Source organism: Saccopteryx leptura, chromosome 1, assembly GCF_036850995.1.
Source record: "Saccopteryx leptura isolate mSacLep1 chromosome 1, mSacLep1_pri_phased_curated, whole genome shotgun sequence".
Lineage (NCBI taxonomy): Eukaryota > Metazoa > Chordata > Mammalia > Chiroptera > Emballonuridae > Saccopteryx > Saccopteryx leptura.
In genome coordinates, this window is record NC_089503.1 from 267,712,148 (window position 1) to 267,855,276 (window position 143,129).

The following is a 143,129-nucleotide window of genomic DNA, read 5'->3' on the forward strand; positions in this document are numbered from 1 at the left end:
TATACTACGTTGGGGTTGCTGTACCCATGAGTTTGCACACCTCCTTTGCCTTCCATTGCCACTAAAATCTCTAAGCAGATGGGCCCACTCACTAAATCCAACTCTCCAACATACCCTCCTGTGCTATCTGGTGCCTCTCACGCTGTGACCCTCTTGAAAGCAGGGACTAGGCATAGTAATGTGTCTTTAGGGCCTAACACAGTGCCGGGACCCGGGCACCTGACAGCTGGCAGAGCAGTGGAGGAGTAGAGATAAATGCGGAAGTGGGGATGACTGTATTCATTTGGCAATGACACTTCCATTGGCATCATGAACTTATTTGCACGTAAGGTTGTTCAGCTCCCACCAGCGGAGGCCTGTCCTCAGGGAGACTGCAGCTCTCTGAGCATAGTCACAGGCTCTCCACGGCCACCTCCCCAAGCAGGCCTCGCTCGCCTCAGGTACGAGAACCTTGCTGATTTGACAAAGGAAAACATCTGACCAGTCCTAAAGCTTAGGTTTTTTTTGGTAGATTACAAAGGATACATTTTTTGTGTGTCAATTCTTTCTTCTACGGTATGGGTAAACCTTGGTCTATGGGGGTATTTAAAGGAAACTTGGTTTTCTTTGGGTTACTATATATCACATTTGGAATTTGATCTGTTTGTTAGTAACCTATGTTAGGTCCAAGAACCTGGCAGATCATCTTTTCTTAGAAAGAAGAATCAAGACCTGGCTCCAATGCCTTGATTTCAATTGTGTTCATTAAAGAAAAGAACATGGAAACGGTCTTAGTTTGGAAAATGAACATCCCCTGGCCCAAGGGAGGCAGGTCCTACTCTGAATGAGCTCTTAGTCATCTGCCTCGTTATCCCAGTGGCCATAGCCATCACCTTCATCTGGCTCTTCAATATTCTCATTTTCAAAAGAGGCCTCTTCCTCCTCCTCTTCCCGAATCACCTTCATTAACTCAAGGAAGCTGGGGGGCGGGCCCTGCTCCTTAAGCTCCCTCAGCCTATACCACAGGGTCTGGCTGAAGCTTGCCCCAGCCATGACCTGCTCCAAGCGAACCTGGTCCACGATGTTCCGGGGGATGGCCCGTTTCTCTACAGCCCTCCGAAGCAGAGTCTCTAACCGCAGCACATAGGCTGAGACTTTCTCTCCTTCCTCCTGATAGGTCTTCAGATATTTTACCTGGGAGGTCCTGCGGCTCTCCAGGCTTCCAAACACTTGCCTAAATGCCTCCAAGCACTCTTCCACGCTTACCGAAGGGTTGTCTGCCTGAACGATGTGCAGAAGGTCCAGGGCGGGGCCGCGCAGGCTTTCCGCCAGCCACCTCTTCTTTTCCACCTCGGCCACTGGCCATTCTTTGACTATCTCAGTCGCCTGTTCCAGCCAGATTTCAAAGGGCTCTTCTTCTGGGCCAGGCACAGCGCTCCCTGAGAATACTCGCAGCTTGCGGTATTTCATGGGGAGCAGGTGCTGAGGGGCATGTGCTATTGCCTGTCCCAACAAATGGGCCAATATCTCTGGTGATACATAGGGCACTGTGGCTGGAGACACCCCCTCATGCCCAAGGGCTCGGAACATGCCCGAGACTGTCTGCCCCTCCTTTTCTAGAAAGAGGTTCAGTCTTTCAAGAAATTCAGAGTCCTGGTTAGGGGTTTTAAAGACCACTTTCCAGATACCCCCCCTTCCCTGAACCTCACTGGGGATGGCTGAGATATCAGTATTCTCTATGAGCTCTAATAAGACAGCATTGGCATTCTCCTGCTTCCTGAATATTTTGCCCAGCAGTCTATACCTTCCCAGAGACTTGAAAGTCTCCTGGAGAACCTCCTGGATCTCAGCCTCATTACACTCCACTGGTATCCCCATAACCATCACTGATTTCTGATCATCCACACTCATTATCCGGCACCAGTCCTCCAACAGCGCCAGTGCCATCGTCACAAATATTTATTCACTCTCTCTGGGTACAATTTGTTTGTGGTGCAGGTAGGCACTTGCTTAAGATCTGAAGTATCCTGGATAAACTCCTGAACCTATAACCCACCAAAGAATGGGTTTCAGGACAGGTCACCCCAACAGCAGTCCCAGAGTCTTCTGGACCAGTAACCTTTACTTGACCAGTGGCAAGAACTCAGCACTTCTAGTTACGTGTCTCGATCAGACCCAAGGTGGGTGATTAGTGTCTCAGTTCCGATAGTGCACTGCCAATGACTCTGTAGTTCTGTGGCTGCTGCTTCTTCCCCCGTGCTAGTGCCACGTGGTGGTATTAATCCTTCTCTGAACAACAGACGCCCCTGTGAGAACAGCTTCCACTCTCTCCGGGTCTCTGCCACCTCACCTGTCTCTGGTCAGTGTGGAAACGCTTCCCCTCTGGCACCAGAACTCCTGGAAAGAAGTCTCACAGCAGAGTGGCTTGGGCACCTAGTGAAACAAGGGTCAGTTACCTCACAGCTCTCTCCTTGCCAGGAAGCATCCATTCTCCAGTAACAACAGAAGTGGGGGCAGACTGGGATTCCGCCCTACATTGTATTTGTGCCTACCCCACTCTGTCAGATTCTTTGCTTACCGTGACTCTTTTTCCCTCTTGGGGATCCCTCTGCAATCTGACCTCCCCTCCATTTGCTCATTGGACATGTTAATTAATGTCTGAGCCCAGTGGTAGCCAAGACTCAAGATCCTTCCCACCTGAAGAATGAAGTCAGGAGATGCAGCTAGATACCTGTTTATGTGTTCCAAAGTATTCCTAGAGAGCCAAGGAGTTTGTTTACTCAGCTTTTACCCCAGGAAGGTGTCACCCAACCCCACACAATGGCCATGTCTCCGTCTTTCTTAGCTCCAACTAAGCCAAGCTGCCCCATTACACATAAATAATAATGGTGTGTTTTTATGGCTCGATACTATTCAATAATGAAGACTGTTAATATGCTTATTCAAAAATATAACAATCCTTTACAATGTAATTAATTCTACTAAACAATATAGTTACTTCAGTTCTTTGATTAAAAAGTTCAATTAGAAATCACTCAAACATTTAAAACCAATTTAAAGTCAGAATAACAATATAACATATAATATACTTTAATAATATGGACATAACTTAATCCAGGTTTAACAATTTTTAAAGCCAAATAAATTAAACTTGGAATTATGAATTCATTCTCTTTTGTTATGTCTAGTAATGCTTTGCAAACGCACAACCAAGTGTTTCTTTTGCAGTGAATGTTACGTTACTAACATGACTCTTTCTTCATAGCATTTGAACTTGAAAAGGGGTCATTTGAAGGAAAAGGTAAATGAAGAGAGGAAGCATATGGAGAGCCAGTGGAGAATGGTTACTGTGAAAGGGAAGAGTGCCTAATGCCTACCTCCCAGTTACTGTGGTAGAGTGGGTATTAAGAGGTCCTGACCATTCCTCCTTAGGCCTGAAAGTCTCCATTAAGCCAAGCAGGATCCAGATGCCACAGATGCCAACCTGCAGTCATAGGGGCAGCTGATCTGCTGCAGGCACACTTCCCAGTCCTTTTGGAAAGTTCCGAAAGGCACAGAATGTGCTCAACAGCCAGGTGGGCAAAATGATGGATCACACCCTGGCCCAGCAGCCCTGGGGAGCTGAGCCCATGCCTCACTTTCCCCTTAAAACACACCAGGGTGACTTTCCTCTTTGTTGTAATATTTTGAGGAAACATGGGATATAAAAAGGTATTTAATGCCTAGGAAGAAATATCTCCAAGGTCTGCAAAATAACTGCTATGCTGAGGTTAGGCTACCTTTGGATGGCTTCTTCTTCAGAAGGCAATCCCTCCCCGCAAGGCAACCTTCAGATTCAAAGATGGCAGGTGAACGATGGTCCTTGATACACAAGATGTCCATGGATTAAAATATTTGAATATGAAAATCTTGTATTTTCTAACATAAAGATAGTATCAGTTGGAAAAGGAACCAGACTTTCAGGTGGAAGATCCCCACTGGACTACTGGATTATTTAAATAGATAGTGACCTTGGGCAAAATGCCTCAATCTCTCTGAATCTGTTTCCTATCTTGGAAAGTGGAGATTGTAAAGCACTCATCTCCCCAGCTGCTGTGAGTAGGAAACGAGGCAATTCGTGTGGAAACACTTTATTCAAATACAAAACTCATCTGGTTGGAAGTCCAAATGCCTGCCCCTGGGTTTCTTAGCCTCACACAGGTGTATTTATTTCCTTCCTCCTTCACCCCTCCTCATAATGGGCTCATTCTCAAATTGTGACTGGTTGTTCTCTAAATGTAACTCCATTCACCAAACTACTATTTCTCACAATAGAGAAATGGTATGGAGTGGGAGGGGAAGAGTAGCTGCATTTAATCCTTCCAGGGGCAAGGGCTGAGAGTGGGATAGAATCTTTGGTCACAGTGTCCAGCACGATGGCCCTGCAGTAAACAGCCGTTTTAGCCCAAACCCACCCTGGTTACTGAGCATGCCCAGACCTCTCTCTTGAGCAACCAAAAGATGGGCATCATCTCTGCAGAATTTTGTCACTGTGGAAAGAGGGGTGGGGGGCTGTAATCGACCTGATATTGACACAAGGAAAGTCTCGGATCCGATTAGAGTAAGCAATGAAGCCTCCTCAAGGATCATGATAGTGGCACAAATCAAAATACTTCCCAGATACCCAGCAACCCCAGTGGCTGGTCTAACTGCACATACACAACAAATGCTCACGCATCTTCTGCCTGCTTTTGCACACAAAATCCAAAGCACTCAATCAGAGCCAGTGCCCGCTGCCCTACCACACACTGGACACGCGCTCCTCCACTCAAGCCACCAGCACAAGCTCTGGCGCACTGCGCAACAGGGGCGGGGGCAGGGCTGGGGAACCAGACCCGGATGGGCTGGAGATTTGGTGATTGAGCTGCAATCTGCATCTTTTTCTCCCTTTTGGGGGGGACGGGTGCGGAAGGTATCAAATCAAGACGTTCTCCTGGGCCCTTCTTGGCCCAGTGGCACACTATGTCAGCACCCTCGCCCAGTATATATTAATTGTCGTGCTGGGCTGGAATTTGCAGACTGCACTCTCGGCTACACTCTCCGGGCTGTAGACTTCTGTCTTTCTTTATACCACTCCACCCACCACCTTTTGCTACGCCCCTCTGTATTTCTCCCTGCCATGCTGTGCTCTCCACCTCCCACCTCTGTGGATGAACTAAGTGAGAACCTTCTCTTTTCAATCTCTGCTCCCAACAGCCCACCACAGCCTGTGGGTAGACTGAAGCTTCGGTTTCCTCTGGCTCGTCAGGCCCCACCTCTCTGCGCGGTCTCTGCGCCATCCCATCCTCACACTCAACGCGGCCACTTCTCTCTCCCCCCGGGTGTCCCGGCGCCAGCCAGTTTGCTCCCCTTTCCCCATCCCTCAACTCCCCTATTAAAGGGGGAGGAGCCCTCCCCAACGTGGGCTCTCAACCTTGGCCCACCTCTGAAATGCGGTATAGAGGACAGGCTTCTGGGCCTGGCAGGTGGAGAGAAGGGTACCCGAGCCAGGGGCTGCGCTCTCGTGTCTTCGCCCCTGCAAGCCTGCCCAGTACTCACCCTGGAGCAGAGAGCAGTCAGCTGGCGCACGGATCCGCATCCATTAGCGGGTGGTCTGGCCGCTTCACTTCCGGAGCGCGGGGCTCCGAGCCGCTCGGCCCTGCCTCCCTCTCCCAGCGCGCAGCGCCCCTCCCAGGCGCACACCCGCGCCTCCCTCCGCCCACCGCTGCCGGAAACTGGCAGCCTCTCACTCCCGCTGCAGCAGCGGCCGCCCTCCCGGACCCAACTTTGCAGCTCGCGGGAGCTCGCGCGGCGGCGGGGGGCGTGGGCAGGGAGGGGAGGTAGCGGGGTCAGGGGGAGGGATTGGGAGGGAGGGTCGCTGGTTTACCAGCCGTCCTTCCTTTTTGTGCACCTTGCGGTAGGCAGAGAGCGGCAGCGGCGGCAGCAGCCAGGGGGGTTGTGCGCAGAGAGAGGCAGACTTAGGCATTGCAGACAGACTGACGGACGGATGGAGCCCTCCCCGAGCTCCCGCACCATGGCCGATAGGAAGCAATCCGGGAAGGCGGCAGAGGACGAAGAGGTCCCTGCCTTTTTTAAAAACCTAGGTTCAGGCAGCCCTAAGCCCCGGCAGAAATTCTGTGGCATGTTCTGCCCGGTGGAAGGGTCCTCGGAGAACAAGACCATCGACTTCGATTCGCTGTCGGTGTGTCGGGGCTCGGGGCAGGTGGTTGCTCAGCAGCGGGACGTCGCCCACTTGGGCCCCGACCCGCAGTCGCCGTACTCCCGGCAGGGCCGGCGCGCCGGCGGGGAGCCATCTGTTGAATCTGGCGGGAAGGTGGATATCCGGCGGGCCTCGGGCAAGGAAGCCCTTCAGAACATCTACGACCAGGTTGGTGAGGGGGAGGGGGAGGCTTGAGCAGGAGGACGAGGCACGGAGACCGCCCCTCCCTCGCACCCCGGCGAGCCCACTGTCCTGCTCCTCCCCGCCTCCGTACGAGCGCCCCATCCGCCCTGCCCTTCTCCGCCCAGGGCTGGGAGAGGCTCGGGCTCGGCGGTGGCGGCTGTGCGCCCACAAAGGCTGCCCGCGCCCATCGGGGTCTGGGAGGTAGAGGGTAATGGGGGGGAGGATGGCAGACCCCCGGCGGAGGTCGCATGGTTGGGGGCTGGGGATGGGCGGCGGAACCATTCTGAAATCCTCCGGGGCAGCTTCTGATTGCGGTTGTGGATGGGTGCCCCACCCTTTTTTGATGCAACTCGGAGTGTGCAGTGGAGGGCTCGCGAAAAGGGTCGCGGACTCCTTGGGGATTGGGAGTGGCAGAGGCTTCGACAGCTGCTCCCCTCCGCTCCCCTGCGTGCTCTGCAATCCCTGCGTGCACCTCCTCCCGCGGGCCCCACGTTCGCGTCCCCAAACGGAGGCCAGGACCATGGTCAGCGCCTCCCGGACCGCCTCGGAGAAGCGCATCACCCTGACTTCTTCTGCTCGCAAATTGAGAAGAACCAGACCGAGGCGGTGGAGTCACCCAAGGAAGCCCAGATGCTCCTAATAGCCCGTATGGAGGACAAAGTTGCGCTAAGTATCTCAGCAAGGGCTTCCCAGAACGCCTCCACCCACGCGCGTCCTGTTTGGGAGGCGCTTTGGAGACGGGGACTAAGTAGATTATGTTCAAGGGTTAAAAAGAAAATAAAAAAGGGGGAAACCTTCGCATTTTGACTAGATTGTCAAAGATGGATTGGACCTCCTATACTGTGCTATTGGGGGAAACAAAGAAGACCCATCTGGTAAACCTTTATTTTAGGAACGTTCATCACCTCTGGCGAATATGCACGGTGGGCACTTTAAGTACAGTCATCGTCTCACACCAGTGTTTTCTTTGTCAGCGTGACCCTCATACTTGTGCGACTCTTCCCCTCCACCCCTCATCCCCCACCCCCACCCCAGCCCAGCCTTGATTTCTCAACTGATGAATTGTGGTGTGAACTGTTTTTAACACTTGTTTGCTGTTTCTCTCCCAGGCCCATTGATTAAGATGAGAAATCAGTCAATGATTGATTATTCATAGAATACCTATTGTGTGCCTTGCTTCACAGGGCTGGCTGGGGGAAGGTTAGCTATAATAAAAGTTCAAAGCAATTTCTTTGTAAGGGGCTTCCAGAGTAGTTGGGAGTGGTCCATATGTATTTACTGAGTGTTTCCACAGCATGTATTTGGCTCAGTGTTCAGGCTGTGTGCTTACAATAAACACATCAGAAAACAATGAACAGTTGGTGAGAGTGGCCCAAACATGTTACTGTTTCCTGATGTGGCACAGAGTTTTGCAGCCTTTTACAGGGCCAATTCTAAGAAAAATAAACCATTTGCTTTCATTTTCAAAAAATGAAGCAACTCATTCCTTAATTGATTCCTCTTTCCCCAGCCCTGTCCTCTGAGCTTTTCATTTGGGGCGGGGGGGGGGGGGGGGGGGGCACCTGATATCCATATTTCACTATGAGTCAGCCGGAATAACTTAATCCAGAAAGGCCCTTTGATCCAAGTGGTTAGACAAATGTTTACAACTGAAGTAAAAATTTCAAATAATGTAACTAATACTCAGAGCTGAGTGAGTGTGAAATATTTCCCTATGTGAATACATTGGGTGAGGGCCAAACCATGATCTTTAGCATCATGGTTGTGAGTATTCTCTTCTTCAACATGTGCTTGCTGGGGATTCTGATGACTTAAACGGAGCAGGAGAAGGCCTTGAGATAAGGAAGAGGCCACTTAGAAAATGGCAGTGTAGGAGCAGGGTTCAAAATTGGCCACTTTGATAATGATGGCAGTGAAATAAAAGTCAAGTTTGAGAGGCAAAGTTTCCTGGGTTGGATAACACACCTCTTTTTCTGTTCATTTAGAATCTTAGATATTTAATCCTTAGAGCTACTTGTTTGAACACACTCCAAATTTAATAGACATTCTAAATTGTAAGCCAAGAGCACATGGAAGAGGGAAATTTGAAGAGGAAATAGCCAACAAAACCCCAGGCAGCTTTAGCCCCTGCAAACCCAACAGCTGCTTCAGTTGCCTGTTTATTGGTAACAGGGTGATTCTGGCTTGGCCTTCCCTGAATTTTCCCCCCCAAACTCGCCTTGTCATCTAAGGATTGCTCCTATTGGATTTGTTTCCTTCATGATTGAGAGCATTTACCAGGATAAGTACTTAACAGTGTTTGAATACTTCACATCTGTACAAGAGGCATTTGGGGTGTGTGTGTGTGTGTGTGTGTGTGTGTGTGTGTGTGTGTGTGTGTGTGTGTTGTGTGTGTAAAAATGGTGATATCTAAAAATGCAGTTGGGCCCACCATTTTGACTAAATAGAGTAGTCCTTACTTAGTTTTCAGCTAATGAGCGACTGGGGGCATCCTAGTGGACTCCTACTGGAAGCCCTGGTGCAGGAGAGATGGGGAATCAACTAAACAAGTGGATCTCGGGGCCCTGGCTCATGTCCTTCCTCCTTCCCTGAATCTTTTTTTTATAGCTGTTATTAATACATGGTCAGAAGTGGCCTTGTCCACTTGTTGTGCTAGGGGCCCTGCTGTTCCTCTAGCAAGCAAGGCCTTAGGAAGGTCAGGAACAGGCTTTCTTAGTCCAGATGCCACATGGCTTGTGAGAGACAAGGACAAGTGTCTGTTTTTGCATCTGCAGGGTCAGCAGGTACAACAGAAAGCACTGGATATGGCTTGGGCTGGGCTGCTAGGAGCGGGTGAAGAAAAAGAGCCAGTATTGTGGATGTAATAAGAAAAACATGTCTCATTACTGTCTTTTTCTTTTGTGTCCTTGGGGAAGTCCACCTTGGACTGCAGTGAGGTTAAATTGATGACCACCTGTGAAGGACTCTTAGCCTTTTGGCCAAATCTCCCTTACCAGGGCCCATGGTTCCCTCTGCTTCCTCCTAGGAATTCCCTCTATTCTATCTCAGACAGTTCAGCCAAAATCAACTGTTCCGCCAAGGTAACTGGATCATGACCATCCCATCCAAAGGGGCTCCCAGGCCCTTCTCCCAGCAGCAAACAACCTGCATAGACTAGAGTGGCAGGGGAGTGATTCTCCACTTGTTCAGGGCAAATGCCAGTCAGTGATCTACACAACAGCACTACTGATCTTGACAAGATCACCAAGTCTGTAAGATGCTTTCTGATATTCCCTTCCATTCTGTATTCTCATCTCCTCCCCCCATATTGATTATCTCCTGGCATTGGATGCCCATTGACTCTGCTACTATGTTCAGTCTACACCTACCCCATCCTGATGATGAGACTTCTTCGAGATCTTTCTTCCTCCAAAAGCAACAAATCCTAAAATCACTCTCTTCTCCTTTGCCCTCCCATCTCCCATTGAAAATCCCTACCTTGTGTTAATCTTAGCCAAAGATCGAAGGCATCCACCCTTTCTGTGAATGACTAATACATAAAGTGTCCCTAGCTATAGCTATACCCATTTGATAATAAGCTAGCGCTAGCCTGTTCAACAAAAAGAACGTCTGGTTAGCACAATGTATGGAGGAGATTTGGCTGGGAGCCTAGAACAGTGGTATTGATTTGACACTTTAGAGGCTACATTGTTTCAAAAGAGGAAACACAAATATGACCATTAATGTGCTCGGGATTCCAAAAAACTAACACCTATCTGTATTCAAAGGGAGAGAGGTGCTTGGGAGGAGAAGGAAGTGGTGATACTAATTATTGGTTGCTCTTGATTTCCTAAATGATTAAGTAATCAAATAATCAGTTAACTTTAAAAACTCTAATTGTGGTGAAATACACATAACATAAAATTGACCACCTTTACCATTTTTGTCAGTGTACAGTTCAGTAGTGTGAAATATATTCATGTTGATGTGCAACCATCTCCACAGCTCTTCCATCTTGCAAAACTGAAGCTCTTTGTCCATTAAACAAAAACTTCCCACTTTCCCTCTTCCCAGCCCCCATTCTACCTTCTGTCTTTATGAATTTGACTAATCTGGGTACCTCATATAAGTAGAATGATACAATGTTTGTCTTTTTGTAACTTTGTGACTGTCTTATTTCACTTAGCATAAAGTCTCTAAGGTCAACCCACAAGATTTCTTTCTTTTTTTAAGCCTGAATAATATACCTATAGTTACATTTTAATGAGTCATTGATGTTGAAAAGTTGTTGCTCAATTAATCAATCAACAATGCATTATGGAGAAGGTAAGAAGGGTTACATCTGGGATGGGGTAAACCTTCCACCACCACCAACCCAGGCCGAGGCTTGAGTAGAATAAAACTCCCACCAGCTAAACACTTTCTTCCTTGTAACTCAATGATGGAGAGAAGAATTTCTGTTATTGAATTTTTTTAAGTGAATGTAAGGGAGATACAGAGACAGACTCCCTCATGCTTCCCGACTGGGATCCACTCAGTAACCTGCATCTGGTGTCTCTGGCAACTGAGCTATTTTTAGCACCTGAGGCAGAGTCTCCAAGGAGCCATCCTCAGCGTCCTGGGCATGCACTTGAACCAATCGAGCCATGGCTGTGGGAGGAGAAGAGCAGGGGAGGGGAGGAGATGGTTGCTTTTCCTGTGTGCCCTGACCAGGAATTGAACCCAGGATTTCTGCACGCCCAGTAAACATTTTACCACTGAGCCAACCAGCCAGGACCCTGCCATTTAATTTTGAGTGAACATCTGACCTCATGAAAGTTGCACAGCTCATGAACTTGTGGCAGGTGGAAATCTGGACAGAGCAGTGTATTTCCTGCGCTGTGGTAAAGACAAGCCAGGTATTTCCATGGTCCTTTGGTGTCAGTGTCACTTTCCACTTCCTTGAGCAAGAAGGCAGAGTCAAAACTGACCAGGGATTTCAATGTGTACTACCATTGAATGTCAGGGCTTGAAGGAAACCTCGTGATTATTTAATCACCTCATTCTAGAGGTGTAAGTGATGCCCAGAGAAACAGTGCTTCATCCCATGGAACTCAGGTGACAGCCCCAGGACCAGACTGGAGGCCTCTTACTGCCTAGTCCTACTGCAGTCCTATACCAGTAAAACTTTGTTATTTATGTAGCATTATATAATTCTAGATGTAAACTTACATTCTAGATCCTGTATTTTATAATGTATAGAGTATATTACTTTGGCACTGGCCGGGTAGCTCAGCTGGTTGGAGTGTTGTACTGATGTGCTAGGGTTGCAAGTTCAATGCCTGGTCAGGACACATGCAGAGAATGACCAGTGAATACGTGAATGGTTGGAACAGCAAATTGATGTTTCTCCCTTCCTCTCTCTTTCTAAAATCAATAAGTAAAAATTTCAAAAAAAGAAATATTACTTTAAAACTTACCCCCACACCTTCTGATACAGGCATTATTCCCCTTGTATAACTAAGGACACTGAGTCTTAGTGATATTTACTGAGGATCCCAAGGTCTTGCTATTTAGTGAGTACATGGACTAGGATTTGAACCAAGGTTTCCTGACTCAGTTCCATATTTCTTACAACGCACCAGTCTGTAGCTCAGTCCCACTGCCACAGATAGTGAATTTAAAGGTAAATTTAGTTTTGTGGGTAAAATGATTTCATATTAAATTTCATGTTCTAAGGAGTAGGGCCTGTGCTGAATACTTTACATGTGCTATGTTGCTAATCGTTAAGGCAATTCTACTGAGTTGGTACTACTGTATCTTTATTTGCAAAAGAAATTCCTGAAGGTAAAAGAAACTTGTAAAAACAACTTGCTAATTAAAAGCCAGAGGCAGGGCCCTGGCTGTTGGGTCAGTGGATAAAATGTCGGCCCAGAGTGCAGATGTCCTGGGTTTGATCACCAGTCAGAGCACACAGGAGAAGTGACCATCTGCTTCTCCCCTCTCCCCCTCTCTCCCTCTTTCCATATGGCAGCCAGTGGCTCAGATGACTTGAGTGTCATCTGGGGAGCTGAGGATAACTCCGTTGGTCTGAGCATTGACCCCAGACGGGGGTTGCCAGGTGGATCCTGGTGGGGGGCGCATGTGGGAATCTGTCTCTCTATCTCCCCTTCCATCACTTTATTTTTTTAAAGATTTTATTTATTCATTTTTTAGACAGAGGGGAGAGAGAGAGAAGGGAGCGAGAAGGGGAGGAGCAGGAAGCTTCAAATCCCATATGTGCCTTGACCGGGCAAGCCCAGGGTATCAAACCAGCAACCTCAGCATTCCAGATTGAAGCTTTATCCACTGTGCCACCACAGGTCAGGCTCCCCTTCCATTACTTTAAAAAAAAAAGAAAGAATGAAAAGCCAGAGGCAGCATTTGAACTCAGATCTATGTGACTAAAGAGCATTTTAATCATTGTGAAGTATTGATTGCTTTCTATATCAACTATTCTTCTCTTGTTTAATCTCCAAAGAATTCCACTATTACAAAAAAAAAACCCCACAAAAAACAAACAAAAAAAAACTTCTGTGCCTACCTTTTTGTTTTCTGTTTGCAGTGTACTCTTTGAAGTCATTTGTAAAAGGGACTGTTGATTTGTCTTTGTGAATGTCCCCTAAACTGTGGATATTGTGTCCATCTTTTATTTTTTTTAAACACAAGAAATGTCTTCAATATCACTGGGACAAAAGTCAACTCTAAGGGTATGAATGACATGCTTTTCTAAGATTAGAGCAAGGTGATGACAGAGTGATTTTTTTCCCATTAGATGTAAACAAGGAATGACAAGCAGATAACGAGTGAGCTGTCAATAGGAGCATTGACGGTGGGCATGTGGACACTTGAGATTGGTTGGTTGGTTGCATAGGCCAAAGCTGCACACAAAGAGTGCCTTGAAGGGAAAGCACCTGGTCATGAAGGTGGCTTAGGTTTGCTTTTGAGACCTGGTGGACAGCTTGCCTGGGCTCAGAGTCATGAGCCCAGATTTTCTTCCTGGCCCTGCCATTCACCAGCTATGCTACCTGCTCCGTCACCTAATCTGGGGCTGTCATCAGACTGGGCATTACTAGGCCTCCTTCTCCCATTTCCACTAGAAGCCCTGAAAGAAAACCATGCTGTCCTTGGCTGTCTTTTCTTTTTTTATTTTTAATTCAGTGAGAGAAAGGGAGGCAGAGACAGACTCCTGCATGTGCCCCAACCGGGATCCACCTGGCAAGCCCACTAGGTGGCGATGCTCTGCTCATCTAGGGCATTGCTCTGTTGCTTAACTGCTCAGCAACTGAGCTCTTCTTACACCTGAGATGGAGGCCATGGAGCCACCCTCAATGTCTAAGGCCAAATCTCTCCAATTGAGCCATGGTTGTAGGAGGGGAGAGAAGGGGAACAGAGAGAAAGAAGTGAGAGAGGGAGGGGTGCAGAAGCAGATGGCGCTTTTGTGTGCCCTGACTGTGAATCGAACCTAGGACATCCACACACTGGGTGGGGGCTCTACCACTGAGCCAACCAGCCAGGGCCTTTTTTAAAGGTAAAATTAATATAATAAAATTCTCATTTTAACCACATTAGTCTACAATTTAGTGACTTTCGTACATTCATAATGCTGTGCAAACATCACTACTCTCTAATTCTAGAACATTTTCATCACTCTGGAAACTCCCTATCAACTAAGTAGTCATTTCCCATACCCCTCACTGTGGCACCCTCCCTGCACCATCTCCAGCAACCACGAATCGACTTTGTGTCTCATACATGTGCCTGCTCAGGGCATCAGCATCAACAGAATCATACACTGCAGAGCCTTTTGTGTCTGGCTTCTTTCATTTGGTGTAAGGTTTTCAGGGCTCATTCACATTGTAGCTATTTCAACCCTTCACTCCTTTTTCTCACGGATCAACCCGCCATTGTTTGTACAAAGCACATTTATTTACCATTCACCAGTTGATGGACATTTGGGTTGGCTTTGCTCTTTGGCTATTATGAATAATAACTGCTATTAACATTCTTTTAAAAGTTTCTGTTTAAATACATGTTTTCAGGTCACTCAGCTGCATACAAGGAGGGTATTACTAGACTGTATTGCAGTTCTATGTTTAGCTGTTTGAGGAGCTGTCAAATTGTTTCCCACAATTTCACCACCTTTTACAGCCCCACCAACATGTAAGGGTTCCAGCTTCTGCACACCCTCCACAACAATAGTTATTCTCCCTATTTAAACATTATAACCATCCTAGTGAGTGTGAAGGGGTATCTCACTGTGCTTTTGATTTGCATTTCCCTAATAACCGATGATGCTGAGCATCTTTTCATGTGCTTGTTGTCCTTGGAAAAATATCTATTCAAGTCCCTTGTGAATTTTTAAATATTGAGTTGTTTGTCTGTTTCTTGTTGAGTTGTAGCAGTTCTTTATATACTTTGGATACAAGCCCCTTATCAGATACATGATCAAATATCTTCTCTTATTCTATGGGTTCTCTTTTAACTTCATTGAGAGTGTCCTTTGATGCACAGAGATTTTTAATTTTGATGAAGTATAATTTATCTATGTTTTCTTTTGATGCTTATGCTTTTTTTTTTTTTTTTGTATTTCTCTTAAGCTGGAAATGGGGAGAGACAATCAGACTCCCGCATGCGCCCGACCGGGATCCACCCGGCACGCCCACCAGGGGCGATGCTCTTCCCACTAGGGGGCGATGCTCTGCCCCTCTGGGGCGTTGCTCTGCCCCGACCAGAGCCACTCTAGCGCCTGAGGCAGAGGCCAAGGAGCCCTCCCCAGCGCCCCGGCCGTCTTTGCTCCAGTGGAGCCTTGGCTGCGGGAGGGGAAGAGAGAGACAGAGAGGAAGGAGGGAGTGGGGGTGGAGAAGCAAATGGGCGCTTCTCCTATGTGCCCTGGCCGGGAATCGAATCTGGGTCCCCCGCACGCCAGGCCGACACTCTACCGCTGAGCCAACCGGCCAGGGCCAATGCTTATGCTTTTTTAAATTGATTTTAATTTATAGTGTTTACATAGATTCTAGTGTCCCCTGAATGCATCCCCCCCAGTTCCCCTCAACATCCGCCTTGCTCCCCTCCCCTAAAAGCCCTCCCCCCTTTTCTTCAGGATTTGCTTTTCTGCTCTCTCTAACACTGTGTTATGTGTATATAATTTCACCAATCTCTTTCCTTTCTCTGATCCCATCTTCTCATCCCCTTTCCCTCTGTCCGTTTTCCCTCTGGTTCCTTTGATCCCGCCTCTGCCTCTATTCCGTTCCTCAGTTCACATTGTTCATTGGATTCCTCAAATGAATGAGGTCATATGATATTTTTCTTTCTCTGCCTGGCTTATTTCACTTAGCATAATAGTTTCCAGGTCCAACCATGTTGTTGCAAAAGGTAAGATTTTCTTCTTTTTCATAACCTCATACTATTCCATTGTGTATATGTACCACAGCTTTTTGATCCACTCATCCATTGACGGACACTTGGGCTGTTTCCAAGTCTTGGCTATTGTGAACAATGCTGCAATCAAGTTAGGGGTGCATTTCTTCTTTTGAATCAGTGATGTGGTGTTCTTGGGATATATTCCTAAGAGTGGGCTGGCTGGCTCTAAAGACAGTTTCATTTTGAATTTTTTGAGGAATCTCCATACTGTTTTCCACAGTGGCTGCACCAGTCTGCATTCCCACCAGCAATGCAGGAGGGTTCTCTTTTCTCCACATCCTCCTCAACACTTACTATGTGTTGTTTTGTTAATGAGCACCATTCTGACTGGTATGAGGTGATATCTCATTGTGGTTTTAATTTGAATTTCTCTAATGACTAGTGATGTTGAACATTTTTTAATCTGTCTATTGACCATCAGTATGTCTTCTTTAGAGAAGTGTCTATTCATTTCTTTTGCCTAGTTTTTGATTGGATTGTTTATCTTCCTGGTGTTGAGTTCTACAAGTTCTTCACAAATTTTGGTTATTAACCCCTTATCAGACGTATTGTCGAATATGTTCTCCCATTGTGTGGTCTGTCTTTTTATTTTGTTCATATTGCCTTTAGCTGTGCAAAAGCTTTTTAGTTTGATATAATCCCATTTGTTCATCCTGTCCTTTATTTCACTTCCCTGTGGGTGGAGATAAATCAGCAAATATATTGCTACGAGAGATGTCGGAGAGCTTACTGCCTATGTTTTCTTCTAAGATGCTTATGGTTTCCTGACTTACATTTAAGTCTTTTATCCATTTTGAGTTTATTTTTGTGAATAGTGTAAGTTGGTGGTCTAGTTTCATATTTTGCAGGTACCTGTCCAATTTTGCAGCACCATTTGTTAAAGAGACTGTCTTTACTCCATTTTATGCTCTTACCTCCTTTGTCAAATATCAATTGACCATAAAGGTGTGGATTTATTTCTGGGTTCTCTGTTCTGCTCCATTGATCCATATGCCTGTTCTTTGCCAGTACCAGGCTGTTTTGAGTACAATGGCCTTATAGTATAACTTGATATCAGGAACTGTGATACCACCCACTTTATTCTTCTTTTTCAAGATTTCTGAGGCTATTAGTGTTCTTTTTTGGTTCCATATAAATTTTTGGAATATTTGTTCTATATCTTTGAAATATGTCATTGGTATTTTAATAGGAATTGCATTGAATTTATAAATTGCTTTGGGTAATATAGACATTTTAATGATGTTTATTCTTCCTATTCATGAATACAGTATATGCTTCCACTTGTTTGTATCTTCCTTGATTTATTTTATCAATGTTTTATAATTTTCTGAGTACAAATCTTTACCTCCTTGGTTAAATTTACTCCTAGGTACTTTATTTTTTTGGTTGCAATAGTGAAGGGGATTGTTCTCTTAATTTCTCTTTCAGACAGTTCATTGTTGGTGTATAAAAATACCTCTGATTTGCCTGATCTGTGGTGGCGCAGTGGATAAAGCGTCGACCTGGAATGCTGAGGTCGCCAGTTCAAAACCCTGGGCTTGCCTGGTCAAGGCACATATGGGAGTTGATGCTTCCTGTTCCTTCCCCCTTCTTTCTCTCTCTACTCTCTCTAAAATGAATAAATAAAATCTAAAAAAATGTTCTCTGATTTCTGAATATTAGTTTTATATCCTGCCACCTTGCTGAATTCATTTATCAGATCCAGTAGTTTTTTGACTGAGACTTTAGGGTTTCCTATGTACAGTATCATGTCATCAGCAAATAATGATAGTTTTACTTCTTCTTTTCCAATTTGGATGCCTTTTATTTCTCCCTTCTTGTCTGATTGCTGTGGCTAGGACTTCCAGAACTATGAAGAACTTGAATTTCTTGAATAAGGGTGGTAAAAGGGGGCACCCCTGCCTTGTTCCTGATCTTAAGGGCATTGCTTTTAATTTTTGCCCATTGAGTATAATGTTGGCTGTGGGTTTGTCATAGATGGTCTTTATCATGTTGAGGTATGTTCCCTGTATTCCCACTTTGCTGAGAGTTTTGATCACGAATGGGTGCTGGATATTATCAATGCTTTTTCTGCATCTATTGAAATTATCATGTGGTTTTTATTCTTCCTTTTGTTTGTGTTGAATCACATTGATTGATTTGCAAATATTGTACCAGCCTTGCCTCCCCAGAATAAATCCCACTTGATCATGAGGTATGATTTTTTTCATGTATTGCTGGATCTGGTTTCCTAATATTTTGTTGTGAATTTTAGCGTCTAAATTCATCAGGGATATTGGCCTATAATTTTCTTTCTTTGTGTTGTCTTTGTCTGGTTTTGGAATCAGAATTATGCTCGCCTCATAAAAGGAGCTTGGAAGTCTTTCTTCCTCTTGAATTTTTTGAAATAGCTTGAGAAGGATAGGAGTTAGTTCTTCTTTGAATATTTAATAGAATTCACCTGTGGAGCCATCTGGCCCAGGGTTTTGTTTCTTGGGTTTTTTTGATAACTTTTTTTTATCTCATTTGTTGTAATTGGTCTATTTAGGTTTTCTGATTCTTCCAGATTGATTTTTGAAAGATTATATGTTTCCAGGAATTTTCCCATTTCACCTAAGTTTTTAACTTTTTGGCATACAGTTCTTCATAGTATTTTCTTACAATCCTTTGTATTTTTGCTGTGTCAGTTGTTACTTCTCCAGTCTCATTTCTAATTTTATTTATTTGAGTCCTCTCTCTTTTTTTCTTGGTGAGTCTGGTTAAAGGTTCATCAATTTTGTTTATCTTTTCAAAGAACCAGCTCTTGGTTTCATTGATCCTCTGTACTGTTTTTTTTTTTTTTTAAGCCTCTATGTTATTTATTTCCACTCTGATTTTTATTATTTCCTTCCTTCTACTTCCTCTGGGCTTTACTTGCTGTTCTTTTTCTGGTTCTTTTAGATGCAGGGTTAAGTTGTGTATTTGATCTTTTTTTTAGCATCTTAAGGTATGCCTGTAATGCTATGAACTTCCCTCTCAGGACTACTTTTGCTGTGTCCCATAAATTCTGAGTTGTTTTATGTTCATTTTTATTTGTTTCAAGGAAATTTTTTATTTCTCCCTTGATCTCATTGTTAACCCATTTATTATTTAATAACATGTTATTTAGTTTCCAAATCTTTGAATGTTTTTCAGTTTTTCTATTGTAGTTGATTTCTACAATAGTTTCATGCCATTGTGATCAGAGAAGATGCTTGATATGATTTCAGTCTTCTTAAATTTATTGAGACTCATTTTGTGTCCTAACATGTGGTCTATCCTAGAGAATGTACCATGAGCACTTGAAAAGAATGTATATTCTGCTGCTTTAGGGTGAAAGATATCTGAAGATATCTACTAAATCAAGTTGATCTAGTATGTCCTTTAAGTCTGCTGTTTCTTTGTTAATTTTCTTTCTTGAGGATCTATCCAGTGCTGTTAGTGGGATATTGAACTCCCCTACTATAATAGTATTGCTGTTGATCTAGCCCTTTATAGCCATCAAAATCTGCTTTCTATATTTAGGTGCTCCTATATTAGGTGCATAGATATTTATAATGGTTATATGTTTCTGTTGGATTACTTCTTTTATTATGAGGTAGTGAACTTCTTTATCCCTTATTATAGCCTTTGTTTTAAAGTCTATTTTGTCAGATATAAGTATTGCTACCCCAGCTTTTTTTTCATTTTCATTTGCATGAAATATTTTTTCCATCCCTTTATTTTCAGTCTATGTGTATATTTTGTTTTGAGGTGGGTCTCTTGTAGACAGCATATGTATGGGCCCTGTTTTCTTATCCACGCAACTACCCTATGTCTTTTGATTGGAGCATTTCATCTATTTATATTTAAGGTTACTATTGATATGTAGTTTTTTATTGCCATTTTATTCTTTAAATCTACATTTCTCTTTTACTATATCCCCACCTCTTTGTTCTGTTTACAATAGTCCCCTTAATATTTCTTGCAGCATTGCTTTGGTTGTAATGAATTCCTTGAAGGTTTTTTTTTTTTTTTTTTGTCTGGGAAGCTTTTTATTTCTCCTTCAATTTTAAATGATAGCCTTGCTGGATAAAGAAGTTTTGGTTGTAGGTTCTTGTTCTTCATTACTTTGAATATTTCTTGACATTTCCTTCTGGCCTCAAGTGTTTCTGTTGAGAAGTCAAATGTCATCCTTATGGGGGCTCCCTTGTAGATGATTGACCACTTTTCTCTTGCAGCGTTTAGTATTTTCTCTTTATCTGTTAGCTTTGGTATTTTAATTATGATGTGTCTTGGTGTAGGTCTCTTTGGGTTCATTTTAACGGGATTCTCTGTGCTTCTTGAACTTGTGTGACTTTTTCCTGCATCAGTTTTGGGAATTTTTCAGGTATGATTTCTTCAATCAGGTTCTCTATCCCTTGTTCTTTCTCTTCTCCTTCAGGAACCCCTATTATGCAGATGTTATTTCTCTCATGTTGTCACAGAGCCCTCTTAGAGTTTCCTCAGACTTTTTGATCTTTTCTTTTTGATGTTCTGCTTCCATGCTTTCACTTATCTTGTCCTCTAAATCGCTGATTCAATCCTCTGCTTCATCCAGCCTGCTTTTAATTCCTTCTAGTGTAGTCTTCATTTCTGATATTGTGTTTGTCATTTCTATCTGATTATTTTTATGATTTCAATGTCCTTTTTGATGCCAGCTATCTCTTTGTTTAGGTGCTCATTTTGTCCATCTATTGTTGCTCTAAGATCCTTGTGCATCCTAACAATCATTATTCTAAACTCTGCATCCAGTATCTTGTTTATTTCCATTTCATTTAGTTCTTTTTCTGGAAATTTCTCTTGTTGATTCATTTGAATTGCACTTCTCTGTCTTCCCATTTTGTCTGTATATAGATTAGATACCACTCTAACTAGGGTTGTTAGGTCCTGAGCTGATGTTCTCTATATCAGGCTGCTGGATGTACCAGGCGTGGACCTCCCTGGATGGAACCTGGCACAGACCAGTGGGGGTCACTGATTTTGACAGGCCCTTAGCAACCTTCTTGGAGCTACAGGTGATCCAGAATTTGTGGCTGCCTCTGCTGAGCCCTGATGCCATTGTAACTATCAGCTGCACTCCTAGGCTGACATTTATCTACTTTTGGCCAGTGTGTGCAGTCTCTCTATTCCTGATGTGAGGTCTTTCCACTGCCCCCCTCTGCTTCCACCTCCCTGGGCACTCAGGCACTGGTGCATGCTCATGGCTGCAGCTCCGGCTGCTCTGCAGGTGCAGGGGACTCCTTGCCTCACTAGGCTCCCCCCACAGGTGCCTGGCCTGCCTCTCTGGGCTCCTCTTCCAGCTCTACCCCTCTCCCTTACAATGCCAGCTGCTGGGCTCCACCGTTCAAGGGTGCTTGGGCTGCCTCCAGGCTCTGCTCCTCCCATTTCTGTGCAGGCTGCCAGGCTGCCTGGCTCCGCCGCTCATGGGTTTGTGGCACCCCTCCCCCAGGCTCCACCTCCCACAGGAGTGTGGGATGCCTCACCCTGCTGGGGTCTGCTGGGTAGTGGTGCAGGGGACACTTCACCCCAGCAGGGTTCCACCCTTGTGGGCATGCAGGAGGCCTCTCTGGGCTCTGCCCCCACTGCTGCCGCCATGTGGGCTCCCTCCCTGGGCTCTGCCCCCAACTTCCCACACAGGTCATGCCCTTCTGATGGTACTCAACAGGTTGGGGGGGCGTGTAGCCCAGAGCTCAGCACTCAAGACATGTGTGCCTGATGCACCCCCTACTTCTAAGTATCTCTCTGCACTGACTGGAGCAGGAGCGCCTCTGGTGGGTGGGGTAATTGCTTCCCTTTGCTGGCTTGGTTCTCCCAGGAAGAATGGGCACTTTAGGTTTGGGGAGTGACCCAGTACAGGGGTCAGGGTGGCTGTCCCCCATAGTCTCTCCCTGTGCCCGGAGACTACACTCTCCTCTCGCCACTCCAGTCCTCTTGGTGCTCCCTGCTCCCTGCCCCAGGTAAGTGGCTGTGAAAGAGGTTTTCTGCATGGTTCCTTTAAGATGGAGCCTGGGTCTGAGAGTTCTGTCTCCCTCTCACAAACAGTAACCTGGCTCTTCTTTCAGCTAACTACTGTCCATAGGCGTCTAGTCTCTGGGGCTTCAGGCTGGAGCTCCAGTCCTAGGGCTGAGGGTCCATAGCTCTCCTGGAAACCCACCCCACCGCAAGAGACCCTCCCAGCTACCGCTCACTCCTGGGAGCAGGGCAGCCCTTTCTGCATCTCCGCTTTTCCTATCAGCTCAGTGTGGTTCTTTCGGTGGTGCTTGGTTATAGATTCCTCTTAGTTTAGTCCAAAGTTGGTTTTTCAAGATGATTGTTCCTAAATTAAGTTGTAATCCAATTTGGTTCTGGGAGGTGGGAGTTGTAACATCTGCCTACTCCATCACCATTTTCCCTCTCTGATGCTTATACTTTTGATGTAATATTATTTCTGCCCGATTTTAGGTTTGCTGGATCAATTGAAATCTAGCAAAGAAGTTCCAAGGTTTTATTTTCTAGAATGAAATTCATGTAACTAAATTCTATTGTTTTATGGGAGCTTTGAAATTGATTAAGAATAGCATTTGCAATAAAGTAGCATTCTTGAGTGTTTTCGCTATTGCATAGGTCTGCTCTTTCTTAGGATCCTATTCATACAGAGAATTGTGTGTATGTTTTCACAAATATATATAGTATTATATATATAATATTTATAGGGCAGCGATTAACAAGCTGAATGTAGGAAAAATAAATTTGAGAAACTGAATTGTTTCTTTTTTATTTTTTTAGAGGTAACACAAGAAAATACCATCTTTATTGTAGATCAAACCGATAAGCAAATAAAAAAACCCATTGATAATCTTATTACCTAGAAATAACCACTGATAACATTCTGTCATGTTGTTTTTTCCACTCTTTATACTTTCACCAAAAATGAATGAGAAATACTGCTTTTTAGCATCCCTGACATCACTGGGTATTATAGTTCTTGCAGATATTGCCCAAATTTATTGGTGACAAGTGGCATCCTTCTTTTTGCCTATGTCCTATTAATGTATTTATATTTTAAACATTGATTCATAAAAATTATATATTAAAATGTACCCACTTTAATGCAATTTTCCTCTAATTTGCCTTTAATTTTTGTATGGCCTTTACTTTTTGACATCCAAATTTAAATTTTACACAGTTAAGTCAGTTCATATTTTCTGACATGATGTTTGCCTTTCAAAATTATTACTTACATTTTTTCTAAAACTTTTTTTGGGTTTTGTGTTTATATTTAAATCTGGAAATTGCCTGACAAGGCAGTGGCACAGTGAAAAGAGCATCAGACTGGGATGTGGAGGACCCAGGTTCGAGACCCCAAGGTCGCCAGCTTGAGCGCAGGCTCATCTGGTTTGAACAAGGCTCACCAGCTTGAGCCCAAGGTCACTGGCTCAAGCAAGGGATCACTCAGTCTGGTGTAGCTCCCCAGTCAAGGCACAGATGAGAAATCAATCAATGAACAACTAAGGAGCCGCAATGAAGAATTGATGTTTCTCATCTCTCTCCCTTTCTGTCTGTCTGTCCCTATCTGTCCCTCTCTCTGACTCTCTGTCTCTGCCACAAAAAAAAAAGAAAAAAAATCTGGCAATTAATTTTTTTTTATAATTTGAAGTAAGGGATAATAGTTTTTCAAATAGTTAGCTAGTTGTCCTAATGGCATCTATTGAATGATTGACGCTTCTTTACTTATTTTTTATATACTGAACTTTTAATACACAGGGATGGGCAAAAGTAGGTTTAGAATTGTAATACAGATAAATAATACAATAATTAATAAGTAATAATACAAGAATAAACCATTTCATGTCTCACAACTGTACACCTACTTTTGCCCCACCCTGTTGGTCTGGATAGGTTTGGCTTCCTGCTCTGTCCACTGCTCTGCCTCCCTAATTTCTGAACGGTTCAGTGCTGCTACTGTGGTTTTTAATATCTTCATTTTTCTTCATTTTTCCATCATCCATCTGCATTTTCCATGAAAGATATTTTCAATTATAGAAACCTGATGTGATTTTTTACCAAATTATATTAAATTTATATATTGGTTTAAAAGAAATACTTTTGAAGATAGTGAGCCTTTCTTTTTTTTTTTTTTTTTTTTTTTTTCATTTTTCTGAAGCTGGAAACAGGGAGAGACAGTCAGACAGACTCCCGCATGCGCCCGACCGGGATCCACCCGGCACGCCCACCAGGGGCGACGCTCTGCCCACCAGGGGGCGATGCTCTGCCCATCCTGGGCGTCGCCATGTTGCGACCAGAGCCACTCTAGCGCCTGGGGCAGAGGCCACAGAGCCATCCCCAGCGCCCGGGCCATCTTTGCTCCAATGGAGCCTTGGCTGCGGGAGGGGAAGAGAGAGACAGAGAGGAAAGTGCGGCGCAGGGGTGGAGAAGCAAATGGGCGCTTCTCCTGTGTGCCCTGGCCGGGAATCGAACCCGGGTCCTCCGCACGCTAGGCCGACGCTCTACCGCTGGATAGTGAGCCTTTCAACCTAACTTTACAGAATATCCCATTTTTTTTAGATACCTTGTTCTGTTGCTCTGAAATTTTTGTTACATTCATTCTCAGGTGCCTTGTTGCTATTATGAATGGGAAGTTCCCCATCATACTTTGAAGTTTACATTCTGGCTGTCTCTTGAGTTTTATATTAATTAATAATAGATTGCCTTACTGAACTCACTCTTGGCTTTAATAGTTTTTCAATTGATTGCTTTTCAATTTATTATCTAATGTTACATATATGTCTTTTCCCAATGCTTTCATTATTCTTTTCTCTGATTACATTGGCTAGATGTTCTAAAAGCATGTTGGGTGGTGGTGGTGGTATGAGGGTTTCCTGTTTGATTTCTGACGTTAATGAGGTCTCTATGCTTTCATTATTGTTTGAGAAAGGTGATCTCTATCCTGTTAAATAACCATTCAAGTCCTGCTTGTACATACTGTCAACATCTTTCATCCAGTGACCAGCAGGACCACAGCTGTGGTTAGATGAGCTGGGCTCATTACTTCCTGCACTGAGGGAGGGTGCCTACATGGAGAACCATGGGCGTCTGCCGAGAGAGATGAGCTTTGGGGTGGTGATTTGGGGGAGAGACTGAGGAAGAGAGGGTGCTCTCTGGACTGGGAGCTGGCATGAAGTGGGGGAAGTTCTCTGATTGGTTTTCTCAAGAAACCTTATCTATGGAAAAGAAGATTAGCTCGAAGCTGAAGTTGTGATTGTAAAGAAGCATGCATACTTCATTAGTTAGGAGAAGGGGCGTGAGCTATTTTGTGACGTGGACACTGTTTATATTTCATTAAACATAATTATAGAGGGGTCTCATTTTTGTCTTGATGCACCGTGGTCACTGGGTGGCCTTATCTGATATTGGTGCTCTGTGACATTTACTTATAGCAGGAAAACACCCGGCCTCACTGTGAAGACCAGGTCGGCTCTTGGCAACTATTTTCTGTTTCTCACTATAAGTACAATGAAAACAAGGATTGATGTGATAAGATTATATTCTGTTGTGTTTTATCCCTGTTTTTGTTTTAGAGCTCTCTTCCTACCTACCCTGAAGATGTCAAATAGTTTCCTGAACTCCACCCCCAACCTCTTGTTCTCTAATCATTTTTCACAAGCTTGCTATTTTTTTCCTTTGCGTTTTATCTTCAGTTCGGGTGAGATCTCTTCAGAATCCATGTTTTTAGTGCAGGAAGGTGTGTCTGTCTTTGCCCCATTCTCTGACCACATGACAGTAGAGTCTTATTCATTAGGCATATAGTTTGAGGATTGATTCAAGCACCAGCTCCTTGTCCAATTTCCATTTTTCGGTGTGAAGGTTGCAGACTTTGGCTTGCACACTCCAGTTATATTTCAAAATAAGTTTGGGGGATACCTAACTTAAGGGTTGCCAAATTTTCTGTTGTCAAGATAGGGACACGTAAAAGAAAATACTTCTGACCAGACCGTGGTGCAATGGATAGAGCGTCGGACTGGGAATCAGAGGACCCAGGTTTGAAACCCTGAGGTCGCTGGCTTGAGTACTGGCTCATCTGGCTTGAGCATGGGCTCATCAGCTTGAGTACAGGGTTGCTGGCTTGAGCGTGGGATCATAGATGTGACCCCATGGTCACTGGCTTGAGGCCAAAGGTCATTGGCTTGAAGTCCAAGGTTGCTGTCTTGAGCAAAAGGGTCACTCACTCTGCTGTTGGTCCCCCCCACCCTGTCAAAGCACATGCGAAAACAATCAATGGACAACTAAGGATCCACAATGAAGAATTGATGCTTCTCATCTCTCTCCTTTCCTGTCTGTCTGTCCCTGTCTCTCTGTCTTTCTCTCTGTCTCTGTCACACACACACAAAAAGAAAGAAATTACTAGGTGATATTATCTCCTAAAAGGAAGACTACCACTTTAGCACCAAAACTATTAAAGAGACAATAACTGTAGAATTTTAAAATATGCATGAATTGAACTCTATAAAAAATTAAGTGCATTGTCATAGATTTGTCATTTGGCCTAGCTTTGTGAGCACTGGGCCAGTCAGTCGGCTGCCAGACCAGCCTGGTCGAGCTGGCCTTGTTCTTATCTCTCTCCTCGTCTGTCCCTTTCCTGTTCAGTTTCTTTCCAGGAGTTTTTAGTTCTGTTCAATAAAGAGATATAACCCTACACAGGCCAGTGTAAGCAGTTGTTTTAAATCACCGGGATTAGGCCCTGGCTGGTTAGCTCAGTCAGTTAAAAGTGTCATCCCCAAATGACAAGGTTGTAGGTTCAATCCCCGGTCGGGGCACATATGGGAAGCAACCAATGAATGCACAACTGAGTGGAACAACAAATGAATGCTTCCTCTCTCTGTCTCTCTAAAAATCAATCTAAAAAAAAAAGAAGAATAAAGCTACAGTTGTATAGCTCGGTTGGTTGGAGTGTCCTCTGGAGTTGCCGGTTTGATCCCTGGTCTGGGCATATACAGGAACAGATGTATGTTCCGTTCTCTCTCCCCCTTCCTCTCTCAGAAAACTCATGGTGATTGGTTTTTAGCAAGTATCCTAAGACACAGACATGGAAGTAACTGCCATGAGGTAGGAGGCTTTGTATTTACAGGTCCCTAGAAGCAGGAGACAGAGCCTGCAGGCAGGTGCCAGGGTGAGTCAGGAGGCAGAGGGAGTGAGGGGAGACAAGGGTGGGCCCATTATTGTGGATTCTGGAAAGGAACAAGCAAGGAAGGGTTAGCAGGTTTAGGACTGGCTTGTTTGGATAATGTTAGTGTGGACCCCAGCATAGGGCTTCTCCTTAATTATTTGGTACCTGACCCTGGGGTGTCTAGGGCAGGGGGATAGTGACCCTAAGTTTAAGAGCCTCATCAAGGAAGTAGATGGGGGTATGGGCGCGGCATTTATTGGTTTGTATATGAAAGCTACACACCCAGGCGAGTTTAGGAATCTAGGTACTGACCAGCCCTGGGAGGGGCAGTCTCTCCAGAGTCAGCAAACCTCCAGCTATCCGAGCACCAGGAGTACAGAACATAAAAGGCATGAGGAATATAAGAATGCTAGCTGGTGATAGCAGACCAGAGTCTTACAAGATTCTGGCCTTAGGTGTTGGTTGGTCTTAGGTTTACAGACATATCCGGCACTTTTGTGTTTGTATGATCTTCATTAGTATTTTCACTCAAATGTTCTATCTGGGCTCTCAATCTTAAGGCCTTTTTGGGGCTGAATCCAAAATGTGACTTTAAAAATGTGATGCATGTTCAGAGTTACAGCTGTATTCTCTAAGCCAGTGGTCCCCAACCCCCGAGCCACGGACCAGTAGCAGTCCATGGGCCGTTTAGTACCAGTCCGCAGAGAAAGAATAAATAACTTACATTATTTCCATTTTATTGATATTTTAGTCTGAACGGTGTTTTATTTTTAAAAAATGACCAGATTCCCTCTGTTACATCCGTCTAATACTCACTCTTGATGCTTGTCTCAGTCACGTGATACATTTATCCGTCCCACCCTAAAGGCCAGCTCGTGAAAATATTTTCTGACCATTAAACCGGTCCGTGGCCCAAAAAAGGTCGGGAACCACTGCTCTAAGCAATGGTGCTGTAACCTGTCCATCTGCTTGGGCTTTTAGTCATGTAAATGAACTGGAGTTCTTACAGGCATACGATTATGCCAAAGCTGGTAGTAAATATGGTTGGAGAAAAAAATCAACTGCAAAAAAATGATTGCCAACCGCTCTTCTCATTAATTCTCCTTCAACTTCAGTGACAGAATTAGCAAAAGCAGGGGTTCTGGGAAGGGTCAGCTTTACCTTCTGACCGCAAATTCATCCAGGAACAGAGACAACTCAACTCACAATGTCATTCTAGTGATCTTAGCAACAATAATAGTGCGCCAGTAAAACCACATCTCTTGTAAGGTTTTTCTTGAAATACCCTTTCACTGGTCTCTGGTATTTGTGGTCACATTTTAATCAATACGGACTCTGAAATTACCATGCAGGATTCAGGAATTAAGCCCTTCAGGGAATTATCCAAGTTTGGAGCCAAATAAAGCAATGCAGACACATTCTACAAACTTCTCAAACCCTACAGGACTCTGGACTGCTCTTAGAACCCTTTAATATTTGACATTGTCACCAGTTTGTTTTTTTCTTTTGAGCCATTCATTCGTTAAGAAGATGAACTTCCAGAGAAAACCAGTTTGATGGTGGGTTTCACATTCAGTCCTTCAGGTTTTCTTGACTGTCACTGGAGAATTTGGTGTGCAAAAGATTAAGCTGAGTTTAATGTGTTACAGAGTACTTTTTGAATATAACAGATGTTGGCTTCAAGCAAATCACCTATTTCTTTTAGACCTGCTTCCTCATTTGACAAGTGGGCTTTGAAATAGGTTACTCCTGGGGTTATTGTTGAAGACCGAATGGAGTATTATATATAGAATGCTTGGCTCAAGTAGGGGCTCAGCAATCTGAGCTGTTCATGCTGTAACATGAGTAGGAAGTAAGTAATTGGAGCACTCTTTGGTGAGGTTTATAGCAAAGCTATGGAAGCATTTCTGTGGGAGCACCAAGCAGGGATGACTTTATCATCTTACAGTTTATGATCACAAACTACGAATGGACATTCAACCCTTTTTTTGTTTGTTTTTTTGTGGGTTTTTTTTTTGTATTTTTCTGAAGTTGGAAATGGGGAGGCAGTCAGATAGACTCCCGCATGCGCCCAACCAGGATCCACCCGGCACGCCTACCAGGGGGTGATGCTCTGCCCATCTGGGGCGTAGCTCTGTTGCAACCAGAGCCATTCTAGTGCCTAAGGCAGAGGCCACAGAGCCATCCTCAGCGCCCGGGCCAACTTTGCTCCAATGGAGCCTTGGCTGCAGAAGGGGAAGAGAGAGACAGAGAGGAAGGAGAGGGGGAGGGGTGGAGAAGCAGATGGGCGCTTCTCCTGTGTGCCCTGGCTGGGGATCGAACCTGGGACTCCTGCACGCCAGGCCGACGCTCTACCACTGAGCCAACCAGCCAGGGCCTCAACCCTTTTTAGTACGAAGACAGATGCTCCCCATCTCCTTTCCACTCAAATCTCACACACTCCTTCAATCTACCTTCTCTCTTTGAATAATTCTACTTTTTTCACTGAATGTAGTAGGGGTAAAGGAAACAGATAGGAGCCTACTAATGTTCCTTCCCACCACCTGCCTCCCTGGCACCATCTTTCCCCACCTGCTGTACCATTTCTGTCAGCATACAGAAGTCCTTTAGCATCTCCGTTATAAACTATTATAAAACAGCAACAGTCAAACTCACAAAGTCCTTCCTCTCTTGACCCCACAATCCTCCTAGATCCTACTATTTCCTACTCTTTTGCTTAGCGAACTTTTCTAAAGATGTTAAAGATGTATCCATATTTCTGCTTACATTTACTTATCCCCCATTTACTGTTTTAAAAAAATAAACTTTATGTACATCACAGAGGAATATATTATTAAACAGACATATGGCTAAAGCCCACTTTGACCACTCTCCCCATCCTGGTCTCCTCTCTTGACCAGAGGTAACCAGGGTTTATCCATTCTTTGATATCCTTCTAGCACATTTTCTATATATTTACACATTTATGTTCTTGGGGAAAATGTGTGTTATTATTTGTGTGCATGTGTGTGTTTAACTGAATGAAGTCATGCTACATCAGCAACTTGTTTCTTTTTCCTTTCTGTGTTTCAGAAGTCTGTGTTAGCATATACAAGTTAATTTACATTTCTATAGTTGTTGGTACTACTAATAATTACTAATATTTATTGTGTGCTAAATATGCCCCAAGCACAATTCTAATTGTTTTACATGTAGTTACTTATTTAGGCCTTTGGGCGACTCTGGGAAGTAGGTATTATAGTCTCCATTTTAATGAGGAAACTGAGGCAGAGAGAAGGTGAGTAACTTGGTTAAGCTTGTGAGCTCAGGAAGCAATGAAATCAGGATATAAAATGAAGCATTTGGCTCCACAGTGTGGGTTCCTAATCACTACATTGATCTACAGTTTGAACATATGGCATCATTAACCATTTTTCTGTTATTTCCAGTTTTTATTGACAATACACAAAGCTTCAGGGAATGTCTTATGTACACTTGCCCACAGGGATGTGAGTGCTTCTCTGTGGTAGACACTGGAAAGTGAAACATCTAACACATTTAACATTGTGGTGAATATTGTCGCATCATCCCTGAAAAGACTGTCCATTCACACTCCTATCAGCCACATAGAGGCATACTCCCGTAACTTCACCAACACTTGATATCAAATCTAAAACATTTGCCAATCACATAGGTTAAAAGAAGTATCGTGTAATTTTCACTCGCCTTTGTCTGAGTGTTAGTGGTTGGAGCATCTTTTCATACTTTTACTGGTTACTTATAGTGTTTCTTTTGCGACCTGCCTGCCTGTTCATAGTCTTCACCCACTTTTCTGTGGGAATATTTGTTTCTTTTCTTTTGGTTTGCAAGAGTTGTTTATATGTTTTGGATACCACAGCTTACACGTCAACCCACTTCAATATGGTTTTCATTTCTACTAAAACTTGTCAAAGTCATAGGATCTTCCTCCTGTCATGGATTCAATAGATCCTTCCCTGTCATTACCTACTCTAACCCATATATATATGACTGTCCATGAGGATATCCAAGCTCATAAAGGAAAAAAGGTGGCCACTAGATGGCAGTAGCACACACCAACTTTATTTGGGTAGCACTTTGACAGTTACCTGAGAGGGGAAAGTCCCTCACATCAGGATACATTCCAAGGACAGAGGTGTGAGCCAACACCCAGAAGCGAAAGAGGGAAAGGGTACTGCTGGGAGAGAGGGCCATTGTACAAGGCAGGGGTTGGGAGCTTACGGGTCTAGGTGACATTGCTCAGCGGCACAGTGGCTGGTCTCTGGGTCCAAGGCAGGCACAGGGAAAGCCCTTGCGTGTTTGTAAGTTCATTTGCTTTTAACCAGATGGGGAGCCCTGTTCATGCTTGTACAGTGAGAGGAAGGCCCAGTGGGAGGGCCGGGACATTGGAGAGTGGGGCTGTGGCTCCCTGACGGAAAAGAGAGACTGGCTTCAAGTGCAGAGGTGCCCGTGGTTGCTCAGGGACTGTCTGGGCTCCCTCCTGCAGGCGAGAAGAGCCTGTGTGAACCCAGGGATGGGGCCGAGGGGGAGGGAGAACATCTGAGGGAGTTGATGACAGATGGGCTTTATATTCAGGTAAAAGAGGAGGGGAAGATCTCTTCCCAGGGTAAGTGGAGCAGGGTAGGCTCCAGGAAAAGAGTGAATTTTGATAAAGCAGTTTTTATTAAGATAGAGTTCACATACCATATTACTCCTTTAAAGTGTGTGATTCATGGGTGTTAGTTTATTCCCAAGTTATGCCACCATCACACTATCTCCTTTCAAGATGTTTTCGGCCCTGGCAGGTAGTTCAGTTGGTTAGAGCAGGTTTCCCAGCAGGGCACATATAAGAGTCAACAACTGACGGCATGAATGGGTTCCTGTATATATTTAAGAGTAGCATATATTATCATATGCTAACTGTATGTTTAACTTTTGAAAGAACTGCCAAACTTTTCTCACAGTGGTGGCCCGTTTTACATTCCCAGTGGCAGTGTACAAGTGTTCAGTGTCTCCACATCCTCACTAACATCTGTCGTCATTGTTTTTTGGTGTTTTTTTTTTACAGAGACAGAGAGAGAGTCAGAGAGAGGGATAGATAGGGACAGATAGACAGAAATGGAGAGAGATGAGAAGCATCAATCATTAGTTTTTTGTTGCGACACCTTAGTTGTTCATTTATTGCTTTCTCATATATGCCTTGACCGCGGGCCTTCAGCAGACTGAGTAACCCCTTGCTCGAGCCAGCGACCTTGGGTCCAAGCTGGTGAGCTTTGCTCAAACCAGATGAGCCCGCGCTCAAGCTGGCAACCTCGGTGTCTTGAACCTGGGTCCTCCACATCCCAGTCTGACACTCTATCCACTATGCCACTGCCTGGTCAGGCTGTCGATGTCTTATTTGATGGTAGTCCTCCTAGTGGAGCTGGAGTGGCATCGCACGGTGGTTTGGATTTGCGTGTCCCTATGACTTAAGATGCTGGGCATCATTTCACATGCTTGTTGGCCATTTGTGTATCTTGTTTGGAGAGATGTCTACCCAAATCCCCTGCCAATTAAAAAAAATTAGTTGTTTGTCTTTTTGTTGTTGAGCTGTAGCAATTCTTTATACATTTTGGATACTAGCCCCTTATCAGAGATAGAATTTGCAAATATTTTTTTTTAATTCTGTGAGTTGTCTTTTTTTTTTCTTTCAAGATTTTATTTTTATTCATTTTAGAGAGGGCAGAGAGAGAGAGAGAGAGAGAGAAAGAGATAGAGAGAGAGAGAGAGAGAGAGAGAAGAGGAAGGAGGAGGAAGCATCAACTCCCATATGTGCCTTGACCAGGCAAGTCTGGGTTCTGAACCGGCGACCTCACTGTCCCAGGTCAGTGCTTTACCCGCTGCGTCACACAGGTCAGGCTGTCTTTTTTTTTTTTTTTTTTAACAATTTTATTTATTGACTTTAGAGAGAGGGGAGAGAGAGAAATGGGTAAAGGGGGAGTGGGAAGCATCAACTTATAGTAGTTGCTTCTTGTATGTGCCTTGACCAGGCGAGCCTGGGGTTTTGAACCTGCGACCTTAGCATTCAGGTCGATGCTTTACCCACTGCACCACCACAGGTCAGGTATGAGTTGTCTTTGCACATTCTTGATAGTGTCCTTTAGAGTTGAAGATCTCAGGACTAATGATGACAACAACAATACTGGTTATTAGTATTATTATTAACAACCAGCATTTGAATTCTTACTAGGTGCTAGATACGGTGCTAAGCCATATTGTGGACAGTCTCATTCAGTCTTTACAAAGACCCATGAGGGAAAAAGTATGAGCTCTGGAGTGAGCTGTCCAGCTTTCCATTAGCAGCTGCTACTGCCTACCAGCAGCCTGATCTTGTTCAACTTACCCGCCCTTTCTGTGTCGTGTTTGCAGTTTAGCAAGCAAAAATATAAAACACCCAGTTAATTTTAAATCTGAGGTAAACATCAAATAATTTTTTACTTCCTTAGAATAAGTATGTCCCACACAATATTTGGGACATAGTTATGCTAAAATAATTATTCATTGTTTGTCTGAAGTCCAAATGTAACGAGGCATTTTATTGGTATTTTATCTGGTAATATTTCTGTGACTTTCTTTATTGCTTAAGTTAGAATCTAAGAATTTTGTCTAAGTCTTTAGGTATTGTAGTCAGTCCGGTTGCTATAACAAATTATCATAGACTGGGTGTCTTGAACAACAAATATTTATTTCTGGAGGATGGAAGTCTGAGATCAGGGTGTCAGCTTGGTCAAATTCTGGCGAGAGCTCTCATCCAAGGTGCAGACAGCCATCGTCTCTGTGTGTGCCCACATGGCAGATAGGTAAGAGAGCTCTCTGGCCTCTTCTTCAAAGGGCACTGATCCCATTCATGAGGGCTCCACCCTCATGATTTAATAACCTCCCGAAAGCCTACTGCCTAATACTATCGCCATCCTCAGCACTCGGGCCAACTTTGCTCCAATGGAGCCTTGGCTGTGGGAGGGGAAGAGAGAGGGAGAGAGAGGAAGGAGAAGGAGAAGGGTGGAGAAGCAGGTGGGCGCTTCTCCTGTGTGCCCTCTCTGGGAATTAAACCCGGGACTTCCACATGTTGGGCCAACATTCTACCATTGACCCAATCAGCCAGGGCTTTGCGTCAGTTGCCTGCTGCATGGTAGATCAGAACCTCTGAAGGCCATGAAACTTCTGCAGTGTTGGACAATGGCCGCCTGGGAAGTGTGTAGATAAGGCCTGTGGCAGATGAGTTGTGAGGTCAAAATGTATACGTGGAATAACCCTCTAAACTCCTGACACCAGTTTTGCTAAAGACCAGGGAGAGGGACTTCCAGTCACATCGCCAATCCATCACACCAACTACTGCTGTTTAATATCTTCTGAGAGCCCTTCAATTGGGGCCAGTGAGTGGTGGGAACAGTGTAGTGGGTTGTGACCCATTTAACTGCTCATAATTATGAATACTATTTACATTTCAGTGTAGAGCCTTCTGGATTCTTTTTAAAAATTATACACATGCATTTCATTACATTTATTGTGTATATGTCCTGTGTACATGACATTTAATAAGTAGGATAAGGTGGGAGGGCTTCCTGTTTCTAATCTGACATGTTAGCAGGTTGGAAGTCATAACTCCTATTCTCATAATAAAAAAGCTGGACAAACAGAAAATCAACAACTGTTCTTAGATCCAGCAGAGAAGTGTGGTTGCAGGGCAAGCTGCTGCCCCCGCAGGTGGAGAGACTGGCTGACCCCGAGGACGCAGAGTTCACTGGAGTGGAAGCCTGCCATTCAGTGAGTCCTGGGTACTTCTACCCATACATCATGGCCAGCTTTCAACAAATTTACAAAGCATTCTAACAGACAGAAACACAGTTTGAAGATGTAGTGTATTACAAGCCTCAGATATGAGAGGTTCTAAGTATACTAAGGTGAATGTACTAGGGGCTATAATGGAAAAAGTGGAAAACATACAAGAACAGATGAATAACGTTACCAGAGAGATGGAAATTGTAATGAAGAATCCAAAGGAAATTCCAGCAAACAAAAATACAGTAAAAGAAATGAGGAGTATCTTTGATGTGCTTACCAATAGACTAGACACTGCCAAAGAAAGAATCAGTGTGCTTGAAGAAATGTCAATAGAAACTTATAATACCAAAATGCAGAGAGAAAAAGAAAGAATAAAATGCAGTTCCCTGCTGCTCTTCCTCATTCAGATTTGAAGGTCGGTGTGTGACTGCACAGACTGGCCTCCCCAGCAGCTGAACAGCCAGGAAAGTATCAGTGAGAGAGACTGTGAATCCTAGTGTTGGCCTTGACTCCGAAGGGGGCTGAAAGGGAAAGGCTCACACACTGTTGGCTTCCCAGGGACCACCTGCAGTTCTGGTGACAACCTTGGTCATCCACTAGACCATCATTACCTCTGGCTTTCTGTAGTCTAAATGGCCAAATGACTTGATATAGCCAAATAAAGAGGAAAAATAGTGGGAGAGGGCAAGATTGGGAGCATGTCTCCATATTGTATTGAAAGAACATGTCACAAGGTGAACTTGCTCATCCTGCTTTGAACTATCTGAATTTCCCCCATACTTACCAAGATTGGTATTTGTCACACTGGAGGATCCAGTGCTATAAAGATGTCCCTTGTTCCAGCTCTCCTATCCCACTAAGAAATGACTGGAGACACATCTTCACATTCTAAAAGTTTCTGTAACATGGTAAGTGAGGGGCTAATCCATCTATGACTACAAGATGGTGCTGGTAGCAAGTGTCCGGACCTTAGTGACATTTCCACATTCTCCTCTGGTGAGAGAATGGTTGTCACATATGCCCATTGATCCTCCTGGGAACTTTCAACTAAATGGATGGATCCTAAGGCAGCCTGGTTGTGAATTTCATGCCCTGAAAGATTATTTTAGACTCAAGTCCCAGTGTAATAGTATTTATAACTAGAACTTCTGTTCAAGATCTTATTCATTTATTCGTCTCTTTATCCATCTACCCACCCACTCATCCATCCATCATTCTTTCAGAATTCCTTATGTGCTTATTTTATGCAAGGCGCTGTGAAGACTGCTAGAGAAAGTGTAACCTCTGACCTCAGGAAGTTTGTTGTCTAGCCTGATCAGGTGGTGGCGCAGTAAAGCATCGGACTGGGATGCAGAGGACCCAGGTTCAAGACCCCGAGCTCGCCAGCTTGAGTGTGGGCTCATCTGGCTTGAACAAAAAGCTCACCAGCTTGGACCCAAGGTTGCTGGTTCGAGCAAGGGGTTACTCGGTCTGCTGAAGGCCCGTGGTCAAGGCACATATGAGAAAGCAATCAATGAATTACTAAGGTGTGGCAACGAAAAACTAATGATTGATGCTTCTCATCTCTCTCTGTTCCTGTCTGTCTGTCCCTATCTATCCCTCTCTCTGTCCCTGTAAAAAAAAAAGAAGTTTGTTGTCTAGAAGGAAACACTATATAAAGAGAGAGCATAAGAAACTATTAGAAGTCTGTACAGAGCTCCATACTGAAGGAGTGGTCAGCCTTGTCTGCAGGCTCAGGAATGAGGTGACAAGTGAGGGTCAGTGAGAGGACAGGCTGGGAGAGGTGGAGATGTGATTATAGACACAGAGGTTACAAACAACTCCACACATTCGGGCATGCAGTTTGATGTGGCCAGAGCATGGGATGTCAAATAGGGATGCCAAGAGCACTGAAAGAAGGTAACAGATACAGGCAGGGGCTGTGTTATTCAGAAAACCTGGCCACCGTGCTATGGATTCGGGACTTTATGACCTAGGTATTGTGGAGTCTTTAAAGCATTATAAGCAGAAGAGTAACATGGTCAGATTTGCACTTTTGAAAAAGTACCCTGACTTCAGGCAGAGTAAGTACCAGATGCAGGGTCCTTGTTAGTTAACTGGGCAAGATGGTGAACCCCAGACAACGGCACCATCCTTGGCTGGAGAGGAAAGAGGAGGAGTAAGGGCATCCCCTCCCCCTCATCTCTCAGGACCCTGGGATACTTTCTTCCTCTCACCCCAATCACATTAAAGTGGCGTTTTCACTAATTTAACTTTATTTCTGAGAAACAGAAGCAAGCTCCGCCCACATGGACTGGTGCAAGCACGTGGTTCCTCCCCTGACTTGACTGCATGCCCACACGAGGTCAGTGTTGCCCACTGGTGTGAGACCCAGCGCACCGGTCCACACTACGATGAATAATCTGCTCCCACCACAACTCCAATTGGCTGTTGATCCATCAATGACTTCCTTATCGGCGTGTCCTCGTGAGGTCCCACTTTGGATGGGTGATCATCTGCGGGCACAGAACCCCCAGCCCAGGCACAGTGCAGAGGAGCACAGCTTCTCTGGGTCCAGTGAAGTGCTCAGTGTACACCTGCCATACCCCATGGCTTTGACACCTTATAGCGCTCGGAGGCCATGGAGGAGCTTGCTAGCTCATCTCTGTGTTACCGTTTGGTTTCTTCTGGAGTCAGTAAAAGGCAACATTTCTTTAAATCTTTACAATATCCAAATGGGACCACTTCCAAGAATTCACAGATGAAGCTCATAAATTGCCCTGATGAGGTCACTAGGGAACCTGTCTGAATGAATGGGCAAGAGGCATGAACTGTTTCTGAGTAAGTGAGCAGTTCTCAGTATTCAAACATGGGGGGTTTTCTTAAGAGACGAACTTCTGACACATTGTTTAGACCCTCTCTGGGCACACCACTCTGGATGCACTACTCACTTTTTCTTGGCCCTTTTTGGACCCGACACAGCTTCTGAACCAAGGAGGGTCCAGATGGACGAGGGCCTGCTGTATTTCCTGGGAGGGGTACAGCCCCAGCTGAGAAACGGGCTTGGAAAGAGGGTCCCAACAGCAAGGAGCAAACCCGACCTACAGGGGGAACTGAGCTCTGTGACCACCAGGCCTGATGCTTTTGGGGGCTGCATGTTCTGTATGGATGACTGGAACTCAGGCTATCTGACCCAGCCCAATTAGGTGAATTCTTGCCATCTGGCATTTTATTTTATTTTTGTATTTCTCTGAAGCTGGAAACGGGGAGAGACAGTCAGACAGACTCCCGCATGCACCCTACCGGGATCCACCCGGGATCCCCACCAGGGGCGATGCTCTACCCACCAGGGGGCGATGCTCTGCCCCTCCGGGGCGTCGCTCTGTTGCGACCAGAGCCACTCTAGCACCTGGGGCAGAGGCCAAGGAGCCATCCCCAGCGCCTGGGCCATCTTTGCTCCAATGGAGCCTTGGCTGTGGGAGGGGAAGAGAGACAGAGAGGAAGGAGGGGGGGGTGGAGAAGCAGATGGGCGCTTCTCCTGTGTGCCATGGCCAGGAATCGAACCCGGGACTTCTACACGCCAGGCCGACGCTCTACCACTGAGCCAACCGGCCAGGGCATGCCATCTGGCATTTTAAAAACTTGGAGCTTATATCAGGGAGGCAGAGATGGAAGGTGAGCCCTGGTCACCTTGGCTGAGGCTTGCTCAGCAGGGCAGGGCTGGATGAAACCTGCCTGTGGCGGTGGGAGAGAACCTGCCGCGGGTTTGCTTATTTAACTTCTGCTGTGACGGCCTCGCTGTGGGGGCGGGTGGAGAACAGTGTGACTTAGGGAGTTTGTAACAAGGAGGTAGAAATTAAAAGTACCCAAGTAAACAAATAAATAAAAATACTTGCAACTTCTGATCACTGCTGTTGAGGAGACCGTGCTGAGCTAGGGAAGCATGGCAAATCTGTGGGTGGACTTCAGATAGGGCAGTCAGGGCAGGGCTCCCTGAAGGGCGCCCGGAAGGGTGAGAAGGAACCTGCCCTACAGTGAATGGGAGGAGAGGCGACAGCAGCAGCAGGGGCCACTGTAAGAAAACAGAAGGAAACCAGGGTGCCATGTGTGGAGGAAGACCCAGGATGAAGCTGGGTGGGGGAGGCTGTCTTGATAAACAGCCTGCTTTGTTGTCTGAAATTCTGCCAACCAGGGTCTTCCCATTTTAGCTCATTCATCGCTTATTTAAACACTGGTGCTAATCAATCATGTTTCCAATGAGAGGAGAGCTGGGCCACTGAGAGAAACTAGTCCTGTTGAGGGACAAGGAAAGACAGAAATAGAGAATTCATTTGAGGACAAGAAGAATTGTCTAAAGAACTCATGCAGGTTCTGGTAAACTGATGGACATTCTAGGTGCCTTTAGGGGCAGGCAAATGATTGTGAAAGGGGTAAGAAAGAAATTGTGACAGCACACTCCCTAGGCCCACCCCTTTCACAAGGTGAGTCCTGGTTTTGGCTAAACAACTACTTTCTCAATTAAAGAACTACACCCTTGGGCTTGAGAATATCACATAGGCCTGAATTAGAACCCCACTCTTGCCCTTCCATGCATTTTGGCCTGGAACAAGAGGTTTCTGTGAGCTCTACTCTCCATAAAATGAGGATATGAAGATGTGCCTTGTAAGATTCTGGGGGAGGATTAAATAAGACGTATTTAAAGTACCCAATGGTACATCTAGACTATGGTGTGCTCAGTAAATGCGAATTCCCTTCTCATTGACAATATAACTGTTTTACTAGAAGGCTGATAAGTAGAAGGATCATGATGATAATATTTACTGCTCTTATATCAGATCTTCCTACTGGATAAAAAGGAGAGCATCGATGAACTTTGGGTAGTTGGAAAAACTTCAGGTAGGGAGTGAGAGTGTTTTTCTAACTTCCCCTTCTGTAAAGTGGTCTAGAGGCCAGAGGGAGACTAGTTAACATTACTGGGCTTTTTATCTCCAGAGAGTCTAATCAGGATGTCTGAGCTGGGGCCCCAAAGGGTTCCAGTGCAGAGGCAAAATCACTCCAGGTGATTAGGACCCAGGAACACTGGAACAAAGAGGCCCTTTCCTAGTCCTGAGTCACCAACCAGCCAGACAAGAATAGAGGAGATCAGTGCACTTTCCTCATTCACCACCAGTTGGCGGGCCTCAAACATGACTACCAGAGCAAGATGCTGTGTCTCCTTGCTCTATAGAAAATCCCCAGGGAAAATCTGTGGTCACACAGAGGATGGATGACGTGCAAGGTAGGTAAAGCAGGGGTCATTCGGAAGGATTGCATGCTAACTGGAGATAACAGGAGATAGCCAAGTTTAGAGTCTATGAAGTACACGCTTTCCTCTGTGCCCTGATGGATTTGGACAGATGAGTCTCATGTCTTCACACAGTGAGGACTTCAGGATGCTTTCATAGCCTCCACAGAGTTGATCAAAAGTCTTTGCAGTTCTAGCAAAACCAGCACCTTCCTCAGAAGGCCAGTCACTACTGAGCATTGTCAGCCACCACTGCTTCCCCCAGTAAAGGATGCATCAGCCGGGGAAGGTCGTAGGCAGGCTTGAACCTGTCCCTCTGTAGACTTTGCCCCTTCAGGGCAACACGCACAAAGGAAATGCCCATCACTGCCTGGTTCCAGCCTCAGAGAAGAAGGCACCACTTCCAGCTCAAGTGTCCTACTACAAGCCTTCAATTTTGGGCAAAGAATTCTGATATTTTCTCTTTACCACTGTGTTATTTTGAAAACTTCTCTGCAGGCTGCATCTGAGGCCATAGCCCCTGCTCTAGGGGTATCTTTTCTTGGTCAGATCTAGGCTCTGTTCTTCCTGTTAGCGATTTCTGTTTTGGAGTTTCCCTGCTCTGTGACATCCAGAACGTTACACTTCTGCAGAGGCCCAGGTGGGGCCACAGAAACAGAAATGGCTACTCTTGCTTTTCAAAGTGGGAAGATGAAACCAAGAGCAGTGGCAAGCCTGGCCCTGGACGGGACACAGACTGGGCAGGGTGCTGAGGAACTGAAAGCAGCTGGTCACCTGGCAGCACCCAAGTGACAGCACTTCATCTCCCCATCCCCAGTTCCCAGCAGGTTATATGATGCCCACATCTTAAAAAACACTGATTGGGCTTGACCAGGCAGTGGTGCAGTGGATAGAGCATCAGACTGGGATGTGGAGGACCCAGGTTTGAGACTCCGAGGTCGCCAGCTTGAGCGTGGGCTCATCTGGTTTGAGCAAGGCTTACTAGCTTGAGCCCAAGGTCGCTGGCTCGAGCAAGGGATCACTCGGTCTGCTGAAGGCCCGCGGTCAAGGCACATATGAGAAAGCAATCAATGAACAACTAAGGAGCCGCAACAAAGAATTGATGTTTCTCATCTTTCTCCCTTCCTGGCTGTCTGTCCCTATCTGTCCCTCTCTCTGACTCTCTCTGTCACAAAAACAAAAAAACACTGATTGGCTGTCATCACTTGGACATCCATCCATGCATCCTACCCTTCCTCAACCATCACCCCGCTGGGCCCAAAATAGGGTACAACATGAATAAGGCTTTTGAAAGAGCTCCTAGTCTCTGTGAGCTCCAACTTTAAATGGAAGGAAAGTCATGCTCACTTGGCGTTGGTGTAGATGAGGACAGTATAATGTAAGTGGAGTAATATGATAAATGGTATAACAGAGGCATGCACAAAGAATAATGAGAGAGTGGAGAGAGAAGGCTTTGGGAACAGGTGCTGAGAAGAAATTACTGGAGATGGCTTCGTACAATTCTGGAATTCATTTTAGGATTGGACGTACTCACCTTGTTTTTTCAGGCTTGATGGTACATGGCAGTTTGTTTAGGGGAGGTGTAGCTTAAATTCAGGCAGCTACAGCCATGCAAGGAAGGAATAAGCTGCATGATGACAAGGTTCTCTTGCAATTTCAGGGACTTGCAGGAGAGGAGCTGGGTTGCCACGAAGGAAGACCCAGCCAGGCGACAGTGCTAAGAGAAATGCCAAGTTGGGGATATTATTGATGTCAGAGCTCACCATGACAGTGACGTGGGAGAATCTTCTTTCCTTGTCATAGCAATGGCAGCATTTATTTATTTATGTTAAGGGCCCTGCCTGGATTGGACAGTGTGCTGTTTCCTAGACAAAGAGGAATGAAAAGCTTTTAGCTTCTAGGAGTCCTGCTTTAAAAGAAATCGGCAGATAATCTCAATGCGGAGGGATGTATGTTACAGTTGAAGTGAATACAGGAAGTTGTGCTTAAGCCTTTAGGAGGCAGGATGGGGCAGACTTCATTGAAGTGCTATTTAAGCTCACTTTTAGAGGAAGTGTTGAGGGGGAAGGGAAAAAGGTGAAGGGAGTAGAGCACAGATTTGAGAAGGAGCAGTATGTGTGTTGATGGGCATCTGTGCACCCCAGCATGGGATGAGGGCGTGGGTGTCTGGAATGGGAGACAGAGTTGCAGAGGAGATTGTGGTCAGAGTCTGATACTGCACCTGAATAGAACTCACTCCTGCTCATGGATCTGATTAGGCAGCTTCTCCCTTCCCCCAGACCACCCAGAATGCCAGGGGGAGAACCATTTCATTAAAGTACTGTGTCATTTGGTCATCACACCTTGCTCTTTCTGGTGCTGGGGCAGAAGGAGTATGGGAAGGCAGGGGTTTTGGGAAGGGGTCATATATGGAATAGGTTACTTTACAATGCTTTTTCATGTTTGACATACATTTACTTTTTTAAAATTTTGGAAATATCACACTTGAGAATAGGTTCAAATATTTGGTAGGGGATAATGATCTGAAACATTACAGAATAATTTCATGGAATGTGTTGTCTGAAGACAGTGTAAAAAAATAATGTTTATTAACAAACTTCTCAGTGCAGAGTGGGTGATCAATTCTCTCCACCCCCTCTACTTTTCTGCTTTGCACTGAGCAGTAAGTTCAGTAAGAAATGCAGATGGTAGGCAGTTCTTTTCCTTGATCCCTTAAAATTATTTGCTATCTTCTATGTGCAAAATATCTTAGGCTCTATCTAGTCAGAACAAACCAATCAATTGAAACCTTACATCTTTGGACATTTATGAGTGGAAACGTCAATTGTAAACTAAGAACCTCATCAATGGCTACAGAAATAAGACTGACACAGAAGCTTTTGAGAACTTCTATTGCAAAACATTCAGTGGCAAATTGGCAATTAACAAGATATAATAAATTCATTAAGATCAAACAATTCAGGAGTAGGAAAACATAACAAGAATACATACAAGCAATATAATTAGAGCTTATTTTGTTTTAAGTTCATTTGAACCTCATTATTTACTTGCTTGCTAAGTATTTTTCTTACAATTTAATAGGCCCCTTGCGGCCCTCCCTACCCTCCCCCAGTTTCCCAGATAGGAGGGCCCATTTTGTGTTCTCAGACTTGTGATTTGAACCCCCACAGGCTGGCACCAGCACTTGCTGACATCAACTCACTTTTCTCTTAGCATATATCACATAGTTGGAGGATGAAGTACTTCTATTTTAATTTCAAGATGCACAGCTAATTGGACCTTGAATGAATTAACCAGCTGTGAAGCTTCCTGCATGCCTCACAGCTCATTCCAGGGACCTTAGAATTTACAGGAATAGGAGTGAAAGGGTGCATTTCACACCTTCTGGACAAATTCCCTGGTCCACTCTTGGGTTGCGGATGGACAAATAACCATCCAGTGGCCAGATGCAGAAAAGGCAGAACAAAGGCCCACAGAAGACCCAGGATTATTTTGTATTTACTTGGCTAATCTTTGCTGAGGTGTGAGCCAATTAAATAGATCCTTCTTCTTTTTTATTTTTCATGATTGCTAGGAGGCCTAGATTACGTAGGAAATCTAGCTATTGTTTGATCTACATGGCTGTCTTTGGTTTTAGCTCTTGCACCTGCTTGGGCAGCCTTCCAGAGATGATTCCTGGTAGACAGCTAGGCATCAACTGCACCAGCGATTTTCTTCCACAGGGATTCGGAACTTAGAGCAGTTGAGCCTAACTTGGACCAGCAAAGCCATGGGGTCCCAGGCCTGTTCAATTCTTAGTGTCAAGAAGAGGGTCCTGGAATGCGCGTTGTAAAACTGACTGAGGGTCTCTGACTGGAGAGTCAAGACTCCCGTTTTTAACGCTGATTCCAGGAGGCTTTCTCCATGACTCAGTTTCCCCTTCTTTTGGGACATCAGCTTTCCTTTCTTTCGTTCCTGCTGCTTCTCCAATTCATCTCCTCTTTTTCTGCCTCATTACGTAGTGTGGAGGCCCGTCGATAGCACTGTAAATTCTTCGAGCTCCCTGGGCGCTGTGATTCCAACAGCCTTTTCTCAACAGATCTGCAGGCACCAGCGAAATGCGACCCACGGGTCTAGGTGGGCGTGACTGTGAAAGAGAACAGGGACCCTAGATTGGCCCATTTTTGCCTCAACAGACAGCTGCTGAGTTCCCTGCCCTCAAGTTCCTCGTGGGTTGAAGGGACAGGGGACGGTTCAGGGCAGGGTTTCCATCCCCAGCAGCGGGCTTCAGCCTTTACCAGTTGCCCACCCCCCCCATTCTCTACTTCAGACTTTCGTTTCCAGCTGCCAGACCAGGGATGCCTGCATCCTGGCGCCTGCCCTCGGGCCGCCCCTTTCCGCCCTGGGGAAGCCTTGCCGACGCCGTGCAGCCCCGCTCGCAGGCCCAGGGCCGCCAGCCCCTCTCCCTCCGTTGAATTCCCCGGTCGACTCCTGGGTGGCGGGAGGAGGGATCGGGCGCCCCTCCCAGACGGCGCAGGCCGGTGGGACAGTCGCGCGCTCGCCGCCAGCGAAGCCATTGGTTCGGTGCAGTCACCCCACGCGGGGCTGCAGCTGCGGCCTCCGCGGATTGGCGCACGAGCGCACATCCACCGGGGCGAGCGCGAGCGGGCGCGTGCGGTTTGGGTTTCTTGGGAAGCCCACCTACTCCGGCTGGGCTCCCCCTGTCGGTAATGATCATCCCTGCGTTGCTGATGCTACGTCTGGGGCTGCAACCAGCCCCAGTCCCCGATGCCCTGGCCCAAAGAAAGGGCGCGAAGGCGCGCTCCCCACTCGGGCGCCCGCGCAACCGCCGCCCTCCGCCGTACTCTGCAGCATTTCGCGCTCTCGCGCCGCTTTCCTCCCGCCTGCTTTATTTGCATATCCCACGATTACGGCCAATCAGGGCTCGACTCTCCCGAAGCGGATGGCTTTTGCCTAAGAGGAAAGGGAGTGGCTGGCGGCGCATGCGCCGCGGTGGCCGACTAGAACCGAGGCTTTTATTGCTGTAGTTTATTTCCACCCCCTTCCCTCCTGTTCTCTCCCTCTTTTTTTTCCGCCCTAGCTGGGGCTGTGTTGGAGAAGAAAGAGACAGAAGATTGCATTTATCCTTTTACATTCCTGGAATTTGCTATCAGAAAGACTAGCTGAGCTGTTACATCCTTTTCAATCCTGAAAAAAAAAAAAAGATACCAACTGTCTTTCCTGGCATTTTTTTTTTTATTTAAAGCTGCCCTATTGAAATTATTTTTTTTCCCAGGAGAGATGTCTTATCAGGGGAAGAAAAATATTCCACGCATCACGGTGAGTTTGGTACTTGGGAAATTGCGGTCGGCCAGCAACCTTTTGTGGCACAGAACATCTAAGGAATTTTTTTTTTTAAGGGGTGGTGGTGGAGGAAGAGGGACCCGGCCCCCCCCCGCCCCCTCCCCCGTTGCTAAAGAAGGCAGTCGTGGTAGTGGGAGACGCAATCGTATAGAACGATAAGCCACATGATTTGTAAGGCATTAAAATAGCGTGAGTGCACTAAGGTCGTCCTGGGTAGCGCGCCAGATCCGCTGTATCCTTTTATTGTCGGAGCGAGATGCTGCAGCGCCGGCCTGTGGGGTGTAAGCAAATGGATGCCAGATTGCATATGCATGGTTGAAGCTCGGATATTGTTCTCCAGGCTGCGTGCTGCGAGGTTGGACTCCTGGAGCGGTATGCGGAGAAGGGAAATGGATTCTTCCGCCCCCACCGTAAAGGGTTTTCTGGAGCCTTCCTCCGGCTCCTTAGAAAAAGGAGCGAGTTTCAGCCTGGTAGCATAGTGACAGCAGAGGGATGCTAACGGGCAGAGTGTACCAGGGTGATGTGGACACGGAAAGGAAAAACAGGGACGCGGTGATGAGCAGAGAAGGGTGGGGGCCAGGCGTGGGCTTTTTGTTGACCAGAGACCGATTTTTGGTGGCCCTCTTGGCTTTCTCGTCCTCTGGTTCGTGGCTGTGACCCTGGCAGGGGCTCTGGGCTCCCTTTCTTGTGTGTTTCTGGCCCTTCTGCAGCCAGGAAGGCGTCCGTGTTGGCGCATACAAAGCGGGCTGGGAGGGTGGGTGTTGGGGACAGCGCCGAGCCGGGCTCGGGAAGGTAATGGCGCTGCGCGACGCGCAGAGCAGATGGCTCGGCCAGGCCTCGGCCAGACAATGATCGCGGCGGCCGGAGATTGTCCGCGCAGTTATGGGGCCTGGGTGGTCCGTTTGTAAGTCACGAGAGAAACGTCTGCCGGATGAACTGGCGATGCTTCAGCGAATAGATTCTTGTTCCCACCGTGCCCATCCTCTCCCATCTTTTCTTGGAAAAAAAATTATCCAGCCCTAGTTCTCTACATCCCCAAATGAAAGCCTGCGGAGGGAGGTTAGAACGCGAAGGAAATTAGTTATATAATAATGTGCAATTGCAAATGCACATAAATGTTATATAATAATGTGCAATCGCAGATTGCAGCTGATGGGTGGATATAACCCGGGGCTGAGGCAGTAATCTTTGAAAAGTGTCGATTTGTTCAGGGCTGGGTCTGAGGGCGCGCTTTCGGTCTGGTTTCCTCCCTAGCCACGGGCACCCCAGCTTCCTCTGGATGCACAACACACATCCATCCGCAGGGGAGAGAAATGGAAACGAGTGCACGGGGGAGGGGGCATGAGCTGAAGAGGATTTTATAGGGTGAGCAGGGCTGCTAGCATTTTGTAGAAAGCCAAAGACCCAAGATCCCAAAGAGCCCGGCGCAGGGGACCCAACGTTCTGTAGTCTCCGGTGAGAGGAAGGAGTCTGGAGAGTAGTGGTGGAGAGCTGATGTGCTGCAAAACTCAAATAATTTGCTGTCTTTGTGAATGAAAAAGGCAGTTTCGTTTTGACAGTGTGGGGAGAAAAAAATTTAAAAAGGAAACAACACCGATTTTTAAAAGAGCGCCCCCTTTACCCTTAAAATATCTGATTGCATTGTGGAGGACCTGTATAGCATGGTTTCTCTCCTTCCATCATCTCGCCAGCCTCTTATGTAAGAAGCCTTCTGGAAGGCACTAGAGTGAACAGGCTGTGATGTTTCATTTTCTTCTTGGTGTAATGTTAGCTTGGGCATTCGCAGTGATGGCTGGGACAGCGACGGCAGCCCAGCGAATGAGGGTGCAGGTGGTCAAGGGCAGGGCTTCTTCTTGCTTCTCAGGCAATATTTATCCTGTCAAAGCTGAATCCTGAGGGGAGATCTGTGTAGACAGGGAACAGCATACTGGATCAGGTCACCTTGGGCATGTGACTTAACCTCCCTGTGCCTCAATTTCTTTACGTGTCATGGGGTTAAGAATATGGCTGTATCCATAACAGCGGTTTGTTTTGAGGCTTTGGTGACATGGTGTACCATGGACAGGACAGGATTTTGTAAAAGTTTTTATATTTACCTTTTGCAAGTGCAGGAATTGTTGACTATTTAGTCCCATTTGACTTTCCAAAATCTACAGCAGGATGAAATGTACAAAACTTAAATGATCTTACTGTTTTTCATTATGTTAAAGAAACAATAAATACTTTGTAAACCCACATGCACATTTTGGTGTAAAAGAATCTTCTTGGCCTGACCAGGCGGTGGCGCAGTGGATAGAGAGTCGGACTGGGATGCGGAGGACCCAGGTTCGAGACCCTGAGGTTGCCAGCTTGAGCTCGGGCTCATCTGGTTTGAGCAAAGCTCATCAGCTTGGACTCAAGGTCACTGGCTTGAGCAAGGGGTTACTCGGTCTGCTGTAGCCCCACGGTCAAGGCACATAGGAGAAAGCAATCAATGAACAACTAAAGTGTCATACGAAAAACTAATGATTGATACTTCTCATCCCTCTCCCTCCCTGTCTATCCCTCTCTCAGACTCTCTCTCTGTCTCTGTAAAAAAAAAAAAAAATCTTCTTGGGTCCTTTGTGGTTTATATATATTTTTATTATAAACTTGCTGTAATATTTTCTTTGGTAGGTGCTAAATATAGATAGTACTTGCTGAGAAGATTGTTTAACAATTTTGAGTTAACCATTGTCAAAATGAGTGCCACTCCTTTGAAATATTTTGCATATTAAGAGGACAATCAGTGGTTTAACTTGTAACTTTTCAACCCAGTGTGGAATAGCACAGGTGTGTATCCATTGAATACAGGATTTTAACATTCCATTCTATCAGCAGCCTTTGGGATAGAGATCAGTCATAATGTAACATTTTCATTGCATTCCTAGCCCTCATGTGCTGCTTGTCATTCATATATATATATATATATATATATATCTTTTTTTTAACACTGTATTGTAAGTGCACCAATGATTTATAGTCGTGTTAGGTTTTAGAACTTAACTATCTCATCTACTTTATCATAAAACTTTATCTTTTCCTTAACAGCTTAATAGTTAAAACAGTGCATGCTTGAAATGTTTTTTTCTCTCTTGGCTGCAGTTGCCCAATTTACCTCAAAATGAAATGCAAATATAATGACTGTGCTGAATTGAAATCTTGTTATGGTGGAACCAAGTGTGTTTGTGTTGAGTTTGCCATGACAACAGACTTTTGGTTAATTTTTCCCGACACAAAGCTTGCCAAGAGTTGACTTCCCTACATGTGGGTGTATTTTTTTTTTTTTAAATGAAGTTTAGCCTAAAGCCATTTAAAGAGTATTGTCTTTGGGAAAGAGTTTTGTTTTGTTTTTAATGTTCTGACTCATCAGTTGATGAATAGGTTGCCACATAGTTTTATCATTGTCACTGAACTTTTCCAAATTTGGCTCATTTTGATCATCACTTTGAAACAGTGAAAATGTGTCCTTAGTTCATTTATCTGAGTACCAATGTTTCTCATGGGGCAGGTTTGCATGGTGACCTTATTACATTTCTATTTCAGAGTGATCGTCTTCTGATCAAAGGAGGTAAAATTGTTAATGATGACCAGTCGTTCTATGCAGACATATACATGGAAGATGGGTTGATCAAGTAAGTATAACTCATTATATAGAAGAATTCGAGTACTTTCCAGTATTCCCAAGCATTCCCTACAATTCACACACATAGTATCAAGCTTTAGTGACTTCAAAAAGTGACTTAGTATGTCTGACCAGGCAGTGTCGCAGTGGACAGAATGTCCGACTGGGATGTAGGGGACCCAGGTTCAAAACCTCAAGGTTGATAGCTTGAGCATGGGCTCATCCAGCTTGAGCACAGGGTTGCTGCCTTGAGTGTGGGATAGTAGACATGACCCCATGGTCACTGGTTTGAAGCCCAAGGTCGCTGGTTTGAAGCCTAAGGTCACTGGCTTGAGCAAGGGGTCACTCTGCCCTGTTGTAGTCCCCCGGTCAAGGCACATATGAGAAAGCAATCACTGAACAACAACTAAGGAGCTGCAACAAAGAATTTTTACTTCTCATCTCTCTCCCTGCCTACCTGTCCCTCTCTCTGTCTCTCTCTCTCTGTTTCTGTCACCAAGAAAAAAAAAATGGCTTAATATCTATGTAAGCCCATTTTGATGGGTAGTAATTAGTGAATTTGAAAGCTCAGATTTAAGGAATTCAAAGCCACAATTACATGCACACACCCACTTCCTTATGCATTATGTAATTTAGTATTTTTAACCCAGGTGACACAATATCTTTTTGTTGCCAGCTCAAATACTTGGTTTAGGATCTATTGACTCTATTAAAGATTTTCCTATGACCTGTGGTGGCGCAGTGGATAGAGTGTTGACCTGGAATGCTGAAGTTGCCGGTTCGAAACCCCAGGCTTGCCTGGTCAAGGCACATATAAGACTTTATGCTTCCTGCTCCTCCCTCTGCCCTCCTCTCTAAAATAAATTAAAAAAAAAAAAAGTTTAAAAAAAATAGATTTTCCTAGAATGTATACAGTTCACAAAAATTAGGGGATATTTAATCGCTGCCTATTCATTTTGAAATATCCCCTAATTTTTGTGAGCAGTATAGTTGTTCACATGGCTTGATCAATCAAAGGACACAAATGTGGAGTACTTCTTCTATCCAGATAGTACATCTCCTTTCTGAATCAAGAATCCAAGTGGTTAGGGCCAAAGGACAACAAATGAATTACTAAGTACACAGACAGATTATTGCCTCATCCTGAGGGAATTTTAGGTTTCATTCTTTAAGTGCCAACAAACACCAATAAGGCTGTCCTTGTGCTGATTGTGTATTGTGTTACTAACAACAGAGCAGTTATTGCATGATGGTATATATTTTGGATTCTAGAGGGTTAAGGTAGTACATACCAGCATCCTTGTGCCCTTCTAACTGGAATAGCTCATAGGGCTCAAGAGAAATAGCTACATCTGTCTGAAGACAAACACTGCCGCAGATGACATCTTTTGAATAAGCAGCATTCATCAAGTGCTACAGTAAATGGGTCCTGAGGAGTGGAAAATGAGTGGATGTGTCTGTTGCCTGGAAACTCACACCCCGATTTATGAACCTAAAATAGGTCTTACCATTTCCACGTTTAATGTTCTCTCCATGTGCGTTTGACAGACTCAGCCCCAGGTTCTCGCATACCGTGATGTGCCTGTCCATTTCCGCCCAGTTAGAAGGCAGTATGATCTGGTCTAACAGAAAGACACTGGTGGAGAAGTGAACAAGCCTGAGTGCTATTTTTGGTCCTCACTAATTTGTTTGTGAATTTTATCAACTTCTTGATTACTTTTTTTTAAACAACATGTAGAGAGATGTAGCACAGATGATTTTTAATTGGAAATGAATCCATGTCCCTCAACATAAGGAATGTTAGTGTTCCTATCTTGTTGTCTGAGTTGCTAATGACCTGCTTCCAAATTTTCAAATTGTTTTAATCATAGTGTTCACTTATTTATTTGTTGATTTGCTTCCTTCCTATTTTCTCTATATTGCAAAGGGTCTGGTAAAAACATGTGTTTGTGATGGCAGCCAGGTTTGGAGGAAATGGCTATAGGATAATTAGCTCAACCCTGTGTACGTAGAGAAAGTGTAGTGGCATTTTATGTAAATTTCTTGGGACCTTGTTATCACTTGACCTTAGGGGTTTTCTGGTAACTAAGTCTCTCTCTCTCTCTCTCTTTTTTTTTTTTAAACTAAGCCTCTTTGATGGGGCCTGTGATACCTTATTTAACTTTTGTTTTCTAGTAAGCACTGCATTGCCTCTGAGTTGAGAGTAGGGAATGGGGAGTGCACATTATGAATAATTACAGAAACTGGGAAGTCTAGGGAAGGATAGGTTAAGGCTTGATGGAAGTGTCTGTCAGATTTCATTTGATTGGAGGACAATTCATTTACCATCATTGTCACCCGCTCTCTTTAGGCAAATAGGAGAAAACCTGATTGTGCCAGGAGGCGTGAAGACCATTGAGGCCCATTCCAGGATGGTGATTCCTGGAGGGATTGATGTCCACACCCACTTCCAGATGCCTGACCAGGGAATGACTTCTGCTGATGACTTCTTCCAAGGCACCAAGGCGGCCTTGGCTGGTGGAACCACCATGATCAGTAAGACAGCTTCAAATAATAATCTTAGCACCAGGAGCCTTTATCATGGGAAAATGAGTCTATGTTGTTGGACTCTTTCCTTCTAGAAATTGTTGAACTGAGTACCGGATTGGTCCGCCACATAAGGGGGGAGCATGCAGCGGGCTGGGGGTTGTCTGTGTTCTAACTCGCGTTTTCTGTCCAACTCTGACTTCTCCAGTGGAATTTGAGAATATGAATTTAGAGAACTGTGATAAAAAGGGTGGTTTCTTGCTTTCTCTGTTTGAGAACTTTTAGACAAAAATTAACTTGAAAATGTGATGTGATAGCGGTTACTTTGAAAACCTTCAGAGTAATCTTCAAAGTTTCCAATTTTGAATTCTTGCTCATAATTATTCAATTCTGATTTTTAAAGAATTCCTAAGGGTGCATCTTCTTGGAATGAGGGTGCGGAGCTGCGAAGGTTGCACCAGGAATCTATCCTTCTGATAAGAAAATCAAATAGGGGCAGTTCTTCCTGGCCTGCATTTGACATCAATGGAATTGGGCAGTCCTGCTTGGAGAAGGACCCATAGATAATATGAATTATTGTTTAGATGAGAAAATTGCTTCCACCAACAGCCAGGTGCCCTTCATGTCTCACTCTGAAGGATTTATTTCTGCTTTTTATTCTACCAAATCTAAAATATATTTACATTTTGGGGGGTCATAGCACACATATTAGGAGTTTGCTTGTGAATGGTCAGTTTCTAGCATGCCTACTGATTATCCCTTTGACAAATACCATTTTGTTTTTGAGGAGGTAGGCAAGCTGCACAGTGACCCAAGAGACAGATATGTTAAAAAAAATTTTTTTATCCAAAAAATAAAAATCAACATACACTCTGTCTGAAAAGCTAGCAGTTCAGAAGAAGTGTCAGCATTGAAAGAACTTAGCTATTTATGCTTTAGGAAAACCTGTCTTAACTGATTATTTTTCAGGACAAAGGGCTCTTTACCTGTGACTTCAGGGTTTGCCTAGAAGCTTCTCTTTCCTATGCTACCACCTAGATGAACGTTGCCCTGCTATCCCCTCCTTGTCTGAGCTCCCCTGCATTTTAAATCACATGCTCACCTCCTGGTGTTCTCTCCATCCCAGTCTTCTGTGTGTCTGAGGATCAGGGACCACTCTCCTGGTTCAGCTTTCTCATCACTGCCCAGAAGGACCGAGTTCAAGCCTTAGTAGCTCCTTCTTGCTGCCACATTGCCCAGCTCAGTGGGGGCGTTCTCAAGGGAGGCCCTGCACACACGCCTTGGGACCCTGGCATAGTAGTAGGAAGAGTTCTTTTTTCAGGGTGTCTGGATGGCCTTGGCACCCCTGGCATTTCCACCCCTCCTCCAAGGCCAGCTGGGGAGCCACATTTGGAGTTTGGAAAAGCATAGATTGTTTACTGTCAGCCTGCAAGGTCAGGTCAGGGTTATGATCTGCCTCTGGTATGGAGTTTGTATGGGGTCTCTGTCGGCTCTACATTGATCACAGCATGTTTATAAGCCACAGCTGATGTTTCCTGAGTGAGTGGTCAGTGATATCTGCCATTGGAGGAGTGGCTGGGCTGGAGCCCTGCGTGGTGGAAATGTCCCCAGCCAGGAATCTGCAGTTCTGGTCGCTCTCCAACACTTAACTTGCTGTGTGACCTTGGCAAGTCACCTAAGTCTTTGGGCTTTAGCTGCTTGTTGGCTCACTGAAGGATCTACAGTAGATGATCCCGCATTGGACGATTCGCTGAGCTCAAAGACAGTGCACCTCTAATAAAATGTGTTTTGTTCAATAGATACAGAAGAGCCTGTTTTTCCTAAGACATACTTGAAAGTCCCCATTGGTCTGTTTCTCCTCTCTGTCACTCCCAAATGTTTTCTGCATTCCTCACACTGGACCCACCTTCTGGTCCCTCTCTTGCTTGTTCCTTCTGTGCCTTCCCTTTCTGCCACCTTCGCCAGGTGGCACATCCCGTCTTGCTGATTCCTTGACTTCCTCCATGGCCTTCTTTCCCTTCATTCCAGGTGGCTCCTTCTGTGCAGGGACCAGGAGCATCCCCAGGAGTCCAGCACCTGGCCCTGGGGACCTGGAATAGTCAGCAGAGACATGAAGGAGAAGTGAGACGTGAGAGCACCTGCCCTGCTCAGTTGAGCAGATCGCTACCACTTGTAATGCAGGGTGTGAGTTGGCAGTTAGTTAGTCTAAATGAGTGAACTCCAGAGAACAAAAGTCATCAGACATGGCAGGGATGTGATCAGAGTTATCACACATCAAACTCCACTGCTTTTATAGCCAGAGAAAAATGTTTAACTCCTTTTACAAATTACCACCTGTGCTTCTTGACCTCTAGAGCAGTGGTCCCCAACCTTTTTTGGGCTACGGACCAGTTTAATGTCAGAAAATATTTTCACGGACCGGCCTTTAGGGTGGGACGGATAAATGTATCATGTGACTGAGACAAGCGTCAAGAGTGAGTCTTAGATGGATATAACAGAGGGAATCTGGTCATTTTTTAAAAATAAAACATCGCTCAGACTTAAATATAAATAAAACGGAAATAACGTAAGTTATTTATTCTTTCTCTGTGGACCGGTACCGGTCCGTGGCCCGGGGGTTGGGGACCACTGCTCTAGAGAATTCTACAAGCCTGGCCTTCCCTCAGGATATCTCCTGGTAATAGTGCAGATGAGGAAATCTTGATGTGAGTGGGGAAGCCTTGCAAAGAGAAAGATTGGTATCTACGATCTCTCTGCTTCTTCGATGAGATCGAAGCTTCCTGAACGAGCACCGAGGCCAAAAATAAATGCTTGGACCACTTGGAAGAGATTCAGGTGCAAAATTGCAGACAAAGCATGCACCTCCTTTGTCTCGAGTTTCTGAGTCTGGAGGCTCCATTTCTGAAATGGCAGTGCCTGCAGAAGATATAGCCGAATACTCCCAGTTTAAAAGTAGAAGTGATACGTCAGCCTCAGAACATAATATTATTGCCATCAAATAGAGGTTTCTGTTGAGACTTGCATAGTGAGACCTTTGTACAGGGCACTCAGTGCGGGGCAGAAGGGACACCCTGTACCCCTCCATCCAGTGATGAGTGGGCAGAGGCTCCAGACATGCCCTGCAGGCAGCATGCAGACTGCTTGTAGGGTCCCGGAGGTAGCAGGGTGCTGCTTGGGGGAGATGCTGCTGGCTTTTCTGTGGTGTTGCAGTCATCCTTGATAAAACCCCAGAGCCTGCAGGAAGCAGGTGGGAAAGGTTCTTTCCATTTTGTAGAAGGGAAGATGGAGGCCAGGGAAGGTCATAACTTGCCAGCACTCTCCCTGTGCTTCAGGCAGGTGGCAGGCGTGGAATACACACCTGCAGCTCTGGCTCCACCACCACCAGCTGGATGACTTGTCTGTAAGCCTCAGTTACCTCAACAGCAAAATGGGGAAAGTGTTGCAGATGGTGACTTGAAGGCGTCAGAACAGCACCGCCATAGTAGTAAGCTCTCAGATGTGGAAGTTAGTATTACTCATCTCATGTTAGGGGCCAGCAACCTCCCATCTCCAGAGACCCCACCTCCACCCCAAACACACACACACACACACACGGGATTTCTGCTTTCTCAGTAGGCCCAGGGAAAGAGGCTTCAGCAGCCAAGGGTCCAACCTGACCTTTGCTAGGAGCAGGGATTGACTGAGCACTGTCAGCAGACTGTACCCTGGTATCACTCAGGTGCATCTTAAAATACTCAGCTTCCCGAGCTCCACCCGACCTATGGAAGCAGAGAGAACCTGCTGGTGGGGCCTGTGAATCTGCATTTGAATCTGGTGATTGTTGTCTGAAAGTATGGATCTCTGGGGTCCATGCCGGCCCTGTGAAGTCTATATCTCCAAAGAGCAGGAGCCACAGCTCAGAGATGAGAGCCCGATGGTCATTTCTGCTCACCTGAATCCCAGGTTTTCTCTTAGAGGATATGGAACCCCGGCGTCTTCCCCTCCCCTTGGGCGCCAGCCAGCAGAGATCAGGATGGGAGTTGAGCACAGGGGAGGCAAGGACAGACAGCTACTGCCACACTGGGAAGGGCCCTGTTTCCTGAACTCTGGACTCGTCATTGACCAGACGAGTGGGTCTTGGGGATGCCTCAGTCACCTCCCTGCAGCCCTGGGTAGGCTACCCTCACTGTCATGCTGGCTTAAACCCACAGTCACCCTGGGCTGCAGTGAATCTCTGTTGTCTCTGTGTTATTTCTTACACCCATTTCTTTACTGCCCTTGACTCAGACCTCAGTCACCTCCTTGCCTTCTGAGTGTCTCACTGCCCACCCCCATATCTGGCCTCTGCAGCCTCGGCTGTTTCTCGAACACAGCGTCGATCGCATCCCTCCCTCCTCAGGGACCCTCCGTGGCTCTTCTTGCTCGGACAGTGCAGCCCAGGAGCAGAGCCCTCTGTGACGTGGCCAGGTCCTGCTGCCCAGCCTGCACTCACTTTGTCACCTCAGTCAGGAACGCCCTTTCCTTCTCTCTGCCCACAGCAACCTTCTTTATCCTTTGAGGCCCAGCTTAGCTGCCACCTCTGTCTCAAAGCCTCTGCTCAGCCCCGTTCACTGAAACCTACTGTTGCTTCTAGGCACCTTGGCAAAAGTTGGGCCTTTATCCCCTGGCTCTTAGGACAGTTCATCTTGTGTTACACTTTGGTCAAGGCTCCTCTGTCTCGTTTTAATATTCCCTCCCTCTGCCCCCTGCCGTGTCACTCCTGAGGCCCTCCATTACTACCTGCTGTTGGATGGGTGGATGCAGGGATGGAGGGATGAACGGACGGAGGGATTAATGGACAGACGGATGGATGGATGGATGGATGGATGGATGGATGGATGGAGGGATGGATGGATATGCTAATAGGACTTGATTTTCTCCTTCATCTGAGTGATGCCAGCAGACTGAGAATCCTGGGGCAGGAGGAGAGCTTACAGTCCGATGTTACTGTATTTGCTGTCTCTTCACCAGTGTCCCCGTTTCTGCCCCCCTCCTGTGCCCACTCCCCAGTCTCTGCCATGAGCCACTCTGTTGCCGCCAGCCGTTGGGGGAGAGAGGCAGGAGGGACAGCCCAGAGCACAGCATTAGTCTGAGGTTGTGGATGGGGACTGCTCCTCCATCTGGATTGTCCTCGAAGGCGGTGGGGGTAGCAGAGTTCATGCTGGTTGTTTTGTGAGAGAGCTTGTGTCTGAATGCGCAGGGGCAGACCTACTCGAGGAGTGGCCCTGAGCACCAAGGCAGACTGGGTGCTCATTCCCAGACCCCCTGGGCTTGTCCCAGCTCCTTCTGAAGAGCCGCGCCCCTGTGGCTGGCAGTCTGAGAGCAGGCAAGGTGGCTGCCTGGGCCCTGCTGGCTGGGCTTTCCCGTGGAGACGTGGCTTGGTGTCACTGGCACACCACTGCTTGTCATTTCTTCAGCCCTGTGGCATTTGGGTTTGCTCCTTGCTTCTGACGAGTACACGTGTGTGAACACACACGCCATAATATGAATGTGTCTGTAATTGATACTTTGATTATTCCCTTTGCATCATTCATTTGAGTTGGGTTAGAAAATGTTGACAGAATAGCCTAACCACATCAGACTAAAGTTTCAAAGTCTAGGACCAGAGTTGTCACCACAAAATCTGCCCGTGGCCTGGTGATTAGAAAGCCACGTTATCCGATGGCTGTTGGTATAGGCTCTCTGTCTGCTCCCTCCGGTCCTACGTGGCTGAGCTCATACATTGCGCCTGAGGACACGAGTGACTTCTGCACGCAGACACCATGGGACTGGGCCCGCTCAGGAGTTTCAGAGAAAATGTCAGCCATGAATGGCTGGACTGGAAGAATCTGTCCACTCCCTGGGCTGATCACCTAACACCTGGTGCTGAGCAGAATGGAGGAAGACAGTGAAAAAGATAGTGTGTCCTAAGCAATGGCACAGCCGTTCCTGGAGGCCCAGCACACGCACTTGACTACATGCTTTTCTTGTGATGGAGGCCCCTGGGTTGGGCTCCACCTCCTATCCTCCTAGCCTGGTGGGGTTAGGGTCTGCTAGGCCCTTCCAGAGCAGGACATTTCTGTTTGGATCCCGATGTCCTATGTCACAGACACTGGCATTTACCCTAATCTTCCCGAGGTTTCTTGCCTGCTCCCAGTCTGAGAGCTGGCAGCTTTGGAGATCTCCACAGCCCACATAGAGCATGGGTCTTCCTCTCAGGATGGCTCCTGCACTCCCGCCCCCCATTCAGTCCTGGCTCTGCCTGTGAGTGCTATACTGGGGGCGGTTTTCAGTGCTCGATGCTCCCAGAGACTATTCTCTGGCTTCCCGTTGAGTGGGATGTGCAGACTGTTGGGGACTTCCTGTCAAGCCTGTTGCGCAGAGTGATAGCCAGAGCCAAAGAGATTGTGGGGAAAGTGGGCTTCATGAAGTCTTCCTCGCCTTAGGACGTGAGGGACAGGCTCTCAATGGTCAGCATCCCATGGGCTCAGGGTTCCGCTTGGCTAGGTAAGAACTGCAGTGGCACACGTGTGTTCAAGGATACCTCGTTCTGTCTCAGCTGAGTGGCCTAGGCAGAGACTCCTGGATTTCCTTTTTTATGTGGCCTCCATCACACACGGCCACTGCCTGTGCCGGCTGTCCAGCCAGCAGCTAACTGAGGTGGGACCCAAACCTCCTCTCCATTGCTCGCTCTCACGTTGTTTTTCTGCGGCCACCCTTTTTCTGTATGAAATCTTACCTGGCAGATAAGACGTCTTAAGGCAGAGCTGCTCTGGCAGGAACGGTGGGCTGTGGGGGAGCCCAGGGCCTTGTTCCCTTTCTCGCCATCCGCCTCTCTTAGCAGCCCCTCTGGGGAAGCCAACGGCATGGGCAGCACAGCTAGGAAACCACCCCACTACCTCGCTGCCTGTCTCCCATTGCTCAGCTTCCCTGCCAAGCCGGGACCCTGCACAGCTCCCATGTGGGGGAGTAGGGAAAAGCATGTTCAGTAAGAAGGAACATACCCACTTTGTAACTTCCGAAATCTCCTAACCACCACACTGAAACTTCTCAGTGGTTTTGTTTAGTGTATCTCCTTCTGCTCAAGACGGGAACCGAGAGAGAACACTCATTTCGTTTCCCCTGCGTAGGTTTGCATTGGTTTGCTCTGCTTTTTGTGAAAGCCCATAATAGGGGAATACTCTTTCTTTAGTGAATTAATGGTACTCCGTGTTTTAAAGGAAAAGGTGTTTTGGGGAGTGGTTGGCCAAGGCACTTGCAGTTTCCTATCTACTGTGCTTAGCTCTGGCCCCAAGTCACCCCACTCCATTTGAGGCCCTCTCCTCTTCTTTCCCTCTTCCCCTTTTTGAGACAATCTATTTATTTCTTCTTGGGAAAGTGATTATTTATTTCTTTGGGTTTTGAGGGCTCTGCCTTTGGCTTGCTGCTTTTGTTGGGTGAAGCCATTTACCCAAATTCCTTGCTTTTAGTCTGTCTTACTGCTATAGTGATGATACAGCGGCAGGGCTGTGAGTAGAAATTAGAGTTCTGGTTAACCTATTTGAGAGGCAGCTTTCTTTGAATGTGACTAAATGTCCCCTAATGATCGAGAGGGTGCGTGGGGGCTGGGTCTCTGTGGCCGAGGCTGACTCTCTGGTGGAAGGGATTTTGCAGTGAGCCAGGGCAGTAGTTATAAATCTCGAGTGCACACTAGAATCTCCCGTGGAGTTTTCATAAAATACAGAGACCAGAACTTCTGGCTCCATTGTTCCTGGTGGGCCTGGGCTTTGGTACTTTCAGATCTAGGGTAAGAGCTGTGGATCCAGGTACCAGTTCCAACAGTTGGACTTGCCCAGAAACTGAGTGGATGTCAGCCAAGGTGTTCTGAAAGCTAGAGGTGTCACACCTCTGCCCTCCGTTCCTTGCTGTGCCCTGTCCTCTTTAAAGGGGAGGAGAGGAGATTTTTGTGACCTGGGTGATGGTGGGGTTGGTAGCCAGGTGCCCTCTCGAAGCTTCTGAAGCAGGGCAGGGAGAGCTAGTGTCACCATCAGCGCCCCCCCCCCACCAGTTGCTGGTTTTGGTGTCCTGAGGTTTTACTTGGCTAAATGGGACAGTGGTTAGGACTTGGAGTTAGTAAGATGAGAGGTGGTGAGCAGGAGTAGGGCTGGTGTTGGGATGGGAGGGAGGGAGGGAGAGATGTAGGCAGAGTGCAGCTGGAATGGGGCTTCCATCCCCAGCCCTTTGGGCCACCTGCTGTGCTGGTTTCCCTGAGAAAGCCCTGCTGCCTTTGCGTTGAATCAGTGGTGTTTATGACCTACTCTCCCTCTAATGATAGGTCAGAACTGGAGTCCTTCCTTGTGGGGAGCCTGCGAGGGAAGAATCAAAAGAACCTGGTAATCACATAGACTCACAGGCTCTGGAGGCAGCTGTGGAGACCCGGGTCCCGGCCCCTCTCCCAGCCGGGGAAAGCTCTGCACCCGCATCAGAGGGCCAGACTGCAGGTGGCCACAGGCCAGGATGGGCACGCTCCAAGCATCAGAAGATCTACGTCTAGTTTCCCTTGCTAGTACTTTTTGTTTGAGTGTGCCCACCCAAAATCTTTCCAGATGGCTAGTTCCATGTTATAAACTGGAGACAACAGATTTCCTGTTTCTCAGGGATATGTGATGAGTGATATTATTTGTACCATACTATCTAAAGATAGTTACTGTGACACTTCTGGTACTTATGTGAATCTATCTAGGTATTTATCCATCCAACATCTAATTCTCAGTCATCATCCAGTCTGTCATCTATGTCTATAATTTATCATCTCTCCCAGTGGTCGGCAAACTCATTAGTCAACAGAACCAAATATCAACAGTACAACGATTGAAATTTCTTTTGAGAGCCAAATTTTTTAAACTTAAACTGTATAGGTAGGTACATTCCTTATCGAGGTTGTCCCTGCACGTGGTATTTTGTGGAAGAGCCACACTCAAGGGGCCAAAGAGACGCATGTTGCTCGTGAGCCACTGTTTGCCGACCACTGATGTATCCTATCTAGTTTATATATCTAGCTATCTAAGCTACTGTTGTCTATCTAAATCTTATCATTTATCTAATATAATATCTACCATCTAACCTGCCTACCTTATTTATTTATTTCATCTATCTAGTCCTTCATCTCTGCTGGTCCAAGGGTGCAGTCACACAGCAGCTGAATCCAGTTAGGTTGTCTCCCTTTGTTGCTGCTTGGTAAGGTCAGGAGGAGGGTTCAAGGCTTGCGTCATCTTCAAGCCCACGCAATAGAGTTTGTGTTTTGAACACAGCAGGAAATAGCAGCTCTGTATAAAAGGGTTCTTATACAGAAAACCCGCCAAAATTTGCTTTTCACATTTTTTCCCCTTCAAAGAATTGCTGGAGAATTTAAGACCCAAATTTCTTGACAACAAACCCAGTCCTGCAAACACAAAGCTGTGTCACCAGGAAATGTCTCATCAAGCTAATAACTCCTTTAGGTTTGAACTTTCAGCCAAAAAAGGAATTCAAATGAGACCAACTTTAGAGTTGGTCGTTTCTGGGGATCTCCCTGTTTCTCCTAGTGGATCTGTCATGGTCTCTTCAGAGAGGTCGGTGTTCCCACTGCACCTGGGTCAGCATCTCCCTTTGCACAGCCCTGTAGCTCACAGAGCGTCCCGTGCATGGCCCAGGGTCAGTCCTCTGGCCGCACTGGTGGCAGATCCTTCCCCAAAGGGTTTTTCAGCTACAGAAGCACTTAGTCATACAGGGCCCAACACTCAGAGGAGCGTGCATCACAGTCTTGATAGAATGGTCAGGCATGGTGAGTGACTCATCCTCTCGTGGCATCGGCGATGTGGGACCCTCAGAGGTGGAAGTCCTGGTCACAAGCTAGTAGGGACAGATGGCTGCTCTTGCTCTGATGGCCACATCTCCTCCTGTCCTTCAGCTGGTGATCCTTGTTATTATTATTTATACAGTTTGTTTATTAGCCACAGAGATCATGGGGGAAGGGGAACATATCCATAGTTAAGTCAAGAAGGTCACTGAGTTAGGACACTATGCTCTAGTAGTTGACAGGTATTTGGGGACCACTCTGAGCCGGGGGAATGGGGTAGATTTAGCATTTTGGAAGAAGTACAGTTTATTTTTTTATTTTTTTAAATGTATTGTGTTTACATAGATTCTAGTGTCTCCCCGAATGCATTCCCCCCCTTCCTGTATTCCCTCTATGTCTCCCTTTCTCTCCCTCCCAACAGCTCCCTCCCCCTTCCCTTCAGGTTTAATTCCATTCCTCAGTTCACATTGAGGAAGTGCAATTTTTGACTCAGAATTTTAAATGAAATCTGTACCCCAGCTCAGGCCTCGTGTTGGTGGCATGTGTTTAAAGTATAATTTTACACTATTAGATGGGGGCTTCAGCCCTGTAAGTAGATGGACATCTACTCCAGGACAATAATGCATGCCAAGACTGTCCCAGGTAAACCCATGTATTTGTATGTCATTCTTATCTCAGGGGCTTGTGTTGACTTCTCTTGTCCTCTGATGAGACCTAAAAGGGAATGGCGTAGTGCCTGCTCTCTGGACCCCTTCACTGGTCTGTAGGGAATCGTAGCAGGAATCCACATGAATGACTGTCCTCTGCACATGAGATGGTTAGAAAAAAGGTCATTTGGAGGGAGCAGGTAATAAACTGTTTATTGGGGGTCTGTGAGCCTCACAGCCCTTTGCACACTGTGTCTAACTTTTATGTCAACCCTGAAGATAGATGGGCTTCTCCTCATACCATACGGGGGGGAAATGCGAAGCCCAGAGAAGCCGGATGACTTGCCTAAAGCCATGGATCTTGCCAGAATTAGGCCTGGAATTCTGATCCAAGTTGCAGGCCAACAACAAGCATAGATCCCAGGGTAAAGGAGCCCTGTGCTTTTCAGCAAATAAAGTATGCTGGTGAATGCGGTCCGGCCTGGTGCTTCACGGACATCCCAGATGCACACCTGGAGTTTGTGATTGGGGGTAGGCTGGGATCCATCCCTGAGTAACAGAAAGATTTTGGTGTTCAAGTGTAATCCTGCTCATTTATCCAACTCTTAATTAAAAGTACTTTTTTTCTGTATTATAAAGGTAGAACGTGATCTGATAGGGAACCTCTGTCACCCAGCAGGAGGCTGTGCCCTCAGGGGAAGTTGCTCACCAGGAGGATGGTGTGCCGAGTATGTCTCCCCTGAAGCATTGCTCTGTGACCTAGATTTCCCCCTGCCTTCAGGGGGCATTTGGAGAGCGAGCGGGAGGAGTAACTGCTGTCCTGCGCTCATCAACTGAACTGAATCTGTCTTCCGGGAGGCCCAGGAGCACTTCTCCACGCAGAGCCAGACCCTGCTGAGCTCCGGCACTCAAGCAGCTTCACAGGCCTTCTTGCCTGGGTCTCGTCTTTCATCGGGCTCATTAGACTCCGCTCTGTGGCAGGGAAGCACCTCAGGCAGGTGGCATTTTCTGAGGAGGCACAGGGACAGGGAGGGAAATCAAATACCGTATTTTTCGCTCCATAAGATGCACTTTTTTTCCCCCCAAAAGTAGAGGGGAAAATGCCCGTGCATCTTATGGAGTGAAAAATACGGTATTTTATTCAATATTTTAACACACCATTTGGTTCAGAATATTTTTTTTTCTTATTTTCCTCCTTAAAATCTTAGGTGTCAGTGGTGGAGCGTCGGCCTAGCGTGCGGAGGACCCGGGTTCGATTCCCGGCCAGGGCACATAGGAGAAGCGCCCATTTGCTTCTCCACCCCTCCGCCGCGCTTTCCTCTCTGTCTCTCTCTTCCCCTCCCGCAGCCGAGGCTCCATTGGAGCAAGGATGGCCCGGGCGCTGGGGATGGCTCTGTGGCCTCTGCCTCAGGCGCTAGAGTGGCTCTGGTCGCAACATGGCGACGCCCAGGATGGGCAGAGCATCGCCCCCTGGTGGGCAGAGCGTCGCCCCTGGTGGGCGTGCCGGGTGGATCCCGGTCGGGCGCATGCGGGAGTCTGTCTGACTGTCTCTCCCCGTTTCCAGCTTCAGAAAAATACAAAAAAAAAAATAAAAAATAAAAAAATAAAATAAAATCTTAGGTGTGTCTTATGGTCAGGTGCGTCTTATGGAGCGAAAAATACGGTAATTTCTCAGGTTTGGGTTGGCCGTTGTGTATTATTTTTCCTTCATGGAGAAAATCCAGGGAGAATCATGAGGTTAAGGAAGAAATCTGAGGCCTAAATATCATGACCACACATCTTCCTGGAGCTGGGAGTCAGGAGACCTTAATTCTGGCCGTAGTCTGCCGCTCATTCGCTTGGACATACGGTCTCGTTTTTGTGAGTTGTCAGAAGGGCTTGGGTCAGCCTTTCTTGCCTAATGAGATTTCTGTAAGGACTCAGGGAGGTGGTGGGCAGGACAGGTTACCACAGGGGTTGGAGTGTCAGGCCTTGCAGTCCAGTTTTGCTCCTAACAGTCAAAAGCTTTAATCATAACACCCAGACCCTGGACATTTGAAGTGCTACATATATTTTGTGTTATTAACTCTACCAGCTCTCTCGTGTTGTCACACACCTTTTTTTCTTAGCCTTCTTTCATCAAGAAAAAATTACAAATTACAGTGGTCAGCATAGCCCTGAAATGTGTGTGTGTGTGTGTGTGTGTATGCATGCCACTTTAAAAAGGCACACCCTCACCTGAAGTTCTTTCCTTACTAAAAACATTCAGCTGTTTAATGAAGAGTTCCCCCACCACCACCCACCCTATGAAGATGTATTTTCCATCTTACTTAAGAAACAGAAGATCCGCCCTGGCCAGTGGTAGAGCGTTGGCCCTGCGTGTGGAAGTCCTGGGTTTGATTCCTGGTCAGGGCACACAGGAGAAGCAACCATCTGCTTCTTCACTCCTCCCCTTTTTCTCTCTTTTCCCCTCCTGCTGCCATGGTTTGATTGGTTCAAGCACATTGACCCAGGTGCTGAGGATGGCTCCATAGAGCCTCAGCCTCAGGTGCTAAAAATAGCACAGTTGCAAGCATGGCCCCAGATGAGCAGAGCATTGGCCCCAGACAGGGGCTGATGGATTCTAGCCAGGTGGGTCCTGGTCAGGGTGCATGTGGAAGTCTGTCTTTCTATCTCCCCTCCTCTCACTTGGAAAAAGAAGAAGAAGAAAATAAAAAGAAACACAAGACCACTTTGGTGAATTTTATATCTTGCTTAGTGGGAGATTCAAGATAGCTGATCATTTCTTCTTTTATGTTATAGACAAAGGTACTTTGGAATAATGGTGGTTGCAACAAGCAGGTAAAGCTTCAACACCCAAGTCTTTATCACTGGTGGATTCCTGGTGGGCCAGCACTGGATTGAAAGCTCCAGGCGGGGCTGCTCTGGAACCTCAAGGCGGTCTGTTGCCATCTCCTCACTTTGCAGCAGGGAGCCTCAGGCCCAGGAGGTGGTGTGACCTTGCGGGCAGGCCCGCTGAAGCTTCTGCGCCCTTCCTCCTGGGTGCGCATTTCTGTCTATCCTGGTGCTGCTTGTGTAGCTCATTACCAACAGTGCATGCTGGTGATGCAAAGGGCATTCCCACTGCCAAACTCCTCTCTAAAGAAAGAAGGTTTACTTCCCAGAGAACTGCTGAAGGAGGTGCTACCGCCCCACTTTGTGGTGCACTGTGGGTTGTCAGTCAATGGCAAGGCTTCAGGAAAGACGGACTGGAAAAGCTGGTCCGTGAACATCGGTTCTGTGTCATGGGATGGGAAGTGCTCACTCAGCTATGTTTTCTGGGTCCTTCAGCTGGTGCGACTGGGCATCGGAACATCTATGTCTGCATTCTGGCGGGTCAGGTGACCAGGGCCTCGTTCTGTGCACGTCTGCTTCCCTGACACAAGTCCGTGATGTCCATTTTCTCTGTAGCAGTTAAAGGTGGCCTCTAGCGGCTGACAGGTTTTCTGTCCGTGATTGGGCTGAAAATGGGATTTCCCTGGTGGTTTTCCCTCCTCCTGGGTCGGCTTGGCCTTTTCCTTTCCTCATTTTTTTGGTCCTTACAGCCTGTTCTTGTTGCTTGTTCAAAGAATTAAAAAGATGCTGAGTAACAGTCTCATTACTTTATGCTTGCTTCCTCTTTTATTTATTTATTTTGCATTGTGTGTTGGCTTACACACACTATATGGACTCTTTAAAGTTCGTTTAAAAATGTATGTATACTTTATATACTATAAAATTCACTCTTCTAAAGGATACAGTTCAGTGGTGTTTGGTGTAGTCACAGAGCTGTGCAGTCAGCCATCACTTCTGTCTGATTTCAGCACATTCTTATACCCCAGGAAGAAACTCCTCGTGGGTTCAGACTACTCCCCATTCCCCCACCCACACCAAACACCAGTCTACCCTCAGGCTCCCTGGACTTGCTGATTCTGGGCGTTTCACAGAAATGGGATCACATAACACATGGCCCCAGTGTCTGGCTTCTTTGGCTCAGCAGTGTTTTCACTGCCCTTGTGTGTTGTGCTGTGTCAATACTCTGTTCCTTCTCATAGCTGGATGGTGGTATGTTGCAGGGAGGGTACTGCCGGTTGCTCACCCATGGATCAGTGGATGGCCGTGGGTTTGCTTCCACTTTTTGGCTATTGTGAGTGATTAATATTCACTCATGGACAGGAGGGGAGAGAGAAAGGGGGATAGGAGCAGAAGCATCAACTCGTAGTAGTTGCTTCTCATATGTGCCTTGACTGGGCAAGCCTGGAGTTTTGAAGCAGCGACCTCAGCATTCCAGGTCAACGCTTTGTCCACTGTGCCACCACAGGTCAGGCCATCAACAGTTTTTTTGTTTGTTTGTTTTTACAGAGACAGAGAGAGAATTAGGAATGGAGAGAGATGAGAAGCATCAATCATCAGTTTTTCGTTGAGACACCTTAGTTGTTCATTGATTGCTTTCTCATATGTGCCTTGACTGTGGGCCTTCAGCAGACCTAGTAACCCCTTGCTCGAGCCAGCGACCTTGGGTACAAGCTGGTGAGCTTTGCTCAAACCAGATGAGCCTGCACTCAAGCTGGTGAGCTTGGGGTCTCGAACCTGGATCTTCTGCATCCCAGTCCGATGCTCTATCCACTGCGCCACCACCTGGTCAGGCCCATCAACAGGTTTTTCATGTGCATATGTTTTCTCTTGGAATGGACTTGCTGGGTTCTAGGGTAATACTATCTTTAACTTTTTGAGGAACTTCCAAACTGTTTTCTGCCGTGGCTGTACCATTTATTGTTCCCGCCAGCAGTGTAGGGAGGGAGGCTTCTGTCTCTCCGCAAGGTTGCCAACACCTGTTATCACTGATTGTTTTGACCACAGCCATCCTGGGGGCAGTGAGTACCTCATTGTGGTTTGGGCTTTAGGCTTTAGGCTTTCGCTGAAGGCCAGTTCAGTTTTTCATTGACTCTTAGCATACTTGATCTATGATGTGAGAACATGGTTTTGAATATGTTTTCCTAATCCTGTGTGGAGACATCTGACATGAAAAGTAGGATGTTCACAGTGATGAGGAAGAAGTATTGAAATCAGGGATGTCCCAGGGAAGCAGGCCTCTGCCCTCCCCCACCGACACCCCTGCAGCCTGTCTCTGAGGTCGCCTGGCCCTCTCTGCTGGAGTGGCTGACAGCGTCCCCTCCAGACTTGCTCCTTTCTCAGTAAGTAGGTGGCCCCAGGTGAGTCCCGTTTTGCCATCTTTTATGATATCCCTTGCTCTGCTTTCTGGTGGGGTGGGGAGATAAATGGGCCGGAGCCAGGGAGGGAACTGGGCAGAGGCCCTGTGGCCTTTTTGCTGCAGTGTCCCTCTTCTGACTTAGCATGCACACTGTTGGGAACTGCCGGCCTGGGCACTCTCGCCCAGCGTTGGGGCTCTTCTAGGCCAGTCTGCTCCTTCCTGAGATGGCCATGCCCCCTCACAGCCTGGAGCAAGATTCATTGAGTTCTGCATTTATGCTGGTCTCTTCTGAGACCTCCCTATAAAATAATCTTCCACTTGCTGTGAGGAAATTGCAGAATAGAAAGTCTAAGTGGCTTGCCCGAGGCCACTCCACTAATGATGAGGCCAAATGAGGATGGAAACCCTGTTGGGAAACCCTGTTCGTCTGGCTCCCTGGCCAGTGTCCTGCTGTCTTCAGGGACATCAGGCATGAAGTGTGCCCCCAGTCCATGCACTTCGTGGAGATGTCCTCCCTCCTTGCCTTCTGGATGTTTCTGACGATGTAACAGCAGTGAGCATCTGTGAGAAGAGAGCTGAGGATGTTGTGTCAGACAGCTGAGGCTCATGGGCAGCTGGTGGAGGGTGAGAATGAGGAGGAGGGATGTGGTCACTTTCCCGTGGCCATCACATCTATTGCTATGTTTTAACCACACCAATTAGCATAGCATTGTGGTTTCTACTGCTAAGAAAACTCAGCTCATTCATCTCGCCATTGATCCACTCATCTGGTGTTTCTGGGCCACGTGGGAGGCACTGGTCCAGGTGTTAGAACTGCAGGTATGGGCCCTGTCTTCAGGAGACTTGCAGGCTACTGGGGAGATCTACAAATTAATGATTACAATAAAATATAATCATTTTTATACTAAGTTTCAGGGGCAACAGAAAGGAAGAAATGTTTAAACTGCCTGAGAGAGTCAGGGGAAGGCTGTCCTAGCGGGTCCTGTACAAGCCTAGACTTTCAGACTGGTCAGAATTGATCCTGGAGTCTGCAGGAGCGCTTGTCTGGCCAAAGGAGAGGTGGTGTGTGGATGGGCTGAGGCTGCGGGCTTGGGTGAGGAAGAGTCTGGTGCGCTTTAGAATTTACAAGGAAATCAGCGTTTCTGGGTATTAGCAAAAGTTGTGGTGTGAAGGGCTGACGCAGGGGCAGTGTTGATTGTTGATAGTTGCTGACAGTCAGCTGGTCACCTGCATTTCCCAGCTCTTCTCCAGTCTCCGGTCCCCAGCCCTCAGCCCTCAGCCCTCAGCCCTCAGCCCTCAGCCCTCAGCCCTCAGCCCTGTCCTTCTCCATCACAGCCCAGCCCGTCCTCTGAGATGCTACCCAGGGCTCTGGCTGCCCTGGCTGGCAGGTGCGGGCGGCAGGTATGCTGGGACATCAGGCAGAGGTGGCTCCTTAGCAACTGACAGTTGCTGGAGGGCAGGAGAGGGCACCCATGGTGCCTTTGCTGTGTGAGGGCAGGGCTTCCGGGGCTGAGGTGGGTGGGGCTGGGGTGCCGGGAGGCGCCCTGTAGGAAGGGGGAAAGGGGGCTTGGACTCTGGATTTGGCCACACGGTATTTGGTCTCACTGCCTTCCAGCTGCACAGTATATATATTTTTCGAGCCATAGTTTTGTTTTGTTTTTTCTTTCTCCTTTCCTCCCTCCTTTTTTCATTCCTTCTCTCTTTTAAAAAATTGTGGTAACGTATACATAACATAATGTTTACCATTTTAACCATTTTTAAGTGCACAGCTCAGTGGCACTAAGTCCCTTCACATTGTTGAGAACCATCACCTCCATCCGTCTCCAGAACATTCTCATCTTCCTAAACTGAAACTCTGTTAAACAACAGCCCCCCATCACCCTCTCTCTCCAGCCCTTGGCAACCGCAATCCTATTCTCTGTTTCTATGAATTTGACTACTCTAGTTACCTCGTGTAAATAGAATCTGACAGCATTTGGTCTTTTTTGTGACTGGCTTATTTCACTTAGTATAACATCTTAAAGGTCTCCACACATGTGGCACGTGTCGAATCTCCTTCCTTTTTAAGGGTGAATGCTATTCCATTTTATGTAGATACCACATGTTTAAATCGACTCGTCTGTGGATGGGCACTTGGGTTGTTTCCACCTTTTGGCTATTGTGAATAATACTGCTATCAACAGTCCAGGCCTTGCTTTTAATTCTTTCGCGCATATACCCAGATGTGGAATTGCTGAATCATAGGGTCATTCCAAGTTACAGTTTTCTGATTTGTAATACAGTGGTTCAGGGTTACTGTGTGGCTTGAATTTGGTGGTGTAACCAGCACCACCCATGGGCCTGGCACCTAAGAAATGTTAAGTCCCTTCCTTCGTGAAAGGTCCCTTGTACCCTTTCCTGAAAAGTTTACCCGTTAAAACAAAAGCACTTTTAACTATTTTGAGGAAAAATACTTTTTAAGTGAAGGGGATGAAACGTCAATTAAGGTTTTGGATGACTTTCAGTTGTTATGAATCTATGTTATGGTACTGCTTACGTGCAAAGTGTTGGGCTTTTAACAAACTCCATCGGTCTCTAGTATGGGATTATTTATCTGTTTCTTTGTTTTCCTGCCTCCTCCCCTTCTTTCCTCTCTTGCTTCTCATTATTTTAGTGGACCTGCTTGTGTTTGCCACCATCCCTCATTTAAGTTCACATTTAAGTCTTCCTTCTGTTTGGGGACCACATAGCTAAGATCCTCACTATTATATGACAGCCGGAAGATACAGGCCCTGAGCGAGAATCTAGAACCAGTTTCCTTGAGAACAATTCGTTGTAGCAATTTTGTGGAGTTTAAGTGAGGAGTAAGGTGGCCAGAGGTGTATAGTGAGGTGTCATTGTGTCCTGGAAAGTCATGCCAGTGAGGAGGTCAAGGCCAGATGAGTACTTTGCCAGGTCTGAAGGGCAAGTGGCCAGCTTTCATCTGGATGGTCTTGGTTGGCTTCTTGGAGGAGTTGGAGATGGATGTAGTTGCAGAAAGAGGAGGTGAAGGAATGAATAAGGGAGCCTGCTTCCCTCTTGTGAGAGTCAGAGGAAAAACCCGGCTACCCCACTAGGAAATCAGAGGCTGGCTCTTTGACCCGCCCTTCAGCCTCCCACCCTGGGCTCTGAGGTCACTGTGCTTTGAGCCCTCCTCACTGTAGGGCTAACGGAAAGTCTGACATCTGCTCACCTCCATTCTAATCCTCTCCCTGTCAAGTCTTGTGTTTACGTTAGAAAATATTAGTATTGTCTTCACTTGGTCTATTTTAGTATTCAGTATCTTATGTGTTTCTCAAAAGCTTTTTGTTCAGTTTTAGTAAATGTGTAGAAACTGCTGCCTTCTCTGCTTTGTACTTCTTTTGCACCAAGTCCTTGGACCATGGACCTTGGACAGGAACAGTAGCACTGGCCCGACAAATACTTTACTGTATTTCCCCTCTAATGAGTTAGGGGCCAGAATGTCAATTTTTATCTCTATTGTTCCACTGTTTTTGAAGTCCTAACCAATGTAATAAGATAGGAAAAATGAGAAGTAAAAATATTGGAAAGGAAAAATAAAATGATTAGATGGTTTACCTTAAATATTCAGAGGAATTGACTGAAAAAATATTGGATCTATGAAAAAAGTTTATTAAGATGACCAGTATTACAATATATATTCAAAATTAATAGCTTTCTTGTATGCCAGAAATAACTAATTAGAAAATATAATTTAAAAATCCCATTTATTCCTGACCAGTAGGAGTGCAGTGGGATAGATTGTCAACCTGGGGTGCTGAGATCCCAGGATCGAAACCCCAAGGTTGCCAGTTTGAGCGTGAGATCATCAACATGATCCCAAGGTCCCTGGCTTGAGCCCAAAGGTCACTGGCTTAAAGCTCAAGGTCGCTGGCTTTGATTAAGGGGTCACTGGTTCGGCTTGAGCCTCCTGGTTAAGGCACATATGAGAAGCAATTAATGAAAAACTAAAGTGATGCAACTATGAGTTGATGCTTCTCATCTTTCTCCCTTTCTGTCTCTCTCAATTAAAAAAAATCATTTATAATAGGAACATAAAATACAAAATAAGTGGGAATTATAAGAAAACATTTTTATGTATGAGATCCAAGAGAAGACATTAATAAATTAAGAGATAAATTAAACTGAATAAAAAGACAACATTGTTAGGAAGCAAATTCTATAGAGATTAATGTATAAATTCAGTGGGATCTAAACCAAAACCTCAAAAGGTGCTTTTGTGTTTTTTGGGTTTTTTTGACATTTTGACTGAAGTTTAGATGGGATAGTCAACAGATGATAAGAAGCAAGAAAATAATTTTAAAAAGAAATAGGAAGTAGGCAAGAGACTCCTGGCTGGATATTTTTGAAATGACAAAAATATAATAATTAAAGCCTGACCAGGTGGTGGCGCAATGGATAGAGCGTTGGACTGGGATGCGAAAGACCCAGGTTTGAAACCCCGAGGTTGCCAGCTTAAGCGCGGGCTCATCTAGCTTGAGCAAAAAGCTCACCAGCCTGGACCCAAGGTCACTGGCTCGAGCAAGGGGTTACTCGTTCTGCTGAAGACCTTTGGTCAAGGCACATATGAGAAGCAATCAATGAACAACTAAGGTTGTCGCAAGGAAAAACTGATGATTGATACCTCTCATCTCTCTCTGTTCCTGTCTGTCTGTCCCTATCTATCCCACTCTCTGACTCTCTGTCTCTGTAAAAAATAAATAAATAAATATATATATATGTAATAATTAAAATGATGTGGCACTAGCTGCAGAAGAGATTTTTACATCAATAGAATAAAGTAGAAAATTCACTAAATGGAACCAACTTTATCTTAAGTAATTAGTGTGTGAAAAAAGTAATATTTCAAACTCTAGGTGAAATTATAACCAAACTCTAGGTGAAATTATAACATGGTCACAGTAAGAAATACAAAGGTAAACCTCCTTCCCTCACATTATAGCCAAAATACATTTCATATGGGTTAATGTTAAATTTAACAACAAAGTCAAAGAGAACCAGAAGAAAATCCAGATGGTGAGTCATATAATTTAGCTGTTTCTCCAAAGGCAGCCATCAGAAAAGATGGAGACACTTGATTACGTAGAAATTAAAACCATCAGAGTAAAATAATGAAAAGAAACACAATAAGTAGGAAATTAGATGTGCCATGCATTAAAAAAACCTTTATTATAAATGATTGTATTTAAAGTATGGTAAAACATTTTGATAAAAATATAAGCATTTTAATAAAAAAAAGGATACGAAGAAGGTATTTACAAAAGAAATAATTATTAAACTCATGAAAAAAAATTTAACTAAATGAGTAATAAAAGAAATAAGGTTAAAGTAACAATGAGCTAAGTTCTTGTCCACTTAATTTTCTGATATTAAAAGGAATTATATATAATACCAGGTGTTGGCTAGGTTGTAGTGAAATGGGCACTCATAAACTGCTGGTAGTATTTACACTGGTGAGGCCTTTCTGGAAGGGACTAAGATAATAGCTAATAAAAGCTTTAAAATTTTGTAAACAAAAAATATTCATACACCTTGATGCAGAATAATCAACGTGCAAACACTTAGTTCTACAGGTGTTTATCATAACATTATATATAATGAGAAAAAATTAGGAATAACCTAAATGACCGACATAGGTGATAGGTTAAGTAAATTTTGGCTATTTCTAGGAAAATATAGCATGTAGTCATTAAAAAACCACTGTGGAAAGTATAATTAATATGAACATGTTCACAATATATGTTGGAAGAAAACAAGCCATGATCCCTGTCCAGTTTGATAATACTTTTTTTAAGAGCTTTATTGAAGTATAATTTACGTACTGTAAGCTTACGATGATCTAGTTTTCTGAAGAATATATATGTGTATAAATAAGTGAGTATGAAAAAAGGATTAGATAGACACACATCAATATGTTAGTAGTATTTTTCTTTGGGTGATGGAATAATGGAAAATTTCAATTCTTTCTGATTTTCCAAGGTGGGTTTTTGTTTTGTTTTGTTTTTTGGCATTAGAGTAATTTTGCTCTTAAAGGAATTTTATAAGAAGAAATGTCCCTTTGGAGCACTCCTTTGCATCTGGGTAACTTCCTTAGTCCTGTCATTCCTGGGGAGGCAGAGAACCTAAAGTGAGGAAGTGTTTGAATTTATGTCCAGTGGTGCCGGCTGGCGTTTGCAAGGAACCTGAACTCTTCAAATGTCCACACAGTTGAAAGTAAATAAAGCATCCCTGAACAACTGGGTCCCTTATCAGGCTTAAACCTATTGTCCAGATACATTGACTTTGGCTTTTATTCAGTCTCATTAACCCACTGGGGCGGGGGGCGACCCATTGAACAGTTAGTCTTCAGCATTGATGGTGGTATAAGGGCCCTGTTCAGACTCTAGAGATATTATGCTGTGATTTTTAATTTAGTTCAATTCCTAGTAGGAAAACACCCCAGATAGATCCAAGTCAACATATGACATTACCAACTCTTCTTTTCCCGTCCAACCTTTTTTGGAAAGGATGTATGGAGAAGAATTCTGTAACACTGAAACAAGTGAAATGGAGACCAGGCTCCTCATGCTTTTGTTTCTGGGTTGAGTTTCAATCTAATAGCTGATTTCTTCTTTACCATCCATACCCATCCTGAGCAGAGCATTTGAGAGCGAGAGCCATTCTTTGTAGCAAAGAGTATAGTATAAGTCCTGTGTATATGTTAGTTCTTAATTGAACTATGCGCTTGTGTCTTTGTTATATGATTGGTGTGTGTGCATAGATGATGTCCATGTTTTCACAGAAGGGTTATTGTCAGCAGATCATAGGGTTTGTTTGTCTACTTCAACAGGAATGTAAACATGATCCTGTTTCATTTATTTGTTCCTTGTTCTTTCCTGTTGTTGACATGACCTTGGGGCTCTGGCTGGAACCGTTTTGACTTAGTTTTACACATTATGGATATAAGTGCGTTTCTGTCTATCTCTAATTAGGAAGTGGCAAGTTCTGGAGTTTGTTGCTAGATTCCCTTCCCATCATGGAACCCTCAGGAAGGAAAACCAGGAGAAACGCAGTATTGCACATGAAAGCCTGTTGTGTGACTTTTATTTTTTGTGCTGTTCCACATAGCCCTGTAATTCTTGTTTTTGGCAGTCCCGTGCTGAATCTGGTCTGGTAGTCCCAGGCAACCGAAAACTGAGACAAACAGAGGAAGTGTCATTACTCACATGTTTCCTGGCCACCTCATTTTGGCCCTACACAGCCAGCTGCTGCCCCTCTTTCAAGGTGGAGCTTCTCAGAGCTGAGTCTGACTTGTCCCTTTGGAGTCCCTTCAGGCTGTTCCCTGTCACTCATTACTTCCCTGCATTCTTTCTGTAATTGGTTCTTAGTCTGAAATTTACCATATTTCCCCATGTATACGACATCATTTTTCAAAAAATTTGGGGTCTAAAAACCGGATGCCTGGGTGCATTTTATACAGTGGTTGTAGATTTTTTTACTTGCATTTCCCACTTTTTTGCATGGATGAGGAGTTGTATGAATTTTATAATGAACAAAACTTGAGTTCAGTAATTTTATGTAATACATTTTTTCATATTTCTTTCCCCCAAATTAAGGTGCATCTTATACATGGGGAAATATGATATTTTATGGCAGGCTCCATTTCCTTATAGAGCTTGAGAGCCATGGGAGGTAGAGCAGGGAGCTCACCTCCTTCACTCCCCTCACACTTACAAGCACACACACACAGGGGCACACATATGCATGTGCACACACTCTTTGGTCTGTATCCTGGTTGCAGGGACTTGTGCCTGGTGAGAGGTGCTGGTGAAAAGGTTCTGCTCAGGAAAGCCAGCAGCTCTTAGGAAACTCACCTCCTGCTGGGTGTGGGGAGGGGAAGGGGGAACCAGGTGTCATCCAAGCCCCAGGGGATGGAAACCCATATCCATAATGGTTTTTAAAAATATCATTTCGGCCCTAGCCAGTTGGCTCAGTGGTAGAGTGTCAGCCCAGTGTGTGTATGACTTGGGTTCAATTCCTGGTCAGGGCACACAGGAGAAGAACCCATCTGTTTCTCCACCCCATCCGTCCCCCTCTTGCTTCTCTCTCTCTCTCTCTCTCTCTCTTCCTCTTTCTCTTTCCCTTTCTTCTGCAGCCATAGCTCGATTGGAGCAAGTTGGCCCTGGGCGCTGAGGATGGCTCCATGGTCTCTGCCTCAGGCACTAACAAGAGCTTGGTTGCTGATGCTCCCAGATGGGCAAAGCATCACCCCCAGTGGGCTTGCTGGGTAGATCCCTAGGGTGCATGTGGGAGTCTGTCTCTGCCTCCACTCCTCTCAATGAATTAAAAAATATATATATCATTTCAGAATTCTAAAAGGCTGTTGAAGATTTAATTGAAGTGCTGTTTTAAGGGTAGGATCAGAGGTTTTTTGCTGGTGATTGGATCAGAATTATGTGAATTCTGTTAACAGTGATTAGTTTTGCATTTCTACTCTGGCAGTTTTTTTGTTTTGTTTGATTCATAATAACATGGGGGGTGAATTTATTTCTTCTTCATACATTCGTTAATTGGAGAATTGTTATCAGGGGTTGGGAAGGATGTGGGGCGAGATTCCAAGGAGGTGACAAGTCTCCACTTATGTCTGTTGACAGGGGTCTTACATCTCTTATTTTATGCCAGTTCCTACTTACTGTGTAGACTGGACAGATTTTTTTTCTTGGTTTTGGTGTTACGCAGAACACTGTTCTAGCTGAATGATTCAAGGCCCTGTCTTAGGAGCTCCTCTCAACAGTACCTATATGTGGTTCCTTCCCACAACTGTGGCTCCTCATGAGTCCTGAGCCAGTCCCTCTGAGCCCTGCCCCTGCCACCTGGCCCACAGCAGCCCTGGGGGGTCCATCCTCACAGCCTTCCTGAATCTGTGGCCCCGAAACCCTGTCCCAAAGTGAAACCAAACATTTGGCGAAGACTGACGGCATGCCAGGAATTGGGTCAAGCAGCCTTGAGTCCTCAAACAATCCAGTGCTATTTTAATTATTTGGCAAATGCTTATGTAGGACCAGCTGTGCCAGGCACTCTTGTAAACCCTTTACAAATACTGTTGCATAACAATCCTGAGACTGAGTACTGTTATCTCCATTTTGCAAGAAAATCGAGGCCCAGAGAGGGTAGAGGATCCTGAGGGCACACAGCTAGTGGGTGGCAGGGCTAGGCAGTCTGACTCCAGAGGTCATGCTTCAACTCTTCTTCTAAGAAGCGGGCACTGTTGCTACTCTTATTTTGCAGATGGGGAAACTTGAGGCACTGGGGGATTAAGTCAATTGCCTGAAGTCCTAGAAGTAGTCATTGGCAGGGCTTGGAACCTCCATCCCTGGGTGAGCTTGGGAGCCAAAGCTGGGAGCCATTACAGTGAACTTCCAGGGTATTTATCATGTGTTCCCAGCAAGGCCAGTGTGGACAGCTGGAGCGCCAGGGGCCATTCTCACACAGCACAGCTTTTTCTGGTTCCCTGATGTTCCTTTCACGGATGAGGGCATCTTTCAGTTCAGCCTCGCAGATGGTTGAGTTGAGGAGCAGCTTTCTGAGCTGGGCATTTGAGAGCCAGCAAGCTTGAGGGCATATAACATCCCTGTCTAGAAGTCACTTCTTAGGACTTCAGGATGCTGGAGGGATTCCAGGATCGAAATGTGAGGTTGAAACATTTTGTGTTTCTCTCATCAGTGCATGGTACAAGGATATGAGATGCCATAAACTTGGCTGCTTCTGAGACTCTGCCTCTAATTACAGGAAGCAGAAGTCTCCCCCATAGTTAGCCAACGATTTCAACATCTCTTAGAGAAATGCTACATGGACATGGAGTTTGAACCTTTGCATTCTAACGAGTTTGGCTGGGGTGTTCACGTTTGGCTCTCCCTTCCTTCTTCCCAGCTGCAATTTCATCATTCTGTTCTGGGGATGGCACCTCCTCTTCAGTGAACGTGCATGGAGCTGAGACAGAGGGCAGTGTCCCCCTGTGCACTTGGTGCCTGGGGGCCAGGCTTCCCACATCTGTCTTGCCTTGTCTACATCTTCTCTGCCTAACAACAAGGCCTTGGTAGGAGTCATCTTAGGGCTCAGGTGGACAAAGCTGGGTTTAGAACTACGATGTAGGATGTAGCCGCTTGACCCATGGTGGTGCAGTGGGTAAAGCATCGACCTGGAACACAGAGGTCGCCTGTTCAAAACCCCAGGCTTGCCTGGCCAAGGCACATACGAGAAGCAATTACTACAAGGTGATGCTTTCTGCTGTCCCCCACCCCATCTCTAAAATCAATAAATAAAATCTTTAAAAAGAAGAAAAAGAATGCCATTTAATCATATTCCTGCTAAATTGTCAGTAGCTTCTTTGTATAGCCAGTGGATCTGATCTTTAAGGGATTGCTCAGTCCCCTATTTGAGTTTGGAAGGTTGCCTGAAACAGAGATGGTCTAGTCTAGTGAAAGGGCTTTGCTTTTTAGCCCCTTAAATAATAAGCAAATACAATAAAATAAAAAAAAAGCAGTGGTGGGGATGACATCCTCATGCGTTGCCAGTAGCAGCATAAAGTGGTAACACTTGGCATACAGTGTGGTCATCTGTATGAAGAACTATAGCTCATCTAGTAATCCCCTTTTTGGGACCCTCACCAGAGAAAACCAGTCAAAACAGGGGAAAAGTTACTTTGTGTGATTATATTTGTAAGAACATTATGTATAATAGAGGAAAATCGGAGACAGTCTATAGGTTCAACATATGGTTATGGTTAAGAAAATGAGAGTAGATTTCCCCAAGAATAGCTCTTATAGAAAAGATTGAATTATTAAGACTCTTAAGACAGAATGGTATTACGGAAAAAGTCACAATTAAAAGTGAACATGCCCTGTGGATTATACCAACATAAAATATATGCACCTGACAGATCTGCAAGAGTAATAATTACCAAGATTGAGTTATTGGTAGGATGGCAGGATAATAGGTAATATTTTGTCCTATTCTATATATATAAAAGTAAAGGAAGTGGTACAGATTTTGGATTCAGACCTAGGGTTGATTCTGGTAATGCTACATACACCTCTTTATGTATCTTTACGCAACTTCTAAAACTTCCCTGGGAATCAGATTCTCAGCTCTAACAAGATAGAGCAATTTCTTAGGGTCCCTGGGTGTGAACCTGTTTCTAGCTACTAAATAAACAGTCTTTGCAAATAGTCTGCCAGACTTGTTTATGTCAGTAAGATCATGCACAGTTAGCAGCATCGTTGTACGCAGACAAATGAAGTCCTCTAAGCACTCCTGGTGGAGTCACAGTGCTCCTGCCATGCAAGGTGCTAGGAAATCTCCCCCAGGAACTACTTATTTAGTTTATGCACATCCATTCTGCATAGAGTGGAGAGCAGAGCACAAGCCCTGCCACGGAGGCCCTCTCTCCCCATGCCCACCAGTTGACTCTTGTGGGCCCCTTCCTGGGAAGGTTGACCCCATGCTGCTTACAGATGGGCTCCTTGCTCTTCCAGTCTCTTGCTGCTGTTTTTGATGAGTCAGGAGAGGATTTCTTTCTGCTCAGCGTTTGGTTTGTCACTGTTAGGATTTACACATTATAAACAACCATTCATCACCATGCACAGATTTCATTAGCCTGGCCTTTGATCTTGCATGCAAGCAGGCCATCTGCAAGCTACCCCAAGCCTCAAAGAAAAGGGTTTTATGAGCTGCTGACATTTTGACAAGCTCTTTATCTGGTGCCCCAAATTAACTTTCACAGACTCACGTTGGCTGTTCCTCCCTTCTGTCCACTGGGTTAAGTTCCTTAGCTGCCCACTTAAGTGATCCTGCATATGTTTTCAATGTTAGAAAAGGTTCAGGTATGGAATGTTGAGGTGAGTGCTGTTCACAGAAATAGCAAGAGCGTGGTTGTTAGAAAGGCTGTTAAACAGGGCAGGTTTGGGTTCAGCTCTGTCAGTGAGCACATGACTTCAGGGAGGCTCATGGCCCCCAACTTCCTCATCTGTGACGTGAGCACCGTGAACCTGTCCTGGCTACTTAGTTTGAACACCAAATGAGATAAGACACGTGATAGCCCTTATGAACTGCTAGAAAGCTATACCAACGTGAGATATGGTTGCTAGCAAATAAATGCAAACGGTGGTGTGATGTTAATACCATGGTTCAATCATCCCATTCCCGTTAAAAATATTTCTGGGTAGGTGGCTCCATTTACCTAAAGGGGAGCTCTGGTTATGCCTGTACTAATTGTGAGAATGGAATGAGAAGCTGGAGATGGCTTTCCAAGGTCCTCTTCAGATCAGAACTAGGCCTGACTTTGGAGTCTGTGCCTCCTCTCCATCCTGTTCCCACCTTCAGTTTCTGGCCCTGATGCCTGGACCCCTAGAGTCTCCTTCAAACATCCTGGAAGGAATGCGTACCTCATCCCAGCAGGCCCAGGCCACAGGAAAGGACCACTGGTGGGCAGGGCATGGGCTGTAGGTGTGGGCATCCCTGGGTGCCCAGTCCTGGCCTCTGAACGGGCAGCTGCCTTCATGCCACAGGAGCCAGCTCTGCCAGGTGATAGTGGGTACCACCTGCTTCCCACTGCTTATTACAGGGATTTACCTGAACCTGAAGTAGGGCCCCGTCCCCAAATCCATCAACTGGTGAGTGTTGACCCCAAGACGCCTTGAGGAAGAGTGCAGGAAGGAGAGGAATGGGGAAGAAGATGAGAAGGGAGGCAGGAGGATGTGGCTGGAGGAATGAGAGAAGTGAGGTCCAATAAAAGCAGGAAAGAGGGGACCCTGGTGGCCCAGTCATAGAAGGATTTCTGGCACCCTGTTCAGATGCCCGCGCAGGACCTTTTGAATAACTGTCAGAAATGTGAGTGTAAGCAAATGAAGTGGGGCAGAGCAAGGGGGGATGTCAGCATTGAAACTGTAAGGGTAAAAAGAAGCCAGGGAGCACTCCGGCAGAGCTGGACTCCAGAGTGCAGTGTTGGGTGGTGTGGACCGTGGAGGCTGAGATGTGTGGGTGGTCACCATGGCCGTGGAAGGCGGTGGGGGGACAGGGGTGGGATGGACCAGGAGCACGTAGGGGAACTGGGCGGAGCCAAGGGGGCATGGGAGGTGAGAACTTGGGATGTTGACAGCATTCAGCTCTTTCTGGAACTTGGTAGAAAGGGTAGGCTGGGAAGAGGGCAGAGCCCAAGGAGGAAGCAGAATCCCTTTTGGTGTTTTGGGTTTTTTTTTACTAGATGTTGAACACACTGCTCACAAAAATTAAGGGATCAGGGAACATGCAGATACTCCAGTACTTTCAGCTTTTTGTACAGTTCATTTTCACCAATGAAATAAAAGTTGGTTTTGCATAATTGAACAACTTTCTTTGACTTGTTTGCTTTTCTAATGTTCTTGTTCAATCAAAAAAAATCAAATGCATTTTTTTATTGCTTCGTATTCATTTTGAAATATCCTTTAATTTTTGTGAGCAGTATATTTTAAGGGCACATATTTTATATCTTCTACCTCTTTATTTCCTTCAAAGCTGGCTGCTCATCAGATCACCCAGGAGTTAGTTTGTTTGGTTTATAAATGTATTTTACTGAATTTTGCTTCAGTCCTATTCCTGCCAGATTCTGGCTTAAGGAGTCTAGCAGTGTTTGCTGGGTTCTGCACAACTGCTTTTGTATGAATGTACTGTCTAGTTTTAAAAGCCGGATGACATAGGAGAAAGTTGAGGAGGGAGAAGTAGAGGATTATTCCAGGGCCTCCAGGTTTGAGCAGTTAGGAGCACGTGTTACTATGCCTGTGACTATTAGGCTAGTTACACTGTTTTCCTCTCTGCTTACTGAATTATTGAACTGCTTGCTGTAGTTACAAGCAATAAAGGGACACGGACACATTGCACTTCTCAGCCCGCTCCCCACTTTTTTGAGCAGGGTCGCTAAGAGTAAGTAGGGGCTCTGGAGTCCACTCCACCTCTGACCCTCAATAGTTGTACCAGCTCAGGACACATTAGTGACCACCTTCCAGAGTTCCACCCAGGGCCTGCCTTGGCCGAGGTGCAGGTGGTATGAATGTTGCACACATTCTGTCTGCCAGGCCCTCTGCCAGGTGGGTTTTAAGTAACACGAGCAGGTTACTTAATCTCATGGTCCCTCAGCTGCTTTAGCTGAAAACTGGGGCCAACCTGGGCTCCGACATCAGGGGGCTGGTAAATGGACGAAGGGAGATAAACCATGGGAGATGTATAGAATAGTACAAGACACACAGGAAGTCTTTGATGCATGTTAATTATTTTGATTATTATTCCCATTTTTGAAGTATACCAATTACTCTTAGGTTAAAGTTGGCCATTCTTTCTTTGGCTAGTGTTAACCTAGGGCAGGGAGAGGGGCCCCTCCTCAGCATTCAGGAGGGCTGGGATTTAAAAGCCAGGCACAGTGAGTCTAGACGGTGAATGGATGGGATTGCTCTGTGCTCCAAGGGCTCTTATATGGATGTGTTTCATCCCCTGGAGGAAGCTGTTCCCAGGACTCCAGTATCAGAGGTGGCCAAGGCCTTGCCTGCCAGAGGTGTGAATGTTTCGTCTCTTCCATGCTTTAGTGAGTAACTTCTGTGCACCAGTCCTCTTGCTGGGAAGAGACTAGAAATGATCATTGGTCAGATTTGGCCAGCACTTTGTAGTTCAATAACACCATCCTATTGAACTCTCACAAACATGGTGTGAGGGACGTTGTCACCAGCTTATAAATGAGAACATCAGGCACAAATGTTCTGGATAGTTCCTGCTCTTAGGAAATGCTTCTTTGTGTCATCGGGGTAGTATACAGTTGACTCTGAACAACGCAGGTTAGGGGCGCTGCCCTGCCTCACTGTCGAAAATTTAAGAGTATAACTGTTTGACTCCCAAAAAACTTAACTATGAATAGCCAACTGTTTACGAGAAAGAAGCCTTACCAGTAACATAAACAATTGATTAGCAACTGTTTGGTATGTTTTATGTACTATATAATGCATTCTCACAATAAAGTAAGCTAGAGAAAAGAAAATGTTAAGAAAATAATAGGAAAAATACATTTACTGTGCTTATTGAAAAAATCCACACGTGAGTGGACCCGCGCAGTCATGCCATGTTGTTCAGGGTCAGCTGTGTGCACACAGGGAAGTAGAGAACCCTGCTGGCCTGTGCTCGGGAGGCACCTAAAGAGGTCCCAGGGTGGTGTGTGGTACCTTCCTTTTACAGGATGTCACTGTGTCTTCCTGCTGGTGTTTGCTCAACATGTACTGTCGTGAGCACTCTTCCAAACAGTCCCCATAGTAACTCATTTTCACCTCACTGGAACTCTGTGGGTGAGCCCCATTTTGCAGATGAGGAATCTGAAGGCCAGAGAGGTTGAATGAAGATCTTGTCCAAAGCCACACGATGCATAAGTGGCCACTCGGGCATCTAAGGTTTCCAGCAGGTTCTCTGTATTCCCAGGGACAGGTGCTTTCTCTTCCTTTTCTGCCTTTTTCCAGAACAAAACCATGTTATCCCAACTGGCAAGCCGAACTCCCAAGGGCTCTTATCTCTCCCCAACAAAAGCCCTTTCCCGTTGACTGGGTCATGCGGCGCTTTGCTGAGTAGATGCCAGCTTGGGAGCACCATTGTTAAGCCAGCAGTGGTTTGTGTTGTCATCTCCCTGACGGCTTGCTTTTGATTCAGATCCACTGGTGTATCTGCGACGGAAGGGGGAGGCTGCTGCACACACATCCAGGGGCAGAGGCTCGAGACCAAGGCCATGATGGCTCTGGAAGAGGGAGAGGGGCGATGGGTGATTCTGACGGAGCCAAGGCCCCAGGAGGGGGACAGTGTGTGTGCTGACTCCAGTAGTTTCTAGAACTCCCCCTGTATGTGACTATGGGGCTTTATAGAGGTGGTCGGGGGCAGTGAGTGGAAGCACTATTCCTGCCTCCCCCTTCCTGCTTCTTCCTGTCTCCATGCCTAACTCCCATACAGCACACATTCGGACCATGGTTCCTGCTCAGCCACTTCAATTCCTCGACGGGGACAGTGGTGATGACTTTTTAGCTCTCTATGTTTTAAATAAAAAGGGCCCTTTGAGAGCTGATCAGATATTCCAACTGCTGGTCTCCAAAACTTGGGGTCTTGAGCCTGTCCAGTGGTGGTGCAGTAGATAGAGTGTTGACCTGGGATGCTGAGATCTCAGGTTCAAAACCCCGACATCACCAGCTTGAGAGCAGGGTCATCAGCTTGGGCATAGGATCATTGACATGATTTCAAGGTCACTAGATTGAAGCCTCAGGTCACTGGCTTGAGCCCAAGGTTGCTGGCTTGAGCAAAGCGTCACTGGCTCAGCTGTAGCCCCTTGGTCAAGGCACATATGAGAAGCAATCAATGAACAACTGAAGTGAGGCAACTACAAGTTGATACTTCTCATCTCTCTCCCTTCCTGTCTCGCTAAAAAATGAAACAAAAAAAAAAAGAAAGAAAATAACTTAGGGTCTTGGATTATGTCAACCTCCTGGTAATGAGGCTGTACTAAAGGCAGGCTGGATGTTACCCCTGGGGGACAGTGGGTGGAGGGTCAGAAGATCTCAGTGTGTCATTTCCTACAACTGCATGTGAATCTACAATGTCCTCAAAATTTAAAAAGTTAAAGTCTTTTAGCCTGACCAGGTGCTGGCACAGTGGATATAGAGCGTCAGACTGGGATGTGGAGGTCCCAGGTTCGAGACCCCTGAGGTCACTGGCTTGAGCAAGCGGTTACTTGGTCTGCTAAAGGCCCGTGGTCAAGGCACATATGAGAAAGCAATCAATGAACAACTAAGGAGCTGCAGCAAAGAATTGATGTTTCTCATCTCTCTCCCTTCCTGTCTATCTGACCCTATTTGTCCCTCTCTCTGTCTCTCTCTGTCACAAAAACAAAACAAAAAAACTAGAGTCTTTTAAATACCACAGATTCCCAAGGAGCAGCCTGTTTACTCCAACATTTTGCCAATGTCCAATAAACAAAAAGGACAGGGTACCAGAACCACTCAAGGCAGTGAAAAGGACTGGAATGCTGATACATGCTGCAGCAGGGACAAACCTTGGAAACCTTCTGCTCAGTGAGAGAAGCCAGACACAAAAGACGCCATCTTCTGGGGTTCCATTTATTTGAAATGTCCAGAGAGGCGAATCTGTAGACTCAGAAAGCAAACTGCTGGTTGCCTGGAGCTGAGAGTACAGGGCTCGAAGGGAACAGGGAGGTACTGCTTTGGGCCTGGGATTTCTTCTTTTGGGTAATCCCCCCTTTTTTGGGTGATGTTGTACACATAGATTAGGGTGATGGGTGCACAACTCTGTGACTAGACTAAAAACCATTGAATGTTACAGTGTAAATAGGTGAAGTGTGTAGTGTGTGAATTATATCAATAAAATCGTTTAAAAATAGAGGGTCTTTTGACAGTTTTAAGAAGCAGTAACAGTCCTTTAGAAATAGCTGGTGTCTTCTAGATAGAAGCACTGGACACTGGTTGTCACTTCTGAGTTGAGGCCACAGTCCTGGGGCACAGTGGTGGCTCCTCGTGAGACCCGCCCCCAGGCCTGCTGCTGGGCTGCGGGGGCAGTTCTGGTTGCCCTTCCTGGGCCGGGCACTGTGGCTGCCATTCTGCCCTGTGCTTGCACACACTATTTCTCCAACTTCTCGCAGCCCTTCACGTGAGGTGGTGTCATGCCATGTTTTATTTATGAAGAAATAGAGTTCCCAGAAACAGCATGTGCAGTAAGAGATGCTGCAGCGAGAGCCAGAATCAGAACTCAAGGCCATCGAAGTCCAGGCCCTTCTCGCTGCCCTGGGGAAAGCGGGGTGGGTGCACTTTCCCTCACGGCTGACACAGGCAAGGGCCAGGCTTGTGCAGGGCCACAAAGCTTAGGAAAGGCACCCGAGGAGAGGCCTGTGAGTTACGTGCAAGTCATTTCAGGCTTGTGTCCTCAGTGGGGACTCACTACTCCCTCTGGAAGTGAGTGTGACATCTGCCCTGCTCCCTGGGCCAACTCTTCCCAGGAGACTTCTACGGAAAGAGTACTGTGGGAAAACATGTGGAAGCTGTTCCTGGACACGTTTCTGAGTGTCATGAGCTCCTGGAAGAAACATGTTTTATTTCCCTGAAGCCCTCAGCTTGGTCTGTGTCCTCAGGGCTCACGACTGTGGGGCTGTTTGTAGGTCTGGAGGGTAGCCGCGGTGTTACTGTAGGGAGCCGGGCGGTTTCCCTAAATGACAATGCTGTTGTGTGGTAGAATGGCCACAAGGGACTAGAGGTGGCAGAAGTAAACGGGGAAAGATTTGCACCAGTGATATTCAGTGGGCCAGGGTAGACTCACTTACTCACTATCTCCCAGGGAGCTTATTAAAAATGGAAATTCTCAGGTCACAGCCAAGACCTACAGACTCTGGAACTCGGTGTGGTGGCCAGGGACCTGTGTTTTAATAAGGTCTCAAAATAAGTTTATATACCCTGGAGTTTGAGGAGCATTGCACCAGATGGTCTTGCACACTCTTGGGGTTGTTCCTAGGAGGACACCTTCTTCTGTGCTTGGCCTGGTCTTGCAGGATGGAGTGTCAGCTGAAAGGGGACATTCATTTGTTGAGCACTTACTCTATATATCTAGACCCGTACTCCGTGCTGTGAGGGTGTGTGCATTCTATTGGGGGGCAAGATAGTAAATTAGGGAAACACAGAAATGACTGCAAATGGGGATGTGACCCTGGGGTGGTTACAGCCCCGAGAAGATGCCTGAGTGAGGATCAAGGGGAGTGGCTTTCCAGAGAGGGCACTGCTTGTGTGAAGGCCTGGAGGTCGGGAGGTGCTGGGCAGGTCAGAGGCTGAGAAACGGCCAAAGTGGCTTGATGGTGGTGAGCTAGGGGGCAGGTGGCAGAGCCTACATGGGAGAGTTGAGCCAGGACTGGAGCCACAGGACCCAGGGAAGGAGTAGGGACTTTAAAGATGGTGGCCAGCTACTGAAGGATTTCATCAGGGAATAACAGGCTCTGATGAAAGGTTTAAGATCCTTCTGGCTGCCTAGGAAGAGCGGTTTAGGGGAGAGCAAGAGATGAAGCCAGGGCATGGGGCGTGACTAGGGAGATTCTATCCAGACTGTGATTCCTACCCCCTGCCCTGCCCTGCCCTTGGAAGTGTGGGAACACAGTTTAGGAAGAGGTACCGCACTTGTTATGTCAGGGCTTCTGTGTTAGTATGTTACAGATGGAAAAGACTTCTGTTACAAGTACATACATCCTAAGTGCTTCATTGGTGACATTATATTATAGTCCAGCTATGTATGTACCCACATACTACTACTCATAAAAAGTAAGTTTTGTCCAAAAAAAAAAAATTTTGTCAAGAGAAAAATTCAGCTTAGATGTCTGTGTTTTTGAGACCTACAGAGCCGAGCTCAGTTGATTCCTATTTAGTAGCATCTGCATGATTTGATCCATTTCAGAAATCTGAGCTCACTAGCATTGCTTGCGCTGGCATTTGCTTAGTGGAGAACTGCTTACCTAGATGTAAAAAAATCGATTACTTTATTTAGAAGAATGACTCATTGCTTAAGGGCATCAAGAGTCCTGGGTTTTATCTTCATTGTTGCACAAATTTAATTTGGCCTTGGACAAGTCATTTCTTCAGCTTGTAATTTAGTGTCTGTGTGGTAGATGAGGAATAATAGTTCTGGTAAACTTCCTGTTTCCATGGCAATTGGGTGAGCACTCTGTCCAAGACCTAGCAGAGACAAGATGTGCAAAGGCCCTGTGGCAGTAGGAGGGGCAGGTTGATAGTGTAGAAAGTGAAAGGCAGCCTACTGTGTGGTTGGAGAGCAGACTGTGAGGAGGAGATGGTCCAAGGTGACATTGTAGAGGTTGGCAGAGGCTACACTAGGCAGGATCATATAGACCTTGTTGGGACTTTCATCAAAAGAGCAAGGGGAAGCTGTCAGCAGATTTAAATAGAGGAGGGAGCGACTTAAGGTTGATATACTGTCTCAGTTAATGTTCGTAACATGTATGTGATCGGCAATATCCTTATTTTAAACCAGCACAGTAACCTGGGGTAGTGAAGATTAAGTAGCTTACCCAAAACCTCAGGTCAGCCTGACTCCAGAGTCCTCTGTCTTCACATCAGCTGAGCTCAATAATAATATAACACCGACCACAGTTTTAAAATGCTTTGAACTCTTACAATGGAAGCTCTCCCTCAATTTACAAAGTGGTATTATGCTGCAGAAACGCGAGTGGAGATGAGAGAGTGGATACGCCGGGGATCTTTTAAAAGGCCCTGTCTGCATGGCTGGGGTCCAGCATCTTCAAGTTCTTTGCCGCCAGGTCGGGGAGGGGCATCTCCCATGCAGCTATCAACACGAGGAAAGGTTTGGCAGCTCTGGCTGGCCATTTGACACTGCCATTGTCCATAATGACTCATTGTCCAAGAAATGTGCCCAAGGTGTGTACTTTCAGGGACTTTCAGCTGGGAAATCAGATCTGGGTGGTTTGTGTGGGTTTCACTGCAAGTAAGTGTGCCGTGCCGAGTTTCTGCTCTCCCCCCTTGGGTAGTCAGATGGGTGAAGTGGATTCTTAAGAAGCTGGTGTGGAGACCCCCATTGTGACTTTGAAACCAAGAAGGCTCATTCAGTGTTGAAAGGGGAAAATAGCCTGTGGCCCTTAAGGCTTTTGCTGATGACGACAAATATCTGTTCTTTTCCAGTTGACCATGTGGTGCCGGAGCCTGGGACAAGCCTGCTGGCTGCCTTTGACCAATGGAGGGAATGGGCTGACAGCAAGTCCTGCTGTGATTACTCTCTGCACGTGGACATCACTGAGTGGCACAAAGGCATCCAAGAGGAGATGGAGGCCCTGGTGAAGGACCACGGTAGGTGGCATTGACTGGCATCCTCAGTCCATGAGCTGGCACAGCCCTGTGAAGACAACCTCTGTGAATGGTGCTTATAGATCCCTTTTGGGTTGCACCCTCGGGCCTACAAGGAGGCGATGCAGCAATAGAAGCCCTCACTGTTATGAGACCTGAGCCTTGTTCCAGGAACCTGCTCTTATGAAACAACTGCTTGCAGCCTATTGGTTTGAGAGAGCTGTGTGCCCTAGCCAGGTTGGGGAGTTGGGGCTACAAGAGTGATTTGCCCTCAATGCATAACAATGTATGTACCAATAAAGATTCTAGGCAGTCATAGGAGAGTTTCTGGGACATGGAATAGAGGATTTGGGCAGATTCTTCCTACAAACCCGGAGGAACCAGGACAGATTTAAGGGTGGTGAGACCCTGGGACAACCTGAGGGGTTTTGTGGTCCATAGGACTATTTTGGGAGCAAGATTCCAGGGATTGGGTTCTGAAAGATTTCCAGGGAGTTTGGGGAAGTCTTGACTACCTCAAGATGCCTCTGGGACCCTCTTGACTACAGGAACCTTGGGGGTTTGGGTGGTATTGTCATCACATTGTCTTCCAGGGTTTACTTGAACTTGGAAATAGACTAAATTCAACTCCTGGGTCACATGCAGACCTCACTGGATCTTGGAAGCACCTATTGCTTTCAGGTTTGGAGTCTCAGCTCAGAAGTCTCATGAGCTGTGGATAAATTGGCAGGAGGAAAATTGCTAGGCACAGATATGGTGGATATTTGGAGATATGGTAGAAAAGCCCAGAAGGAAAATCTAGTCTTGAGTTTATTACTTTGGTCTTCCACAGACTAGCTGTATGTCTGAACTTTGGCAAATTGCTTAAATTTTTTGAGTCTCAATTAAAAAAAGAAAAGTCTCTCGCAGGAGGGTATTGGACTAGATATCTTAAGAATCTTTCCAGCATGAAGGTCCAACGTAAAAGAAAGTAGCTAAGCAAATGCTTGATCTTTCTCACTTTTGAGAATATCAAGATTTAACTTCCAATGCTTACAATGAATCTACTTTAGATCAGCCCAGAGGGTTACCATAGCAACTGTTGCCTGGCAGCAGAAAAGGGCTGAGATGGCCCAAGGCTTGAATCTAGGCTTCTTCCAGCATCCCCTGTTGCTTGAACTAAGCTCCAGGGCTATGGGGCTGTCAACACAATTGTCTACCATTGTGACGTTCTGGTGCCTGGGGGGGGGGGGGGCGAGGACTCTGAAATGCCAGGATGAGAACTGTGGCGACAGCTTGTCATGCTCATGGATTTTCTTAAAAATCAGCACAGAGGGCAGTCTGTTTACAAAAGAAAACACTTTTATTCTAGACCTTTATCAACAGGCTCTTCTAATCCAATTTCTTGTTAAAGTCATAATAGTTGTGCAGTGGGGGGGAGGGGAACTTTTGTGTTGCATTTTTAACTTTTAATTGGTGGTAAAACACAGCTTAACAAAGTTTACCATCTTAACTATTGTTAAGTGTCCAGTTGGGGGCATGAAGTACATTCACACTGTTGAGCAACCATCACCACCATCCATTTCCAGAACTTTTCATCATTCCAAACTGAAACTCCCCATTAAACAATAATTCCCCCTCCTCACAGTCCCTGGTGACCCCCATTCTACTTTCTGTCTTTATGAATTTGGCATATGTGTGGAACCCTATCCTATTTGTCTTTGTGTATGGCTTATTTCATTGAGCACAGTGTCCGTAGGGCTGATCCATGGTGTAGCCTGTCTCAGGGTTTCCTTCTGGCTGAAGCCTGAAGAACATTCCACCAGGTGGCTTCACTGTGTTGGATTTATCTCATCATCTGTCAGTGACATGGGGTTGCTTTCACCCTTGGTGTTGTGACTAATGCTGCTGTGTATTTGTTTGGGTGTGCAAATAACAGCAACTTTTAATTTTGATATAGTTTAAACTTAGAAGAAGAAAATTGTAAGAATACTAAAAAGAATTTTTGTACCCTGTTCCCAGATTTAACAATTATGTTTTACCCCATTTGCTTTATCATTCTGTCTCCATTTGTCTGTCTTTCTGAATACAGGGTGTGGCAAAAGTAGGTTTACAGTTGTGAATAGCAAAACAAAGAGTTAATAAACCCAATGTAATATTGTAATAAACATAATTTGTATTTTTTTTTCATACAGACAACTGTAAACCTACTTTTACCTCACCCTGTATATATACACATATAAGCATGGTATTATAACTTTCTTTTTTTTCTTTTTTTTTTTTTTCTGAAATGAGAAGTGGGGAGGCAGAGAGACAGACTCCCACATGTGTCTGACTGGGATCCACCCGGCATGCCTACTAGGCGGTGATACTCTGCCCATCTGGGCCGTTGCCATTCTAGCACCTGAGGCAGACCATGGAGCCATCCTCAGCGCCCGGGCCAACTTTGCTCCAATGGAGCCTTGGCTGCAGGAGGGGAAGAGAGAGATAGAGAGAAAGGAGAGGAGGAAGGGTGGAGAAGCAGATGGGCACTTCTCCTGTGTGCCCTGACCGGGAATTGAACCCGGGACATCCACATGCCGGGCTGATGCACTACCACTGTGCCAGCTGGCCAGGGCAGTATTATGACTTTCTTATTCCTTTCCAGATTATTTGGATTATTTGCTATAGTCATGTATTTGGTCTGTCCTCCAGGGGTAAATTCCTTCCTCCTGTACATGGCTTTCAAAGATCGCTTCCAGCTAACGGATTCCCAGGTAAGGAAAGCTGGCTTTTCTGATCAGGTTCACTGGGACCACTGCTGTTGTCTTGAAAGCTACCTCCAGTGTGTGTTCACCCTGTAGCTTCAGGGGAAGTGGCTAGTGGATACTGGCGTTGCTCTAACTTTACCTTTAGAGAGGTTATGAACCTGGTCCCCTGTCCCTCAGGCTCTGGAATCAGCCTGCGGTGTGGTTGAAAGGTATACTCAAGCCTTGTGTTACCTGTGAGCTTCTCACTCCTGACCCATGTCCATTACTGACGGGCTCTGCTCTGCCACAAGTGGCCAGAAATATTGCCCTCAGAGTATGTGAGAAAACCAGCTGTAAGAGCAGCGGAGGACAGGGATGCCATTTCTGATCCCTGTGGCTGACCAGGAGAGGGTTGTGTTTGTGGACAGGAAGGTGGATGTTCCTATCTCTAACCCCAACTCCCTCCTCTCAGATCTATGAAGTACTGAGTGTGATCCGGGATATCGGTGCGATCGCCCAAGTCCACGCGGAGAATGGCGACATCATTGCAGAGGTACCGGTCCGTCCTCTGTGGCTCAGCTCCCAGGTGGTCCTGGGGTGCTTGTGAACAATCTCACTGACGGTGTGTGACACAGGCACCTCTTGGTGTGTTCTGTGGGACACACCTGTTCCCTTGCCACAGAGTTGCTGTTTCTCTCAGTGCCGTGCTACAGCTTCTTGTGTGGGGTGAGGGGTGGACTCCCACATATAGACAAGTCGCACTGTGTCATCCCAGGGGAGCAGCTGTGTGGATTTGAGAGGCTGGTGTTGATTTGTAATAGCTCAGGCAGGACTGGGAACAGGGTAGCGACCCCCTCTCTTTATGGGGTCTTGGGAATGAGTGCCAAGTGGTCAGCAGCGCTATATTGACGTCTTTCTTGAGTAACTTTAACCCAGGTCTTTAGTAGTCAGAGCCACACACACAAAGAGCTCTCTCTGACAGCCTGGCTTTCTTTAAACATTGCAGGAACAGCAGCGGATCCTGGATCTGGGCATCACAGGCCCCGAGGGACATGTGCTGAGCCGGCCTGAAGAGGTGAACATCTGCTGAATGGAATGCATGTCCCTTGTGTCTCATGGGCTGCCAGAGCAACACAGAACCCACCTTCCCTCTGCTGCTCGAGACGAGACTTCTCAGATGCTGAGTTTACTCCCTCTGAGAAGTCACAGGTTACCCATGTGTGTCTACTCGGGCAAAGTGAAGGCTTAGACTGAGCTGTGGGTAAAGCCGTGTGGCTTGTTTAGCCTGGATTCCTCTTTCGTCTCTAATCTTTCCGCCCTTTCTTGGGAAGACACCAACAACATTTTATCAGCACTCTGCTGTCTGGGTTTGGTGATTCATACCTTGGGGCCTCCAAAAATCTCACCAGTCACCAAAACATAGTCAGGGAATCTAAACGCTCTTCTAAATGTCTAAAAAGCCTAAGGGACTCATACGTTTTCCCATGGTTAGTCTGCACAGCGTGATCAGCAGGGTCTGGTAGACAGAGTCTTTCAAAATCCTGGAGGGAAGATTCAGAGCAGGGCCTTGCTGGCTCAAAGGTTGAGAATTGCTGGCTTGGACCATGGGGCCTGTATGTTAAAAAAGGGGCTGGGGTGCCCACATTGTATGTGATGGAGAATCTGATTTTCTAAACGAGAATTTGTGGCCTTTCAGTGCTTCTCAGGAGTTGGCTCCTTACAAAAGGTTCAAGGTCAGGCATGTAAGGACTGGCAGCTCTGAGCAAAGGGCGTACTGGGGAGCTTCCTGGAAGTAACAGACTTTCTCTGTCCCGGAAGTAAGCAATGGAAAAGGGACAGGTGTAGAGAAGGGCAGATAAAATCATCAAGCAACTAGATGTTGGCCTGAAATTAGGATTCCCCCCCTTAAAAAAAACAGGTGGAGAGAGATGCGTGATGAGGAGTATGAATGGGAACAGAGCCCCAAAGCTCCGAACTTAGAGCTTCGATGTTCTTGTTGAAGCTGGGAAGTACGCACGTGAGGTTTAGGGCTCATGGGTGCAGGGTCTGCTAACCTCACAAGAAAAAGGATTCACAAGGGCGGAATCGAAGGTGCCACCCAGGATGCCTGGGATCGGGGTGTGCAGGCACAGCATCCACACCTTTTCCCCTTAGGCTTTGGGGAAGGGGTGCGGCTGGAAATGAGTGAAGGGGGAAGAAGGCATGTAGAATGTCTTACCTCGAGGGCTTGCACTTCTTGTTCAGCCCTCTCCACTGCAAACTCATGTACACAGACATACACAGATGCACACAGAGACAGACCCACAGACACACACCCTGGCATGAGCAGGCAGACACACACACACACACACACAGACACAGACCCACAGACACACACCCTGGCATGAGCAGACGGACACACACACACACGGACGCGCACACACACACACACACACACACACACACACGGACACCTTCAGCACCATCTGAGGCCCTGAGGACATTCCTCTCCGCCCACAAAAGGACAGAAGCTATTACATGTCCAGTATTGTATGTCCCTCTCCAGTCCATGGGATATAGGTTGTTTCACAACCGTTGAACCTTCTGTGTGCTAAAAAGCTGAGGGAGTGAGCTGGAGCTGCATGAGGATGAAGGAGGCTGCAGGGACTTCTTTGGGCCCCTGCGTTCCAACTAACTGGGCAGGTGGCAGAAATGTTGGCTCTGAGAAAGTAAATGCCACCCACCCTGGCACACAAGGCTGTTTCTGCGAGCCCATGTGCTTATTTTTAGATTCTTCGTAGTCTTGCTTCTTCTCTGCCTGCTGTCTGCTCTGAGTCCTGAGACCCCTGCAAACCCCAGAACAGAATGCAAAGCCCGCCCTAGGCTCCCTGAACAGACCAAAGCTATCAGAGGAGCATGGCTCTGGTTGCCATTTTGATCCCCCAAATCAAGGCCATCTTTCCTCCATGATTGACACAGGAGACTTCTCTTACAGTTGCTTTGGAATTTCAGAATCCACTGCAGTGGACTACAAAGGCTCCTTTGGGTGCTGGCCGATCCTGCAACACTCCAGTGTGGGGAGTTCTTGACTCTGTGGAAGGGTCCTCTTGCTGTTGGGGGCTTTCTCTGTTGTCAGCTTTCCAGGGCCATTCTCTTCTTGGCTGACTCGGAGGCACCGGCTCTCTGCCAGGCTTGGGACTTGGTGCTCCCTTCTGACAGCTTATCAGCCACCCAGCACCACCTGGCGCCTTCTCTCTTGGCTACTGGTGACAATCTTCAGTTTATTGTCAGGGATTTGTTGTGTATTAAGCCATACATGGGTGATAAAGAAAATAAAATATGGAAACCATTCTGGGGGAACTTGACCTTCAGAGTTCGATTAGGGAAATACTGCCAATATATAGGTCATAGTAGCTCATAACTTACAAAACTGTAGTTTCTGCACAGTTTGTGATCTGCGCCAACATCTGGATGGTTAACTTGTGCCGGAACCATGCAGAACGTTCTCCTGCCACTTTCTGCTGCTCTTCCCGACCCAACACTCATGGGAGGCGGCCAGCAGGGTTTTCTCCAGTTTGCAGCTGAGAAGGTTGAAAGGGAGACGCAGAGAACACAGAAATGTAGTAACCACTTATCCATCAATGGTGCCCAAGCACTCACTGTGGGAGGTGGGGGGGCAGTGAGATGAATGAGAGAGGGACCCCTTCTGGAAGGGAAAGAGGGAGGTGGAAAGTAGGAAGGGTGGAGGGTGATAAGGGGTTTTGGGCGGGGGACTCAGAGGTGAGGGTGATGAAGAATACTGTGAAAGGAACTTGCTAATGGCCTTGTGGAAAGGTGTGACTGGAACATGCAGACAGTGGGGGATAGAGCCATAGAGGGAGTGGTGTGTCCTGACACTGGTGTGCGCCCTGGCGATGCTGCTTCGGGTACCAGTGCCGGTGTGCGTCCTGACGCCGGTGTGGGTACTAGTGTAGTGTGCGTCTTGACGCTGTATCTTCCAATACAGTTTGCTTTCCCTTCTGGACCTTTGGGTGCCTCATCTTTTAAATCAGAAAGCAGGACTAGATGACCCCCAAAATCTTGAGAGCTCTCTAATGAAGCAAATAAAAGTTCTTTTTTCTTTTTTTTTTGTATTTTTCTGAAGTTGGAAATGGGGAGGCAGCATGCGCCTGACCGGGATCCACCTGGCATGCTCACCAGGGGGCGATGCTCTGCCCCTCTGGGGCGTCACTCTGCGGCAACCAGAGCCATTCTAGCGCCTGAGGCAAAGGCCACAGAGCCATCCTCAGCTTCTGGGCCAACTTTGCTCCATTGGAGCCTTGGCTGCAGGAGGGGAAGAGAGAGACAGAGAAGAAGGAGGGGGGAGGGGTGGAGAAGCAGATGGGCGCTTCTCCTGTGTGCCCTGGCTGGGAATCGAACCCTGGACTCCTGCACGCCAGGCCGACGCTCTACCACTGAGCCAACCAGCCAGTGAAGTTCTTGTTTCAACTGGAATCACGTTTTCATGTTTTAAAGCAATAGTATTTAAAGCAGAGGTCAGTGTGTGTTAAGACAGTTTATGTTGTATCCCAGGCACACACTTATACACACAGAAGGGTGAAACAGCTCCTCTCGTGGTTCTGGGTGTAGCCTGGAGAGTTGGGATTTAAACGACTGTCTTTCTCCATAAGGTCACCTTGAGGTTTGGCCTCTGCCCTCCCTCCAGGCCTGTGCGGGGCTGGGACAGGTGAGTGGTCAGAGCTCTAGTGGATGTGTGAATCCAGATAGGACCCCGGGACCCAGATTGTTCAAAGCCAGTCTTCCCAAAGCCAAAGCCAGTCCTCTTGAGATAGGGCCCCCAAAGAGCTGGCACTTACGCACCATTCACCCCCTAATTAGGGTGATTACACATTCTAGTTCACTCCGGAGAGGCTGGTCCCCACCCATGGCTCCCATGCAGTGATGAATAGTGCCTCTGTTCAATTTCTGAATGTCGGGATTGGGACAGTACATGAGGAAGTCACTGGTGCCACTGGGAAGCTATGAGGATTTAGGGGAGCCCTTTTCACTCTTTGCTCTGTGGACTTTTGAGGTGACCACAGAGATGCAGGGTGTCTCGCCTCTGTGCTGCTGGGACCAGAGGCACTTCGGTTGTAACCGGAGCCAAAGAGAAATAGAGCTGATCATTTAGCTATTCCAGGAATGAAAAACATTTGGATGTTTAATGAGCTTTTTCAAGAGCCATTTGGTCTGCCTATAGATTTCTAGACATTTCTTTCACATCTTTAATGCCTGAAAAGCCAAATGTGAGTGAAGTTATCTTAGTTTATTAAATTAGATTACCAGTTAATGCAATTATAGAACTTCAGATCTTGGGCACGGTCCTGTGGCGCCTCTGTTAGCTGAGATGATCCAGTTAAGAGTTCAGTCATTTCCTGTGAAAAACCACAGTCCCTATGGAACAGCCTAGCTCTGACCGTTAACATGAAATGAAGTCATTTATTTGTTCAGTAAACATTTTCAAGAACCTGCTGTGTACAGTCCTTACATTACATTACAATGGAGGATACAAAAAACCAAGTGAGACCTAGCCCTTTGCCTCAGAGTTGAAGCCACACAGCCTTTTACCAGGATTTGGGAGGGAGCAAAAGATGTTTTGAGATCCTCTGTTCCACAATTTTACTTGCTTTTTCAGTTGCCCATTCTCAACTCACATGGCTGATTCCTTTGTAAGATATAACTTGTTCTAAGTAGCCTTACCTGATCAGATATTTGGCAGTCATCACATGGGGTCTTTGAAATCTCCTCTATTGAAGCACTGGGTTTAAAGAATCAGATAATTAATTAGAGCAGCTCTTTTCTACCTCGTGCCGAAGGCCGTACCAGTCTGTGGCTGGCCATGGTCATACTTTATGTACAGAGGGCCTTTGGTTTGCACAGATGCAGCCTGTTCCATTCCCAGAGCACTGTGAGGCCACTTTGTCCCTTGGGTAGTGCTGGCTTCTGCTGTGGGCATCGGACCGGAGCCCAGCGTAAATGATCAAGTCACTGAAAGTCTTGACGCAGACCATGCAACTGGGATGAATGCACTAAAATTGGGAGTACTGGTTTTGTGCATGGTGGTTCTCAAATGTTAGCAAGAATAAAAATCATCAGTAGGTTGAGACTCACGTTTCTGGTGCCACCTCCAAGAGGTACTGATCCTGTGGGTCTGGGGCAGGGCCTGGGAATCTGTTTCTTACAGACCCCAGGCTGGTAGTAACTTTGCAGGCCTGCTGACCACACTTAGAACCACTCATAAAGGCCAAGAGAGACTGCCCCTCACTTCAGTCAATATGGAGTATCATCCCCCTTCTGTAGTGCCACTCAAGGTAGAACCTTGAAGGCACGCACAGTGGTCTCCCATTCATGCATGCCTTTCTTGAGTGGTGGAGGGTAAAGTGGGCTCATGGAGTCCACTTCATGGAGTGGGGATGGTTCTCTGGTTCTCATGTTCAGATTCTCTTCTGTAGGTTGAGGCTGAGGCTGTGAATCGTTCCATTACCATCGCCAACCAGACCAATTGCCCCTTGTACATCACCAAGGTAATGAGCAAGAGCGCGGCCGAAGTCATCGCCCAGGCCCGGAAAAAGGGTAAGTGTGACCGGCTGTCTGACTGTCGGAAGGGAGAGCTTCTTTTCCAGCCCCTGTGCCAAGTCACCTTCCAGCATTAACCCAATTACAGCTGAGCAGGGCAGGGAGCTCTAGTTTCCACTGTTCTGTGCTGCAGCCTTGTCAGTGTCTACTTAATAGTCAGCACTGCAGAGTGGGTGGGCAGGCACGGGTCCCTCCTGCCCCCCTTCTGTAGAAAGCTTGGAGTTAACTGGATGCAGTGTAAGTAAACTAGTCACATACACAGATGACATCAGTCTCTGTCTGCCACAGAATCATCCTTCAGGGGAACGTTCTGTTGCATAATGTATTTCCCTTCATAGCTGGTAGTGATTTCTGCTGGGGTAAGAGAGCCTTGAGGGGGCATGGGGTGGGGCATGTTGCCCTGGATGTGTCATGTTTGGTCCTAGTGCTCAAGTTGCTCTCTTATTACTGGGAGTCCATCAGGAAGGTTCTTGGAAACTAATTTACTAAGTGCAGCTTCCAGACACTGTTCTGTGGACACCTTATCCATTATGGATGCAGCAGAGCCCAGCTGTAACCTGCCCTTGGCAGTGAGTTGGGATAGTCACACCATATTCTCTGTGTTTTTGGAGAGCCTGGTCATGCACAGTGGACTCTGAGGGAGGCTCTTGACCTGATGTGATGTGAAGATCTTTTTTTTTTTTTTTTTTTTTGCAGAGCCAGAGAGGGGGACAGATAGGGACAGACTGACGACAGGAAGGGAAAGAAATGAGAAGCATCAATTCTTTGTTGGGGTTCCTTAGTTGTTCATTGATTGATTTCTCATATGTGCCTTGACTGGGGGGCTACAGCAGACCAAGTGACCCCTTGCTCGAGCCAGCGACCTTGGGCTCAAGCTGGTGAGCCTTGCTCAAACCAGATGAGCCTGCGCTCAAGCTGGCGACCTTGGGGTTTTGAACCTGGGTCCTCCGCGTCCCAGTCCGACGCTCTATCCACTGCGCCACCACCTGGTCAGGCTGACGTGAGATCTTAAAGGGTCCTTTGTCTCTCCTCTTCTTTCTTTCCTTCTTCCCAACAATGTTCCCCTCCCTTTGCCTCTCCGGATCTTTCCATTTCTCCCCTCCTGCTCTGCTTCTCTCTTCATCCCTGTGTCTCTTTCTCTCCTTGTCTCAGTGTCTCTTTTTGGTTTCTTTCTTATTCTCCTATCCCTTTCTTTCTCTCTTTCTCTCCCTGTTCCTCTTTTTCTGTTAATAAGGGAGCAGTTTGGCTTTTATGGTCCAGTTTCTAGTTTTCTGTAGGATGGTTCTGCATGGATAAGGGGGACTAGGATTTCTCCACTGATGGGCAACTTGAGGCAAGACCTAGCTCCAAGTGCCCAGCGACCCCTGAGTCAGTCGGTCCCTAGGGAGGATGGCTTCCACATGGCCTTGTCCTGGGAGCCCTCTGGGGCCTCTCTCCTCGAGTTCTAGTTCACATGGGGCTGTACTGCCATCTTCCTGGAAGCCTGTCCTCCCCCGGCAGCTGGAAGGAATTACTTTTTTGAAATAAAAGCACATTCACCTAAAATAGCATCATCTGCTCAGAATCGGCTGAGTTGTTTCTAGGAAACGTTGTGGGTGATGACTGCCAGTGACCCTCCCTCACCTGGGCCCCCTGCTGCCCAGGTGCCCATTTGTAAAACTGCAAGGCACGGTGGGAGTCGCCTCAGCATCCAACACTAGTCACAGCTGTGGCTTCCGTGTAGCGGGGGACAGCGGGCACAGTGTCTGCCATAGGGAAGGTGGGGGCAGCTTATTTCATTGGTTTCAACAGCTGTACTGTACTCAGGTGACAATAAGAAACAAAAAGTCACACAGTTAATGTAATTTTAATACAATTAAACATTCAATTCAATATAATTTAAAAACTAAAGCCTAGTTTTTTTAATTCAGCCTGACTTGCCCAAATTGGAAGATGGAGGAGTCAGGCCACTCACCAGTCCTGGGTTGGGGCAGGTGGAGCTGGGCCTGGTCTGGGCTGAGGAGCACTGGGCTCTGGGCCAGCCCTGCCGGGTGTGCTGGAGATCCTTCTTCCTGTGCCTCAGCTTCCTGCTGTGAGGATGTTATTACACAAACCAGTCCTCTACTGCTCTGCCACCCGGTGCCTGATGATGTCCCTCCATTGCCTTTATGACTTTGGTCCTGTGTGAATGTTTCGGTGTGAGCATGAAGAAGGGACTACCTAAGTCTGTTCCAGAGCCTTCCGACTGTGAGCCCCACCTGGGCCCACATCATGTTCCCTGGGTGGCTCTTGTGTTCAGGTTCTTGCACTCATTTCTAGGCCTTGAGAGCTTGTGTGTTAAGGACCCCGAGCAGCCAGGTATTTCCAGTGCATTCAGGCACTTCTATGTTAGAAGGAGAAATCCTAGCTGGCTTTGCAGGCTCTTAACACTCTCTGTCTTGTTATAACTTCGTAGCGACTTTGGGAGATGCTCCAGCAAGGGTTTTGTACTATGTTTTACTTTGCAGCTGAGTAAATGGAACCTCAGAGCTGGTGAATGTAGAATTGGGCTTTGATCATTGCACATCTGTGAATATCCGTGTTAATATCTGCGATCGGCAATCTCCTTCTAGGGCCGATGCTCATATCACCTGAGCTATTTTTAGTGCCTGAGGCTGTTGCCACTGGCTGTGGGAGGGGAAGAAGGGAGAGGGAGGGAATCAAACCTGGGACGTCTGCATGCTGGGCCAACACTATCCACTTAGCAAACTGGCCTGGGTGGATTGAGATTATTTTAAAACAAGAAATGTTGTGACCATCTTGTATCTGTTGAGGTTTAGTTCCTCAACAACCTGGGGAAACTGAGGCCTGACACCAGCACAGTCATGGACTATGTGGACCAAGAAGGAAAACAGTATACAGCTGTGTGAAGCATTAGCACTGTGGGATCAGTGTCCTGTCCTGGATCACATGCCAGGTCCGCTGCACTAGCACATGGTGCTGGGCAGGCAAGGTGTCGTCTCTAGGCTTCATTTTCATCAAGGGAAGGGTAGTAAGTGACCTAGCACACATGGTGATGGTGATGTTTAAGAGACTTTGTTCATAAAGATGTATGTAATAACTGTGCCTGCTACTCTACAGATATAAGAGTGAAGGGCTGGTGGAAGAGCAAGGAAAATTGCCTGTGGACCAGGGCAAAGGTCTTCTGCTAAGGATCCTTTGCTCCAGCTGGGTTCTCTGGCCCCCAGAAACCACAGTGAGGCCAGCTTTCTGCTGATCTATTTCTTCATCTATAAATTGGAGAGATTTTCTATTCATTCAAGAGCTATTACTATGTACTTTTACTAAGTGGAACTTCAGGCCCCTGTGCCTCAGACGAGAACTGGTCCCAGTGTTCAGCTCCTTCGCTAGACAGGGACGGACACAGGGGCAGAAAGTCACAGTGGCAAATGGTTAGTGTCACAAAGAGGTGCAGCTCAGGGAGGTTGGAGCGAAGAGGGAGGCACCACTGTTTACAGACACGAACCGCCCGTCTCAGGCTGGGCGACCGGATGCACCATTTCTTTGAAAGTGGGAGCTGGTGAAAGGTCATAGCCCTACATTTTCTTCTCCTCCTGATTCTGTGTGCTCCCCACCCAGAGACCTGCTGATACTAAATCTAAAACGGGGTGCATGTAAATGAACCCACCACAACCACACGTGTCTCCCAGAGACAGCCTTGCAAGCGCTGCCGTCTTCACCCACCGCTGGCAGCAGCCTGTTCTTCAGACCGGGGGAGGACGAGGATACCCTGGGCAACTTTTACTCTTCAGAGGAACTTAGACACTGGCTGATGTAATTGGCTCACATCACGAAAGAGACACTGAAATGTGGAAATTACCTTGTCCTTGGATACTTCACCCCATGACAAATAGAACCCAGGGTTTTTGAATCCCAGCCAGCTTACTTTCCACTGAGGGTCCGTGTGCGGATTTCTCTGGAATGGCTCTCTTCAGGCGGCATTTGTCCACATGTGAAACTCAGAGTGGCTGCTGGCTTTCCGTGTGCGGACGGTGGCGTCCAGGCAGAGTGCCTGGCCTCGTACAGCAGACAGCCTTCTCTGTCCTCTTCCTCACCCAACCCGCCGTGCAGAGGCAGAAATGTTCAAAACAGCCTGACCTGTGGTGGCGCAGTGGATAAAGCGTCGACCTGGAAATGCTGAGGTCACCGGTTCGAAACCCTGGGCTTGCCTGGTCAAGGCACATATGGGAGTTGATGCTTCCTGCTCCTCCCCACCTTCTCTCTCTCTGTCTCTCTCTCTCTCCTCTCTAAAAATGAATAAATAAATAAATAAAATGCAAAAGACAGAAATGTTCAAAACATCCGGTGGCTTCCTGACCAGGTGGTGGCACAGTGAATAGAGTGTCGGACTGGGATGTGGAGGACCCAGGTTCGAGACCCCGAGGTCACCAGCTAGAGTGCGGGCTCATCTGGTTTGAGCAAAGCTCACTGGCTTGGACCCAAGGTCATTGCTTGAGCAAGGGGTCACTTGCTCTCCCCCCCCCCCCCCATCAAAGCACATATGAGAAGGCAGTTGATGAACAAGTAAGGTGCTGCAACGAAGAATTGATGCTTCTCATCTCTCTCACTTCCTGTCTGTCTGTCTATCTGTCCCCCTCTCTGTCTCACAAAACAAAACAAAAACCATCTGGTGGCTGCCCAGGGACATTGAACCCTCGGAACCCAAACCCAAGACAAGACTTCCCTTGTCCTGCAGATCATTTGGAATGACTCAGATGTTATGAGAAGCACGTGGGGCCATGAGGACCACCCCAACTTGAGGATGAATCTTTAATGTGAAGCTAATGCACATCCTAGGAACCTTGGACCCAACATGGGTTGGTTTGTGCATGTCATAAAATCTTACCAAAATCTGTTAGGGCTTTTCAGAGAAATAGAACCAAAAGAAACAGAACACACATACATTTATGCGTATATATGTGCATATATACATATGTACATATGGGAGGAGGAGAGAGAAATAAGTCTTCAGGAGTCTCATGCAGCTGTGGGCACTGGCAAGTCTGATATTGGTGGTGGGTGGGGGGCGCTGAGGCTTGGTGGCTCGGGGGACAGTTGATGTTGTAGCTGGAGCCCCAGCACAGTCTGGAGGCAGAACTTCCTTCCCAGTCAGATGCCCTCACTTTCTTGCAGCAGATGCTGAGGCTCTGGGGATCAGTTAGCACTGTAACCAGCCTCCGTCAGGGTGTAAGTCTGGGTTTAGTGTCCAACCATCCAGACCCCTGAGACTGTGGCAAAGGTCTTCCTTGGACAGACCTCAGAGCCTGGGTCTAAGGAGGCCGAGTTCATTCCTTTGTGGTGAGGTGCATGTTCTGTGCGCCAGCTGTGCACCTGACTGCAGTTGTTCCCCACAGAGTGAGATGAAGGCCAAGGTCAAAGGCACCCACATGTGTGGGATTCGGGATACGTTCCAGGAATCAGGCTCCCCTTGTGCCCAAGTTCCAAAGAAGGGCTGAAAAATAGATTCGGGTTGAGGATGAGCCAGCAGCGAGTTACGGGAAAGTCAGGAAATGGATTATGCTTGTCCAAGTAATTTCAAAGACCAGCAAGCCACTCTTTTTTCTCCAAGTGGTTCTGCTCTCTTAAACTTTCTCATGACAGCAAAACCTTTAGGGTTACAAGTGCACAGACCTCACACTTGTGCTATGACAGAGCCAGTGGGACCGCCAGGCCTGTCTGTGTAGAAGAGCTGCAGACAGCAGAGAGCCCGTGAGAAGCATGGGCTGTTGCTGGGTCCTGCTCAGCCATGTACAGTTCCTGAACGGACCTGGCAGCAGCCAAAAGCCCTCTCATCATGTGGTGGTTTTCCTCTTCGGGAAGAGCTGGAGCTATCTGCATGGCTGCTCAGCTGGCTCCTCAGACCCAGTTCTGCCTGGGAGGCTTCGAGTAGGGGAAGAACCTAGGAGGCCTTCCAGGTGATTCTGAGCATTGCCCTTTTCCTCCTCTGGGCTTCCTTGTGGGTGAGGCTTCCCCTGGGTCTGGAGCCCTCCCCCCTGCTTCTGGCTTGTTGATTGCCCCAAGTAAGTGAGCTGCCTGCTCTGGCCTCACAAACTCCTTGGCTGAACAGGGACTCCTTTGTGAAATTCCTGAGGCTGGGAGGGGCCGGCTGGGAGGAGCCAGCTCTCAGTGTGGCAACTGCAGTATCCCAGTTGTTGTGATTTGTTATCAAGAGATAATGCCTTGAAAAGGCTTGGAGAGGAAAGGAGACACATTCCTGACTGAGAAGTGTTTTGCCCTGAGGACCCTGTGCCTGGAGAACTGGAAGCTTGGAGGGACCACAGTAGGGCTGGAGATAGGCCTGTGGTGGAAGGAGTCGGGGGAGCTGAATTCCTGGTGCTGGGGAGGCTGGCCTGACATCAGATTCCAGCTCTGGAGCCTTTAATTAAAAATGACACCCTTGAATCACATTTATTGAGTGCTTACTATGCCCAGGCGGATTCATTTTCTTAAGGTGTCTCCATCTAGTGGAGAATCAAAAAAATTCAAAATGGGGTGGTTAGCCTGACTAGGCGGTGGCTCAGTGGATAGAGCGTCAGACTGGTATGCGGAGGACCCAGGTTCGAGACCCTGCAGTTGCCAGCTTGAGTGTGGGCTCATCTGATTTGAGCAAAGCTCACCAGAATGCTTGGCTCACCCAGGGTTGCTGGCTCGAGCAAGGGGTTACTCGGTCTGCTGAAGGCCCGCGGTCAAAGCACAAATGAGAAAGCAATCAATGAACAACTAAGGTGTCGCAACGAAAAACTAATGATTGATGCTCCTCATCTCTTTCCGTTCCTGTCTGTCCCTATCTATCCCTCTCTCTGACTCTCTGTCTCTGTAAAAAAGTTAAAATGGGGTGATTATTGGATTCCTGGATTAGAGAAAGGAATTGAATTTTGGGTGATGTTAAAGGGGAGGTCAGCTTTGTCAGGTGGCAGAATCACAAAGGGCATCAGATGTGTCTGTCAGCAAGGAGTTTGCTTTCGTCCTTGAAGGCGGAATGCTTCCTGGGAGGGCTGTTTTCAAGAGAAGCCTCTGGGAGGCTATGTTTAGGAAGATCGTCAGGGAGTGTCATGGAGACTGATTGGAGAGGTGGGGAAAAAGGTTGGGAAGGCAGAAACTAATGTCAAGTCTGATTGAGAGGCTCTGTTGGAATGAGCCGGGGGAAACAGTGAAGGCCTGATTGAAGGGGGGTTGTGTGGAGTCGAGGAAAGGATATATTTTGGGCATTAAAGTGTTGGCATTCAGTGAATGTAAATGATGTCCACCTTCCTGCTTATGCATGAATGGCAGAGAAGAGAACATGATATTCTTTTTTTTGTATTTTTCTGAAGTGAGAAGAAGGGAGGCAGGCAGACAGACTCCCACATGCGCCCATTCGGCATGCCCACCAGGGGGTGATGCTCTGCCCCTCTGGGGTGTTGCTCCATTACAACTGGAGCCATTCTAGCACCTGAGGTGGAAGCCATGGAGCCATCCTCAGCGCCTGGGCCAACTTTGCTCCAGTGGAACCCTGGCTGCAGGAGGGGAAGAGAGAGACAGAGAGGAAGTATAGGGGGAAGGGTGGAGAAGCAGATAGGCGCTTCTCCTGTGTGCCCTGACCGGGAATCAAACCTAGGACTTCCACACACTGGGCCGATGCTCTAGCACTGAGCTAGCCAGCCAGGGCTAACATTCATTCTTGACAATGTGTTAAGTTAGACTGGGCTCTGGAAGCTCTGAAGTCTCAGTGGTGTAATTGTGCGAAGTTCTTTATTTCTCACTCTTAGTCGTCTGTGAATCTGGGGGCGCTGAGGGCAGCTCGTTCCTGGTGGTGACTCAGGGATTCATGCTGTCGCTGGGGCAGATCTACAGTTGCTCTCAAATGCTTCTGCCCCTTGATATCACATCTAATTTTCTCTCAGCCCATTAGCCAGAACTAGACACTGTGAGGGAGGCTGGGAAATGCTGGGAGAGCAGGGGGAGTATTTGGTAAGCAGTAAGGTGAAGTTCGAGATGCCATGGATCACCCCAAAATAAGAGTCTATATAGCACTTGGTGCGTGAATACAGTCTGAGAGAGTTAATAGATTTGAGACTCAGCAGTGTAGAAGGTGGAATGTTTGGAATCACCCAGGGCTCTGTTTTTCAGCCACTTGGGGACCAGTGAAAGTAGGAGAATGTTTCGGGGACTGCTAAGGCAGAAGCACCCTGAGCCTAAGTGAATTTGATTAAGATCACTGGGTCTGTAATCTTCATACAGCATCAGGGTAGTTAACATTTTCATGGACCAGCACAAAATTTCTGGTAGACTGGTCCATGAATTGGTGGTTGGAAAAAAACACTGACCTATCCTGACCTGTGGCAGCATAGTGGTTAAAGCATCAGCATTCCACCTGGGATCTTGAGGTCACTGGTTTGAAACCCTGAACTTGTCTGGTCAGGGCACATGCAAGAAGCAACTGCTGAGGGTTGATGCTTCCTTCTCCTCCCCCTCACAGTCTCTCTTCTCTCTTCTCTCTCTAAATCAATGAAAAGAAGGAGCCTGACCAGGTAGTGGCGCAGTGGATAGAGCGTTGGACTGGGATGCAGGGGACCCAGGTTCAAGACCCCGAGGTCGCTAGCTTGAGCACGGGCTTATCTGGTTTGAGCAAAAAGCTCTCCAGCTTGGACCCAAGCTTGCTGGCTTGAGCAAGGGGTTATTCCGTCTGCTGAAGGCCCGCTGTCAAGGCACATATAGGAAAGCAATCAATGAACAACTAAGATCTCGCAATGAAAAACTGATGATTGATGCTTCTCATCTCTCTCTGTTCCTGTCTGTCCCTGTCTATCCCTCTCTCTGACTCTCTCTCTGTCCCTGGAAAAAAAAAAAAGGAATAAAAGGAAAGAAAAAGAAAACCACTGACCTAGGTGGAGTGTGCTGAGTTAGAAGAGCAAGGTCTCAAGGGAGCACACGCTGGATTGGGGACTTTGGTGGCTGGGGTACTGACCTCCTCAAGCATCAGTGTCCTCACCTGTGAGATGAGGCTGGTGGCCTCTTTGAAGGGTGGTGGGTGTCCTTGACATGCTGCTGGGCTGGCTCCTCCTTTCTCCCTTGCTGCGTGGTCCTCAGCTTTGTTCTGTGTGTCAGGGGCTGTGGTGTACGGCGAGCCCATCACCGCCAGCTTGGGAACCGATGGCTCCCACTACTGGAGCAAGAACTGGGCTAAGGCTGCTGCGTTTGTCACCTCCCCGCCCCTGAGCCCCGACCCCACCACGCCGGACTTTCTGAACTCCTTGCTGTCCTGGTGAGTCTTGGTGACTTGTTGGCACTTTCCATCCTCAGCCTTTGCTCAGACCCAACATGGCCTGGCGTTTTACAGCCTGGTGGGCAAAAGCAGGCTTGCAAACCAAGAGGCCCTTGTTCTCCAAACTCAGGTCACTGAACGGGAACAGGGTATTACCACTTTGACACCATTCTGGGGGGGAAATCAGAATAAAAACTTGGAGCAATTTGAAAGTCAAGCAGAAGAGATGAATGAGATATCCAAAGGACTGCACTGTGCTGCAACGACCCCCACCAGATACCTCACAAAATAGGGTCAGGTGCTCAGCATTGGAATGAAGCTTCAGTGTCCTGTCACTTCTCCCCGATTCCCTGTTCCCTGAGGGAAGGATGGGTTACTTCAAAAGCTATCAGTGGCCTAGCACATTAAAAAAAAAAGAAAATATTCAGATATGACGATTTAAAGTCAAAGGTTAATTAAAAGCCAGTTCTATGTTTTCCTTCTAGTGGAGATCTCCAGGTCACCGGCAGTGCCCATTGTACCTTCAACACCGCCCAGAAGGCTGTAGGGAAGGACAACTTCACCCTGATCCCCGAGGGCACCAATGGCACCGAGGAGCGGATGTCTGTCATCTGGGATAAGGCTGTGGTAAGGAGCGGCCGCCTCCCTCCTGGCTGGTCTCAGCTGTCCCCCGCCTCCCTCCTGGCTGGTCTCGGCTGTCCCCTGCCTCCCTCCTGGCTGGTCTCGGCTGTCCCCTGCCTCCCTCCTGGCTGGTCTCGGCTGTCCCCTGCCTCCCTCCTGGCTGGTCTCGGCTGTCCCCTGCCTCCCTCCTGGCTGGTCTCGGCTGTCCCCTGCCTCCCTCCTGGCTGGTCTCAGCTGTCCCCTGCCTCCTCATCTGAGCACCATGTACGCCTTGGGATGACAGTTGAGAAAATTCTAGAAGCTAATACTTGTGTGACAATATTTCTTGGGTCTTGGGATCTAAGACCCCTCCTTCTGTAGGTTATTTCTTCCTAAATAGTATACCCATCTATATGTTTTAATCACTATCATCTAAGATCGGTGGAGACTTGAAAATGTGACTCTCTTGATCAGTCTGGAAAAAGCTTCCTTAGCAACTTGGTGACTTTCTCTATCTTTTAGTCTTGGAAGTGGACTCGATTTCCTTCAAAGTGCTTTTTAGGCCTCACCAGGCATAGCATTTCTACCCACTGCCACCACAGGCCTCTGGCAGACCTGCTTTGAGCATACAATGACTTTAACGACCTTGTGACTTTTTCATTGTCTGTGCTTTAAATCGTCATATCAGGAGAAATTTTCTATTTCTTAGTGAATTTTTTTTAATCATGCAAATGAAATATCTTTATTCCAGAGAATGGAAGTGAATAAAAACTACTCATAACACCGTCTTTCAGATTTAATAACAATTAACTTGTTGGCCAGATGTCTTTCCATTTTTTGCCAATGCAGGAGCACATATATGTGTATATGGTATGTATGTGTGTGAGTGTAAGTAACACGGCATCATACGTACTGTTTTGTCACCTATCTTATTAAGATGATATGTCATGGAAAGTCTCCACATCCTTAAACATACTTGAAAACCTTGTTTTTTAATAGGAGGCTATTTTCATTTTAATGTTGTACTATAATTTGCTTGCAATTCATTGAACATTTATGTTGTTTCTAATTTTTTTCCCCATGTAGGAAAAGTTGTTATCTCTGTTTTGACAGTTGTTTGGTGACAACTGTTTAAGTGGTCTTGAAACTGATTTTTAATTGCATGTTTATAAGTTGAGGAATTGAACCATGTGTAAGTGGAAATCATTTTCTTCCATGACTGAGAAGTTACACCTGCAGTGAAATTTTATTTTTCTTGTGCAGAACGCAAAGACTTGGATTCTGAGAGCCTTGGAGCATGGGAATGCAGAAGCAGTGTGCAGGTCTAGCCCTGCCTTGCACTTTTCTGTCTTAATGTCACCAAGCAAGAGTTTCCTCATTGGCAATACATAGGAACAGTGAAATAGCTTTTTTAAATGGCATCTGCAAGTGTCCTTCTGCATAGTGCCTTGACAAAGTCACTGCATCCCTCCCTCTCGGGCTCGTCACGCACAGAACACTACACTGAGCAATTGCTTCCCCTGATGGAAGCTTCATTTGTTCTTCCTCGTTTTGTTCTAGGGGAGAACACCCTTGGACACAGCTTTCATTTGCTTCTGGGAGAAATTTCCAGAAGTGATATTTTTAGGTCAAAGGATGTGTGTATTTTTTAAGCTTTTGCTACACCTGTTGTCAAAGTGACTTCCAGAGAGATTGCATCGGTTTCTATGCCGCCAGTAGTGGATGACCTCCCCCAGTCTCCTCTATGGGTCCAGATTGGGGTTATCATCAAAACCCCCCAAATGTTGCTGATTTGATTGATGAATTTTGTTTTACATTCAGTTGCTTCAGTCACTGATTGGAGTGCATATTTCTGTCATGTGCATGTGGGCCTCTGGTATGTTTCTCTTCCTCCTAACACGGGCTCATTTTCTCTGCCCGATTCTCTACTAGCTTTAGGGTGGGTTTTCCTAACTCAGACATGTGCAGCCACACCCTTGAAATCTGTACTTCAAGGGATGCAGAGCACAGGTGGTAGAGAAGAGCAGGTGCTGGAGGGACGTGAGGGAGCGTGCCTGGCCCCTGCGGCTGTGGAATCCCAGGTGGGGTGCTGAGGCTTCTAGGCTGGCTGGCTGGACCTGCAGTCTCAGTCTGCACCTGTATCGTTGGAAAGGACGGTCACTCAAGCCACCTGGTGTTTCCTGAAGAGGCATTGCCGCCCAGTCGGCTTACTTTTTTTTTCACTTTGAAATAGTTATTGATTCAGAGGAAGTTGCAAAGATAAGACAGAGAGGGCCCGTGTACCCTTCTGTCATTTCCCCCATAGATGCATCTCATGTCGTGGCAGTAAGATACCAATAACTGGAGGTCGACGGTGGTGCTGTGTGTGTGTGGATCTGTGTTATTTTGTCCTGTGTAGAGGCATGTAGCCACCGCCGCAAACAAGATACAGATGTCCTTTGTCACCACAAAGGCCCTCTTCCTGCTGCCCCTTCAGAGTCACACCCACCCCTCCCCCCTAGAGGGATCTCCACGTCATTCCTACTCTGTTTATTATCCCTGCAACTTGATTATTTTGAGAATGTTGATATAAGTAAAATCATATAACATGTGGCATTTTCAGACTTGTTTCACTCAGCACCACCTTATTGTAAGCTGCGTTCCCCCTTCTGTTTTTTGACGTGCTTTTGGTATGTGTGTCTGTGTGTGTTACACTCTTCAGGTCAGTGGGAAGATGGATGAGAACCAGTTTGTGGCCGTGACCAGCACCAACGCAGCCAAAGTCTTCAACCTTTACCCCCGGAAAGGCCGCATTGCTGTGGGATCCGACGCTGACCTGGTCATCTGGGACCCCGACAGCGTCAAAACCATCTCTGCCAAGACCCACAACAGTGTAAGGCTTGCTAACGGCATGGACACAATCCAATCAGTGGCACAGTCACAGAAAGAGCCAGAGCCACGGAGGGTCCCCAGGATTGGAGAAGGGAACTCACTATGATAAGAACGAGCTTTTCCCCAGGAAAAAAATAACTTTTCTTTTTTTCTTTAGTGAGGTCAGTAAGACTGCCAATAAGTTACTCTTATCATTTGGGAGTGCCACAGCCTCTTTTTTTTTTTTTTTTTTTTTTCACAACCTCTCTTTTGATAGAGGTCTTTATTTATAGATCGTCAGAGCCTCCGGGCATGTCAGGACATTAGAAGCTTCCAGAAGTCTGGTCCTATTCCATCGTTATAGTATTACTTCTCATGGCAGTGCCTGGTGCAAGGGACCTAAATAAACACTCCTTAAACGCCCACTGGGCACATTTATTCTTTTAAGTCATTGTTTCTCATGTCAGGGTTGCTGTATAGAAACTTAAATGGCAGATGTGCTTATTGTTCTCAAGGAACAAATTGACTTTGACTTCTCCCAAGTAGAAGAAATATCCCCCGTAGCCATTCTGATATGCTTTTAGAATCTGGAGTTTTGGGGTATCTCTTGTCTTTTAGTCTAGATTACAGAGTTTGGGGATACCCTGTCTTATTAATGGGACCCTGGGCTAGTGACTTCATGTCATGGGTCAGGCCCCTCAGTTGAGAATGAGGGATTTAGACGAGGTCTCTGAATGTCTTGTGATTCAGTAATGTCAGGGGCATTAGGCAGAGGGTTAGAGGCCACTGGTTCTTTTTTTTTTTTTTTTTTTTTTTTTTCAGAGACAGAGAGAGGGATAGACAGGGATAGATAGACAGGAACGGAGAGAGATGAGAAGCATCAATCATTAGTTTTTTGTTGCGACACCTTAGTTGTTCATTGATTGCTTTGACCGCAGGCCTTCAGCAGACTGAGTAACCCCTTGTTCATACCAGCGACCTTGGGTCCAAGCTGGTGAGCTTTTGTTCAAACCAGATGAGTCCGCACTCAAGCTGGCGACCTCAGGGTCTCGAACCTGGGTCCTCGGCATCCCAGTCTGACACTCTATCCACTGCGCCACCGCCTGGTTAGGCGAGGCCATTGGTTCTTCATGGAGAAAAGTGTGTGTGTATGTGTAGATGTATCTCTCTATATTGATACAACAGATATAATATTGAATAAATAAGGATAGAGGGGGAGCTTTGGAAAAGAAATGGGCATAGGACAGAAGTGTTCAGTCAGCAACTCCTGAATCTTGAAGTGAATTCCAGTTCCGAATTGAAAGCTGCTCAACAGGGAGTCTGACTTTAGACAGCCCACCCCACCAGCCAGGGCCAGAGTACTGGTACCTCCCGGGGACAACGCTGCCGAGGGGAGTGGGGGCTCCTGGCATTTCTCCAGGACAGCCCTGGGCCTTTGCCGTTACTGTCCACTCCCGTTGGGGCAAAGGGGTTTGAGGTGGGGGCTCACCCCTAGCTTTTGCTGGCACCCATTGGTGCTGGGATAGTGGGTGCCTCCCAAGAAGGTTGCTCAGCTCTCGGTATTTATTTACTTGTTTATTTATTTTAATTCAGTGAAAGGAGGAGAGGCAGAGACAGACTCCTGCGTGTGGTCCAACCAGCATCCACCCAGCAAGCCCACTGGGGTCAATGCTCTGCCCATCTGGGGTATTGCTTCAACTCCCACTCTTCTTAGTGCCTGAGGCAGAGGTCATGGAGTCATCCTCAGCGTCTGGGGCCAACTTACTCCAATTGAGCCATGGCTGCAGGAGGGGGAGGAGGGGAAGAGAGAGAGAAGTGAGGAGGGAGGGTTAGAGAAGCAGAGGAGCATTTCTCCTGTGTGTCCTGACTGGGAATCAAACCTGGGACATCCACAATGCTGGACCAACACTCTACTACCAAACCAACCTGCCAGGGCCTCGGTGTTTATATATAGTTGACTTTCCCCTCCTTTCCCACTGGTTGGCACAGCCTCACAGCAGAGCTTCACAGCCACACCCACCTGTAACCTAGAGCAGGAGCTCTTGGGGTCCAGAATGGCTTCTTTACGGGCAGAGGTCCTAGGGTCCTGCCTGCTGAAGCCCCCTGTAGTCAGATGCATTTGACATCATATTCCTTTCCATTTACTTTTTTATTTGGCCCTTTCAATAAAAGGATGGTATTATTATACCAATTGGGAAGATAAATAAACAGAGGCTTAGAGAGCTTAAGTCTAACGTTACATAGCTATTTTGTGGTAGAGCCAGAATTAGAACCCTAAATTGTCCATGGCTCTTCCCTGCCAGGCTGTATATGCAGCCTCTGGGTCAGGGTTAGATGGAGAAAATGCTTCCCTTGCTTTGCAGAGTCCTTGCCCCAGGGGTAACATATAGGAGGAACTAGACTCTTGATGATGCTGCAGATAACCTTGCCACTGGGGAGCTTGCATTAGGAGTCAACCTGGTAGAAGAGAGGATGTGAAGACAGATTCGGCCCTGCAGGCTTTCCAGAGCTATCACACTGCCCTGCCTTCACCTCCAGGCTAAGGAATGCTCACTTCCTAAGCGCCTCTTTTCCGGCCTCACCTGTTTCAAAGAACCCACAGCCAGCGTGCCTTTGGGAGAATACAAACAGGAGGGTTTCCTATCACAGTGCTAATTAGCTTTATTTGGAGCAGTTAGCTAACTATCACTGACAGTCTGTTGCTAAGCCTCTGCTTGGGTTTTTCAGGCATCCAGCCAGATGAGGAATTCCAGAGGTCTGTGGATGTAGGTTAAAAATGTCTGTACCTGGTGAGGGAGAAAGCTGGAAGGCCCATGATCTCGCAGGGTGGGCTCTCGATGCCAGAGGAGCTGTGGTGTGAGGCTGCACTTATCAACTTTAAGTCACTTAGAGCCCTGGGGCTGGTTCCTCCACCTTTTCCTAATGGGGGCTGGCTCAGAGCTCTTGCGAGAGTTTATGATCAGCCACTTCTAGGCAGCTAAACTCAATATATGTGTCTTCTTAAAATGTCTTTGACACTAAAGTGCTTGAAATCTTGTTGGGGAAGTGTAATAAAAAAACCCCGACAGTGAATGAGAGGATGTTTTCTAAATGCCCACCGTGTGCCAAATAGCCTGCCAGCTGCTCTTGTTTCTTTTGTCTCTCATGATCCTACCCTCATTCCTGCAAAGTAGGCTCTTTCCTTTTTATGTATGAGGAAGCTGAGGCTCAGATGAGTGTAAGCGACTTGTCCAAAATCACACAGCTGGCAAGTGATAGACCTGGGATGTGAACCCAAGGCAGATGGCACTGCGTCTGAGGGTGTCTCCATCCCTCCAGCTAGCGCAGAGGAGTCTGGGAACATAGACCGGCAGCTGTGGGGAAGTGTGGCAGAGACGGGGCCTGACCCAGCCTTTCAGGGACGACAGGCACCCACTCAAAGGTCATTTCAGAGCTGATAGAATCCTCTCACGGGATCTACAAACATAGGATGCTTTTGAGTCGTCATTGTTACAAACCCTTAGGAGGGAGGCAGCCGGGACACTGTAGTTCTGAGGCAGGGCTGATGCGGTCTGCCCGTTGTCACATGCCTTCTGGATCCCCCCAAATCTAAGATGCCATTGATTTTGAGATATCTCATTAGTTTATGTGCCACCGTGAAGGAAAAATGCAGCCAAGATGAAGAAGGTAAGAGAAGACCCCTGTAAAGTACGCTCTGCCACCCAGGGCCAGCCTGTGCTCGGCATGGAAACGTGAGAGCTGAATCTGCCACGTGGGAAGGGGTGGTGAACATCTTGTAAGCCTTGACCTTGGTTTTGGGGACAGAGAGGGAAGAATGCCTCTGTAGAGAATATGAGAAAGGGAAGCTGAGTCATGCAAGTTGGAGGTCTGGGTTCCTGCTGCCAGCAGGGTCCAGGAAAACCCAAAGCTGAGAATTTAATGTCAAATAGATTCAGTGTGGTCATCCTCTAGGCCAGAGGGAGGGGCAAAGCTGCATGCTCCTGGCGAACCCAGTCTGCACAACAGCAACCAGCTGCACAGAGCCAACTGCTGTAAGACACATTCCGATTCAAGGAAGAGTGTCTTAGAATCGATGAGAGGCTTGGGCATACACACTGGGGGCCCTTTCCTGCTCCCTGATGCCTCTGCCTCATTCCTTCCTAGCTTCAGCAAGAGTCCTTGGAGTCTCAGAGTAGTGCTGCCAGTTCGTCGCTGCTGTGTTCAGTCTGCGTGGCTGCATTTGACACATGAGCTGAGCTGCGGAGCAGCTGGAGCTTTTCCCATGCTCAGCAGCCAGTGCAGAGCAGAGGCGCTGTCCCGTGCTGATAGCCTACTCTGAACCCCACCACCACCACCACCACCACCACCTCCACCTCCAGCAGCCCAAGCTGCTCTTTATGGTTGGAGCTGCCTATGAATGCTTCATTCCTCAGCACAGACATGGGGCCTGTGAACAGGGCAGTCAGGAAGGAGCGGGAGGCCTTCTGGAGTCTGGGGAAAGCCTGGCTGTGCCAAAGCTCCAGGGAGAGACTGGTACAGGCAGCCTTGTGCGCTGAGCACCGGGTCCCTGATTTCCAGGCTTGCTGTCTGGCACAGATACATCACCCTTTCGCCCTGGAATGCTTGAAACCCAAAGGACCACTGCATGTTTGGGAAATTAAACCTCAGATGTCTTTTTCCTTTTTATTGACTATACTGGGGTGACACTGGTGAGCAAAATCACACAGGCTTCACGTGCAATCTGTACACTAATGTGTGTTCACCACCCCAAGTCAAGTCTCAGTCCATCACCATTTATCGCCCCCAAACCTCAAACATCTTATGAAGGCAAGCCTCTTAAATTATCACAGACCTTTCATTTGAGGACTTCAGTTTAACTACATCGCTAACGGGTTGGAAAACCAGACAAACCAGTGGGAAAACCTACTTGTGGATGGCCCATTTCAAAGTTAAATTTAGAACTCCGTCATAGAAAGCCTTTGGCATTTGAGCCCGAACAGAGCTTGAGTTGGAACAAAGTCACTGCCGATGGCAGGGAACCCTTTCCTTATGTTCGTGTAGCGTTTACAAATCCTCGCCTTCTTCCATCAGGAGAAGAGGCCCATGTCCTAAGCAGGGAAATGAAGACATGGAGGTTGAGTGCCTGCTGGTATGGTCAGTGGGGACAGGGACTCCCGCTCTGGGCCTTTCTCCATGGGATGACGGCAGCGGGCGCTACCAGCCTGGGTAAATCTAACCAGAGTGGCAGGGTGTGTCCTCATGTTTTCTGCACCCCTTTCTCCAGGCTCTGGAGTACAATATCTTCGAAGGCATGGAGTGCCGCGGCTCTCCCCTGGTGGTCATCAGCCAGGGGAAGATTGTCCTCGAAGATGGCACCCTTCATGTCACCGAAGGCTCTGGGCGCTACATCCCCCGAAAGCCCTTCCCTGATTTTGTTTACAAGCGTATCAAGGCCAGGAGCAGGGTGAGTAGCTCTGGTCTTAGGAATTGTTTCGTCCGAGATTACATTCAGTTTCGTAAACCTGTCTTAAGCACTTTTGAGTCGAGATGAGTATGGAGTACTCGAGGATAAAGGAAACATGGTCTGGCCTTTCTATTCCTGGACGTCCAGAGTACTCGCGGAGGAGTCAGCTGTGTCGGCAGCCAGACTGAGACTGCAGCATGTGCTCTGAGGAACTTCCAAGGAGGGACCACTGCTACGCAGTCAAGGCGAAGTGTCCCAGGGAGAGGGCATTTTGAATTGGGTCTCAGAGGTTAAGTAGAAGTTTGACAGGTCTAAGGAGGGAGGCAAGGGAATCGTGCAGAGAGCACATCATGAGCACGGACAGCATGTGGTGTATTCGGGGCATGGTGAACTGTCTGTACCTCTGGAGCTCAGGGTCGTGAGGCCTGATGAGTGGAGCTGTAAGGGAATTAAAGGGGGAGTGAGATTGGAAAGGAAGTTTGAGGCCAGATCTGAACATGAGACTGGATCCCTTTCACAGTATGTTTGGGATTCCTCTAGTTTTAAATGGACTTTTTTATAGGGTAACTAGTCACCCATGACCCACCTTGGGGGATTGTTGGCCTAGAATCATAGAGGTGGTCCCATGCAGGCATCTGTCCCTGCCTTACCACCCACAAAGAGAACCCTCTATCCCTAGATATCACAGGCCTCTGTTGTAGCCTCTGTGCCTTCCACGTATAGGGAGGGTTGCCAGGGAGCTTCCTCTGTGATGTGTCCTGAATTGAGGGCTCACGTGTTTTGCAGCTGGCAGAGCTGAGAGGGGTTCCTCGTGGCCTGTACGATGGACCTGTGTGTGAGGTGTCTGTGACACCCAAGACAGTCACTCCAGCCTCGTCGGCTAAGACATCTCCAGCCAAGCAGCAGGCCCCACCTGTCCGGAACCTGCACCAGTCTGGATTCAGCTTGTCTGGTATGGTTATGGTTTGGGGAGGGCCGAGTTCTGCACGAGGCTGGTGAGTCAAGAGTCACTTTTGTAGGAAAAGCAGCAGAATGAATGATACTGCTTCTTCCCTCTTTTCCCAAAGCAGGAAGCACTAATATGACCAGAGATATAATTCACAGCCAGTGCTGAGTTGGGTTTCAGAATCTTTTTTCTTTTTTCTGTGACAGAGAGAGAGAGACAGAGAGATAGACAGATAGGGACAGGCAGACAGGAAGGGAGAGAGATGAGAAGCATCAGTTCTTCATTGCGGCACCTTAGTCTCCTTAGTTGTTCATTGATTGCTTTCTCATATGTGCCTTGATGGGAGGGCTACGGAAAACCAAGTGACCTCTTGCTCAAGCCAGTGACCTTGGACTTCAAGCCAGGGACCTTTGGGCTCAAGCCAATGACCATGGAGTCATGTCTATGATCCCCACATTCAAGCTAGTGACCCTGCGCTCAAGCCAGATGAGCCTGAGCTCAAGCCAGTGACCTCGGGGTTTCAAACCTGGATCCTACACATCCCAGTCTGATGCTCTATTCACTGCGCCACCACCTGGTTGGACGGGTTTCAGAATCATGACATCGGTTTATATCACATATAATGGCATGATGCATACACACGTTGTGTGCAACACCCAGTATATTCTGGGGACATCCTTTACTATGTATTATAGCCATCCTAAAAAAGGCTGTGGTGGTATTTCAGGATTTCTCTCTTCCCTAACACATGCACTACAGTTGACCCTTGAGCAATGTGGGTCTGAACTGTGCAGGTCCATTTATATGTGGGATGGGCAGAGCATTGCCCCCTGGTGGGCATGCCGGGTGGATCCCGGTCGGGCGCATGCGGGAGTCTGACTGCCTCTCCATTTCCAGCTTTGGAAAAATACAAAAAAAATAATAATAATAATAATAAAATAAAATATTAAATAAATAAATAAATACAATTGGCCCTTTGCATCTGTGGATTCAACCAAACAGGGTCAAAAACAGTATTTTCGCATATTCCCAGTTGCAGATTTTGAAAAGCAGATAAAAAATACTGGTTTTGGTCCACATTTGGTTGAATCTACAGATGCAAGGGGCCAACTACAATTAAGTTTTTGGGGAGTCAGAATTATGTGCATAATAGTTTTGACTGCACTGGTGGTTGGTGCCCTTAGCCCCTGCATTGTTCCATGACCAACTGTATACTGTCTTGGTCCAGTTTGTGGACCTCAGCAGTTTAACTTCATAGTCCAGGTGCTCTCTAGTCGTGCCTTAGTCTCTTCATCTATTGAATGGGTATAATAGTAGTAGCTGCCGTATGGGGTTGTTGAGATTAAATAAGTTAATATGCATTTAAAGTGCTTAGAGTAGAGCCACTGAGGGTTGTTCGCTATTTGCTTGCATAAAATTTTGTGATTTCAGGGACGATGAGAGGAAAGGGTCAAGACTATAGAGCTTCCTCACTTGAAATTCCCCTTCCATCCTTCCTTTGGCCCCTGACTAGACCCCTTCTACTTTTCTAGCCCCCCAAGCCACAGGAATGTGTCCCTATTTCTACATCAGGTTAAACAGCTAATTTGGTGGGGTTTTTTCTTGTCGGAACATGGCCATGTATGCCACATATAGATTACCCATTTTCAAAAAAATTAAAAATAATGAACCTTTTTTTTTGTCATAAAATGAAATGGGCATAATGATGTCTGTGCTTCTTAGGTCACCAGGCTGTTCAAATATAAGGAACCACCATTGCTCCTACTTCTGTCTAGAGTTAGATGAGTAGTAGGGGGACAGCACACTGACTGACTAGCAGAATAAGGACAGGACGTAAGCGGAGCCTGCTGAAAGCTGACACGAAGTGTTATTTTATAGTTTTATCTTTTCACGTAATGGGTTGAGCTGGCTTCTGCAAGCACTGCTTCTACAGTCTGGGTCTTTGGCCACCTTGAGCCCATCCCGTCCTTGTAGTTGAAGCTTTCAGTGAGGTTTTGAGAGGACAAAGGTTTGGGCCTGGCCCCTTTGCTCCTGACCTGGGCCGAGTTGGTGTAGAGCCGTAATTAACGCCTGTAACTGTTTTTGACCACCGCCCCTCTTTCCTCTCCAGGTGCTCAGATTGACGACAACATCCCCCGCCGCACCACCCAGCGCATCGTGGCGCCCCCTGGTGGCCGTGCCAACATCACCAGCCTGGGCTAGAGTTCCAGTGCCCGTTCCACTTGTGGATGGGGATGGGGGATGGGACACCTAAGGACATTCTGAGACTTCCTTCCTTTCTTTTTTTTTTTTGTAAGAGCCTGTGATAGTTACTGTGGGGCAGCCAGTTCACTGGACTCCCTCTTGGGCCCCACACTCCATCCCTCACTGGGTTCACGGTTTGGCTCACCCACTTCCCTACGTATCTACAAATACCACACCACATCTGTCCACCAACCCCACATGGGGCTGCATCCAACACTCAGACATGTGAAGCAGTAAATTACCATGAGGCTGTTTTCCATCTCAACAACCTCCGTTGTACTTACCATCTTCTTTTTCATTAGTAGGGAAGATAAAGTGAATTGCCCAGAGCTGCCTTTTTCTTTTTAAATTAAAAAAATATTTTTTTCTTTGTGAGGTTGGGGAGGGGTGGGTGGGGGAGGGAGGAGAGGTGTTTTTTGTTTTTGTTTTTTTTTAAATACTAAATTGGAAAGCCTAATTCAATATTAATCCAAGGGGTTTGAACTGGACATCCTAATGATGCAATTATGTAGCCATCAAGCTGACCCACAGTGGTTGACAAACTCACATGTCCCTCCTGAGAGGTTCCAGAATGTCCCGTCACCATTCCATAGTCTTTTGGCTCAACTGTTGAGAAAGGGCAGGTTTTCTTTTTGGCCTAGATTTTGCTGCAGATTAAAATCTTTTGAGGATTGTCTTTCCTCACTTAACCTTCTCTCTCTCTTTCTCTAGCTTTCTAATTTGTTTCACGTCTATAGTTTTGTGTGTATTTCCTCCAGCCCTGGTCCTGAGACACTGCTTTCCCTCTTTCTCCCGCTGCCTTTTCAGATGGCTAGGGCTACCATTCTAATGTGGTCATGGGAACCTCCCCGGGAGGGTGCGCACTTCGTCATCACCACCATAGTAAGCTGCTGTCCTTGTCCCTGGAGGACTGGTGCTACCCACCCACCATCATGAGGATATGTGTATGAGTTTGAAACACTCTCCAGGTATAGAGAAGGGCCGAGGTACCCACCCACACCGTCCCAGGTGGCCCAGAAGGGACCCAGAAACAGTGCCGAGATGTAGAAGTCTGAGTCTATAGGACATGAGAGTTTTCCCCTGTGAGCAGTATTCACGGTTAGACAGGATCGAATCTGTAAATTGAGCCCCCAAACCTAAGTTGGCCAATTAGCCCCTCAGGCCCCCACCACTCAGAATTGTTGAGCTGGTGGAAGTCAGGCCCCAAGTTTCCTGGCTAAGTATCTTTTGGGGTTCCAGAACACACTTCTCACTTTGGGGGAAAAGTAATGTTTTTCTTGACCCATTATTTCAAAAGACATCCTGCCACATAGGGAGGCCTTTTAAACTCAGAAAATTCTTGGGAAATTGGGCTTAAGGTCCATTTTACATTGCAAGAGGAAACATCCATTTAATGAGTGATATGTCACATCAGAGGTGGTGTGGGGAGAAAACCTTACAAGTTAAATGTGGCCCCTTAGAGACCGAAGGTGATCTGTGTCAACATCTTCCCTCTGCTCGTCTCAGTGACTCTTCACTAGCTGCCTTTGTGCCTGTCCCTGTCTTTGCTGATTCATGCTGCATTTCCTTCCAGGTGTATTTACAGGTCCTCCTAGGCGATGTTCTGTCTGCAGGCTTTCATAAAACCAAATGTGCTTTTGTAAAGCATCACAGAAAAGTAGGTCATTCCATCCTTCCACTTGTCTCTCCACACATTTGGCCTTTGGGGTTATGATTAGGGTTTATTTTTTGTCGTTGTTTATTTGTTATTTGAAAAGGAAATTGTACTTTTGAAGAATAATTGGTTAACTTAATATATTCACTTTTTTTTTCTCACCTGCACTTAGCATTTGAACCAGTTGGAAAAAAAAAATTTTTTTGTTTCAATTCTAAGAAACACTTGCAGCTCTTTTGTGTTCACTTGCGTCTTCCTGTTTTTTCCTGTACCAGGTCATGGTCCTTTTTTGGTTACTTGGATTGTTTTTCTTAAAGCGACTTAAAACCTGAAGATTCCCGCAGGCTGTGTAAGCATGTTTACCTGTTGGCTTGCTTTGTGTGTCTGTTCAATCAATGTCATATGTAAATGCTAAAATAAATTGACAGTGTCTCAGAACTGAATAACTGCAGTGACTTGATGCTCTAAAACTGTAGGATTTAATACTAGATGGTTTTTAATCCTTGGAATTGTGATTGTGACCCATGAGTGGAGGAACGTTCAGTGCTAAAGCGGATCATCATGTGTGTAGCCAGAAGAGTACCTTTTTTTTTTGTAACCGCTGTCTTAATGGCAAAATAATTATGGTAAAAACAAAAGAGTCTCGTGTTTATTATTCCTTAAGAATTCTGTGTTATATTACCATGGAACGCCTAATAAAGCAAAATGTGGTTGTTTCACGGGTGTGTCTGTGTTGAGATGTTCAAGAGGCAGCTGCTTGGCCTGGCAGAGCTCAGGCTTGGTAGTGCTGAGTGTCAGAAATTCATAGACTATCCTAAAGACGCCGGAAGCACGCTGCGAACCTGACATGGGACCTAGGAAGTGGCTGGGGCCATACAGGTTAGTGTGGGTGACCTCTGGGCTCAGCCTGGCACATCCTCATGCTCTATGGGGATGTGGAGGGTGAGAGACTAATGTGTGTGGATTTGCACACAGAGCTCAGTCCAGGAACTTGCAGAAAACCCAGTCATAAGGCACATTGTCTTCTGTCCCCAAGCACATGCCAAGAGTGCATGTCGGCAGAGCAGGCTGGCTACTTGGCGCCCACAGTTCCTGTCAACTGGCACTGGCGTTGTTGGGTCTGACAACACCAAACGCAGAGGTGGCGGGGCGCACAGGCCCATCACAGGGCTGATGAAATCTTACTCTTCCTTTCTTCCTTCGTTTTCTACCTTGCCCTGTCCTAACAGGATACAGGTAATTCACAAAAACATATACCAAGCTTTTCTAAACGGTATCTGAGTGAAGGGAAAATGAGAGTAGGAAAAATGTAAGGCCTGACTGAGGTTAGTACAACACACCTGCCATGAGCATGGGAAGTTGTGAGGGAGCTCTGAATGCCCTAGCAACAGCTACAAAACGAAGATCTGGCCAGAGGGGAGGTGACATGTATAGTAACCAGAAGATAAATACACCCTTCAGAAGAAATCCAGATCCTTGGTCCTCAGCCCTGAGGACAGTTGTGGGTACCCCCAGTAACCAGTGGTGCATGTCAGGGCTAGCTCTTCCACTACCTTCATTGTGTGCCTATGACAGCATTGTGATCAAGGAAAAGGAAATCTTTCTGGAGGAGAGGGGTGCAAAAATGATCATCCTATCAGTTAAGACTTGGGCCAAGAGTTAAAATCCCAGGTCCACCCATTCTAGTCCCACTCTGGCTTCATCCCACACCAAAACAGTTCACACTCATGCCTGTGACACCCTAGTTCACACTCCAACTTTTGCCCAACCCCTGGCAAGCAATCAGAGCTGTCCACGTCCACCGTGAGTTTTGCCTTCTGATGGAATACTCAGCAGAGAGACCCAAGTAGGCACTGGCCGTACGCTTGGGTCCGTTTGAGCAGAGAATTGCAGAAGGATGGCCAGAGAGGGGCTACTCTAAGGAGGAAATCCCATGGGTGCCATATGGCTAAACAGTGGGGCCAGGTGTATAACTGGTGTGATTTAATCCAAAGAGATTTCAGGACATCTAGAAAAGGGAAGTGGAATGCATGTTCTTTGGAAGGTGTTTTGTCTCGTGTTGCCTAGAGTTACATCCTCTAGCAAGTGTCTGTAGCACACATTGTGTGAGGAAAGGCAGATCTGTTCCTTTTTATCAGCTGAGATGGGAACAAGTTCTGTCGTGCTGCTGATTAGGTGTGTGTCTCAGGAAGCTGTTTAACTCCTGTGGGCCTTCCTTACCCTCTGCAAGGTGGAGATGGTGTTATCTACTCAGCCTAACTCCCAGTGTAGGTTTGAACTGAAGTGGACAAACTATAAATCAGACATGGGACAGGGCCGAGGATGGGGAAGAAACAAAAGGAGGCTGTGGGAAACGATGTCCCCAGTGTCTCTCTCTATAATAGGAATAGATGAAAACTGATGCCTGCAAAGGTCTGTAGTTGACTGCAGTGATTGTAGATCTATGAGATATCAAAGATGGTGTCAACTATTAAATAAAACCATCTTGTTTGTTAAAGTTACATTTATCAGCCTGACCTGGTGGTGGTGCAGTGGATAGAGCATTGACCTGGGACACTGAAGACCCAGGTTCAAAACCTGAGCTGACCGGCTTGAGCACAGGCTTACCAGCTTGAGCGCAGGGTTGCCAGCTTGAGAGTGGGGTCATAGACATGATCCCATGGTCACTGGCTTAGCTGGAGGTCCCCCACCCTCTGGTCAAACATGAGAAAGCAATCAGTGAACAACCAAACTGCCACAACTACAAGTTGATGCTTCTCATCTCTGTCCCTTCCTGTCTGTCTGTCTCACACACACAAAGTCACATTGATAATAACTAAAATTTATTTATTTTTAAAACAATTCTATTTGTTGATTTTAAAGAGAGAGAAAGGGAGCAAGAGGAACAGGAAGCATCAACTTGTAGTGGTTGCTCGTATGTGCCTTGACCACGCAAGCCCAGGGTTTACAACAGGTGACCTCAGCATTCCAGGTCAACACTTTATTCACTGTGCTACCACGGGTCAGGTGCTAACATTTATTATTACTGCCAGGTACTGCTGTAAGGCCTTTCACATTTTTTTTTCTTTTTTAGTGAGAGGAGGAGAAGTAGAGAGACAGACTCCCGCATGCGCCCAGATCAGGATCCACCTGACAAGCCTACTAGGGGGCAATGCTCTGCCCATCTAGGGCATTGCTCCATTGCTTAGCAATCAAGCTCTTCTCAGCACCTGAGATGGAGGCCATGGACTTTCTGTTTCTGAGCCATGGCTGTAGGAGGGGAGAGAGAGAGAGAGGGAGAGAGAGAGAGAGAGAGAGAGAGAAGTGAGAGGGGGAGGGGTGGAGAAGCAGATGGTCACTTCTCCTGTGTGCCTTGACCAGGAATTGAACCCGGGACATTCACACACAGGGCCAAAGCTCGACCACTGGACAAACCAGCCAGGACCATTTCACTTGTTAACTCAGTTAATCTTTGCAGCAACCCGGAGTAATTTTTGCTGTTGTACAGAGTTAAGCAACTTGCTCAGCACCAAACTTTGAATTCATTCAGTCTGGGGCTGGTGGCCATTGTTTTCATCTCTATTATTCTACCACTTGTGAGAAAGCTCCCCTTAGAAGAGTGTGGAGAAAAGAGAGATGAAGAGTACCAGAGGATAAGGTGGTCCAGGTGGTTAGGCAGGCTCAGGAGCAAACTGTGGACAAGTGAGCTTCGCAGAGAGGAATGCTTAATCTCATTAAGCCAGAACTCATTTGGAGATATATGGCCTCTGGATAAGAAGAAATGAGAGGTCTATAAAACACACAGCAAGAGATAAATGGTTTAGAGAAGGGCAAAAAATGTAAAGAAAAATAATGAGTGCATTAAGTTTTATCTACAAGATTTGGGGAAATTGTGTTGATTTGGTGAAAAATTGCAAGTGTCTGCATGCATATAATTAATTTTTATAAGGATATTGCAAACATGAATAAAACAATGCCTATTGAAAAGATTTTGAAAGCAAAGAGACCTGTAAGTACATTGTCATTTTTATGAAGATTTGATGTCAGGAGCGGGATGGCGCAGTCAGGAAGGGGACAGGCAGGCACCAGGATAGGCCCTTGCAAAGTTGGACATATGAGAGGGGCATATAAAGATTTATGGTTCAAATAACTTATCACATTGAGATTATTTATGTAATTAATAATTTTGGCAGCTTAGCTGTGCTGTAGTTACACAAACAGTCCTCGTCCTAATAAACTTCATCCCACAACACAACCATCTGGAAACCTGCTGTATGTGATGGGACTGGGCAGAGCTCAGAATGAAGTGGCCCGCAGAGCTCAGGGAAGTGGGTGGAGCTTAGAGAGAAGGGGGCTGTACTCCCGCCATGGTGAGCTTGCCTTTGGACCACCTGTTTTTCCTTTAATTCTGTAACTCTGGGGACACCAGGAAACCTTGATAGGATCCAAATGTGGACCTCTCAGAAAAGAAGGGGCAAGAGGGAAGGAATTATGGACTTCCTGTTCACAGCTCTTCAGGGTCAGCCCTTCCTTGGAGCAGCCTAGAGGTAGAATGGGCTGTTTCTGATCACTATTTTCCTTGATTTTTTCTGTCATTCCAAAGGTTCGCCATTTTCATCCGTGAGCAATTCCAGTCCTTTCAGGAGGTCGGCTTGTTCGTGGTGCTGCTTTCCCCCTGCTGGAGATCGCAGGCATGTGCAGAGTGCTGTGACAAGCGAAGAACAGAGTAGTCAAGGACTGCTTTGTTTCTCAAGAGACAAGGAGAAAGGGCGGTCCATCTGTGGGATAGGCTGTGGGTGTCTTGCCTGGATGTGGGGTGACCAGCTCCCACCTTTATCTAACACTCTTTTACTCTATGCACCCCTCCTTTCACACCTGCTTCTGGACATCCTACCCCCTCAGTCTTGTGACTTGGTTGTCCTCTGGCTGTTAGCTTCCCTCTAGCATCTCATCGTACCTCATGGCAGGCATTGCAACTCTCTTACAAGTTTCCTCAATTTTCTTGAACTCATGTCCCCCAATTGTACCTGTTGAACACATCCCAGCTTGCAGCACCCAGCATGGATAGTAGCCCAGCCAGCCAGCAGCCCCTGCACTGCTCTGCCCTGATCCAAGCCCATCAGGCGAAGGACCTTCTGCCCAGTGGCTCCCTGGCAGCCCCAGCCAGTGCCAGGTCCCATCAGGCGGGGACCAGTACTGAGGGTGGGTGGCACATGAGTGGACTTGACAGGAACGGCTTCGTTGTAAAAATGGTTTCTCCTCCTGAGCCTCCTAGGCTAATTTAAGCTTTGGTTTTCTTTCCATAAATTCTTTATATTTATATTATCTAAGTGAAATCTGCTTCAGCCAGACTAATGTCCTTGTTTTCTAAATATGCCTTCCCCTTCACTTTCTTTAGTCTGTCCTGTTCTCACACTTGGTGTGAGGGGACCTTTTGGCAAACTGACGCTATAGGAACATGCCTTGAGAGGGGACCCATGTCAGCAAGGCAGGTAGAGCTTTTGTTTTTCTTTTTTGTTTGTTTTGTCTTTATTTTTTCCCTCCTGTTACGTAGGTGATCCTCTCTGAAGAAAATAAAAATTCACAACAAATGATATATAATATATATATATATATATATATATATATATCATCGTAAATATATATATATATAAACATCGTTCGTGGTACTTGCTAGCTCAAGTACAAGAAATAGAACAGGCTGAAGCTGAGGAACTAAAGTCAAAGGTAGAAAAGAAAGGCTGTAAAAGAAGCCAGGAGAAACTTCACTGATAGAAAGATTCCTGAAAAAATAGTAAAGAAACATCGTCACCAGGTGTATTTAGGATTAACTGACCCAGTAGACCGGGTCAGTTAATTATTAAGAAATAATTAATAAGAGTTATTAATATTTCTTATTAATATTATTAAATTTTCTTACTAGTTTCCTCAATTTTCTTGAACTCATGTCCCCCAATTGTACCTTGGCAGTCCTTCCAAGACCTTTTCTATCAGGGCTACACACCTCTGTGTGTTTACACCAGCTTGTTTGCTTAGAACACCATATACTTCTTCATTCTTTTTTTGTTTGTTTGTTTTTTTACAGAGACAGAGAGAGTCAGAGAGAGAGGGATAGATAGGGACAGACAGACAGGAAGAGAGAGAGATGAGAAGCATCAATCATCAGTTTTTTGTTGCGACACCTTAGTTGTTCATTGATTGCTTTCTCATATGTGCCTTGACCACGGGCCTTCAGCAGACCGAGTAACCCCTTTGCCGAGCCAGCAACCTTGGGTTCAAGTTGGTGAGCTTCTTGCTCAAACCAGATGAGCCCGCGCTCAAGCTAGCGACCTCGGGGTCTCGAACCTGGGTCCTCCGCATCCCAGTCCAACACTCCATCCACTGTGCCACTGCCTGGTCAGGCCTACTTCTTTATTCTTTTGTTTGCCTCAGCATCTAATGGAAATCCTAAGTGATAAAAAAAATAATAATAATAATAATATCAATAATATTGGTAAATATAATTGAGTGAGCAAAGCTCCATTTTATGGATGAGGAAACTGAAGCCAAGAGAAGTTAAATAATGAGCCAAGCCTCATATTTCTGGAAGTAGCGTATTTTGAAATCCATGAGTCTCTTCCTGGGCTCTTTCGTTGAATCATGAGAGACGATAGAATTAGTGGGTAAGAGCGTGGGCCCCGCAGCTGCGCTGTGTGGCTGTGAATCCTAATTTAGCCATCTTCTGGCTGGGTGCATGGAAAGTCATTGAAATTCTGTGCCCGTTGCCTGCTTTGTAGGTTGGGGGTAATAACAGTGCACCCCTCTATGGTGGTGTGAGGCTTCAGTGGGCTAGCGTGTGAACTGCACGTGGGTCACTGCCCACTCCACAGTGCTTAGTCCGTGTCAATTATTGCTACACACACTGCACTGCTAGCTTTTCCTTCTTCAAACTCTTATGCACCAATACTCAGAACTCGTCAGTTTTAATTTTTTTATTAATTTATTGTGTTTACATAGATTCTAAAGTCACCATGTTCCCCAGTATATACCCCCTCTCTCCCTCCTCATAACGCCCTCCCCCCTTCCCTCCAGGATTTGCTTTTCTGCTATAGTCCCATCCTATTACCCTATCATCCCCTTTGCCTCTGTCCGCTTTCCTTCTGGAAACTTTGATCCCGCCTCTGTCTCTATTCTGCTCCTCATTTCATATTGTTCGTCAGATTCCTCATATGAGTGAGGTCATATGATATTTTTCTTTCTCTGCCTGGCTTATTTCACTTAGCATAATAGTTTCCAGGACCATCCATGTTGTCGCAAAAGGTAAGATTTCCTTCTTTTTCATGGCCCCATAGTATTTCATTGTGTATATGTAACACTGCTTTTTAATCCACTCATCCACTGACAGACACTTGGGCTGTTTCCAAGTCTTGGCTATTGTGAACAATGCTGCCATAAACATGGGGATGCATTGCTCCTTTTCAAACTGTGCTATGGTGTTCTTGGGGTATATTCCTAAAAGTAGGATGGCTGGGTCAAAAGGCAGTTCGATTTTAAATTTTTTGAGGAATCTCCATACTGTTTTTCATAGTGGCTGCACCAGTCTGCATTTCCACCAGCAGTGCAGGAGGGTTCCCTTTTCTCCACATCCTCGCCAGCACTTATTATGTGTTGTTTTGTTGATGAGCACCATTCTGACTGGTCTGAGGTGATATCTCATTGTGGTTTAATTTGCATTTCTCTAATAATTAGTGATGTTGAGCATTTTTTCATATGCCTATTAGCCATCTGTATGTCCTCTTTGGAGAAGTGCCTATTCATTTCTTTTGCCTATTTTTGATTGGATTGTTTATCTTCCTGCTGTTGAGCTTTACAAGTTCTTTTTATAAATTTTGGTTATTAACCCCTTATCAGACATATTGTCAAATATGTTCTCCCATTGTGTAGTTTGTCTTTTTATTCTGTTCTTATTGTCTTTAGCTATGCAAAATCTTTTTAGTTTGATATAGTCCCATTTGTTTATCCTGTCTTTTATTTCACTTGCCTGTGGAGATAAGTCGGCAAATATATTGCTGCGACAGACGTCAGAGAGCTTACTGCCTATGTTTTCTTCTAAGATGCTTATGGTTTCACGGCTTACATTTAAGTCTTTTATCCATTTTGAGTTTATTTTTGTGAATGGTGTAAGTTGGTGGTCTAGTTTCATTTTTTTGCAGGTAGCTGTCCAATTTTCCCAACACCATTTGTTGAAGAGGCTGTCTTTACTCCATTGTATGCTCTTACCTCCTTTGTCAAATATCAATTGTCCATAAAGGTGTGGGTTTATTTCTGGGTTCTCTGTTCTGTTCCATTGATCTATATGCCTGTTCTTATGCCAGTACCAGACTGTTTTGAGTACAATGGCCTTGTAGTATAACTTGATATAAAGAAGTGTGATACCTTCCACTTTATTCTTCCTTTTCAAGATTTCTGAGGCTATTAGTGTTCTTTTTTGGTTTCATAAAAATTTTTGGAATATGTGTTCTATATCTTTGAAGTATGTTATTGGTATTTTAATTGGTATTGCATTGAATTTATAAATTGCTTTGGGTAATATAGACATTTTAATGATGTTTATTCTTCCTAACCATGAGCATGGTATATGCTTCCACTTGTTTGTATCTTCCTTGATTTCTTTTATCAATGTTTTATAATTTTCTGAATACAAGTCTTTAACCTCCTTGGTTAAATGTACTCCTAGGTACTTAATTTTTTTGGTTGCATTAGTGAAGGGGATTGTTTTCTTAATTTCTCTTTCTGACAGTTCATTTTTGGTGTATAAAAATGTCTCTGATTTTTTAGTATTAATTTTATATCCTGCCACTTTGCTGAATTCATTTATCAGGTCCAGTAGTTTTTTTATTGCAACGTTAGGATTTTCTATATACAATATCATATTATCTGGAAATAATGATAGTTTTACTTCTTCTTTTCCAATTTGGATGCCTTTGATTTCTTCTTCTTGTCTGATTGCTGTGGCTAGGACTTCCAGGTCTATGTTGAATAAGAGTGGTGAAAGGGGGCACCCCTGCCTTGTTCCTGATCTGAAGGGGATTGTTTTTAATTTTTGCCCATTGAGTATGATGTTGGGTGTGGGTTTGTCATAGATGGCCTTTATCATGTTGAAGTATGTTCCCTGTATTCCCACTTTGCTGAGAGTTTTGATCATGAATGGGTGCTGGATTTTATCAAATGCTTTTCCTGCATTTATTGAAATTATCATGTGGTTTTTCTCCTTCCTTTTGTTTATGTGATGAATCACATTGATTGATTTGCGAATATTGTACCAGCCTTCCCAGATTAAATCCCGCTTGATCATGGTGTATGGTTTTTTTCATATATTGCTGGATCCAGTTGGTTAATATTTTGTTGAGGATTTTAGCATCTAGATTCATCAAGGATATTGGCCTATAATTTTATTTTTCTGTGTTGTCTTGGCCTTGTTTTGGAATCAGAATTATGGTCGCCTCATAAAAGGAGCTTGGAAGTCTTTCTTCCTCTTGAATTTTTTGAAATAGCTTGAGAAGCATAGGAGTTAGTTCTCCTTTGAATATTTGGTAGAATTCACTTGTGAAGCCATCAGGCCCCGGGCTTTTGTTTGTTGGGAGTTTTTTGATAACTGTTTCGATCTCATTTGTTGTAATCAGTCTGTTTAGGTTTTCTGATTCTTCCCGACTGATTTTTAAAATATTATATGTTTTAAGGAATTTGTCCATTTCATCTAGGTTATCTAATTTTTTAACATACAGTTCTTCATAGTATTTTCTTACAATCCTTTGTATTTTTGCTGTGTCAGTTGTTACTTCTCCAGTCTCATATCTAATTTTATTTATTTGAGTCCTCTCTCTTTTTTTCTTGGTGAGTCTGGTTAAAGATTCACCAATCTTGTTTACTTTTTCAAAGAACCAGCTCCTTGTTTCATTGATCCTCTGTATTGTTTCTTTAGCCTTTATGTCATTTATTTCCTCTCTGATCTTTATTATTTCCTTCCTTCTACTACTTCTGGGCTTTACTTGCTGTTCTCTTTCTAGTTCTTTTAGATACAGGGTTAAGTTGTTTATTTTAGCTTTTTCTAGCCTCTTAAGGTATGCCTGTAATGCTATGAACTTCCCTCTCAGTACTGCTTTTGCTGTGTCCCATAAATTTTGAGTTGTTGTTGTTTTTAGGAATTTTTTTATTTCTTCTTTGATCTTATTGTTAACCCATTCATTATTTAATAACATGCTATTTAGTTTTCAAATGTTTGAGTATTTTTTAGTTTTTCTGTTGTGGTTGATTTCTAGTTTCATGCCATTGTGATCAGAGAAAATGCTTGATATGATTTCAATCTTCTTAAATTTGTTGAGACTGCTTTTGTGCCCTAACATGTAGTCTATTCTAGAGAATGTACCATGAGCACTTGAAAAGAATGTATATTCTGCTGCTTTAGGGTGAAAGGTTCTGAAGATATCTATTAAATCAAGTTGATCTAGTGTGTCAAGTCTGCTGTTTCTTTGTTAATTTTCTTTCTTGAGGATCTATCTAGTGATGTTAGTGGGGTATTGAAATCCCCTACTATTATAGTATTGCTGTTGATCTTGCTCTTTATATCCATCAAAGTCTGCTTTATATATTTAGGTGCTTCTATGTTAGGTGTGTAGAGCTTTATAATGGTTATATGTTCCTGTTGGATTGCTTCTTTTATCATTATGTAGTGACCTTCTTTATCTCTTACTATAGCCTTTGTTTTAAAGTCCATTTTGTCTGATACAAGTATTGCTACCCCAGTTTTTTTTTCATTTCCATTTGCATGAAATATTTTTTTCCATCCTTTTACCTTCAGTCTATGTGCATCTTTTGTTTAAGGTGTGTCTCTTGTAGACAGCATATGTATGGATATTATGGGTCGTGTTTTCTTATCCACGCAGCTACCCTATGTCTTTTGATTGGATCATTTAATCCATTTACATTTAAGGTTATTATTGATATGTAGTTGTTTATTGCCATTATTTTTTTTACAAGGACAGAGAGAGAGTCTGAGAGAGGGATAGATAGGGATAGACAGACAGGAATGGAGAGAGATGAGAAGCATCAATCATCAGTTTTTCCTTGCAACACCTTAGTTGTTCATTGATTGCTTTCTCATATGTGCCTTGACCATGGGCCTTCAGCAGACTGAGTAACCCCTTGCTCGAGCCAGTGACCTTGGGTCCAAGCTGGTGAGCTTTTTGCTCAAGCCAGATGAACCTGCGCTCAAGCTGGCGACCTTGAAGTCTTAAGCCTGGGTCCTCCGCATCCCAGTTCAATGCTCTATCCACTGTGCCACCGCCTGGTCAGGCACCATTTTATTCTTTAAAACTGTTTCCTCTTTTGCTATATTCTTTTTCCCCTTTGATCTGTTTACAACTGGCCTCTTAATATTTCTTGTAGCACTGGTTTGGTTGTAGTGAATTCCTTGAGTTTCTTTTTTGTCTGGGAAGCTTTTTATTTCTCCTTCCATTTTAAATGATAGCCTTGCTGGATAAAGTAGTCTTGGTTGTAGGCTCTTGTTCTGCATTACTTTGAACATTTCTTGCCATTTCTTTCTGGCCTCAAGTGTTTCTGTTGAGAAGTCAGATGTCATCCTTATGGGGGCTCCTTTGTAGGTGATAGCCTTTTTTTCTCTAGCAGCTTTTAATATTTTCTCTTTATCACTTAGCTTTGGTATTTTAATTATGATGTGTCTTGGTGTAGATTTCTTTGGGTTTCTCTTTAATGGAATTCTCTGTGCTTCTTGAACTTGTGCGATGTTTTCCTGCATCAATTTAGGGAAGTTTTCAGCTATGATTTGATTGAACAATGTCTCTATCCTTTGTTCTTTCTCTTCTTCAGGAGCCCTTATGATGCGGATGTTATTTCTCTTCATGTTGTTACAGAGCTCTCTTAGAGTTTTCTCAGACTTTTTGAACATTTTTTCTTTTTGCTGCTTTGCTTTCGTGCCTTTGTTTATCTTGTCCTCTAACTCACTGACTCAATCCTCAGCTTCATCCATCCTGCTTTTAGTTTTTTCCATTGTGGTCTTCATTTCTGATATTGTATTTGTCATTTCTGACTGATTCTTTTTTTTATTTCAATGTCCTTTTTTATACTTACTAGCTCTTTATTTAGTTGTTCATTATGATCATATATTGTTGTTTTAAGATCTTTGAGCATTTTAACAATCATTATTTTAAACTCTGAATCTGGTAATTTGGTTATATATGACTCATTCAAGTCCTTTTCTGGGGATTTCTCTTAATTCAATTGGATTACATTTCTCTGCCTTCCCATTTTGTCTGTGTATAAGAACGGTGTGGCCACTGTAGTCCAATGGTTGTGGCCTCTGTTTTCCCTATGTGTGGTCTGTCTGCAGGCCCATGACCCCATCTGCCGCTGCCTGGGCATTCCGGCGTTTGGGTGTGGGCATTGCCGGTGCTGGCTGGCTGAGGCTGTTGCTGTGGTTTTGGCCTCTTCTTCATGGGAGGGGCTGTGTTCATGTGCTGGAGTCCACAAGCCTCAACCTTCACCCTGCCGCTGCAGGTGGGGCTGCACACTGCACCCAGGGCCGCAAGCCTTGGCACCACAGGCCAGACTGAACACCTTTGTTCAGCCGCAGGTCCCAGCCTATTCTCGGGCTTTCACCCCGCCCCTATGGATGGAGCTGCGTTCGTGAGTTGGGCCTCAAGCCCTGGGCTCCGTGGGCCGGGCAGGGCTATGTGCTAGCGCTCAACCACAGGTCTCTGCAGACCCCAGGCTTTCACCTTTCCCCTGTAGGTGGGATTGTAGGCGCCCGCAGCTGGCCGGACCACTTTCGTGCACCCCTTCCGCCCCTGCTGGGCGAGACTGAGCTTACACCAGGCCTCAATCGTGGCCAGCCTGGCTTCTTTCCCTGCTGAGGGGACTGCACTTCAGTGTCCTGCCACCGCCCACCATCCAGTGAGCCCTCAGCAGTGTGGGTGGAGGCGCTGCATCTCAGATCTTACCACTCAATACTGTATCCCTGATGGCTCCCTTCTTCTAACCGACTCTGCTCTGAGTGCCGAGGGAGAGCTTGTTTGGCTGGTGGCCTGCTTCCCCTTGCTGGTATTGCTGGTTCCAGGGAAAATATTCACTTCAGATTTGGGGGGTAACTCAGCCCAGGGGTTAGGGTAGCTGTCCCTCAAAGTGTTTCTGCTTGTGCCTCCTAGATTACACTCTCTTCCTGCTACTCTGGTCCTCTCCTCTCTCCATCCCCTGGAGCCCTGGGTGAATGGTTGTGAAAGAGGTTTTCTGCACGGTCCCTTTAAGAAGAATCCTGAATCTGAGAAATCTGTCTCTTTCTCTCAAACAGTATCCTACTTGTTTCGCAGCTAACTACTGTCAATACGCCTCTTCTAGGCTCTGGGGCTTCAGGCTGGGGCTTTGTTCCTGGGGCTGAGGACCCTCCCTTCTCTACTAAACTCATTTCCCGTCATGCGAGTCTTTCCATGCTGTCATTCACTCCTGGGAGCTGGGCAGCCATCTCTGCATTTCCGCTTTTTCTACCAGTCTCAGTGTGGCTACTTCAGTGTTCCTTGGTTGAAGAGTCCTCTTAGTTTAGTCCAAAGTTGATTTTACCAGATGATGGTTCTTAAAATTAGGTTGTAATCCACTTTGGTTCTAGGAAGTGAAAGTTGGTACGTCCGCCTACTCCATCACCATCTTGCCGCCTCTTCAATAGTCAGTTTTTAATACTCAGTACTCAATAGATGTTTCTCAATTTTACCTTGTGAGATTATCAGCTCTTTAAAAATAGAGACATGTTTTATGTATTTCCCCATAGCAGTTAGCAGAGTTTCTTGCACAAATTGGTGCTGCATGAATGTCAGCTGAGGACTCTCACACTGCTAGCTGTGTGTTCTTGAGCAAGTGTCTTAAGTATTCTTGTCCCAGTTTCCTCATCCAAACACTGGAGCTAATCAGTATTTTCCACTGCGAGGATTAAATAAGTTATTGTATGTGAGGTGCTCCCAACAACACCAGGCTCCTCATAAGCGCTGTGGCAGGGCTTGCTGTTATTGTCACTTTCTTTTTAAGGTACATGTTTCATCTCCCAAAGCAGATGGCAAGCTTTTTGGAATGCAGGACATTTCAAAGTGGCTAAATCAACAACAGTTTTTTCCAGCAAATTCCAGCATGGCTGTTCAAGGTCAGAGGGCTCTCCTGGGTCTTTCCTCTAAGTGGTAAAGCAGTGAGCCTGGCTCCTCCCACTCTCTGACACCACTATCCTTAATGCGTGCCTTCAGTGTTGGCTGAAGAGGAAGAGAGAAAAGTAGCTCAGGCTTAGAAACAGGTTCATCATTTTTACTTTCATTCCATTGGCCAGACGCATTTCATAACCCACCTACCTGCAAGTGGCTGGGAAATACAGGTTTTCTGTGTTCTCAGGATGCCAGGAAACAGTCTGATTAGCACAGAGCATTGTGTCTGCTCCACTAGGGAAGGGGCAGTTCACCAGAGAAAAACCGGGATGATAGAAGTAGAGAGAGATGGAACACACCATTGATTTCACTACCCTCAGATTAATTATAGGATTATTTCCAAAGTCCAAGTGTCTCTTCACTAGATTATAATCTTATCACTTTTATCTTAAGAAAAATGGGAAATTGATTTTTAAAGTGTTGTAGCTATTTATGCCTGACTCCATAGATTCTAGCTGCATCTCAGAAATCACTTGGTTAGGATCTCAGCTCTTGACAGAGTTGTCCTCAGTATCATCCATATATTCCCTTGATGGTAAACTTCCTTGGCAGAGAAAAGGACGGTGTGGCAAGTATTGTACTTACACACCTCCATGAATCTCCCTCTACCTGACAGTCTGTGTTGTTGTGGACCATAAATGGAAGAAAGCCATTGTAGATTTGAGGCTTAGCAAAAGGCTAAGTTCTCCCCCCCCCCATCTCCATATTGGTTGTGATGCTGAGTATTTGCACCCACTTCACTTGCTTCCTTAGGTTGCTGGAAGCAATTTACATCCCCTTCCTCTGACTCTGTTTGTTTTCAGATGTTGGTAGATTTCACTAATGTATCCTGTTTTTGCCTTGGGAGAGTTCCTGTCTTAGCCTTGGATGTGTAACTTTGTATCAAGGACTTTCTTGATTTGCATATGGCTATATAATAAAGCAAACTGGGGCTATGGGGCACTCGAATACTGCCATCGGCATTTTGAAGAGTCCTCCCGGTCCCATCGTTTTTTGACAAGTGTGTTTCCTTAATTCCACACCTGTTATTTGGAGCCACGCTGGTCCGCAGCAAGTGGCACCTGAACAGACGACTTGAGTACGAGGAAACTAAAACTGAAGGAAGGTGACGGAACTCCCCAAAGTGAAGTGCGCACAGTGAGTAAAGAAAGTTTTTGGGGAAAAGTGTAGTTGGGAGTAAAAGAATATGGGACAGATAGGGTAAAAAATAAGGGACCTTTTTGTAGAAATGTTTCCATATGAAGACAAATCATTGTCTGAAGAGTATCAGGGTGAGCTGGAAACAGAGGGATGTGAATATGGAGATAACTTGGAGTCTGAGGATGACAGGGGGGATAAAAAATCCGCGGCTATGGCTGCCTTAGCCATGGGGCCAATGCTGCCCTCAGCTTCTTCCTACATTCAACCCTCTGCTCCTCCTTTTCCTTATTGAGCTTATTCCAGATTCTATAGCTCAAAATTTGGGAAATCCCCTCTCCAACAATCTATAGACCAGGCTCGAAACATAGGGGAAACAGTAGATGGCTTTGCCTGTTTTCTTGTTGTAGAAAGATAGGATGATACAGGGAGACTAGTGCGAGAACATGAACCTGTATCTTTTAGATCTCTGAAAGAGCTTAAATTTGCTTTTGTTCAGTATGGGCCTACTGCCCCCTTTTCACTTGGTTTATCAGATATTATTAGTGCAAATGACTGGAAGGCGATTGCTTGTGCTTGTCTCTCCAGGGGTGATTATTTGCTGTGGAAGTTGGACTTTCTTGAGAATGAATAGGAGACTCAGGTATTAGGAAAATTACAGCTTTTCCTGTCATGATCTGATTTTTTTTAAAGTTTTAACTATGATCTTCTGAACTATCATTTTGTTTCTTTCTTATTCTTTGCCTGGAAATTGAGGCAGGGGACCTGTGTTGGATCTGACTATAGAAAATATCCCAGCAGCTGCCAAGAGCAAATTTTCTCAAGGGAGATTTTGTTTAGTTCCATCCTTCAGTCCTTCTGTCAGAAAATGCCCTGACTAATATCAGGCAGGCATCTTTCTAATCTGGATGTGCTCTGAAATCCAAGGTTTCTCTCTGGTTTGTCTGGTTCATCTAATTCTTGTTTCTGTTTAGTCTTTGTTAATGTTGTAAAAATGTGTCTGTTTTTAAGGCCTGAATTAAGTTCTCTCTTTTTTTTTGTTTGCAAAAATTGGAAATGCTGGCTCTAATATTTAGAAAAAATAAAATGTTTTTAGAACTTGTAAGGAGCGCTTATTTAAATTTAAATAGACTAGAATGTAGATCCTTAAGACTTACTGATTTGGTTACTGCATTGTGAGGTGTGTTCAGAGTTAGGAGCCAAATAGCAATTTAAGTATTAGGATTGATCAAAGTTATATGTTATACTTGTGGTTTTTGTGCATAAATTGTCTTGTTTATGTGTAAGGTTGTACTCAGTTAGGCAAAACAAAGGGATTGAGCAAAATTAAGCAGGGCCCTAATAAGTCATTTCAAGAATTTATCTCATGACTAATTCAGGCAGTTAGAAGAATAGTATAAAAAAATAAAATAAAATAAAAAATAGTATAAGGATGCTAATTCTGCTTCTTAGGCCACATCCTGCAAAAGGGGCCCCAAGAAAATTGATGATTTGGCTCCTCTGATTTTGCCAATTGGATTTAAAAAAATAAGTCAGGAATGCCCTGAAATGGAACTAAAAATACAAGGGCGTAAATTTAAAGGGCTTTTAGATACTGGAGCTGATGTATCTGTTATTGCTAAGCTACATTGGCCTCCTTCCTGCAGCAGCCACAGAATTACAAAGTATAGGGCAGAGTAAATCCCCTCAACAAAGTTCTAGTTTTTTATGATGGGAAGATAAAGAAGGTCATTCTGGATTTTTTTCAGTCTTCTGTGCTCCCTGGATGGCCAGTTAATTTGTGGGGTAGAGATGTTTTGAAAAATATGGGAGCATTGCTTGTCAGTCCTAATGGTTTAGTCAGTACTCAGATGCTTGATCAGGGATTTTTGCCCACTAAGGGACTAGAGAAAGAACAGCGAGGAATTCTCACCTCCATAGAAGTGGCACCCAATACCAGAAGGCATGGATTAGGACATCAAAATTTAGCACAGGGGACTTGGTAGCTCCTGCTACCCCAATAATGCATTGTGCAGACCCAATTACTTGAAAATCAGATAATCCTGTATGGGTAGACCAATGGCCCCTTTCTCAGGAGAAACTTAAGGCAGCTGCTCAATTGGTACAAGAACAGTTACAGCTTGGGCACATTGAACCATCTAATAGCCCATGGAATACACCTATATTTGTCATTAAAAAGAAATCAGGAAACTGGAGGCTATTACAAGATTTGAGAGCAATAAATAAAACTATGGAAATTATGGGTCCTCTCCAGCTAGGACTTCCTTCTCCTACTGCCATTCCATGGAATTATCACCTTGTAGTTGTTGACTTGAAGGATTGCTTTTTTACTTTTCCTTTAAGCCCTCAGGATTGCAAGCGTTTTGCCTTCAGTGTTCCTTCACTTAATTTCCAGGCTCCAATGGAGCGATACCAGTGAAGAGTTCTGCCGCAAGGTATGGCCAACAGTCCTACCTTGTGCCAAAAATATGTTGCTCAAGCTATCTCTCCAGTACGAAGCCAGCACCCTAAGGCATACATAATTCATTATATGGATGATATTCTTATTGCTCATCCAGAAAGACACTGTGTTGACCATTTTGCAACAACTAAAATATTCTCTGAAAAAATTAGGACTTTATATAGTTCCTGAAAAGGTACAGCAATCTTTACCTTTTTCTTATTTAGGACAAATTATTGAGGGACAACAAATTTGCCCACAGAAAATAGAAATCAGGACAGATCATTTGCAAACTTTAAATGATTTCCAGAAATTATTAAGAGATATTAATTGGCTTAGACCTTTGAAATTAACTACTGGGGAACTGAAGCCACAAAGTCTTAGAGGCTCGGCTGAACCAGCTTCTCCTCAGCTACTTATAGCTGCAGGACAACAAGCTTTAAAGCCTGTAGAAAAAACCTTGCAGCAAGCACAACTAAAACTAAAATGCATAAATCCTGAAGAATCAATTGCCTTACTAATTTGTCCCTCGAGTTTCACTCCAATGGGACTATTGTGGCAAGCTTCAGGTCCTATTGAATAGATTCATTTGGCTGTTACTTCTAAAAAAGTTTTATCTCTGTATTTTGATCTTGTCACCTCCTTGATTATCAAGGGGTGTAGGCGACTCTTACAGTTTACAGGTTTTGAGCCTCAGATTATTGTTGTTGTTTTTTTTCCAAAGGATCAACAATGGCTCTGGGAAACTTCCACTAAATGGCAAATTACTTTTGCAAATTTTACAGGCCAAATTGATTCTCACTACCCACCTGATAAAATAGTTCAATTTTCATTAATTACTACATTTGTCTTTCCTAAGACAATTGTTAATGAGCCCATTCCTGAGGCACCTATAGTCTTTACTGATGGGTCTAGCTTAGGAATAGCAGGCTTAAAATCTACGGACAAATTTATACTAAACTAATTCGCCTTGAAATCAGCTCAAAGACTAGAATTACATGCTATTATCATGGCTTTTCAGCATTTGCCATATTCCTCCTTTAATCTGTATACAGACAGCAAATATTTACTTATGGTTGTTTCCACTATAAAGACTGCTATTTTAGGGACAAGTACTGATGAGGAACTATTTCAGCAGTTTCTCATTCTTCAAAGACTTGTACGTCAACATAGAGCTTCATGTTTTATAAGATATATTCGAGCTCACTCTATGCTCCCTGGAGCTTTGGCACAAGGGAATGCCCTTGTTGATCAAGCTACCCAAAAGAAAATTATTGGAGCAACCATGACAGATCAAGCAACTCAGTCTCATACTGTTCATCAACAGAATGCTGCAGCCCTGTGTAAACAGTTTTAACTTTCTAGGGAAGCAGCATGGCAGATAGTTAAATCTTCTCCAAGGTGTCCTATACTACAATCTGTCCCTTCGTTTGAAATTAACCCTCGAGGACTCCTACCAGGACAACTTTGGCAAATGGATTGTACTCATATACCTTCATTTGGAAAACAGTCCTATGTCCACGTTACAGAGGATACTTATTCTGGATTTATAGTAACCTGTCAGAACAGGAGAGGCTGCTAAGCATGTTATAGCTCATTGTCTGTATGCATTTTCTATTATTGGACTTCTTCGTGTGATTAAAACTGGCAATGTTTCTGCATATGTAGCAAAAGCATTTACTATATTTTGTAAATCTTTCAAATTACGGGTATTTCTTAAAATCTTTAAAGTCAAGGTATTATTAAAGTGTACCCAGCAAATATTTAAAGTCAATTAAAAAAATATATATATATATAAGGGGGAGTCATATCCTGGAATTCCTGAAAATCCACCTTATCTTTAAAAAAAATTTCTTTTGAATGCTGATGAACAGGAGATGCCAAATCTTTTTCTCCTGCAAACTTCTACCTTCTTTTATTTGATTCAGCTAATAACACTGTTTTGTCTTTTTCCAAATAGCTCCAGATATACAGAAAATGTTTATAGAGGCGGATGGGGATCCTCAAACCCCTCAGCGAGATCTTCTGAGCATGGCTTTTAAGGTAGCAAGAGGCAGAAAAAGCCCAATAGAGATCAGGTGAAATACTAGCTCTTGGCATACACCCTCAAAGGCTCCAACACCCCAGTGGGGCCTCATAGGACTCCATCTGGGCCCTACTTCAATAGTGGAAAGGAAGGTCATTAAGCCAAAGCCTGCCAGGCTTACATGCCTTTGCTGTGAGGAAAAAGAGACACTGGAAGGTAGGCTCCCCCCTCGCTCCTCTAAGGGAGGGTTCAGTCTCTTCCAGCCCTGCTCCAGCCATTTGTGACCTAACCTTGCCCAGAATGCTGGGATTTGCCACTGAAGGCTGAAGGTGCCCAGGGCCATCAGCCCCATCTACGACACTGTGGACGAGCCTAGGGTATTTCTTCCAAGTAGCAGGTAAACTGATCTCATTTACACAAGGGCCATTTAACTATGTCTTGCCTGAATATTCAGGTTTTTTATTCTTCCCTCGAAGATCTCTGTTGTGGGTGTTGATAGTCCTATTTTCTGCTGCTTTGTTTAATATATAATGTTTCCTTTATTCCTCCTGCCTCAATGCCCCACTCATATTTTAGGCTAGGACCTACTCCTAATTTAGAGCTCCTTTTTTCCTTTTTTGCCAACTTACAAATTTATCTCTGCCACCCAGCTTAGTGTATCCCAAGGTTCTCCTCACTACCTCATGGCTGTAAAGCTCCAGTATAAGGCCCCCTGGGTTCACCTTTCCAGTTTAAAGGAAATGGAAGCTCCATCTTCATGCGTGCTGTGGATGGCTTTTCCAGTCTACCTGGGTCATTGCCAGCTGGGAGCAGCAGTCATTGGGACTTTGACGCTAGCTGCAGAGTGTGGAAGTGTGACAGCAATTCCAGTGCCATGTGGACTTTTCCTGGATGTGTTTCCTGGACTCCTGCTCCTGTGACAGCTCCTAATGGACTGAACTGGGGTTGGGTTGCATTTGCAGAGATTTGGAATGGTGTTGGTGCCAACTTGGACTTGGTGAACATGTTAAGGACATTACTCTTTTATGGATTCTTGTTGTATTGGCCAAGAATTTGTTTAAAGGCTTTAATCACTGTAATGTATTAGAATGTTTGTTTGGGTATCTGTTTAGCATTGGTTATACTAATTTTGTGTTCTGTATTTTTTTAGTCTGCCTCCAAATTAGAATCTGGGAAACTAGGAAATCAGATGAGTGCAAATCTCAACACACAAATTAAAAATAAAAAAGAAAAGGGGGATATGTTGTGGACCGTAAATGGCAAAAAGCCATTGTAGATTCAAGGCTTAGCAAAAGGCTAAGTTCTCCCCCCTCCATCTCCATATGCTGTGATGCTGAGTATTTGCACCCACTTCACTTGCTTCCTTGGGTTGCTGGAAGCTATTTACATGCCCTTCCTCTGACTCTGTTTGTTTTCAGTTGTTGGTAGATTTCACTAATATATCCTGTTTTTGCCTTGGGAGAGTTCCTGTCTTAGCCTTGGATGTGTAACTTTGTATCAGGACTTCCTTGATTTGCATATGGCTATATAATAAAGCAAACTGGGGCTATGCGGCACTCGGATACTGCCATCAGCATTTTGAAGAGTCCTCCTGGTCCCATTGTTTTTTGACAAGTGTGTTTCCTTAATTTCGCACCGTTATTAGGAGCTACGCAGGACTGAGGCACCATGTAGAGATGAATCTTGTACCAAACCCAGACACAATAGAAAATGATCACAGGAAATCTCAGTCTAGAGTGGGAGACAGACTCATAAACAAGTGCTTGTGATCAGAGTTGTGACAGAACTACAAACCACAAGGTACACCAACAAGAGGATGTAGCTAACTGAAGGAATATGGGAAATATTCCACAAAGAATGCATGAGTCCTTCATGGACATGGATAAAAGTGAAATGGTTACCTGGGGGAGGGGTCAAGGGAGAGGAATAAAGAGGAACATATATATGGTGATGAAAAATGATTAGATTGGGTGATGGGCACACAATACAATTAATAGTTCAAATGCTATAGAGAGGTTCAACTGAAATCTATGTACTCTTATTGATCAGTGTTACCCCATTAAATTTAATTCCAAAATTAAAAAGAAATTGAGGGTGAAAAAAATTTAATTTCTAAGTAAAAAAGAAGAACTCATGAGTCTTAAAAACTAGAATGAAAAAAAAAATGGAGAAGTCTGCTCCTTCATGGCCTTCCCCAGAGGCCCATTCTCTATATATCTCAGGCCCAGTTCATTTCCAAGGGCACTAATCTGATCCTTAACTTAATCTTTGTGTGTGTGTGTGTGTGTGTGTGTGTGTGTGTGTGTGTGTGAGAGAGAGAGAGAGAGAGAGAGAGTTAGGAAGGGAGAGAGATGTAAACTCGTAGGTGTGTCACTTTAATTGTTCATTGATTGCTTCTCATGTGTGCCTTCACGGGGAAGGGGGGCCTCCAGCAGAGCCAGTGACTCCTTGATCAAGCCAGAGATCTTGGGCTCAAGCCAGTGACCTTGGGCTTCAAGCCAGTGACCTTTGGGCGCAAGCTGGTGACCTTGCACTCAAGCAGGCAACCTTGGAGTTGGCAACCTTGGAGTTACCAACCTGGGACCTCAGTGACCCAGGTTGAAGTCCATCCCTGTGTCACCACCGGTCAGGCAACTTGAGCTTTTTATGTAAACTATGTTAGGACCAAGTTGACCATATTTTACTTTTTCTGGTCCAAGAAGTTTTCCATTAGTTCTTAGTTACTCATTTGCAGATGATGTGAGGCTACTTGCTCAGCTGTTATAATGTTCACAAAGGATTATGCCATTGGAATTATTACTGCTCCTCCTCTCCCTCCTTTCCATTCCCAGTACTCCATCT

At 45.9% G+C, this 143,129-nt stretch overlaps 2 protein-coding genes across 6 annotated transcripts; one reads left to right on the forward strand and one right to left on the reverse strand.

Moving 5' to 3' along the window:
- Positions 1–697: 697 nt before the first annotated feature.
- PNMA2 (PNMA family member 2) lies at positions 698–5,672 on the reverse strand. Of its 3 annotated transcripts, XM_066352146.1 has the most exons (3): positions 5,557–5,672; positions 3,759–3,840; positions 698–2,412 (listed from the first exon to the last, which is right to left on the reverse strand). In XM_066352146.1, the coding sequence occupies exon 3, from the start codon at positions 1,924–1,926 to the stop codon at positions 832–834; it is 1,095 nt and encodes a 364-aa protein (XP_066208243.1). In that variant the 5' UTR covers positions 1,927–2,412; positions 3,759–3,840; positions 5,557–5,672; the 3' UTR covers positions 698–831. The 3 variants fall into 3 exon arrangements, with proteins under 3 accessions (XP_066208243.1, XP_066208236.1, XP_066208246.1); XM_066352139.1 differs by lacking the exon at positions 3,759–3,840; XM_066352149.1 differs by lacking the exons at positions 3,759–3,840; positions 5,557–5,672 and adding an exon at positions 2,711–2,785.
- Positions 5,673–5,929: 257 nt separating this feature from the next.
- On the forward strand, positions 5,930–121,194 carry DPYSL2 (dihydropyrimidinase like 2). Of its 3 annotated transcripts, none has more exons than XM_066352151.1 (14): positions 5,930–6,385; positions 48,970–49,058; positions 51,399–51,583; positions 88,013–88,177; positions 90,848–90,909; positions 91,355–91,435; positions 91,889–91,957; positions 97,353–97,473; positions 106,582–106,738; positions 107,224–107,365; positions 110,040–110,210; positions 115,452–115,631; positions 116,418–116,583; positions 118,688–121,194. In XM_066352151.1, the coding sequence occupies exons 1-14, from the start codon at positions 6,005–6,007 to the stop codon at positions 118,777–118,779; spliced, it is 2,061 nt and encodes a 686-aa protein (XP_066208248.1). In that variant the 5' UTR covers positions 5,930–6,004; the 3' UTR covers positions 118,780–121,194. The 3 variants fall into 3 exon arrangements, with proteins under 3 accessions (XP_066208248.1, XP_066208249.1, XP_066208250.1); XM_066352152.1 differs by lacking the exon at positions 5,930–6,385 and adding an exon at positions 45,058–45,381; XM_066352153.1 differs by lacking the exon at positions 5,930–6,385 and adding an exon at positions 45,647–45,777.
- The last annotated feature ends 21,935 nt before the right edge of the window (positions 121,195–143,129 follow it).

Excerpts from the sequence above, each read along its gene's own strand:
- DPYSL2 (XM_066352151.1), top strand. The coding sequence starts at position 6,005 with ATGGAGCCCTCCCCGAGCTCCCGCACCATGGCCGATAGGAAGCAATCC. Across the intron at positions 6,386-48,969 it reads TTCAGAACATCTACGACCAG|AGTGATCGTCTTCTGATCAA; the intron begins GTTGGTGAGGGG and ends TTTCTATTTCAG. Across the intron at positions 107,366-110,039 it reads TCATCTGGGATAAGGCTGTG|GTCAGTGGGAAGATGGATGA; the intron begins GTAAGGAGCGGC and ends TACACTCTTCAG.
- PNMA2 (XM_066352139.1), bottom strand. The coding sequence starts at position 1,926 with ATGGCACTGGCGCTGTTGGAGGACTGGTGCCGGATAATGAGTGTGGAT.